This window comes from Dromiciops gliroides, chromosome 4, assembly GCF_019393635.1.
Source record: "Dromiciops gliroides isolate mDroGli1 chromosome 4, mDroGli1.pri, whole genome shotgun sequence".
NCBI classification, from domain to species: domain Eukaryota; kingdom Metazoa; phylum Chordata; class Mammalia; order Microbiotheria; family Microbiotheriidae; genus Dromiciops; species Dromiciops gliroides.
Window position 1 is genome coordinate 481,392,180 of NC_057864.1, and position 121,284 is coordinate 481,513,463.

The 121,284-nt window shown below is 41.0% G+C and overlaps 1 protein-coding gene and 1 pseudogene across 1 annotated transcript; both read left to right on the top strand.

Moving 5' to 3' along the window:
• The first annotated feature begins 5,080 nt into the window (after positions 1 to 5,080).
• LOC122755313 lies at positions 5,081 to 37,369 on the top strand. Its single transcript, XM_044003624.1, has 4 exons — positions 5,081 to 5,147; positions 28,039 to 28,139; positions 28,499 to 29,747; positions 35,298 to 37,369. Exons 3-4 carry the CDS (start codon positions 28,518 to 28,520, stop codon positions 36,549 to 36,551), a joined length of 2,484 nt encoding a protein of 827 aa, XP_043859559.1. The 5' UTR covers positions 5,081 to 5,147; positions 28,039 to 28,139; positions 28,499 to 28,517; the 3' UTR covers positions 36,552 to 37,369.
• Positions 37,370 to 45,334: 7,965 nt separating this feature from the next.
• LOC122755314 lies at positions 45,335 to 91,408 on the top strand (annotated as a pseudogene).
• Positions 91,409 to 121,284: the final 29,876 nt, after the last annotated feature.

Sequence of the window (121,284 nt, forward strand, 5' to 3'; positions counted from 1 at the left end):
GGATTTGAACTCAGGTCCTCCTGAATCCAGGGATTTGTGCTTTATCCACTATGCCACCTAGCTGCCCAATATTTTTGTACAAATAAGTCTTTTCCTATTTTCTTTGATCTCTTTGGGATACAGACCTAGTATTACTGGGTCAAAGGTATACATAGTTTTATAGCTTTTTTGGAGTACTTTCCAAATTGTTCTCCAGAATGGTTGAACTAGTTCACAACTCCACCAATAGTGCCTTAGTGTCCCAATTTTTTTACATCCGCTCCAGCATTTATCATCTTCTCTTTCTGTCATATTAATTAGTCTGATAGGTGTGAGGTGGTACCTCAGAGTTGTTTTAATTTACATTTCTCTAATAGGTGCTGATTTAGAGCATTTTTTAAAAATAAAAGTATTTTATTATTTTCCAGTTACATGTAGAGATAGCTTTCAGCATTTGTTTACATAAGATTTCCAATTTCCAATTTCCCTCCATCCCTCCCCTCCCTCAGACAGCAGGCAATTTGATATAGGTTTTATATATATATATATATATATATATATATATATATATATATACACACACATATATATATACACATACATATATATGTATATATGTGTATGTGTATGTATGTATGTGCACATATACATATATACACATATACACATACATAACAACATTAAACATATTTCTGCATCAGTCATGCAATAAGAGAAGAATCAGAGCAATAAGGAAAAACATCAAAATAGAAAAACAACAGCACCAAAAACAAAAGAAATAGTATGGTTCAATCAGCATCCATATTCCATAGTTCTTTTTTTTTCTTCTGGATTTGGAGAGCCTTTTCCATCATGAGTCCCCTGGAACTCTCTTGTACCATTGTATTGGTGAGAAGAATCCAGAACATTTTTTTTGTTGTTGTTTTTTGTTTGTTTGTTTGTTTAGTGAGGCAATTGGGGTTAAGTGACTTGCCCAAGGTCACACAGCTAGTAAGTGTTAAGTGTCTGAGGCCGGATTTGAACTCAGGTACTCCTGAATCCAGGGCCAGTGCTCTATCCACTGTGCCACCTAGCTGCCCCTCAAGTGTTTCTTAATAGAAGTTTGAAGTTGGGCATGGGCTGCAAGTAGACCTTGACCCTGGTTGGAGCAGATCAGAAGATACCAAGATTACCTTAAAAAATAATTCCCAGCCCAAGTGATTCATGGACTTTTGGCTCATTGGCAGAGCCTGGGTGGCAGGGGTAAGGGTCTGATGAGCTAATGAATGTAAAGCACTTTGTCAGCCTTAAAGTGCAATACAAATTATTATATTATTATTAGCCTTCAGCCCCCAGGCCTCCAGTCTGGTTGAAACTTCCTTGTCTGAGCTTTTCAATGGTCTATAAGGGCCAAATTTAGTATGAGAAGAGTTCATTGGATGGCTCACCTTAATATTGGGGTAAGAAAAGAAACAGCCTCTTTCAAAAACACAGAACACAGGTTTATTAATGGTAACAAGTTTAAAACACAAGTGAGATTAATAGAACTAGAAACAATGTATAAATCCCTGGGTAAAAAGGCCCCAGGCACCCGAACCTGCCTCCAGCCCAGCTAGCTCTGCCTAAAAAAACCTACAAACTCACCAATACCCAAAATCTGTAGCTCTAAGGAGAATTAGCTGCATAGTCTCTTCTGGTTTTGTCTAACAGTCAAACACCAGCAGCTCCTCTAATTGTCTGCCTTCCTTCCTTCCTTCCCAGTTTCCCTCAGCTCCCTCTCTAACCGCCTCTTTAACTGTATCTAACTAAATCTAACTGACTCCCCCACAGGAAGGGGAGGGACAATCGGCTCAGCACACCCACATGGGCTGTCCCCATTATAATCTTGCCAGACCCATGTGCGTGGGGAAGTTATTAGAGAAGACTTTAGTTACTTAGTTTCAATAAATGTTCCCTGTGGTCAGAGTTCCTCTTGTTTGTTCAGTTCTCTCAAAGTACACACCCATCTTCTCTTAGGCTTTTAAGCTTATGTTTTTTCATAATAAAGCAAAGATAGGGTTATGAAAACCCAAATAACAATTAATTTCTTACAGGTGATAGAGCAGTACAGTGGGGAGCTGGCTAATGTTTAACAACCATCTCCCTGGGGAGGAAATGTATACATACACACACTTTTAAGTTCATTCTGCATCATTAACATTTTGTTAAGTGTAGACAGTCAACAAAACAATAAATCAAGCCCAAACTTGTAGCTACTGCCGCCTTTCTGAGGTATAAATGCTCTCAGTAAAAATGTTAACCATCATCTCTTAAGTGGGTTTGAGTTTGTCATCTTTACTAATCAGATGTTTGTGATGAGAAATTCAGAGTTTATTTTAAATTTCTTTAATAGTGATTTGCAGCATTTTTTTCAGTTGGCTATTGATTCCTTGTATTTCTTCCCTTCAAAGCTTCCTTTTAATATTCTTTAAGCATTTATTAATTTGGAAATTTAAAAATATATAATAGAATTAGCTATTAACCAGTTCTTTAGGTCTAGAACATTTGACCTTTACCAGAAAAGATTGCCACAAAATTTTTTCCTGATTGCACTTTTGCCTGCATTTATTTTGTTTGTGCAGAAGCTTTAAAATTTTATGTAATCAAAATGTCCCATTTAAGCTCCTGTGATCCTCCATGATCAAGAATTCTTCCCCTACCAATTGTTATGTAAAATATCTCCTTCCATGTTCTTTTAATATATTTATCATATGATTTAAATGGAAACTAAATAATTCAGATTCCAAGAATAGGTGGAACAAATATAAATCCCAGAAACAATAGATCATTTCATCAAAGAATAAAACAAGACAGCATTACTGTTTGAAGTTATAGGAAGTGAAGATGATAGCTACCCATTGAGGAGCAAGCCCAGGGAGTTGAATTGATTACCCTGTCCAGGAACAATGCTGAGTTTTGTGAGGAACAAGCTCAGATGAGTGACTAGTTGAGTGGAGATGTTGAGCCCAGTAAGGAGGAAACACAGATGCCATCAGGGAGACCTGCCTAGCACAAATGCCAAGCGAAGCAGAGAACCTCATGAACACTTTCCAAAGTACATCATGGTCCTGAATTTATGGGAAAAAAGGACATCAATGCCCCTAAGCACCAGAACTTGAGAGTTGTTTTGGCTACATATTCTCTTTACATATGTGCCTTATCATCATTTGCCTTTAAGTTTGTGTCCACTCTCTTTAAGTGTGTGTTTGTGGAAGAGTCCACTCCAGTTTTGGGGGGGGGGGGATAGTGTTTTTGTCAGTTTTTTTTCCCATGCCATGCAGATAAAACGTTTCTTCCAAGAGCTAGTTAATTCCACTGATTGATTAGTAGTGGGAAACACACCAGTGGGGGCTCATGAGCTACAGTATTAGGAGCAGACTCATACAGGAGTACATAATATGGTTACTGTTAATTCAGAGCAACATACCCTTTCTGGGGCAACTGCTTTTACTTTCACTTAAATATGCAGCCTGGAATTTGAGGTAGGAACTACTACTGTGGGTTAGCAGTAGCCTCTTCAGTTCTGCTTCCTCAGGAGCTCTGGGGATTTCCACCCCCCAGATCAGGGGTGGGAGAACACTGATTTGGCTTTGATAACTCTGCTAGGTCCAGAGTTGAGTTCTCTCTACCAGTGACCCCATTCTCATCACTAGGAGACATCCAATACCTCTCCCAGCTAGATGATAACCTTGTAATGGTTATATATCCAATCATTACTGAACAGCTCAAGGCTTCAGGATTCTACACTTCCTGTCCCCCTCCCCCCAACTCCTACTCCAAGGTTTTTCTGCTGGTCTACGCAAATGATTAAATGAACAGAAAAAAGATAAGGAAAAATCTATCTTCTGAGGCCAAATCTATTCCTACCCTTTCATATGTCAATGAGCTACTCAGACCTTTAGATCTTTGGCAAAGTATACAAGGATTCAATCCCACTGGAAAGGGACTCTCCTTACCACCTCAGCTTAATACATGGCCAGGAGGGGACACAGTGGACATAATGCTGGACATGGAGTCAGGAAGGCCTGAATTCAAATCCTACCTCAGACACTAGCTGTATGATACTGGGCAAGTCAAAACCCCTGTAAGCCTCAGTTTCCCCATATATTGTTATTCGGTCATCTTCAACTCTCTATGACCCCATTTGGGGGTTTTCTTGACAAAAATACTGGAGTGATTGGCCATTTCCTTCTCCCTCTCATTTTATAGATGAGGAAACTAAGGCAAACAGGGTGAAGTGACTTGTCCAAGGTCATACAGCTGGTAAGTGTTTGAATCCAGATTTGAACTCATGAAGAGAGTCTTCCTGATTCTAAGCTGAGCCCTATGCACTGTGCCACCTAGCTGCCCTTCCCCATCTACACAATGAGGAAAATAATAGTACCTACCTCTCAGCATTGTTGTGAGGATCAAATGAGACAATATTGGTGAAGCCCTTTGTGTACCTTAGAGGGTGACATAAATGCTGGCTATTATCATTATCTCCTTATCCCTGTCCTTGTCCTTTCTTTGCTGCCGCATCAAAGAGGCTCACCTTGACATTCCTCTATCAACTTTATTTCATAATCCTCCCAAATGGACCAACTCGCCATTCCCCAAATGTTTGTTATCTTAGCTTGGTCACTTGTCAAGGCCCAGCTAAGGAGCCTCTTCCATGAAGCCTCCCCTGATCCTTCCAGTAGAAGGGACCCCACTTATCTCCCAACACTTTGTCTGCAACTCCTGTGGCTTATGAGAGTTGCCTGTGTCTCTTTCTGCACATCCAAAGTCCCCTGAAGTCAGGAACCCTTGCTCTTTGAACAAAGCACAGTGCCTTACATGTGGTAGGTGCTTAATGAAGTCATTTTAAAAACTTTGAACAGAGAGGAGAAAGAGAACACCTGCTTGTTCACTTAGGAATTGGTCGGTGATCTCAAAACCTTCTTACCCATCTTTCATATTATCCCTTTATAAGAATTTTGTCTTTTCTGGGAAAATGAAACTGAAAGCTTTATCTCTGGATACACAAACCACACTGTATGAGTGGGAACTGAATCTGGAATGAGTCCTGAAATCACATGTCTCATTTGAGCAGCAGAAGCTCTGGGTCACAAAAGGGAGCTGCCTGTGAATCCAAGAGAGGTCAGAGCATTTGCCCACTCACCCCAGAGGTAAGTCTGGAGCTGGTTTCTCATTGAAGCTGTCACTGGGGAAATAGGTGGTGAGGCTTGAATGAGGGATGGTGGTCCTGACTTCTGGAGTTATCTCTGTCTTGGGGGCTGCTTGACTCCCCTTACTTCTTCGGCGTGTCCTGTCCTAAGCCTCATGTTAAAGCCATTGATTTTTGCTCAGGAGCTGGTAGATTCAAGGGGTGACAAAATCCAATTAAGATACTTGGATACGGTCCCCTCTCCCCAAACTCCTCTTTAAAAGGTCCTGTAACTGAAGGGATTGAAAGTAAATTGGATGGCACAGTTCTGGGCTAACTGTCAGGATGAAATCACAGGGGATCTTGGGGACTTAGGAACTGCTTTTCAGCTCATTTTCTAGTCTCTATGGAAAAGATGACCGAGTATGGTCATTTTCTGTAAATAAAAATGTAATCTTGGTTGGATTTCTTCTCCAGATCGGGATGGGCACTTTGGGGGAATGCTAGGATATGGGGTAGAGTTTGGGAAGACAAGACCCTACATATTAGGCTTCAAAGAGGCAGGACTTTAGGGGCAAGCATTCTAAAGGACTGCTTCCTTGCCCTCCCCCTCTCCTCCCTGTCCCATACCCCTCCCCACCCTTAAATTTATGCAGTAGCTTTGTTGCTTTGTTCAACCTTACTTGTGCCTAATATGAACACACATTGTAGTCTAGCCAAACAGCCACTCTCCCACCATCGTCCTCCCCTAAAGTTTTCACCCCTTGGTCTTCCCTTACACTGTTTTCAATGCCTGCAATACCTGCTCTCCCTGCCCCTGCCCTTCTTCATGGACTGATTTCCCATCCATCACTTAAAAGTCCATCTCAAATTCCACCTCTCCCAGAAAGCCAGCCCAACCTCCACCTACCCCTTAAATTCTAACAATCTTCCTCTTTCTCTGAATATACTTTGGAACAGATGGTAGGTTGAGAATGAGAAGAGACCTCAGGGGTCATCTAATAGATGGTTTTCTTCTGGCTGTTTGACATATTAATTTTGGGGTAGCTAGGTGGCACAGTGGATAGAGCACTGGCCCTAAAGTTGGGAGGAACTGAATTCAAATCTTACCTCAGATGTTTTGTATGACTGCTCATGTGCAGCTTATATTGAATTGCTTGAGTTCTTAGCAGGGGGGAGGAAGGGAGGAAGAGAATTTGGAACACAAATTTTTTTAAAAGTGATGTCAAAATTTGTTTTTACATGTAATTTTGGGGAAAAAATAAAATACTAAATTTAAATCTTACCTGAGATACTTACTAGCTGTGTGACCCTGGACAGGTCACTTAACCCCAATTGCCTCAAACATCCGGGATCCTTTCCAGTCATCCTGATATATGTCTTGCCACTGGTCCCAGATGACTCTGGAGGAGAGAATGAGGTTGGTGACTTTGCACAGCCCTCCCTCACTTCAATCCAAATCACTGCAAGTAATGACATCACCTTAATGTCATGGTCCTCTTTGAGAATGAAGGACAAACAACAACAACAACAACAACAACAACAACGATATATGAATTAATAAACAAAAGAAAAAGAAGAGGAAAAAAGGGAAAGGAGAGGACCAAACAACCAGAAAGAAAGGTGAAGGATCACTTAAAGTCCACAAGGTTCTTTGCCTCATGTGCTGACGCTTCTCTACCACATGATCAGCCCTGTCTCTAACTCTATCTCTGTTCTTATCTCTTTCTCTACTCATTATATCTTTACTTTTTACAAAAATCTGAACTTAAGCACCCTAGAATGAGCATTTCCACAAACAAAATAGAGCACTAAAAGAGGATTGCATTTATAACCGTCCATCTCTAGTTCATACCACTTTTTAAAGAGGTATACAAGAAAGTTAACCAGGCATTTTCAAAATGGTTCTTTTCTGGGCTTCCTTCTTTCCAGACTTCCTTCTTTCAGTACCCCTGAACTTAAAAAAAAAAAAAATGTTTCAATGGCCCTCCTCTTCTTGTGTGTGTGTATGTGTGTGTGTGTGTGTGTGTGTGGCAATTGGGGTTAAGTGACTTGCCCAGGGTCACACAGCCAGTAAGTGTTAAGTGTCTGAGGCCGGATTTGAACTCAGGTCCTCCTGATTACAGGGCCTGTGCTCTATCCACTGCGCCATCTAACTGCCCCTCTTTTATCTTTTTTTAAGAGAATCTCTTACTTGGTAAGATTTAGCACTATCTTCTCTAAGATCTTTGTCCTCCTTCAAATTCTTGTATTTGAATTGTTTTAACTTTATTTTTATTTTTGTTCTTTAAACTTTATTTTTATTAAATTTTTTTTTCAAAAGAAAATTTCCTTCTCTCCTTCCCACCTTCCCCATTACCCCCATTAGGCAAGAAAGTCATCCCCTTGTTACAAATACTCATAGTCAAGCAAAACAAATCCCTGCATAATTATATATTATAAATATATACATATATACATGTTTATATATGTACACACATATATAATTATACTATATAACCATGTATGTGTATATGCATATATGTACATGTATGTGTTTTCATATGTCTTCCCAGGTTTTTCTGAAAGCGTCCTGCTCATCATTTCTTATAGCTCAATAGTATTCCATCAAAATCATATACTACAACTTATTCAGCCATTCCCCAGTTGATGGGCATCCCCTCAATTTCCAATTCTTTGCCACCACCGAAAGAGCTGCTATAAATATTTTTGGGTTTTTTTTTTGTTGTTATTGTTTGTTGTTGTTGTTGGGTTTTTTTGGTGGGGCAATGAGAGTTAAGTGACTTGCCCAGGATCACACAACTAGTAAGTGTCAAGTGTCTGAGGTCGGATTTGAACTCAGGTCCTTCTGAATCCAGGGCCAGTGCTTTTATCCACTGCGCCACCTAGCTGCCCCAAAAAGTTTTTTGGTTTTTGTTTTGGTTTGGTTTTTTTGTGGGGCAATGAGGGTTAAGTGACTTGCCCAGAGTCACACAGCTAGTAAGTGTCAAGTGTCTGAGGCTGGATTTGAACTCAGGTCCTCCTGAATCCAGGGATTTGTGCTTTATCCACTGTGCCACCTAGCTGCCCAATATTTTTGTACAAATAAGTCTTTTCCTATTTTCTTTGATCTCTTTGGGATACAGACCTAGTATTACTGGGTCAAAGGTATACATAGTTTTATAGCTTTTTTGGAGTACTTTCCAAATTGTTCTCCAGAATGGTTGAACTAGTTCACAACTCCACCAATAGTGCCTTAGTGTCCCAATTTTTTTACATCCGCTCCAGCATTTATCATCTTCTTTTTCTGTCATATTAATTAGTCTGATAGGTGTGAGGTGGTACCTCAGAGTTGTTTTAATTTACATTTCTCTAATCGGTGCTGATTTAGAGCATTTTTTAAAAATAAAAGTATTTTATTATTTTCCAGTTACATGTAGAGATAGCTTTCAGCATTTGTTTACATAAGATTTCCAATTTCCAATTTCCCTCCATCCCTCCCCTCCCTCAGACAGCAGGCAATTTGATATAGGTTTTATATATATATATATATATATACATATATATATATACACACACACACACATATATATATATACATACATATATATGTGTATATGTATGTATGTATGTGCACATATACATATATACACATATACACATACATAACAACATTAAACATATTTCTGCATCAGTCATGCGATAAGAGAAGAATCAGAGCAATAAGGAAAAACATCAAAATAGAAAAACAACAGCACCAAAAACAAAAGAAATAGTATGGTTCAATCAGCATCCATATTCCATAGTTCTTTTTTTTTCTTCTGGATTTGGAGAGCCTTTTCCATCATGAGTCCTGTAACGATTGGAATAACGCCACCTGCTGGATACTAACTGTAGAAGAGTTCTGCCCATGAAGCGAAGGTCTTTGAGGGCAAGACCAGGAGTCTTTTCTTCAGGAGTCAGGAAGTGACGCGGACTAGTGGGAGGAGGAAGAGACTGGCGCTCAGTCTCGGGCTTTTTCCTTTGGACTCTGGTGGAGAGCGGAGCTAGAAATGTGCTCTCCCTTTAATAGATAGGAATCTAGGCCTTTTTCTCTCTCTTTACCAAATTCTTATTCTCCTTAATAAATGCTTAAAAGTTTAACTCTTGCTAAAGCTTATAATTTATTGGCGACCACTCATTAGATATTTTAGACAGTTTAGCTAGAATTTTAACCCTTAACAGATGGCTGACCACGAAGAGGAAAGCTGAACCTCACTTCTGATCTTCCGGTTGGGTAAGAAATTTTCCCTACCCTAACCCTTTAAATCTTAAGTACTGCTGAATTGCCTGGTGTTTTCCCTTTAAATTTTTTCAAATGGACCTTTTAAACTCCCTAATTATCCTATTTTTGATTTTAGTCTGTTTAACCAGACAAATGGGAGATAAGATCATGTTAATGCTTTGTTTTTGTGGATTTTCTATTTTTCTTTTTATTTTTGTTAGAAGAGCCAGCAATGTACTCCCACAAAGAAATATCTCCCCCTCTCCCAACCATGCTTTTTCAGAGAAACCTGAAGAGATTCCTGCAGCTTTTCCCAGTTCTAACAGTAATTGTTGCTCTAATTTTGCATGCCTGGAGGCAATGACCCACCCTCTAGAAGCTTTTAATCCCCTAGCACCTGGAGGCAAAGTGGGGGAAGAGGAATCCAGGCCTGAGTTCAAAATCAAGTCTGATTCAAATTGCTCTGGTCCCTCCCCTCCTCTCCAGACCCCACCCTCTACTCCTCCCATGGCCAAGCCCATTGCTTCCCAGGCCTGGGAAGTCCAGAGATCTGATGCTCATGCGCAACTTTCTCTAACTACATTTGCAGCTTCAGGCTCAGCCCTTCCCCAGCCTGGCTGTGCTTCTGAGACAACTTTAGAAAACCCTTTAAATTCCACATATGCCTGTTTTGTTCATAATTTTGCTAACCTGCTTTTGTCTTTAATTAGTAATCTTATAAAGCATTTGTATGGTGAAAAGACTGACAGACAATATAAAGGGGTTAAAGAAGAAAAACTTAAGATGAATAAGAATGACAACCATCAACATAGTTCAAGACTCTGCTTCTTTTGCCATGGAAGGGTATATATTTTAGAGAAATGTAGAAGTAAGCAGCAAGGTATTGATATGAGTATTGGGGATTTTAGATATCGGAATCAAAAGTGTTCTGAATTCACTCAGAGTAATAATGTCAGTTCAGAGGTTACATAGGATTTCTATGCTATTACACATACATTTTGAAATTAATGGTATGGGTTTATTTTCATAGAGATTTTAATGCTTTTGAGATTGTGTCTTATACTTAGTTTCTAAAACAAGGAGAATATTTGTAAAAGCTTTTTAGTCATGTAATCAAGTTTATATTTTATAATACTCTTATTAATATTAAGTTCATGCTCATTTAGATTTCCTTAGTTTGAATTTCATTGTCTTTTATTGTTCCACGTGTATCTTCTTCTATTCATTCATCTATCTAATTTTGAAACATGGTTTTGATTTCATAATACAATGTTAATTCTAGGAGTATTGTGCTCCCATATTCTGAGTTGTTTGTTTTTGTTATTTTTTCTCAACTGATTATTTGATCAAACTCTTTAAAGCATTTCCCTGGCAAATTGGTTGCCATGGCAAGTATAAATTGATTCTAGAAGTATTATTTTTGATAAGCATATTCCAAAAAAAAAAAAAAAAGAGGGGAACATTTGTAAAAGTTTTCTTTTTTCAAAAAAAAAGTTTTCTTTGAGATTGTGTTGTGCTTTAACTTGTATTTAAATATGTTCAGATTTTTCAAAAAAGTAATTGTATACTAAGTTAAAAAAAAGGGGTATTATTTGAAATTGTTGCATAATTATATATTGTGTTCTGAGTCAAGATGTATTCACATTTTTTGCAATCATTTATTATCCTCAATTTTTAAATCCATATGAGACTTGGATTATGGGAACTTATCATTTAAGACACTAATTACCTTTATTCTGAGTTATCAGATGCCAGTTGGCCAAGGTGCCATCCAATCACAAGAGGAATACATGCAAGAGCAGACACTGAATTGTCACATGAGGGGAGACATGCATGAAGTCAAGGTATGGCCGAGGGAACGGCTTTTGACTAATGTTGAGGTTGGATTCTCTTGGTTTAATATTTTATTTTATTTTTCCCCACAATATTGTACAGATGGCTGGAAGTATTGATCCCACCCATCTCACTTCTACACCTGGCTTCTATGCTCCCTCCTATATGCCTGATGCCATGGACATCTCAATCCCATGCATCTGATTAAGTCTGACTCAGTTTCCTCCAATATGTTCGGTGGCATGGACATATATTCCATCCACCTATTTTAAGCCTGGCATACTGCATGGACAGTACATATAGCTCAAGTGTGGGAATGCTCATATCCCATCATTTCTCTGTTCTTTTATGGTAACCCCCATAATTATCTCAGGTGCCATGATAAATAACAGTGTTGAATTTGGCCTTGACACCTGTTACCAATTATATTAGATTTTCTAATTTCTCATAATGGCATGAGGATAATTAGGCAGATGATGCAAAAAGTGATGAAACAAAGATAAAAATTATTTTTAAAAATTAATATCGCAGCAATTGTCTTCTCAATTACCCTCCATAAGGGGGGACTATAGTAAGATTATAATTTTAAAGAATGTTTTAATTTTTGTTTTATTATATGTTTCATGTGTAACAACTAAGATTCTGAATTCCCTTAGACATGTTTTTGAGAACTTTCATTGTTTGATTTGATTATTGACAAAGCTATTTTAAAGTTGTGTTAAGCTCAATTTTGTAGGAAATTTTTCTGGCTGATTACCAGCATCCACACATCAACCCCTGAAAAGACTTCCATTCCACGACTACACCTAGAGGACATCTAAGAAAAGACTTTCAGAGACTTTAAATGAACAGTTTTGATTTGTTGTTTTTGTTGTTTTTTTTCTCTTTCTGTTATAATATACACCATCTGTAACATGTACTCTCTGCAGAGGCCCTCCCTTTGCAAGACTAATGTCAAAGCGTCGGTTCATGAGGACAAAAAAAAAATCGCCCCTCTGGACAAAACTTTCCTCTCTTCCTTTTCTATATTGTTGTTCACATATTATTAGCTAGCAATAGTTATTATATTCTTTTTACTGTTCCGTCAAGGAAACATTTTGTTTCTTGAGGAACAACAGGGGGGACTGTAACGATTGGAATAACGCCACCTGCTGGATACTAACTGTAGAAGAGTTCTGCCCATGAAGCGAAGGTCTTTGAGGGCAAGACCAGGAGTCTTTTCTTCAGGAGTCAGGAAGTGACGCGGACTAGTGGGAGGAGGAAGAGACTGGCGCTCAGTCTCGGGCTTTTTCCTTTGGACTCTGGTGGAGAGCGGAGCTAGAAATGTGCTCTCCCTTTAATAGATAGGAATCTAGGCCTTTTTCTCTCTCTTTACCAAATTCTTATTCTCCTTAATAAATGCTTAAAAGTTTAACTCTTGCTAAAGCTTATAATTTATTGGCGACCACTCATTAGATATTTTAGACAGTTTAGCTAGAATTTTAACCCTTAACAGTCCCCTGGAACTCTCTTGTACCATTGTATTGGTGAGAAGAATCCAGAACATTTTTAATGTGACTATTGATTGCTTTGATTTCTTCTTCTGAAAACTGCCTATTCATATCCTCCTACCATTTATCAACTGGGAAATAGCATTTATCTTTATTTTATTTTATTTATTTTATTTAAAGTTTCCTACATGTTTGAGAAGTGAGACTTTTTTTCAGAGAAACTTGTTGCAAACTTTTTTTCTCAGTTGTCTGCTTTCCTTCTAATTTTAGTTGCATTGGTTTTGTTTGTAAAAAACCTTTATAATTTAATAAAATCAAAATTATCCATTTTACATCCTGTACTGCTCTCTATCTCTCATTTTGTGATAAATTCTTCCTTTCTCCATAAAACTGACAGGTAAAAATATTCCATGCTCCCCTAATTTGCTTAAGATATTACCCTTTCTGTCAAAATCATTTATCCATTTTGACCTTTTCTTGGTATATGGTGCCAGATGTTGGTTTATGCCTAGTTTCTGCCAAATTGCTTTCTAGTTTTCCTAGCAATTTTTGTCAAATAGCGAGTTTTTGTCCCCAAACCTTGGGTCTTTGTGTTTATCAACCACTAGATGACTATGGTCATTTGCTAATGTATATTGTGTACCTAATCTATTCTATTTTTCCAGCACTTTATTTTTTAGCCAGTACCAGATTGTTTCGATGATTACTGATTTGAAATACAGCTTGAGATCAGGTACTTCTAGGTTACTTTCTTTCACATTTTTTTCATTTATTCCCTTGATATTCTTGTTTCCATGGCCCTTTATTAAATGTAATTTTTATTGCATTATAATCTGAAAAGGATTAATTTAATATTTCCACTTTTCTCCATTTGGTTATGGAGGTTTTATGCCCTAACACAGTCATTTTTTTGTGTTAAGTACCATGGACCACTGAGATAAATTTCTTTCTATTCCTGTTCAGTTTTCTCCAGAGCCTATCATATCTAACTTTTCTAAAATTCTATTCATCTTGTTAACTTATTTCTTATTTATTTTCTGGTTATATTTCTCTAATTCTGGGAGAGGAAGTTTGAGGTCCTGAACTAGCATGATTTTGCTATCAATTTCCCTTTTGTAACTCATTTAACTTTTCCTTTAAGAATTTGGTGCATAAATGTTTAGTACTGATATCACTTCATTATCTATAGTTCCTTTTAGCAAGATATAGTTTCCCTACTTATCCCTTTTAATTAGGTCTGGTTTTGCTTTTGCTTTGTCTGAGATCATGATTGCTATTCCTTTAAAAAAAAAAAGCTGATACATAATAGATTTTTCTCTAGCCTCTTACCTTTACTCTTTGTTTTTCCTTCTGCTTTAAGCTGTTTTTCCTGTAAACAACATATTGTAGGATTCTGGGGTGTTGGGTTTTTTTATAAAAGTATTTTTTTCCAGTTACATGTAAAGATAGTTTTCAACATTTGTTATATAAGATTTCAAATTTCAAATTTTTCTCCCTCATTCCCTCCCTCTCCCTCTCCTACACAGCAGGTAATCAGATATAGGTTTTGTATATATATATATATATATATATATATATATATATATATATATATATATATATATATATATAAAACATTAAACCTATTTCTGCATTAGTCATGTTATAAGAGAAGAATCAGAGCAAAAAGGAAAAACCTCAAAACAGAAAAACAACAGCCCCCAAAACAAAAGAAATAGTATTGTTCAATCAGCATCCATACTCCACAATTCTTTTTTTTCTGGATTTGGAGATCACCTTCCATCATGAGTCCACTGGAACTCTCCTGTACCATTGCATTGGTGAGAAGAATCTAGTCCATCACAGTTGATCAACACGCAATGTTGATGATACTGTGTACAGTGTTCTTCTGGTTCTGCTCATCTCACTCATCATCAGTTCATGCAAGTCCTTCCATGTTTCTCTAAACTCCTCCTGCTCATCGTTTCTTACAGCACAATAGAATTCCATTACATTCATATATCACAACTTGTTCAGGCATTCCCCAATTGATGGGCAACCCCTCCATTTCCAATTCCTTGCCACCACAAAAAGAGCAGTTATAACTATTTTTGTACGTGTGGGTCCTTTCCCCTTTAAATGGTGTTAGGATTAATAACTTTTTCTTTTCTTTTCTTTTTATTTGGGGGGGGGGCAACAAGGGTTAAGTGACTTGCCCAGGGTCACACAGCTAGTAAATGTCTAGTGTGTGAGGCCAGATTTGAACTCAGATCCTCCTGAATCCAGGGCCAGTGCTTTATCTACTGTACCACCTAGCTGCCCCCCTAGGATTCTGGTTTTTAAACCACTTTGGTATCCATTTCCATTTTATGGGTGATGTCATCACATTCATACTCATAGTTATGATTACTAACTGTGTATTTACCTCCATCATATCTTTTCCTGTTGCCACAACTTAGTCCTACCACTGGTCTCTGGGCCAACCTCCCCACCCCTCATCTGCCATGTCACAGATCTCTTTCTCTCTGACCTCCTATGTTGTCTTGGATTGGAAGAACGCATCATGCTGCCCTTTTGTTAACTCTGCTACTTCAGAATTTTATTTGAGCTGTTTCTTTAAAGTCATTTACAAGAAAATTTTGGGAGATCTTGGCCTATACCTTGTCTACTGTACCATCTTGGTTCCAAGTCAATTATTTTATGAGGCAACAAGAAATGTTGAAATTGTTTCAACATTTTTTGTTGCCTCATAAAATAATTGACTTCTGTTTGGTCCATTCTAATTTTCATAGAATCTGTTTTTGCTTTGGGCAAGGTTTTGTACCTCTTGTGCCAAGTTGTTACTTCCCTTTCCAATTCTTTGTTCCATAGCTCTCATTTTGTTTACCTCTTTTCCCTCAAGCACTCTCATTCTATTTCTTAATAATCAACATTTTTATTTATAGTTCTGAGTTCCAAATTTTATACCTCCTTTATTGCCTCCCTAAGGCAGTAAACAATTAGATGTGGGTTATACATATGCAATCATATAAAACATTACCATATTAGTAATTTTGTATAAGAAAATTGAATAAAAGGAAAAAATGAAAGAAAGTGAAAAATAGCATGCTTCAGTTTGTGTTCAATCAATATTGATTCTTTCTTTGGAGGTGGATAGTATGCTTCATCATTAGTCCTTTGGGATTGTCTTGGATCATTGTATTGCACAGTTCTTCATCGAACAATATTAATGTCTCCGTGCATAATGGTTCTGCTCACTTCACTATATATCAGTTCGTACAAGTCTTTCTGGGCCTTTCTGAAATCATCCTACATGTCATCTCTTTTTTTCTCATTTATTTAGATTTTTATTTTGTCCCCAATTACATGTAAAAACAATTCTAACATCCATTTTCAAAACTTTGTGGTTCAAATTTTCTTTCTTCCCCACCCTTAAGAAGGAAAGCATTTCAGCATAAGTTATACAAGTTTAGTGATGCAAAATGTTTCCACACTAGTCAGGTTGTGAAAGAAAAAAGACAAAGAAAAAGCTTAAGAAAAAGAAACTAAAAAAATATGCTTCAATCTGTATTCAGACACCATCAGTTCTTTCTCTGGAGATGGATCACATTTTTCATAAGTCCTTCGGAGTTGTCTTGGATCCTTGCATTGCTAAGAATAGCCAAGTCATTCACAGTTGACCATCTTACAGTATTGCTGTTACTTTGTATGCAGTACATCTCACTTTGTATCAGCTCATGTAAGTCTTTCCAGGTTTTTCTGAGAGCATCCTGCTCATCATTTGGCAGTTACTATCACTAACTGAATTTCCCTCCATCCTACTCCCTCCCCATGTCATTTACTCCATTTTATATCTCCTTTCACCCTTTCCTTCCTCAATGGTGTTTTGCTTCTGACTGTCCCCTCCCCTAATCTGACCTCCTTTCTATCACCTCCCCCACCTTATCCACTTTCCCTCCTACTTTTCTGTATGGTAAGACAGATTACTATACCCAATTGAGTGTGTATGTTATTCCCTCTTTGAGCCAATTCTGATGAGAGTAAGGTTCACTCAGTCCCCAGCACCTCCCCCATTTTCTCCTCCACTGTATAAATTTTTTCTTGCTTCTTTTATGTGAGACGCTTTACTCTGTTCCACCTCTCCCTTTCCCTTTCTCCCAATGCATTTCTCTCTCACCCCTTAATTTTATTTTTTAAAAGATATAATCTGTTCATATTCAACTCATACCTGTGCCCTTTGTCTAAATATACTTCATCCACCTTCCCTAATAATGAGAAAGTTCTTATGAGTCACAAGTATCATCTTCCCATGTAGGAATGTAAACCGTTTAACCTTTTAATATACCTTATGATTCCTTTTTCCTGTTTCCCTTTTATGCTTCTCTAGAATCCTATAATTGAAAATCAAACTTTCTATTCAGCTCAGGTCTTTTCATCGAGAATACCTGAAAGTCCCCTCTTTCATTAAATTCCCATTTTTTTCCTCTGAAGGGTTATACTCAGTTTTCCTGGGTAGGTGACTCTTGGTTGTAATTCCAGTTCCTTTGCCCTCTGGAATATCATATTCCAAGCCCGCTGATCCTCTAATGTAGAAGCTGCTAAATCTTGTGTTATCCTGACTGTGTCTCCACGATACTTGAATTGTTTCTTTCTGGCTGCTTGCAATATTTTCTCCTTGACTTGGGAGCACTGAAATTTGGCTATAATATTCCTGGGAGTTTTAATTTTAGGATCTTGTTCAGGAGGCAATCTGTGGATTGTTTCAATTTCTTTTTTACCTTCTGGTTCTAGAATATCAGGGCAATTTTCTCTGACAATTTCTTGGAAGATGATGTCTGGGCTCTTTCTGCTGATCATGGCTTTCAAGAAGTCCAATAATTTTCAAATTATCTCTCCTTGATCTATTTTCCAAGTCAGTTGTTTTTCCAATGAGATATTTCACATTGCATTCTATTTTTTCATTCTTTTGGTTTTGCTTTATTGTTTCTTGATTTCTCATAAAGTCATTAGCTTCCATTTGATCAATCCTAATTTTTAAGGAGTTATTTTCTTCAGAGAGCTTTTGTACCTCCTTTTCCATTTGACCAATTTGGCTTTGCAAGGCATTCTTTTCCTCATTGGCTTTTTGTACCTCTTTTTAACATTTGGCCTAGTCTGGTTTTTTTCCTAGTCTGTTTTTAAGGTGCTATTTTCTTCAGTATTTGTGTGTGTGTGTGTGTGTGTCTCCTCTACCAAACTGTTTATTTTTTTTATGATTTTCTTGCATCATTCTCATTTTTCTTTCCATTTTTTCCTCTACCTCTCTTACTTTATTTTCAAAGTCCTTTTTGAGCCCTTCTATGGGCTGAGACCAATTCATACTTTTCTTGGAAGCTTTGGATGTAGGAGATTTGACTTTGTTATTTTCTTCTGAGGGTATATTTTGATATTCCTTGTCACCATAGAAACTTTCTAGTGTCAGCATTTTTTCTGTTTGCTCATTTCCCAGCCTATTTCTTGACTTTTAACTCTTTGTTAAAGTGGGGCACTGCTTCCAGGGTGGAGAGTGCACTGTCCCAAGCTTCAGGGGAGTTGTGCAGCAGTGTTCAGAGATACTTCTAGGAATTTGTAAGTTTATAGTTCTTCCAAGGTGGTATGATTTAAGGAGAGGCATGTTAACTACTCTCCTGGCCTGTGCTCTAGTCTGCAAGCAACCATAGGCCTGTTTTTCTGCCCTGGAACTATGAACAGAATCCCATTCCACTGTGACTGCAAACTCTGGTGTGCTTGTGCTCCTCCCCTGCCTGGGACCACTACCCAAGACTGACCTGGATCCAAATATGGGTAAAACAACAGAGTCCTGCCTCAGTGCTAGCAAAGAGATCCCTGTAATCTCCTTCTGGCCCATTGTTCCACCCCCTTACTTTCTGTGAGCTGAGTTCCAGAAGCAGTTGCTGCTGCTACTGCTGATTCAGAGCCTCCCAAGGTCTGCTCCTGGTCTGTTCCTGGCTGTGTCTGTGTCTGTGCTGGGGTTGAGTCTGTGCTGGTGTGGCATGTGAGGAGCTGAACTCCACTCTCATCCTCATACAACAGACCTTTCCTGCTAAGTTGTCTTTAGCTGGAAAATTATTTCACCCGGTCTTTCTGTGGTTTCTGCTTTTCCAGGAATTGTCTTATGGCATTATTTGAAGGTATTTGGAGGGGTTGTGGGGAGAGCTCAGTCAAGTCACTGCCTTTCCTCCACCATCTTGGCTCCACCCCTCTGTCATTTCTTATAGCACAATAATATTCCATCGCCATCATATACCACAGCTTGTCTAGCCATTCTCCAATTGATGGATATTCCTTTGATTTCTAATTCTTAGCCACCACAAAAGAGCTGCTATAAATATTTTTGTACAAATAGGTCTTTTTCTTTTTCTTTTTGGAATGTCTTTGGGATATAAACCTAGCAGTGGTATTGCTGAATCAAAGGGTATGTATGCACAGTTCTATAGCCCTTTAGGCATAGTTACAAATTGCTTTCCAGAATGGTTAGATTTTTTTTTTACAACTCCACCAACAGTGGATTAGTGTCCCAACTTCCCCAACATCCAATATTTTCCTTTTTTGTTATATTTGCAACTCTGATAGGTGTGAAGCAATATCTCAGAGTTGTTTTAATTTATATTTTTTAACAGAAGCATTTTTTTCACATGATTATAGATAGCTTTGATTTCTTTGAAAACTGACTTTCATTAGGGAGATGCCCATCAACTGGGTTATGGCTGAACAAATTGTGGGATGAGATTATGATGGAACATTATTGTGCTATAAGAAATGATTAGCAGAATGCTATCAGAAAAACCTGGAAAGACTTGTATGAGCTGATGCAAAATGAAATGTACTGTATAGAAAATAACAGCAATATTATAAGATGATCTGCTGTGAATGACTTACTTTTTATTTTAGCAATACAATGATCCAAGACAATTCTGAAGGACTTATGAAAGATGCAATCCATCTACAGAGAAAGAACTGATGGTATCTAAATACAGACTGAAGCATATTTTTTTTTTGTTAGTTGTTTTTTCTAAAGGTTTTTTGTCTTTTTTCTTTCACAACCTGACTAATGTGTAAATGTTTTGCATGACTACACATATATAACTTATATTGAATTGCTTGAGTTCTTAAGGGGGGGCGGTAGGGAGAGAGGAAGAAAAATTGAAACAGAAACTTAAAAACCAATGTTAAAATTTGTTTTTACATGTAATTTGGAAAAAATAAAAATCTAAATTAAAAAATAAAACCGACTTTAATATCCTTTGACCATTTATCAATTGGGGAATGACTTTTATTTTTATAAATTTGACTTAGTTCTCTATCTATTTGAGAAATGAGGTCTTTATCAGAGATAATTGTTTCAAAAATTCTTTCCTAGTTTTCTGCTTCCCATATAATCATGGTTATGTTACTTTTATTTGTGAAAAAAGTTTTTAATTTTATATAATCAGAATTATCTCTTTCATATTTTGTTTTGATCTCTATATCTTCTTTGGTCTTAAATTCTTCTTCTGTCGATAAACCTGGCAGATAAACAATTCTCTCTCTCTCTCTCTCTCTCTCTCTCTCTCTCTCACTTTGTAACTTGCCCAGGGTCACATAGCTAGGAAGTGTCAAGTGTCTGAGGCTGGATTTGAACTCAGGTCCTCCTGAATCCAGAGCCAGGGCTTTATCCACTGTGCTACCTAGCTACCCCCTCCATGCTCTCTTAATTTGCTTATGGTATCACCCTTTATATGTTAATTATATATGCATTTTGACCTTATTTTAGTTTACAATGTGAGATGTTGGTCTGTACCTAGTTTCTACCATACTGTTTTCCATTTTTCCCATCAGTTTTTGTCAAATAATGAGTTTTTGTTCCAAAAGCTTGGATCTTTGGGTTTATCATATACTAGATTACTATAGTCATGTACTATAGTGTAATTTCTACCTATTCTATTCCACTAATTTACCTATCTATTTTTTAGCCAGTACCAGATTGTTTTGATAATTACTGCTTTATAATACAGTTTGAGAAAGGGTGCTGCTAGACCACCATCTTTTTTTTCTTGTTGACTTCCATGATATCCTTGAGCTTTCATTTTTCCAAATGAATTTTGTTATTATTTTTTCTAGATCTATAAAATATTTTTGATAATTTGATTGGTATAGCACTAAATAAATAAATAACTTAGGTAGTATTGTCATTTTTATTATATTGGCTCAGCCTACTCATGAACAATGAATATTTTTCCATTTGTTTAGATCTGACTTTATTTGTGTGAAAAGTGTTTTATAGTTCTGGTCATACAGTTTCTGGGTTTGTCTTGGTAGGTAGACTCTCAAGTATTTTATATTGTCCACAGTTATTTTAAATGAAATTTCTCTTACTATCTGTTGTTGCTGGACTTTGTTGGTAATATATAGAAATGCTGATGATTTATTTAGGTTTATTTTATATCCTGAAACTTTGATAAAGTTGTTAATAATTTCAAGTAGTTTTTTTAGTTGATTCTTTGCAAAGAGTGATAGTTTTGTTTCCTCATTACCTATTCTAATTTCTTTAATTTGTTTTTCTTATCTTATTGTTATAGCTAACACTTCTAGTACAATATTAAATAATAGAAGTGATAATCCTAGCTTCACCACTGATTGTACCAGGAAGGCTTCTAGCTTATCCACATTACACATAATGCTCACTGATGGTTTTAGATAAATATTACTTATAATTTTAAGGTAAGCTCCATTTATTCCTATGCTCTTTAGTGTTTTTAATAGGAATGGGTGCTGTATTTTGTCAGAGGCCTTTCCTGCATCTATTGAAATAACTATATGATTTCTGTTGGTTCTGTTATTGATATGATCAATTATACTGATAGTTTTCCTAATCTTGAACCAGCCCTGCATTCCTAGTATAAAGCCAACTTGGTCATAGTGTATGATCCTTGTGATGTATTGGGGTGTTTTTTTTTTAATTTCTTTTCTTTTTCTTTTTTGTTTGTTTGCTTGTTTGGTTTTGTGGGGCAATGAGGGTTAAGTGACTTGCCCAGGGTCACACATCTAGTAAGTGTCAAGTGTCTGAGGCCAGATTTGAATTCAGGTCCTCCTGAATCCAGGGTTGGTACTTTATCCACTGCACCACCTAGCTGTCCTTGTGATGTATTGTTGTAATCTTTTTACTAGTATTTTATCTAAAATCTTTGCATTAATATTCATTAGGGAAGTTGGGCTATAATTTTCTTTCTCAGTTTTGTCTCTTCTGGGTTTGGATACCAGCACCATATTTGTCTCATAAAAGGAATTTGGTAGGACACCTTCTTCACTTATTTTCTCAAATAATTTGTATAGTATTGGGATTAATTGTTCTTTCAATGTTTGGTAGAATTCACTTGTGAATCTATCTGGTTCTGGGAGCTTTTTCTTAGGAAGTTCATTGATGGCTTGTTCAATTTCTTTATCTAAAATTGAATTGAGTATTTTATTTCTTCTTCTGTTAATCTGGGTATTTTATATTTTGAAGATATTCATTAATTTTATTTAGATTGTCAGATTTATTGGCATATGATTGGGCATAATAGTTCCTAATAATTGTCTTAATTTCCTCTTCGTTGGTGGTTAGTTCACCCCTTTAATTTTTGATACTAGTAATTTGGTTTTCTTCTTTTCTTTTTTTGGTCAAATTAACCAATGTTTGTCTGTTTTCAATTTTATTGCTGAAAGGTACCATACCTTTCAATTTTATTAATCTCTTTGATTTTTAGGATTTCCAGTTTGGTGTTTAGTTGGGAATTTTTAATGTGTTCATTTTCTAGTTTTTTTAGTTGCATGCCCAATTCATTAATCTGCTTTTTCTCTATTTTGCTGATGTAAGCAGTTAGAGATATAAATTTCTCCCTAAGTACCACTTTGACTGCATACCATAAATTTTGATATGTTTTCTCATCACTGTCATTTTCTTTTCTTTTCTTTTCTTTTCTTTTTTTTTTTTTTGGCATGGCAATGAGGGTTAAGTGACTTGCCCAGGGTTACACAGCTAGTAAGTGTCCAGTGTCTGAGGCCGGGTTTGAACTCAGGTCCTTCTGAATCCAGGGATTGTGCTTTATCCACTGTGCCACCTTGCTGCCCTGTCATTTTCTTTAATGAAATCATCAATTGTTTCTATGATTTGCACTTTTTTAGGATCAGATTATTTAATTTTAAATTGATTTTCAATCTCTTTCAATTGTCTATCATTAAATGTAATTTTTATTGCATTGTGATCTGAAAAGGATGTGTTTACTATTTCTGCATTTCTACATCTGGTTGAAAAGTTTTTACATGCTAATACACAGTCAGTTTTTGAGTAGCTCCCATGTATTGCTGAGAAGGTATATTTCTTTCTATTCCCATTCAGTTTTCTCCAGAGATCTATCATATCTAAGTTTTCCAGATTTTTTTTTCACTTCCTTAACTTCATTCTTATTTTTTTGTTAAATTTATCCAGTTCTGAAAGTGGAAAGTTAAGATAAGGATAGTTTTATCCACTATTTCCCCCTGTAACTCATTCAATTTCTCCTTCAAAAATTTAGATACTATTCCATTTGCTGTATATATGTTAAGTATTGATATAATGTCATTGTCTATGGTACCTTTCACCAAGATATAGTTTCCTTCTTCATCTCTTTTAACTAGATCTCTTTTTGCTTTTGCTTTGTCTGAAATCATGACTGCTAACCCTGCTTTCTTTGCTTCAGCTGAAGCATAATAGATTCTGTTCCAGCCCCTTACATTTACCCTGTGTGTATCTTTTTGCTTCAAATATGTTTCTTGTAAACAAATTGTTGTAGGATTTTGATTTTTAATCCATTCTGCTTTTTGCTTCTGTTTAATGGGTGAGTTCATTCCATTCACATTTATAGTTAGGATAACTGTTTATTTTTCTCCATGCTATTTTCACCTATTTATCCCCTCCACTTGTATCCCACCCTCCCTCCTCAGAAGCGGTTTACTTATGATCACCACTTTCCCCAATATCCCCTCCCTAGTATCAGTCCCCCCAACCCCCTTCTATTATCCCTGTCCCTTTTTTCCTTTCTTTTGTGTGCATGTGTGTGCGTGTGTGTGTGTGTGTGTGTGTGTGTGTGTGGCAATGGGGTTAAGTGACTTGCCCAGGGTCACACAGCTAGTAAGTGTCAAGTGTCTGAGGCCAAATTTGAACTCAGGTCCTCCTGACTCCAGGGCTGGTGCTCTATCCACTGCGCCACCTAGCTGCTGCTATGTCCCTTTTTTAACTTCCTTATAGGGTAAGATAAATTTCTATATACACCTGAGTGTGTTTGTTATTTCCTCTTTGAGCCAACTTTGATGAGAATAAGGTTTAATCTTTGCCTGAACCCCACAACCCCCATTTTCCCCTTCATTATAACAGTTCTTTCATGCCTCTTTTTTATGGGATAGTTTTACTCCCCTCCTTCTTCCATGCAATTTCTTTCTTATCCCTTTATTTTGTTTTTGGGGGTCTCATCCTATCAATATCACCTTATAACCACATCCTTAATCTACATATACTCCTTTTAATTATTCTTATAAACAGTTTAATTTTATTGAATTTCTTGGTTTTTCTTTCTTTTTTAACTTTTTATGTTTCCCTTGATTCTTGGATTTAGAGGTCAAATTTTTTATTCAACTCTGGCCTTTTAATCAAAAATGCTCAAAAGTGCTCTACTTCATTAAATATCCATTTTCCCCTGAAAGATTATATTCAATTTTACTGAGTAGCTGATTCTTGGTTGTAAAGCTAACTCCTTTTCCTTCTGGTATATCATATTCTAAGCCCTGTAGTTCTTTAATATGGAAGCTGCCAAATGTTATGTGATTCTGACTGTAGTTCCATCATATTTGAGTTGTTTGTTTTTGGCTGCTTTTAATGCTTTCTCCTTGATCTTTGAGCTTTGAATTTTGGCTATGATGTTCTTGGGAGTTTTCATTTTTGTGATCTTTTTCAGGTGGTGATCATTGGATTCTTTCTTTCTTTCTTTTTTTTTTCCAGGGCAATGGGGGTTAAGTGACTTGCCCAGGGTCACACAGCTAGTAAGTGTCTGAGGCTGAGTTTGAACTCAGGTCCTCCTGAATCCAAGGCTGGTGTCTTATCCACTGAGCCACCTAGCTGCCCCTGTGGATTCTTTTAATTTCTATTTTGCCCTCTAATTCTAATATATCAAGACAGTTTTCTTTGATAATTTCTTGAAAGATGTTATCCAGGCTTTTTAAAAAATCATGGCTTTCAGGTAGTCCAATAATTCTTTTTGTTCTTTTCCTTTTTCTTTCTTTCTTTCTTTTTTTTTCTTTCATGGGGCAATGAGGGTTAAGTGACTTGCCCAGGGTCACATAGCTGTCAAGTGTCTGAGGTCGAATTTGAACTCAAGTCCTCTTGAATCCAGGGCTGGTGCTTTATCCACTGTGTCACCTAGCTGCCCCCAATAATTCTTATTTTCTCTCCCATATCTATTTTCTAGGTCAGTTGTTTTTCCAGTGAGAAATTTCACATTTTCTTCTATTTTTTAAAAATTGTGTTTTATTGTATCTTAATGTCTCATAGAGTCATTAGTTTCCATTTTTTTCAATTCTAATTTTTAAAGAATTCTTTTCTTCAGTGACCTTTTGTACTTCCTTTTCCGTTTGGGTAATTCTGGTTTTGGGGGGTTATTTTCCTCAGTAAATTTTTGTATATCTTTTTCATGGTTCTCTTGCATTGCTCTTATTTATTTCTCCAATTTTTCTTATACTTCTCTAATTTGCTTTTTAAAGTCCTTTTTAAGCTCTTCTAGGAATTCTTTTTGGGTTGAGACCAATATACATTTTTCTTCAAAGTTTCACCTGCAGCCATTTTGTTATTATTGTCCTCTGTTAGAAATAAAAATATGAGACTTTCCCTTTTGGTGAATATATGAAGGCTTTATTACATTCTTGCAAGAAATGGGCATGCACTATAAAGAAAAGTGCCATGCTTTGCCACAGCAAACTTCTCTTTTTATCTTTAAATCTAATGCAAAGTCCCTCCCCTCAGGGCAGGTAGGTGACTCAGTGGATAAAGCATGGGGCCCTGGATTCAGGAGGACCTGAGTTCAAGTCCAGCCTCAGACACTTGACACTAACTAGCTATGTGATTCTGGGCAAGTAACTTAAGCCTCATTGCACCATAAAACAAAACAAAACGAGGTCCATCCCCTCTTCATCTCATTGGTTGAGGACTAAGAGGTGTATGATCTACCTGGAACACCTCTACATATTTCCCCTTAACATGTCCCCCCTCCTGTTCCATACATCACATGTTTGAAGATGGCAGCAGTCTATAACTTTGGGGTATTAATAGTTAATATGTATAAGCAAGTGCAGAACAAACTAGCTAGACTACTGGCTTTGAGGTCCCCTTCTATCATCTATTTCTAGCTGCCTGCAAGACTCCCTTTTAGCCTTGAGGCCCCTTTCTGCAGTTCTCCTTCCTTACCCATACTCCCTCCCTGTCTCCTTCTTCTGAGATAACAACAGTTTTCTGGCGTGACACTATTTCATTTCTCTCATCCTCCTCTATGTTTATGCCTTGATTTTCCCTATCACTGTAGTAACAGTAAATAGTCAAGCTTTTGGGGGGTATTTTTGCTCATTTTTGTGCCTGGATGTTTTTATGAGAGAGTTGGGCTCTATTCCTATACTGTCCCAAGTTTTTGTGCTGAGACTCTGGGTCTTACTGGTAACTTTCACTGGGCTTCAGGGCTTAGCTGCTTGCTTTATCTGTAGAGTAAGCTTCCCTTCTGACTGCTATTGTGGGACTGGTTAGAACTCCCTTTTGGCCTTCCCTAGGTGTGGGTTGACCTTCTCCAGGGAGTCGTGTCTTGGTGCTGGGTTGCAAAAGTTAACAAAGTATTTCTGATAGGTGGCCTTGAAGGGGTGATCTTGTTGTTGGTTGGCCCCAGAGGTGGTGCTTTGCTGCTGGGTTGCTCTGTTAGCAGGTCCGGGAGGAATCATTTTGTTGCAAATCTGCCCAAGTGTGGGAGCCCTGCTCCTGGGTTGCTTTGGTAACTGAGTCCCTCTGCTAGCAGGCCCTGGAAGGGTAATTTTGTTGCAGATCTGCTGAGGGTTGGAGCCCCTGCTGCTGGTTTGCCCAGGAAAGGGTCTCTCTGCTGGGAGATCCCAGGGGTGCAAACTTGCTGTTGCTCAGCCTTGGGTAGGGCTTCACTACTGGTCAGCAGTGGGGTCAAGGCCTCCCTGGTAGTCTGTGCTAGCTGTGGGGTGCCTAGTGAGGGTCCCTTCTAGTCTGCCCAGACTGCTTACTTGCCTAAGGGGCTGGTGGTTTGCATGTGGATGGAGCCTCACTGATTTGCCTTGGGCTCAGAGCCCTGCTTCAGGCTCCCTGATGTGAACCCAGAAGTAGCTTCTGCTGCTGCTCTTGGACCTCATTTCCCCCCCAACCCCAGGTAAGACAAACCTTTCCTTTTGGGCTGGTAGGCTGCTTCCCTGCTCCTGGAATGATTAAGAGGCAGTTTTATATCTGTTTGGAGGGGAAATTTGGGAGAGCTTCAGAGGGTTCCTTCTTCATTCATCATCTTGGCACCAGAAATATTTCATTCTATTTCTAAAAACATTTTAAATTCTTAAAACTCTAGCTTCATCTCTTCCAACAATTTTAGTTGAGTTAGCACCTGAGCTGTGTTTTCCTTGTAAATGTTTTAGAGTAATTCTCTTCTTCTGGGTTTGTGGTTTTGATCATCACTACAACCACAAGAGCTCATCATGGTGGAATTCTTGATTTGTTTGCCCATTCTTCTAGTCTACTTCATGACTTGATGTTAGGGCTGGATTCAGTCACACTCCTGAAGGGAAGATTGGGACTGGTTTTCTTCCTGCTCTCTTTGGATATTGAAGTCAGGGACAGCCTGAGGACCTGAAGATTATCAATGATGCAGGGCAGGCTGGTCCCTGTTCTAAGCCCTGCAAGTTGGTGACTTGAGTTTGGATCTGAGCAAGAGCAGACCACCACTGGACTCGGCCACATCAGCCAGATGGAAAACTCTGTTGGTTCAGAGGGACAGAAGTATGGGCTTCCCTTTGGTCTGGAATTTCTACCTTGGTTAGGTAGAGGGCAACAATGCAGTCAGCTTGCACTAGTCCCTGTTGGTGCCCTGTTATGGGTCTAGTGGCATCCCAGAATGAGTGTGGGACCTTCTCTTGTCTGGATGGACAGCCTCTCTCTGGGTGCTGGGGTGTTCCACCTGGATGGTCTTGGCCTGAGTCATCCCCAGTGTCTGAAGACCTCCCTAAGTGTCTCCATATGCTTTTATGGGCTAGGAAAATGACTCACTGTGACTTCTTCTGAATTTCTGCCTCAGGATTTCATCTGCTGCTTCTTCTATATCTACCTGGAGGAGTCTGTGGAGAGGAACCCACTGTGCTGCTTCTGGTACTCTGCTATACACTCCACTCCAATTTAGTAAGTCTTTAATAAATGCCTCTGTACTTGACTTGACTTTGGGTAGTTTTACCAAGCACAACTGTGGAACTGTAAGGCCAGAATGATATTCCCCTTTACCCCAAAGCTCAGACTAGCAGAGGTAATGAAAACCACCACCACAACTTACTGACCACTGACAAAGTACAAAATGAAGGTTAAAGAAGAGTATAAAACACACTTATGGAATTGAGGGAGACAGATTAATATTCCAGGAGACAAACCCATAACTTGGCCTCTCTTGACACTTGTCTTTCCAGCTTGCTTTGGTATCAGCTGATTCTAAAGGTCACTTAGATGGCCTGCTCTCCTTCACTTTTCTTATTCTTTCCTTTCTTCAGACATCTTCACTGACCAGTCATGAGCCATTCATCCTCTTCTTTACCATCTGAAGAAAACCCAAAGAGTTCGACTTCAAATATGACATGTGATTGTAACAATAAAGATACTGGGGGGATAGGCTTCCTGCCTGAAGAAAAAATCACTTTGATCAAATCAACCCTGAATCAGGGGAGACTCGAAAATACAGTATCTATAATCAATGAAATAATTGAAGAGATAGATAATGCTGTCCTGAACATTGCACTGACAGGGGAGTCGGGTACAGGAAAGTCCACTTTCATCAATGTCTTCCGGGGGGTTGGGCATGAAGATGAGGATGCTGCTAGCACGGGGGTTGTGGAAACCACCACAAACATTACTTCTTATGAACACCCAGAATTTCCCAATGTAAAGCTATGGGACCTGCCAGGCATTGGGACCCCTAATTTCCAACCAGAGAGTTATCTAGAACAAGTCAACTTCAGTCGCTATGATTTCTTTTTCATCATATCTTCATCAAGATTTCGAGTCAATGATGTGAAGCTTGGCCAGAAGATCCGAGACATGGGGAAGAAGTTTTACTTTGTTAGAACCAAAGTAGATATCGATTTGTATAATGAAAGTAGGTCTAAGCCCAAATCTTTCAATAAGGAGAATGTTTTGCAGAAGATAGAAAAGAACTGCCTACAGCATCTTCGGGAAGCACAGATTGAGGCGCCACAAGTCTTTTTAATTTCCAACTTTGACTTAGGATCCTATGATTTCCCTAAACTGAAGGATATTTTGGCAAAAGAGCTTCCAGACCACAAACGCCACGTCTTTTTTCTGTCCCTGCCCAATATTTCTGAGGATATAATTGATCAAAAGAGAGCTCATATTCAGTGCAGGATCTGGCGGGAGGCCTTGAAGACTGGCATTTGTTCCACTATCCCTTTCGTGGGCGTCATTAGAGAAGATGATATTGCCCAATTAGAGAAGCATTTGACCAGTTATCAAAGAAAATTTGGGGTGGATGATGCTTCTCTTCTTAAGATCTCCAAGTCATCAAATAGACCTGTGGAAGAGGTGAAAGCCCTTATCAAGTCTCCACATCTGTTGACAATTAGGAGGGATGAAAGCATCAGTGACAAACTGTTGAGATGTGCTGAGATATTCTGCTCAGTGAATGGAGGTCTACTCGCCACTGGCCTCTACTTCAGAAAGAGTTACTATACACGCCTGTACTTCCTTGAGACAGTGGCCAATGATGCTAAAATTCTCCTCAGAAAAGTGTGGGAAACCTCTGTTTGAAGGACACTGGACAAACATGGGCCTTCCAGAAAAATAGAGGAGAAGGTGGGCCTAGAGCAATGACCTTTGGTAGGACTAGCCAGGCCCATTCCCCCCTTTTTAAAAAAAAAATTTTTGCCCATTCCCCTTTATACCTATTAATGCTAGTTTGATTAAAATTCTAATGGAGGGGAAACATAAAAATTCTGATCATGAGTTAAGCTGTTGATTGCCCTTTTCATATTTCATTTCCCTTATAAAATTTTGTCGATTCCTCATACATAATAGGCACATAATAAATGGTTGTTATAAGAAATGATGAGGGGGGTAGTTTCAGAAAAATCTGGAAAGACTTGTATAAACTGATGCAGAATGAAGTGAGCAGAAACAGAAGAACATTGTACATAGTAACAGCAATATTGTAATGATGATCAAGGGTGAAAGACTTGGCTACAGTCATCAAGACAATGATCCAAGACAATTCTGGACCCATGATGAAAAATGCTCTCTACCTCCACAGAGACAATGGATGAACTTTGAGTGCATATTGAAATATACTTTTCTCAATTTCTTTGTGTGTGTGTTGTCTTTTGCAAAATGGCTAATATGGAAATATATTTTGCATGACTTTACATATATAATTGATATCCTATCTCTTACATTCCCAAGGGTGGGAAAAAAATTTTGAACTCAAAATTTAAAAAAATTAATGTTAAAAATTACATGTAATTGGGAAATATTTAATGAAATAAATTTTAAAAAGATGTTTTACAAATAGAACAAATGATTAGAGGGATGGCTTCAGAAGAATCCGGGAAGACCTCTGGGAATTGATGCGGGGTGAAGTGGCCAGGAGATTATTGTATGTGGTAACAGCAATATTGTAAAAGTGATCAGCTGCGAAAGACTTACTAACTCTGATCAGAACAATGATCTAAGACAATTCCAAAAGACTCATGATGAAAAAAGCGATCTACCTCCAGAGAGAACAGATCAACTCTGACTGCAGATTGAAGTATAGTTGTTTTCAGTTTGTTTTTCTTGCATTTTTGGCAACATGGCTCACATGCAAATATGTCTTGCATGATTTGACATCCATAATTGATACCATATTGTTTGCCCTCTCCATGGGTGAGGTAAGGGCTAGAGGGAGGAAGAGAATTTGGAACTCAAAAAAAAAATTTAAATGCTAAAAATAAATAATAAAATTGAAAAAAAAATGCTTGTTGCTTTGCCTTGTTGACTTGATATTGTCCTTCCTTTGTTCCTTCGCAGTCACATAATGTCTTTTCATAATAATTTTTATTGATAACTTTTAATTTGACATGATCCATGTTTCCCAGTGTATCCCTTCCCACTTCCCCTTCCAGAGAGCCAAACTTTGTAATGGAAAATAAAAAAGAGGGAAAGGAAACAAAGTTCAGTAAAATTAACTAAAATGCTTTTTCGATATGTGGTATTATGTATAGTGTTCTACACTCACAAACACCCACACATACAAAGGAAAGAGAGGACAATAGCCCATCACCACTAGACTAATTTCAATAATATAAAATTGCCAGAGAGTAGTTAGGTGGGAAAGTGTATCAGAGTTACAGATGTGGAGATATTAATACTACTACCTCTGCCACCATCACCACTACTTAAAAAATTTTTTTAAATTAAATGTTGGGGCAGCTAAATGGCACAGTGGATAGAGCACTGGCCCTGGATTCAGGAGGACCTGAGTTCAAATCCAGCCTCAGACACTTAACAATTACTAGTTGTATGACCCTAAGCAAGTCACTTAACCCCAATTGCCTCACCAAAAAAAAAAAATTAAAAGTTAAAGTTTGTAAAATGCTTCACATGTTATCTCATTTGATCGTTACAAGAATCCTTTAAGACAAGAGCAATTATTATTTTCACTTTACAAATGAAAATGAGACTCAAAGCAATGACTTGACTTGCCCTAGATGACACGGCTAGTTCATGCCAGAGACAGGATTTGAACTCAGGTCTTCCTAACTTCAAGTCAAACACTCTATCCAGTATACCATATAGCTGGGGACATAGAAGGGAGGTGGGGTAGAAGAAGAGCAAATAGATATAGAGAAAGGAAACAATTTTAAAAGTTTACCTGTGGCTCACAAAGATGTGTGTGTCATGTCATACCAGCTCCTATTGTTTTATTGTCTCCTCCCATGAATTGGTTCTGAGTAATTTGAACACTGGATTTGAAATGGAGTGCAAAGGCAAGGGATAGGGAAGAGAAAAGGAAGGGTAAAGAAGAGGAAGTGGGGACAGGAAAGGGAAACAAAGAGGAAGGAAGAGGAAAAAGAAGAGGAAGGGGGAAACAGGAAGGTAAGAAGCAAAGGACAGAAAGGAGAGGAAGGCATGGAAGTAGAGAGGAGAGGAAAAGCAATCTTCTCCATATTATTTTTGTCTTTGCATTTCGGAATCATTGGATCATAGAAATGCAGTGTTGAAAAGAACTTTAGAGGTCCTATCCCCTCTGCAACATCCCCAGTACAGCCTATTTCCAGACCTGAAGGAGTGGGGAATCATCATTTCGGGAGGGCAGATCCTTTGTTTTTTGGACAGTGTCAACTGTTGGGTTTTTCCTCACAGGGAGAACAAAGATTTCTCTTTGTTCCTCCTTATCCATCTTCCACATGGCCTTCCTTGAAATCACATTTTATGACATCTAGGAACCTTTTCTTCAAGCTAGACGTCCCTTATTTCTTCAACTGATATATATCTCAGTGACATGGTTTCCAGGTTCCTTGTTGACTCTCCTCCTATTGACCCTCTTCCCGTTTTTTCCAGCTTAGAAATATCTTTCCTGAAATGTGGCAATCTTCAGTGTGCACAATTTTCCAAATGTGACCTGAGCTGGGGAGGACTTGCACCTCTCTCACTGGGGACACCATGTCATCATGAATTTATTCTAAGATTGCATTGGCTGGCTAATATCAGAAGGAGTTCACAGGACATTTTATTTTGCAGTGCTCCCATGTTCTTATCACTTGTGATTTTATTTTATGGTTATCTGCTCTATGTCTTATCCCGCTTTCATGCTGTGTATACCATGAGGTTCGGGATTCTGCTTTACCTAACCTTTTTCTCTCTCCCACTGCCTACTACAATGCAATGCACTGACAGGCATTTGCTAAATGGCTACATCTGTTTTTTTTCTTATGCAGTTGATTTTTTGAATGACTTTACATTTAGCTCTGTTAAATTTCAGCTTATCTGAATTGATCCATTATTGCAGCCTTCTGTGAACTTTCTTGATCCCAGTTTAATCAACCAATTTTTTTGGTAATATCTTTTTGTTTACTGTCAGATACAAACGTAATCAATATAATGCCTATGTCTTCATAAAGATGTGGCCTGGGCGTGGTCTCAGACCCACATAGTCTGGCAATATCATTCTCTGGCTAGGTGCTTGATGTGGTGCCTACACCATCTCTCCACACATGCCTCAGTGTGTGTGTGTGTGTGTGTGTGTGTGTGTGTGTGTGTGTGTATTGGTCTGTCTGTTTCCAACCCCCTTATCCCCCCTCTTTCTCTCTCTCTCTCTCTCTCTCTGGTGGGGCAATTGGGGTTAAGCGACTTGCCCAGGGTCACACAGCTAGTAAGTGTCAAGTGTCTGAATCAGGATTTGAACTCAGGTCCTCCTGAATCCAGGACCGGTGCTTTATCCACTGTGCCACCTAGTTGCCCCCCACCCAGTCATTCTTCTTTCTTGTTCTTTTTTTTTTTGTAGGGCAATGCGGGTTAAGTGACTTGCCCAGGGTCACACAGCTAGTAAGTGTCAAGTGTCTGAAGCTGGATTTGAACTCAGGTCCTCCTGAATCCAGGGCTGGCGCCTTATCCACTGCACCACCTAGCTGCCCCTTCTTTCTCTCTTGATCTGGGCTCATTGACTAACCCCAAGTTATCTTCATATTCCCAGAGTAGGAGGGCTGGCCATGGCTATGTAAATATAACTACAACTCAACCTCTCTTTCTCTCTGAATCTCAGTGATAAAGTTGGTTCATCGTGAGAGAAGGTTCATATGGTGGAGAAAAGAGGAAGATTCCCTGCTATTCTCAACATGCTAGCTCCTGAGTCCCCATCATTGTACCTCCCAGTGGCAGTAAATTGGTTTCAATCAAAGCAAAAGCAGGAAGGATTATAACATTTATTCAATAGAAGCCAAAAATAAGAATAATCAATATGGGACCATCTGGATGTAGAGCTGAGTCACAGTCTTGCACCAAAGCACACAGTCTTTATGGTGGAGAATAGGGACAATAAGTACAGCTAACATGTCTATAGCACCCATTATGTGCCAGGCACTATTCTAAACACTTGATAATGATCTCACTGGGTCCTCACAACAACCCTGGGAGTCAGGTGCTAATATCATCCCTATTTTCCATATCTGGAACCTGAGGCATCCAAAAGTGAAATGTCTTGCCCAGGGTCCCACGTGCCTTTCCCATTGATAATTCCCACAGGAAGGGAGTCTGTGGCTGGAGGATCTCTTGAGCTCAGGAATTCTGAACTGCAGTGAGATAAGCTGACCTTGTGTTGCCACTAAGCTCAAGGTTTGGTTAAACACTTGTTGGGTCTGTTGGAGATAAGAGAATTCTTAGTCTGGGATGCTAAGGTATTCAAGAGCTGGGTATTTCTGACTGGGAAGAAAGACTAGCCATTGGTGCCCTGATGTTATCTTGGCAGCCAAGGTCAATAGAAGTCATGTGGGAAGGCCATTCCAACTTGAAATTCTATAAATATAAAGGAGACATGTAACTCATCTCAATCACTGAAGGGTGAACTTTTGGCTCTCTAATGGTGAAGACCCTTAAGTCCTGGGAGCAGAGAGAAAACAGACTTATGTCCAGTGTTGTTTGTAGCATTGTTTTTGGACTGTAGGCGACCTTAAGGAGTGTCTAATATGACCATATCATTTCACAGATAAGGAAACTGAGGCCCAGAGAGGCCAAGACCCTGCCCAAAGACCCAGAATCATTAGGAAAACTCAGATGTCCTGACTGCTGGTCATTCAGTCAAAAGACATTTATTAAATGCTTACTATATGCCAGGCACTGGCTAAGCACTGGGGATACAAATAATGGAAACGATAGTCCCTGCCCTCAAGGAGCTTATAGTTTAATGGGAGGAGGTAACACAGAAAAGGAAGTTGAAAATGCTTGAGAGTGGGGAGCCTGGGGAAGAAGATATTTAGCAGAGGAGCATCTTGGAGTCCAGTTCAAGGAGTTCAAGTTGTCGGGAAATGAAGAGATGGTTGTTCTGGGAGTTTTCTTTCAATGGAGGCTGTGGGAGAAGGTCTTTACCCCAGCCTTCAGCCCTCCAGTCAGAAGGACAGGAAGTCCTAAAGGCGTTAATGAGGCATGGATACCAAAGCTGCACCCTCCAAGATGAGGAGTTTTCTTGGGGGGATGGGGGATTCTAATCCAATGATTTTTCTCACATCTAACATTACAAATCCTTTTACAGTGACACCACTGAACTAATCTGCTCTTTTCCCCCCCTTGCCCTCTCAGGTCCCTTTATAATTTGGCATCATGGAGGGATTGGGTTCTGCCTTCAGTGGTGGCAATCTCCAGAGCTTAGCCTCCACCTTTATGCCATACTATAGAATGGTAACCAGTACACATGGTAGCCTCTTGCCTGAAGAAACTATTGCCTGGATCCAGAAAACCTTGCAGGAGGGCAAACTAGGAGAGGTGGCTTCTAGGATCCAAGAGACACTGGAAGCATCAGAAAATGCCCCCTTGAGTATTGCTGTAACAGGAGAGTCTGGGTCTGGGAAGTCCACTTTCATCAATGCCCTTCGAGGAATTGGGCATGAAGAAAAGGACTCTGCGGACACTGGGGTTGTAGAGACCACCAGGAAGGCTATTCCCTATGAGCACCCTAAATATCCTCATGTGAAGCTATGGGACTTGCCAGGCATTGGGACCCCTGATTTCCATCCTGACACTTATCTGAATCAAGTGCAGTTCGACCAGTATGATTTCTTCATCATCGTTTCAGCTACAAGATTCACGACCAATGATGTGAAGCTGGTCCAGGAGATAAGAGAGAGGAAAAAGAAGTTCTACTTTGTTAGAACCAAGGTAGACACAGATTTGGATAATGAAAGGAAGTCCAAACCCACATCTTTCTCTAAGGAGAGAATTCTGCGGTTAATAAGAGAGCACTGTCTGCAAAACCTCTACAGTGAAGGTGTGAGTGAGGCACAGGTCTTCTTAGTCTCTAACTTTGATTTGACTGATTATGACTTCCCCAAACTGGAGGAAACCCTGTTAAAGGATCTCCCAGCTTTTAAACGCCACTCCTTTTTGCTGGCCCTCCCTGACGTTTCAGAGGCTGCAATTGAGAGGAAGAAGGCTGCCCTACAAGAAAGGATCTGGCTGGAGGCATTGAAGACTGGCACTTGGGCCACTATTCCATTAGCAGGCTTCCTTCTGAATGACTTAGATACACTGGATAAATGTCTGAAACATTATCGAAATGTTTTTGGGGTGGATGATGCATCTCTTCTCCAGGTGGCACAAAAGTTGGGAAGACCTGTGGAAGAGATCAAGGCCCCCATCGAGTCTCTGGATTTGATTGCACTTATTAAGGAGAAGAATGCCATGGAGAAGCTCCTAAAATTGGCTGAGGGCTTCTGCTCTGGGAGTGGAGGCCTCATGGGTGCTGGCTTCCATTTTGGAAAGACCTACAGGATACACTCATATTTTCTTCATATCGTGGCTGATGATGCCAAACTCATCTTGAGGAAGATTTTAGGCAGCCCTTTTTGAGTAAAATGATGGTGGGATGGACCGCCAGACTTGAGCAAATAGCAGGGGTAACTATGAGACCTGTGTTGATGAACACTTGCTTCTAGTCTCACATGCTCTCTACTCCCATCGCCCTGAGGTATTTGTGCTGAATCAAGACCCTTGCCTCTGAAATTGAATCAGTAATGACAATTGCAACCCCTCTTCATAATTGCTTCAACTCTTCAAGGATCTGTGATTTTTCTCAGTGTGAGAATACCCATCAGATATAGGTTGTACTCCCTTTTGTGTCTTAATAGGTGTCTTTCATGGATTCCTCTCACTGAAAAAGTTCATTACCTTGACACTGACTTCCTGGTCATGAGAATCTCACAAGCAAGAAAGACTGGTCCTCAAGGATTTGAAAGCTTTGGACTTTGGTAGGACTTTGTAGAATTTGTGCCCTGCTTATGTAGGCTTCAAGAATTCAAGGTCACCTCTACACGACTGGTAGACATCATATCAAGGCTTTTGTGGAAGCCTTTACTTGATATTCCAATACCCCAGGGGAAGTGTGACGTCATTGTAGTAGATACTCCCTCCATTGAGGCAGATAATGACCCATTTGTTCCTTTCCAACTTGGACAACCCTTATCCACTCTGAGAAATGATTATTAGTAACTGGGATCTTGGGGGAGATCAGAGCTTCCCCCTTCTTCCAAAGCCATGAATTTTAGAGGTCCAGCTTCTTCTTGAAATAAGATTGCATTGAATCTCTTCATCTTGGTCATGTAACGATTGGAATGACACCACCTGCTAGAGACTTACTGTAGAAGAGTTCCGCCCATGAAGCAAAGGTCTTTGAGGGCAAGACCAGGAGTCTTTTCTTTGGCATCAGGAAGTGACGCTGGCTAGTGGGAGGAAGAAGGAAGAGACTGGCGCTCAGTCTTGCTCTTTTTCCTGGGGACGCTGGTGGAGAAGGCAGCTAGAAATGCGCTCTCCCTTTAATAGATAGGAATCTAGGCCTTTCTTCTCTCTTTACCAAATTCTTATTCTCCTTAATAAACGCTTAAAAGTCTAACTCTTGCTAAAGCTTATAATTTATTGGCGACCACTCATTGAATATTTTAGACAGACTAGCTAGAATTTTAGCCCTTAACAGTCAGACCCAACCCAAGATTGCAAGGAATCTAGGGTGGGGAGCTCCTTGTGTTCCTTATGTTCTACTCAAGCTTGGGTGGAGACAGATCTTCTGTCCAGAGAGGAAGGCCTCTCTGTTCAGGGAGGGGTCACCCAGCCCACCCATTGAAAAGGGTATGTATTCTTTGAATTGATAGCCCAAGGCAGGGGGTGGTCTGGTATAGCCTTTCATCTTAATATAGCTTACCTCCAAATTACATTAACCAATTAGATATGATTGCTGTTTCAAGGATATATAAGCTGTGAACCCCACAGTCATGATTGTCTTTAGACTGAGAGAGATGGCCAATGATTCTCCTTTTATTAATAACCTGCTGGCCTTATTAGTAAAATGATTGAATTAACCAGAAACTTTGTCTCTCAAATTTTTAATTGTCACACCATACCATCCTAAAATTCCAATCTAGGTAAAGTGGGATGGGGGTTGGAAGAAACAGTGCTTCTCATGATCTCAGCTTTTTTGGATACCCAGTGAAACATGGTAGAGAGGGAGCTTAGGATAGGAGGAGCTTTCACTGGATTCAGACTGAGAGGACATGGATCATGTTTCATTTTCCGTCTAACCTTAAGCTAGTCAGTTTACCTCTCTAGGACTCAGTTTCTATAAAACTGGTGGAGCAAATGACCTATCTAATGTAGGAGGTGAAAAAAGGGTTAACAGAAAAACCTAAGACCCAAGCTTTAACTCAGATATTAGCTCGAAAAGGGAGTCAGACCCTAGTTAAGGGATAACTTATGCTAGGTTCCCGTGCCCACATAAATCAGTACCCATAACAGGAACAGAGGGACCTAGGCCAAGGAGACCTGACTACAATAAAGGAATTGACAACCCATAGAAATACAGACCAGAAATAAAAGAAAATTGATTATGTTTTGAAACTAGCCATGGGAAACAGAAAGAGACATGCGCAGAAAAGGCCAAATTTGTCCCCAGATTCACTTTATGATGTGTAAATCCCCAAAGCACACCTCCACTGAAAAAGGTACCCACCTGGGGGTTGGCTTAGGACCCCAGGAACTCCAAATTAGGATAAGCCCTCCCTTGTAACACCCCTAGGTGGAGAATATTATAATAAGTAAGGCAGGCCCTCCCTTGTACCTCCCCAAGGGGGAGATTATTATAATGAGACTGATAATCAATTTATCAATACTATAAATATAACTGTCTTTTCTTTCACTATTCGAGAGATACCTTTCCATTTTTCTGGTTCTCTCCCTGTGATCACTCACAGCATTGCAATAAAACTTGGGAAACTGAGTCACCGAGTCTTGTAATTCTTTTGGGATGACTCACGATCAATTTGACCCCAAATTTCCTGCCCACATCACTATCAATATATGTTCTTTTGTCCCCATGATCCTATGAAGGGTGTCCATTGATCGTCTTTTACTCTTGAGATGTGACTGTCCAGATTTTTTTTTTAAATCATTCATTTTTGTGATAGTGGAAAGAGAATAAACACTTTAGGTCTCACCACTATTTTTTTGTGAGGCAATAGGGGTTAAGTGACTTGCCCAGGGTCACACAGCTAGTAAGTGTCAAGTATATGAGGTTGGATTTGAACTCAGGTCCTCCTGAATCCAGGGCTGATGCTCTATCTACTGCACTACCTAGCTGCCCCATGTATCACCACTTTTAAAGATATAGGAAGCCAATGACAGAAGACTTCCCCACCCATGTAGTAGTGTAGGGGACTTGAGAGGCTCTGTGTTAGGCAAACAGAATATGCTCAAAGTCAGCCTACAAAAATATGCAAAGAGAACAGGCCACTGAGAGCCTCCATTCTCCAGCTGACCAGAGCTTTACAGCTGGTCACGGTCTAGAAAATGCAAGATCTCACTGAGCTTGTTGTTGGGTGACTAAAATATCATCTGCTTTAGCAGAGAGAAATAGCTCCTTAAGAGCTCTCCCCCTAAGAAAAGGTATCTCCACTGCATATCTGGTTTTTGTGTTTATGTGGTTTTTTGGGGGGAGGGGGGGAGGCAATGAGGGTTAAGTGACTTGCCCAGGGTCACAGAGCTAGTAAGTGTCAAGTGTTTGGGGCAGGATTTGAAATCAGGTCTTCCTGAATCCAGTGCTTTTTCCACTGCACCACTGAGCTGCCCCTCCACTGCATATCTGAAATTATACAAGACATCCCAAAAGATTCAAGAGAGAATTGTTCAAAGCTGTCAGAATGCTATTCTCAGATAAGGCACCAAACAGGGATGCGAATGTCTGTTAATGGTGTTAATGGCGGAGTCACTCCCATGCTCTTTCTGCAAATGATATTAGGAGAATGAATGGCATTGGGGGCTTCTTCCCATCCTGACCATTTGATTGTAATCACGAGGAGACGTTCCAACATTTGCCCAGATCTTCTCATGCTTTCACGAAGGGTGAATTCTTTTTAGGCACCAAGGCAATAAAAGTCTGCTAAATAACTGCAAGGGGGCCAAGCTTTAATCTTTAGTTCACAATGACTTCCAAGTGCTTTTTCTAAGTTCCCTCACAAAATAACTAGATGGAGAGATGGGAAAAGGGCTGGATGGACAAGAGGGTATGGAGATAAGGGAAGAAGAGAATAGAGGGAAGGAAAGAAGAGGAACAAGGGGAGAGGGGATGGGAGATAAAGTGAGAGGAGTGGAAGAGAAAAGAAGAGAAGACAGGAAAGGAGAAGGGAGGGGAAAGGATGGGTTAGGAGAGGAGAAAAGAGAGGAAAGGAGAGAGGAGAAGAGAGGGGAAGAATAGAGTTTTGGGAGAAGGGGTATTCGCAAAGCTGTTTTTAAAATAAGGCCACTCTTTAATGATAAGACCCCTCCCTCAAATCCTGGCATTGTCTTCTTTGTGCTTGGCATCATTTCTCTGCTGAACATTGCATTGTCTCTGTAAGACATCTCCACTGGTCTTGTGGCTGCCAAATTCCCTCAGCACCGAACTTCCAAGGTTTGATGTCTAGACTCTCTCTAACAAAGGAAAACTGACAGATTTTTCAGTGCATCATTGGAACTATGAGTCACCCCACCTACTTCAGGAAACTAACCCAAACCCAGTCTTGTCTGATTCCAACACCAGTGACCTTTCTGATACCCCACAGTGTCCCTGGGAAGAACCCAAAATAATTGCCCTGAATCTGAGGAGGACTTGGAAGAGAAGTGAAGAGAAATTGGAGTTCATCTCAAGGTTCTAGACCTAGGTCTATGTTCTCACCTGCATTTTGGGAAGAGAGGGAAGGGAAGGTATCAAGCTTTTGGATTCACCATATCCCAACCTGATGCCATTTATGAACATGAGGGAAGCAAGAGTGGGTCTGACACCTGGGCAAAGTTTCATGAGCCTAGAGATTTGGGGGGCAGTTACTACTCTAGGGAGAGAGATCTGGAAAACCAGGAGAACTGCACTCTTTCCTGCTCTATTGCAGACCAGTGTCCATGACAGACAGGGATTTCACATTCCTGGCTCTTTGGGAGGCACATGCGGGCAACAAAGGTTCAAAGATGTGCCAGCAGTCACATTGTCCTTTACAGGACACCCTCAGGATCAGGGGAAGAGATGGGGAGGAGGAACCGAGATTAATCTAAAGAGTTCCTCTTTATGAGCTGACATGGCAAAATATTGGCTAGGAAGGGGCGCCATCTTGTGTCAGCCCATTCATGGGGATTTCTCTTTTTCACCCTTTATCCCATTAGATCCATAAGACATGGGGGGAAATAGGTTTCAGGTTGGAGACATCATTCTCCATGACCTAAGGTCAGGACATACCTACTAACAGTGACCCTGGGACAGAGAAGAGACTCCCAACTTTCTTGCATTCCAGCATCAAAACCAATTTGATCAAGTATCTCCAATGTGCACCACATTGTGCTGGGCAATTACAAATACACAACAACCCAATTTACAGAAGGCAATGGAGTGCCATGGGAAACATTTTAACTACCAAGTCATAGGAACTGGGTTCAAATCCTGGTTCTGCTACTCACTGCCTCATGACCCTGGGCAAGTTGCTCTTTAAGTTTCTGCTTCCTCATCCACTAAATTAGAATATGGGACTAGATGACCTCTGGGGTCCTGTCTGGTTCTCAATGGGATCCTATGACCTGCCCACAAGGAGTTTCTATTTTGGTGGTGGAGGAGGGGGGCAGGATATTACATCTAGGGAGATATCCATAATACAAATGGAATATAACAACTCTGTTTTACTTAGCAAACAGCAAGGGAATTTTGATGAAGGAGGGAGGGATCACTGCTGGCTACTAGGATCATTCAAAAATCCATGGGCAAAGCAGCACTTTAGCTGAGGCATGAAGGGACACTGAGGTTTTCACAGATTGACCTGAGGAGGTTAGGAGATAGCAGAACCAAGGGATAACAATGGAAAATCAGGGAAGAACATGTTGGTCAGATTGGCTGAGATGGTAAAGCAGAACTAGATGATGGGGGACAGTGTTTAAAATACTAGGAGGAGCTTATATTTTATCCTAAAGGTAATGGGGAGTTATGGAGGTCTTTGTGAAAGGGAGTGATGGTCAGAATTACATATTAGGAAGGTTCCTTTGGCAGTGGTGTGCAGAATACACTTGAGAGGAGAGAAGCCAGAATTAGGGAATCCAGTCAGGCAGCTACAGGTGCCATTAAAATAAAGTGATGGAAGTGAGAGGACAAATGAAAGCATGGGTTTGAGAAATATTGTAGCGGAAGAATGGATAGGGCATGGCAAGGATGGGGATGTACTAAGGCGGATGAAGATATCCTGAAGAATTGAAGCCCTTGGTGATGAGGTCACTACAGCCCCCCAAATAGTCAGGAAATTGTTCATTTGTTTCTGACTCTGTGACCCCATGGACCATAGCATGCCAACACTGTCCATGGGGTTTTCTTGGCAAATATACTGGAGTAGTTTGCCATTTCCTTCTCCAGCTCATTTTATAAGTGAGGAAACCGAGGCAAACAGGGTAAAGTGACTTGCTTAGGGTCACAGGGCTAGTAAGTGACTGAGGCTGGATTTGAATTCAAGTCTTCCTGACTTTAGACCCAGTGCTCTACCCACTCAGGTACCTAGCCTACTATTAGTAAGTGCTTCATAAATACTTATTGACTAAACTTTAGAGGCAGAAATCTGCTGCCATCTTCTGGGCACTGGAGAAACTGCAACATGATGAAGAGAACTATGTGTTTGCAAGTTGAGTTGGTCAAACCCGGGGGTTTAATAACAGGTCCTCAATTTCCCAGATTCTTTGGGTGGGGCCCAATGAGAGGCATAAGAAATTCCCAAAGTGATCCTGGGAAAGGCCCTTTGTGTCATGAAGGAATCCCCAACACAAAGTTTATTTCACTTTATTTCTGCCTCATGCTTTTTAGCCATAAAACCGCAAACCAAAACACAGTATGAAGTTGTAGGAAGGTTGGTTCACCCTGGACCAAAAAGGGGGTCATTACAGGACCTAAATCACAGATTTCAAGTGTATCCTTCTGCTGACAAGCATTGTTATCTAACCATTGTACAACACAGCTTCCATACCTCAGCAGGACTGAGGGAGCTAGTGTTAGCAAGTGGTTAACACTCAAACCCTATATCAAGGCTTCTTAACCATTCGTCTGTCTTGGATCCCTTTGGTCTCAGGCAGGTGATGCCTCTAGGCCCTGTCTCAGAATCACATTTTTAAATGCATAATATTAAGTACAAATATTGCATAGAAACCCTATAATATTGAAATAAAGATGGGATTTTTTTTCTCCATCTGAGGTGTTGGACATCCTGAAATCTCTGTATGATGAATTCTCTGTATTGATTCCCTACCCTAGATTGTGATCAATCACTTTTTTACACTGTGGAGATCATTGCAGAGACAAGGCCATGGGTGTGCTAGAATTAGCTCTTATAGACCCCTGAGAGCTGATAGTTAAATTTTCAGTGTGAACATTTACATTTTACAAATCAACAAATGTTATAAATCAGGGCTTGATTTCTTGTTTTATTGATTGTCTAGATTTAAGAAAGTGATGGGGAAATGTTACCTGTACAGATTAAGCTGATAAGAGTGTCGTGTGTATTTTTTTCCTCAGAGAGGTGGTTGTTAAACATTTATCAGCACACCCTTGGACAGGGTATTTCTGGAAACTTGGTCCAACAGCAGGTCTTGTTGCAGCCTGGGGTCTCATACTTTGGGGAGCAAACACAGCTCTGTCCCAGAGTTTATTTTTCTCCTTTCTCTGTAGCTCCAATGGTGATTTTTCTCTCCCTGGCCCCTATCATCATGTTTTTATCTTTTGGAAGCATAGTACAATGACAAGGGGGCCTGCCAGGTGGTGTCATAGTGCGCAGAACACTGTGCCTGGAGTCAGGAAAACTCATTTTCCTTAGTTCAAATCTGGCCTCAAGACACACTTACTAGCTGTGTGACCCTGGGCAAGTCACTTCACTCTGTTTGCCTCAGTTTCCTCATCAGTGAAAATGAACTGGAGAAGGAAATGGCAAACTACTCCAGGATCTTTGCCAAGAAAACCTCAAATGGGGTCACAGAGTAAGACACAAGTGAAAAATGACTGAACAACAACACAAGAGCCACATGCTTGTAGTTCTCAGATTTGCTTTGGAGTCTTAACTTCAGTCCTATAGTACTAAGTCCCCCTCACATCAAAAAGTTTAAATAAATTACTTTTATTTTTATCCTTTTGCATTTATTTTTTCTAGGCCTCAGCTATATCAGCACACAGGAGTAAGATCAGTTGTTTTTTTTGGTTTTTTGTTTTTTTTTAGTGAGGCAATTGGGGTTAAGTGACTTGCCCAGGGTCACACAGCTAGTAAGTGTTAAGTGTCTGAGGCTGGATTTGAACTCAGGTACTCCTGACTCCAGGGCTGGTGCTCTATCCACTGCGCCATCTAGCTGCCCTGAGTAAGATCAGTTGTAAACAAAACCAGATTGTAGTAGCTTTTTCCTCCATCTAAGTCAAAAGACCTCAACCTTTAAATGAAAATGAATTAACCATATTATTACTTATAGTTGAAGGACCTGGTTTCAAAACTGAGTTCTGCCAGCCATGTGACCTTGGGCAAGTCACTTCACCTCTCAACCTCAATTTCTTCTTCTCTAAAATGGGAACAATAATATAGGAGGCACCTCATAAAGCTTTCTGGATTTCACAGCTGGTGCCAATCTGTGTTGGTAGAAGGGCTTTTAATCCCCAGGTACTCCCTACAACCTTGAAATCCCAGGTGTGAACAAATAAAAAGAAAACCCCCAAAATCCTGCAGCTCCTTTCATCCTTGCTTCTTATTTAACAAGATGTGTCAGGAAGCATCGTGCCTATGACTCCTCTCCACATCTCTTCCTGTCTAGACTCGACATTGTTTCAGCCACTCACCCCCCTAGGCAAGGTCATCATTGAGCAAGATGATTAACTGTGTTGTACAATAACATAGCACTACACACATTTATCTCAAACCTCAGTGCCCCACTCACTCCCTGTTCCCATTGTCCACAGCACCCTCTCAGGTTGGAGTTTGGCTTCCCTCCCTCTTTTAGTTTCCCAGTCACAGAATAACTTCAGAATGTCAGAATAATAACCCCAGAATTTGGGGGTCTTCAAATAGATCTTTCTCCTCCTCCCCCTAAGGCCACATAGGGAAAGGACCAGTCATCCAATGATGGGTGGGTGCAGGACTTCACCTTCATTGTGGTTATTGGTGCTTCCAAGGGTTAATAGATTACTATAGTAGTTTCCATGGCTCCTTACTCCACACTCCGTAATCCTATTTGGTCCTAGAGGGCAGGAATAATGTGGGAGATGAAAAAGAACAAATTGAAGCCTCTTAGTCATTACCCAACACTCAAATTTGAGTTCAAAAGTGGAACGGGCTATCTCTGTGGGTGGTGACTCCCCCCTGTCTAGAGGTCTCCAAGGAGAATCCACTTGTCAGGTAGGTTAGAGTGCAAATACATTTTCAGGTGTGGATTGGACTGTTTCTTTGGTTGCTAAGGTCCTTTCTAATTCTCAAATCATCTGTGAATGAGAGGTTTGCCTAAGTGAAGAGCCCAGATGATCAAGAGACTCATGTGTGCCTCTGCCTGCAGCCCAGGCGGGTGTTCCCTTGTGTCCTCCTCTCACAGATCGAGATGCCCCTAAATCAGAGTCTGGAGTCTTTCTGCTTCCTGAGGTCCAGCAGACAGAGGCCAAAGTGGATAATTCTGCTGCCTTTCATCACAGTCTGGTGGTGAGGCACAGTACAGAGCGGTCATCTAAGCTGAAAGACCTCATGGAACAAATGTGGTTTGAAGAGCAGTTTGTTGGAGGCAGCTTGATGCTATGCTAGCTGGCAAATTTATTCCTTGGAAAGGGGGAGGCCCAGAAGAAAGCCTGAAGTTGCGACTGGGTAAGGGGCAACCACAGAGGGATGATGGCAAGTGGGAAGGCTTGGAATCATGTGAGGAATGGAGAGCTATTGGTGAGGGTTAAGCTGGAAGAACTTTGCATGCTCCTAATTTAAAGAATCATGGATCTTACTGTGTGATTTTTTAAATGTATCATTGAACTATGGGCTCTTAAAGTGCGAACATCAGAAAAGGCCACTTGGTCATTTAGTCTCTATCTTTATTTTAAAGATTATTGAAGATTATTGAGTTCAGAGAGGGGAAGAGATTTTCATAAGGTCACACAGCAATTGCGGAGCAAAATTCTAATTCTTAGTTGTGGGGTAGGGAGGTGGAATGGACTGGATGACTAGATCTCTTTTAGCTCCAGAACCATGACTCAATGAGCCAACAAATTAATTTCCAAGTAAACAAACTGTAGCTCACTAAACTTGCTTCACTATGGACTTAACAGGACTGAAAATGAAGCCTCATTTAGACATAAAGCCTCAATTAGCTCCTCTGTGGTGTATGATTTGTCAGGGTGTTCCAGTATTTCACTCTAGTTCTAGGATAGAGGAGAGTGTATTCTTTTGTAGAGTGTCACATTCCAAACTCACATTTTCTGGTAGTAGTGGTTATTCACTTCTAGGCTTTACTAAAGAGACAGTGTAGTGCAATAGTAGGAGCCTTAGTTTGGAGTCACAAGACCTGAGTTCAAATTCTAACTCTGTTACTTACAGTTCTGGCTCCTCAAGAAAGTTATTTAACCTCTTTAAGCCCTCAGTTTCTTCTTTCAGAAGATGAAGGAGTTGGATGACTAGATGGTATCAAAGGAATGAAGGAAATAAGCATATATTAAATGCTTACTATGTACCAGGAACTTTGCTAAGTGCTAGGGAAGCAAATACAAGCAAAAAGGAACCACATTCTAATGGGGGAAAGACAATACAGAAAAAGGAGCTGAAAAGTGGGGTGGGAAAGAAAGAGAAGAGATGGGGAGAATTTTAAAGTCTGGAAGCCAGGAATGAGACCAGGAAGAGAATAAAGTACTACTGTACTACTCTATAAAATGCAGGCTCTAGGAGAAGCCAATGGGAGAAGGAGGTGGATCTTACAATGGATGTTCCAGCTTGAAAAGCCTACAGGGATGGTCAGATATTCTAGGGTGAGGAGGTTACCAGTGCTGAGGGAAGTTTCAGAATGAGATAACATTGTTCCTGCCCTCTAGGACCAAATAGAATCATGGTGTGTGGAGCCTACCTGGAATTTGCCTTCATTTTTTCCCAAGCCACACCCCCAACTTTTTTACCTCTGGTTTGCCAGAATGCTTGGATATATGAAGCCTCATTAGTAGAAGCTGTGGTCTCTGGGGATTTCTCTATTTTCCTGATGTCTGGGGTTTCTCACATTTTCCTTTGAACTTCAAAAGAGAAAATAAAACAGTTCAATCCATTAAACAAGCATTTATTCTTTTAAAAATTTCAATAACTTTCATTTTCACATTATCTTTATTTCCAAATGTACTACTCTCCTCTCCCCTATGCAGAGACCCATCTCTTGAAGATGAAATTAAAAAGAGAGGGGGAAAAACAGCAGAATTAACATATGAATTAGTATGAAAATATATGTAATATTCTTCACTCCTAGTCCCCCACTTCTGCAAAGAAGAGAGGGACACGCATTTTCTCATCTCTTCTCTGGGGCCAAGTTTAGTCATTATAGTTAGCTAGCATTCAATTTCCTTTGTTTGTTGTTCTTTCCATTTTCATTGTTGTAGTCATTGTGCATCTTGTTTTCCTGGTTATGCTTCTTTCTCCATCAGTTCATACAAGTATTCCTATGCTTCACGGTATTCTTCATATCCATTGTTTACTACAACTTAGTAACGTTCCATTATATTCATGAGGTCCCTTCCTGCCCTACATCTATGATTCTATATACTAAGGCTTATTAAGCATTACCAGTTGATGGGCACCAATTGGATAGGGGTTACATGTGTGTAATCATGTAGAACATATTTCCATAGATGATCACATTTAAGAAAGCAGTGAGATACAGTGCAGAGAATGTCCAATTTTACATCATAGACATAGATGAGACTTTAGAAATCATAGAATCACAGCAGCATATATCTTCGAGCTAGGAGCAACCTTAGATTTCATCTTGTCCAAACTCTTCCCTCCCCTTATTTTTATAGAGGAGAAAAATGTCAGAGGCAGTATTTGAACCCAGGATCTTTGACTCCAAATCCAGCAGTCAGAGAATTGGAAGACCTGGTTCATATGTGTGTGCATATATACACACACATGTACACAAACATGTATGTGTATATGTGTGTGGACATATATGTATGTGTGTACATGCACGCACACACACATATATACAGAGAGAGAGAGAGAGAGAGAGAGAGAGAGAGAGAGAGAGCAAACCCCAAACCCTATTGGTCAAAAAAGGGAGAAGAAAGGGTCAAGAAAGGGAGAGTTTTTAGCCTGGAGAAGATTCAAGGGGGTACATGATAATTGACCTTAAGTATCTGAAGGCTGTCATATGGGAGAAGGGTTAGAACTATTCTCTTTCACCCCCAAGGTCAGAACCAGGGGCAATGATTCTACAATGGAAATTGTAGAGGAAAATTAAGGCTTGATATTGGAGAGAAACCTTCCTAAACATGAGAGCTGTCCAGCAGTAAAGTGGGCATCCTGTGAAGTGGTGAGTTCTCTGTTCCTAGAGGTCTCCAACTGGGCTGGATGACCACTTGTCAGGTATGTTATAGTGGGAATGCCCTTTTTGTGCAGCACGGACTAGCAGGTGACAAAGATCCCTTCCAATGCTCCCACTCCATGATTCTGTGATTGGGGATAGGCTGGGCCATCTGGGCTTCATTTGTAAAATTATGGGACTGGAGAAGATGAACTCAAGGGTTTCTGGCTTCTCTAAAACTTACAAACCTACAATCCTAAGGCCACACATAGACTGGAGACAGTGGAAAGAGCCCAAAGCAAGTCAGAAAACAGATTCCCTCCATCTCTGTCCCTTACTAGTCATATGACCCTTTCCCTCTCTTAGCTTCCACTGGAGAGACAGGTGGAAGGACCAGAGACAGAGCTCAAAGGAGGTTGCCGTAGTGGGAGCACTGGCCAGTGGTGAACATATGGAATGGACAATGAACAGTACTAACCAACTAGCTAAAGGAAAGAGCCACAGGATGGCGCCATAGACTTAAAAAACAGCCCTTGAAGGCAGCCTATGAAACTTCCAAGAGAAACCATGGACGGCTGTTGGTCTCTGTGTTCCTTGTGTCTTAGGAGCTGTGTGATTGGCTCTGGAGGGAAGCATAGACACGGATCCCTTTCTTCTGGGCTTTTTGAGGATCATGCAGATTGTGAGCTGGGCCACGTATTCCTTTACATGGTCTCAAAGGAAAGAGACCTTAGAGTCCAACATTGTAATGTTACAAAGGAGAAGAGTGAGACTCAGGGATGGGAAGATGAGGTAGAGCTCAAGTCTGGGTCTCCAAGTTTAGTGCTCTTTCCATCATGCTATATTGCCTTGCACTCTGTGGGGCTATCCTTTCACCTTCCGACATCTCAGTGTGCACATCCCCAAATATGACTGGCGCCCACAGCTATGTTCAACATTTACATGCATTGTTTCATTTGATCGTCACAATGACCCTGGGAGGTAGGTCCTATCATTATCCCCAGATGAGGAAACTGAGACTGAGAGATTTCCCCCAGCTGCTGATGCCTTCCCTTTCCAACCAATCTTGTATTTATTCGGTTTTTATTACGTAACATAATAGAACAATATAACATAACATAATATACTTTAATATACTAAATATAATTCTTCATTCTTGTTCATTCATTTCAGTTGTACCCAACTCTTAATATTAGGTAAAACTTACTTGGGGTTTTCTTGGCAAAGATGCTGAAGTGGTTTGCCATTTCCTTCTCCAGCTCATTTTATAGATGAGGAAACTAAGGCAAACAGGATTAAGTGACTTGCCGAGGGTCATACATCTAGGAAGTATCTGAGGCTGGATTTGAACTCAAGAAGATGAGTCTTGACTCCAGGATGGGTGTTCTGTGCACTATGGCACCACCTGGCGGCCCAGCATTCAGAGGCCACCTAGTCCAACCTCCTTATTTTTCATATGAGAAACCAGAGCAAGGCTCAGGTGCTGGCTCAACATCATCCAGCAAGTAAATATTGGAGGAAGGATTTGAACCCAGGCCCTTGGTCTCCATGGCACCTCACTGTCTCCTTAATTGCATGTTTTGTCTCCCCTGATATGATGTCCCCTTCTCAAAGGCAGAGACCATTTCATTGCTTTGTCCTCAGCACTTAGTACCCAGTAGGTGCTTAATAAATGCTTACAAGCAGCTAGATGCTGGAGTCCAGAAGACCCAAGTTCGAATCCTGCCTCCTACTCTAGCTCTGTGACCCTGAACAAGTCACTTGACCTCTCCAAGCCCCAGTTTTCTCATCTGTAAAATGGGAATAACCAGAGTGCTTCCTCACAAGGTTTTTATGAGGATCAGATTAGATAATATACATAAAGTACTTTTTAAAGTGCTACAAAATGCTGGTTGCTGTTTGTTGTTGTTGATTGGCCAAGACACTGGTTGCCATGGGCTGGCAGCACTGACTTGACCCCTCTCTCCTCCACCCTGGGTGATGTGAATAATCCTGTCCAGGTACTCGAGAGAAATTCTTCCCCACCAGATGGAAATACTGAGGAGGAATTAGAGAGAGGTGTGGACTCCTGATCAAATGAGGGGTGCTCCTTCAATTGGAGGATATGCCTCCTGGAGGTCAGAGGGACAGCAAGACTGGAAGTTGCCATATTTGAATCTGTTATTCGTGATAAGGGCCATCTTGAGGAATGGTGATCTATTCTCCAGGCAGGCTTTTGCAGGCCAGAGGCTGGCCCCAGGATTTGTAAAGGGATGGGCCTTTTGAGGTCCATTCCAGCTCCGACACTGTACTTCAGCATCCTTCATGGAGGAGGTGGAACCTTAAGAGATTTCACCAAATGAAGATGGAGCACAATTACAAGTTGGGCAAAGACCGGGGCATGGCCATCAGAAAAAGCAGGATGGGCTCAGGGGACAAGGAGTATTCCAGATTGGTTGACCAGATGTGGTGCCAGACCATTCCAGGTGAAAGGCCAGAAATGAACAAAGGAATTTGGCTGATCAAACTGGACTACTCACTACCCCCCAGCTCATCCTCCCCCTTTACCCATCATGCCTCTGTACATCCTTGGTCTTTGGCCTGGCATGTATTCATGCCACAATCTCCACCTTTCACAAAGGGAAAATGAGCATGCATGGGTATAATGCAAGACCTGAAAGATAGGTTGTAGCAGGCCTGCATAAAGCCATTGAAGTTCTTGAATGAGAAAGGAATGTGATCAGAGCTATGTATTGTGAAAGATTACTCAAGCAAGAAGGTTTAAGATGAATTTGAGCAGAAAGAGACTAGAGGCAGGGAAGCCAGGAGGCCAGATAGAATGAAGCCTTGAACTTGGACATGCCAGTGGAGAGGAAAGAAGTACAAGAGACAGGCAGAGACAACAGAAATATGATCTGGCCACGAAGTGTTAACAACAGTAGAAAAGTTAGGAGGAAGGACAGATTCTGGAGGAAAGATCAGAGATGTTTGGTCTGCTATTTGCAGTGCAGGTGGGGCAGTCTGGTCATGGATTGGAGAGCCAGGGCTTGAGTGGGAGTGGGAGCTGGAGTTACTCTCCCAGAAATCAATGCCATGACAGGGAATGAAATTACAGAGGGAGAGTTGAGAGAGGAAAGAGAAAGGGTCAGGAATGGAATCTTGGGACCAATGCCCTCAGTTAGAAAGAATAAAAGAAACCTGGCAAATGAGAGGAAGAAGGATTGGCAGAGAAGTAGGAGGAGAACCATGGGAGAATAAGACCATGGAAACTAAGGAAGGAAAGAGTAGCCACAAGGTAGGGGCAGTAAACAACATCAAATGCTTCAAACAGATCAAAGAGAAAAAAAGTGCTGGGATAGAACTGGGATCTTGGGTTCTGCTGGCAGTGTAGAAAATCTTCAATAGGAAGTATAGAAAAAGCAGGCAATAGATGAGCAATATTTATTAACTAGATGAGAAGCAGCTATTTTCAATCAATAAACATTTATTCAATGCCTAGGCAAATGTCAGACAGAGTGCTAAGTGCAGAGGAAACAAAAGGAAGCAAAAGGTAGCCCCTGCCCTCAAGGAGCTTACAATCTAATTGCGGAGATTTTCAAGGAAGTTTTATCTTAAAGGTCCCAGCTAGAGGAATGGACAGTACATTATTTAGATAAATCTCCTGATGGTCTGGAAATTGTATCTTTGCAAAGGAAATTGGCTATAAAATCTTCATAAAGTGAACTGGGTCTGATGGAGAGATATAGGATTATAGATTTAGAGATGAAAAGGATGCAGCTCTCATCTTACAGATGAGGAAACTGAGGCCCAAGGTGGTTAAATAACTCACCCAAGGTCACAAAGTGGTAAACACCAGAGATGGGATTTGAACCTATGTGTTTTTCTTCCACAGCCAATAAATACTCTTTCTGCTACCCAGTATTCTTTGGGGCCATTAGCCTGAGAAAAGTCCCTTTTTGTATGAAAACGAGGTCATTGGTGACTTTAGAGAGAGTAATATCAGTCATGTGGTGGGGCTGGGGGTTAGGCTTCAGGAAGCTAAAGACTGATGGGTGGTATAAACCAGCAGAGCAGAATATCTCTTCCCCACAGGATTGTTGTGAATAAAGAGCTATAAATGTGATCCATTATTCTCTTCTGCAGGCTAAATCTAACTAAATCTTTGAACCATTCTCCCTTTAATTTCTTGAAGGAGATCTACATATTTGTAGACCCCTTCCAGGACAACCAAGGTCCCAGGGGTGTCATGGATCAACTTAAAGCAAGCGAAATTGCAGGAACTTAAACCAATAGCATTAGTACAGAGAGGATGGAACCACAAAGGGTTCCTGAACTAAGCCTCTTGGACCAAGTAGAGGTGACCCCCTGGACCACACCAGGGCTTTGCACCAAGTGGAAGAATTCCTGAGCCAAGAGGAAGCTGGAGCTGGGAGCAGCAACAGACAGTCACAGTGAGGAGAAGCACACCCAGTTCTTGGGTTCTGTGAGTATGTAGACTGTGCAGGTCCCAAGAAAAGGGGTCTGCTCTCTGGTGAGCCTGAGCAGTTTCCATTTTTGAGGAGTTGTACTAGAAGCCTGGAGGACTGCTGAGGTCCCTGGGGACGTAGGACTCATCGAAGAGGAAAGGTGAACTATCCTGATTGTTCATGGGCTAGGGTGCAAGTCATTCTTCATACAAATGGTTTCCAGTCATCAGCCTCTCTCCCACTTGCTTGAATTACTTCTGGTCTTGTCCTTTGGGGCCAAACAGATCAAGTCCAATCCCTCTTCTATTTGACAATTCTTCACATGCTTGAAGATAGTTGTTATTTCTCCTCTTCTCCCTTCATCACGAATGTCTAGGGGTGTCTCAGCTGACCTAATGGGACTGCCCAGAGCACAAGGTCTCTGACTCCCAAGTATTAGGCATCAGAAAGGAGAATGTCTCCTCCCAAGGGCTGTTTGCCTGCTTCTGGGAGGCAGCTCAGGCTGACGAGTTTAATGACATTTTTCTCTTAAGAAGAAAGTAATACTTAGAGATTGATAGCTTTGCTCTTGGCAAGTCATTCTCCTGAAAAATGAGAGGGTTTGGACTGATTCAGCTCCAGATCCCTTCCAGCTCTGACATCCTGTGATTCTAAGAGGATGGTGTGGGTGAGATGGAAAATAGAATACCTTAGCTTATCCCCAAATTCAGGATGCGTGGTCTGTCCATCAGGGTTCACAAACAGCTGGGAAGAACTGCCAATCATCTGTAGGACCTGGGAAGGGGTGGGGGCTCCCTCAGGTCTGGTGGGTGGGAGAATAGAGCCTTGTAAGTGCTACCATTGATGTGTGTCACAGGAACTGAGGTTCAAATGCTGGAAGCGGGGGAGTGGGGGCAAGGAGTGGGCAGAGATTGCTTTTGTTCTGTTGCTTTCATCTCCCCAATAGCCCCCGCTGCAGCACCACTAGATCCAGCTGTGGTTTGAGAGGGAAAAGGAGGGGTGTCATTCAATGCCATTGTCTGTAAGATCTCTTCTCACCACCCAGATGGCAATGACCCACGTCTGAGCCCAGGAGTCGTGACTGCCTCTCTGAGGTTTTAATTACTGTTATAGACGCTGCCTTTTTGGTGTTATTGTTAGTCTTATCAGCACAAAAAAGGAAGAAAAAAGGTATGTATGTATATATGCATATATACACACAAATACCCATGTGTGCATAATTACATATGTTTATGTGTGTATATATATAATTTTATATAGAAGATTTTTTCCAGCAGCCATATGAAAGGTTAGGCATTCTCAATTGCTTGGTTTTATGATTTCTCTCTCTCTCTCTCTCTCTCTCTCTCTCTCTCTCTCTCTCTCTTTCTCTCTCTCTGTTTTTTGCAGGGCAATGAGGGTTAAGTGACTTGCCCAGGGTCACACAGCTAGTAAGTGTCAATTGTCTGAGGCTGGATTTGAATTCAGCTCCTCCTGAATCCAGGGCTGGTGCTTGATCCACTGCACCATTTAGCTGCCCCTGATTTTTCTCATTCAAATATTTTCTTTTAGTCTTTGTTCAAGCTAAGACACATGGGCTCCCCCTACCTTTTTCCCCAGGTAAACTACGATAGAGTTGGAAGAGAATTTAGAATATGTCTAGTCCCTAGTTTCTTTTAAACTGTGGGTTGCAACCCTATGTAAGATCATGTAACTGAATGTGGGAGCCACAAAAAATTTGGCAACAGTAAAAGGTCACGTATATGTATTTTATATACCTATATTCCGGGGGGTTGTGTAAACATTTATCAGGCAAAAGGGGGTATCAAGTGCAAAACGTTTAAGAAGCCCCAGTCCAGTCCACCCCTTCATTTTCTAGATGAGGAAACTCAGGTTCAGAGAAGAAAAGGGATTTTCCCCAAGGTTGAATAGCTTTAAAGGGTCCCAGGAGGGATCTGAACCCAGGCTTCCTGGCTCCAAGTTCGGTGCTATATAGAATTAACACAGAGCTCATAGTCTGGTTGTTGGAAAGAAGACGATTTCTCTGGCTAGAGCTTTTAAAAAGCATTGTTCATCTAAAACCAGTCACCAAGTTATTTTTCATCCTTAGTCACTTGAAGAGATCAAGACCTATATGAGCTGAGCCCCATCCAAGTCTGAAGTACCAGGATAGGGCTAGTGAAAAAGCTTGTGCTTGCTGGCTGGGGAAGACTTGATTCAAAATCAGTAGTTGGATTTTCCTGGGATGTGGGATGAGATAACATGAAAGAAATGCAGTTGAATTCCAGCTGCTTCTTTGGCCATCTTCTTGCCACTTGCCTCACTACTAGGCAGGGAGAATTCCAGTCATCTCCCCTCTCCTTAATCCAATGCACTCTGCCACTGCTCCCCTATGCCCCCACTCTCCATCCCCGTCCCATTCTGGGTCAAAGTGCCCCTCCCTGGTCACCACTCCTCTTTGTGCTTTGTATCCTGCTATTAAAACATCAGCTATGAAGGCAAAGACTGTTTTTACTTTTCTCTTTGTATCCCTAGGACTTAGCACTGTGACACACAGCAGACACCTTGTCATTGCTGCTGGATAACCATTTGTTAGGTGGAACAGATTGCAGATTCCTTTTAGGTGTGTATTGGACTGGATGGTCACCAAGGTCCCTTCAGAGTCTGTGATTTTGTGATTTCACTTCGAGACCCAATTTATTTATCTCTAAGATGGCATAACAATGTCTATAGGACCTTCCCCATTAGGTTTTTGTTAAAAAGGGAGGGGAGAGGGTCTTTAGTAGTTAGTAGTAATAGTCTTAAACTACATACCTGTGAATTACTAATTATCTAAATTAATTAGTGATCAATTAAATAATTAGTAAATTGTTAATGATGATCATACTTACAAATAACAAGATTTATTACAAAAGTATAAGTTTGATCTCTATGACAGAGAGGAATTTTCTGGGCCTTGCCAATGTTTCTTCTATAAAATAACCAATTGCGCCATCCCACCCCCCAGCCTTATTTCTATAAAAGTAGGCCCTAATTAAGGGTGGAAGTGGGAAATCTAAGGGGGTCTGAGTGAGGATGTTGTTCAAGCCCTAAATGCCATGAAAACTTTTGGGGAAATGAGTAAGTCATCTTCATGGGATGGATGGCCCCTCGCCTGAACTCTTTTTCTGCCTTTGAAAATTATTTACTCTGTTATGGAAATGCTTGTTCTATTCCATAAATTAAAAATAAAATACAGAGCCCTCCCTAAAAAACAATTATTGACCCATTACCCACTCTATTTTTGAAGGTAACACTCACTCTGGGTGCTCTGTCTCCATGCCCCAGCTCACACTGGAAGGTAGGATTCTGGAGTGAGCCAACTAATCCTCCTTCAAGATTCTAGGGGTAACTCAGTGGGATTTGGGACTTCTAAAACTATCTTTCATGAGCTCCCAGCCAATATGTTTTCACTCATATCAATCAACTAGCTGCTATCAGCTTTTAAAAAGAAGTATTCCCTGAGAAGCTATAGAAAGTGTAGAAGTTATAAAAATATCCCCTAAATCAGAGCACACTCCACCCTCCACATGCACTCAATCCCATGGGACTCAGAGGTACCTCGTGACTCTTGGTCTTCTTGTTGAGTCCCCATGAAGTAAGTTCTGTGTGTGGTGTCACTGATAGAAGAGTTGCCCCCTTGCTCAGCCAGGCTGTCTCCTTAAAGGACGTGGCATTGCAGCTGACAGGTTACTCTACCACTGTCCCTGGGCCAGTGGACTCAGATTGCTGCCACCAGCTTTGGTGATCTCTGATGCCCATTCTGGTTGCTGAGGGCACCTCTTGTTGGCTCTTCTCATGAGACTGTGGCCTGGTCTATTCCATCTCTCTATATTCTATCATCTAAGATCAGGGGAAAAAAAGTTATCAGAAAAGAAACAGCACTGCCATATACTCAGAGACGCATGGCAGCCAGGCAGGAAATTGGGCAGCCTGCCTTTTCCCTGCCCAGTGGCTCATGGCAATCTGCCTCATTCGAGAGACAAGAGGGAAGAGAGATCTTTAAAATTTGAATTTGTTCTATTCACTCTCAGTTTCAGCTCTTTAACTTATTGGAAGACTTTTTGTCCCCTGGGTATCGACCCTCAGTCACTCATGGCTGGATGTAAATTCACCAAGCCTTCACATCTTGGATTGGGACCAGGCAGGTAATATTTCACTGGGCCATCACTGGTTAATCCCACATACCCCCTCTTGTATGCAAATTTTTTATACAATTTTTAAAAACTTCTCCTTGCCCAAGACATAAATCCTCCTAGCTTATCCCCAAAGAGCTAAAGTAGGAGCAATGGGTATCTGTTTTATAGAAGCAAATTTAGCCTTGATATAAGAACAAATTGCCTAACAATTATGGCTGCTTGGAAGTAGATTAGGTCTCTTCTTTCATTCCTGGAAAACTTGGGGTTTCAAGTTTTCAAGCTGAAAATCAATGACCACTTGGAATGGCTAGTGTGGAGAGCATAGACTAGATGAATTGCCTCTGAGATCCTGTTTAGTTTTGAGATCTTTTATGAAAAAGGAAATAATCTAAACAATTTGCTTTCTTTCTCTAGCATTCCCACAATCAGATACACAGGCTGGGAGAAAGGATGGAGCAAAACAGGTCAGCAATGTTGGCCTCTGGGTGCTGTTGGGCTCTGGGTGCAGCTTCTATCTTGAACTATTTCCACAATGAAGAAAAGTTTAAGAACAAGCTCTAGCAAGGGTGAATGGACTCCATAAAAGAGATTTCCCTTGCAGGGAAAATTACTGATTCCCAGAGGTTTTCCAATTATTATTTACTTGTTAGCTTATTGTAGTTCCATCTTCAAAGCACCTGATTTATCAAGTGGTTCTGTCATCAGAACCATATTTCTCTGTCCAGTTGTGTGTAGAGACTCCCCAGAGAAGATTTATATAAATTGGTGCAGAGCGAAGTAAGCAGAAACAGAAAAACTAGATTCATGATGATAACAATAATATAAATGGGAAGAACTAAACCCAAGAAAGCTGAATACTAACGTGACTATGATGAACAAGTTTGGCTCCAGAGAAGAGCTGAGAAAATGTACTTTCTTTTCTTCTTTGCAGAGGTGGAGGGCTATGAGGGGTATGGGTACGGAACATCACATATACTTTCAGGCTTGATTGATATATTGCTTACTTTTGCTGAACTGTTTTTCCTTTTCCCTTTCCTTTTTTGGTCTTTGTTATAAGGGTTGGCTTGTTGGAGAGGGGAAGGGGATGATCGTGGGATAGATAATAGATTTAGAGCCAGAATTGACTTCAGAGGTCATACAGTCCAACGGTCTCAATTCCCAGGGGACAGAACTCCAGCCACAATAAGGTGACTTTCTGAAGGTCCCATCGGCAATTAGTGACAGTAGCAAAATTCAAACTCTGAGCTTCTCAAAAGTTATCTACAGGGGCAGCTAGGTGGCGCAGTGGGTAGAGCACCGACCCTGGAGTCGGGAGTACCTGAGTTCAAATCCGGCCTCAGACACTTAATACTTACTAGCTGTGTGACCCTGGGCAAGTCACTTAACCCCAATTGCCTCACTAAAAAAAAAAAAAGTTATCTATATCTGTCAATCTCTCTATCTACCTAACTCTATCAGTTAATATCATTGTATTATTTATCATCTTTATCACCTCTATTATCTATCTATAGAATTTCTTTCAGCTATCTCTATGTATTGATGTATGTACATACCTACCTATCTATCTATCTACCTACCTATCACATTTAAAGAGAGTTTCCAGTTTTAATTCATAGATAGGTCCTATTTAAAATTTTTCTCTTAGAGGAAGAATTTGAAGAATCAGCCAAGTAGTTGTCTTGGCAGTGGGGGATGGCAGTGATTAACAATCAATAGATGTGCATCTATACTGTGTATCAGTCATTGTATTAGGTTCTATAGATAGTAAGACAAAACCAAAAGGGTCCTGGCCCTGGGAAATATGAGCCAGGAGTGCCAGAGTATGGAGGGACCTGTGATATCATAAAAATATCCCACATATAGATGAGGAAACTGAGGCACAGGGAAAGGAAGTGGCTTGGTCAAGGCCAGCCCATAGCAGAGCTGGGACTCCACTTAGGTCTCTTAATTCTCAGCCCAAAGTCTTCTCCACCACAACTCTCCTCCTCCTTCAGTGAAGGGCTAGGAAATTGTCTTAATACAGAAGAGACCTTAGGGTATTAGAAACTTGGGGGTCTTTAGCCTAGTCCTTGTGAGACATTTCCTTCTTTCTTTCTTTTGTAGACTCTCTCCTCAGGCTTGCTTCTCAGCCCCGCCAACAGAAGGAAGCATGCCTCCTGTCCCCACCAGCAGGGTCCCCAAGCTCTATAAAAAGGACCATGTGTCTATTTATTCTCCCTCCTGTTATCTTTGGCATAGCCCCTACATGCCACATCTTTAACCCTTCCCAGAACTCACAGGAGCTGACTCCACAGTGAATTAAAGCATAATGCTTAGGAAGAATTCCAGGGGGAAGAAACAATAATAATAAAGAAACCAAGAGAGAGAGTGTGTTCAGGGAAATGATAGATGGAAGGGATGGATGGGAAAAAGAAAGAAGAGGAAGCAAAAATGAACTAAGGAATAAGGAAGAAAAATGGAATGGAGAGATTCCAAGGCTCTGGATTCTTCCATAGGCTGGATGTCACTTTTAACAGGTTCTCCTTATTTGTCCAAGAAGAGTATTTCAAATTGTTCAAGACAGCCTCAAGCAGTTGTCAAGGCAACTGTGTGAAAGTCATCACTGCCATGGAAACCCTCTCTGTGGTATCATGTAAATATTTTCCTTGAAGAAGGAGACAGGGAGTTGAGTGGGTGACGTGCTATTTTCTAAGCCTCTCTGGAACAAGTGGGAGGACCTGCTGGGGGTGGGGGTGGGGATCATGGGGGAGCTGGGGAAGCTGAATTAGCTGACAATATGCAGAGGCTAAAGAATGTGTTACTGTAGTTTGCAGGGTTTTGAAATAAAAGCCAAGGTTTTTTCTTTTGTTCACAAATTCCAAAGAATAATTGACATTGGTTCTAAAATAGGGCAAGGTAAGAATTTCTCCCTCTGTATGCATATGTATGTAAAATTTCAAAGTTTCCAATGCTCCATTAGCCCTAAAATCTAAACCTTAAAAAGTAAGCCTTGAGTGTCCTTGTAATAATTCTAGGGCTTTCTCTTGTCTTCATGTCCTCTGCAGGGAAGGTGTTTACATTGGTATATAGTATTTTAACCAGAGAGAATAAAGGGTAGTGGGTAGACTGCTATACTTGAAAACAAGATGCCACTTAAACTTTCTAGCTGTGTGACCTTGGGTAAGTCACTCAACCTCTTTGTCACAGGCCACCCAACTTTTAAGAGTCTTGAGATGGGTCATGGATCAAAGATTAATATCTAGAAGGGAACTTGGTGTCCTCTAGTCCAACAACCTAACTACAGATGAGGACAATGAGGTGTGGGAGGTTAAGTGGCATTTAATTCACTCAAGTAGCAAGAAGTAAAGCTTTGGGTTAAACCCAGGTCCTCTGACTCTGACTCCCACATTGATGGGGTGAGATTTGTATCGAAGGAGTTCCCATGCTGGGAATGCCTAAATCATGACAATGAAAGTGGAGCTAGAAAGGACCTTCACCCCCATTTTATAGATGAGGAAACTAAGGACCCAGGAGGTTAAAGGAGTTAGAAACACAGGCTCTCTGAGCTAGAGCTGGATATCTAGCATGAGATAATATCTGTAAAGCACTTGGTAAACCTTAAAGCACCATCTAAATGCTCGCTTTTATTATTAAAGATGGTAACCTCTGATAAGCTCTGTCCCCAGACTCTTATCAGGAAAAGGAGCTTTCTTTCCTTTGCAAACTGCCCCTAAGAACAAAAGAGAATTACAACACCATCAGGGGATCATAACATCATATATCACTCATGGCTGGTGGTAGGGATAGGGGTGGTGATCCTACAAGGGGAGTCAGTCCTGTGTAAACCTGACCTTTAAAGGAGACAGGATCAGGCTTTTCCTTATCTTGCATTGCTCTCATCTTGGAGTTCCAGGAAAAGCCTCTTAAATAAGGCCTAAGTGCAGCTCAAGTCTAGGACCTCCCCCAAGAGGGATTAACAGGAACCCTTCAAGAAAAAGTACTCAGTGAATAATGTAGATTTCAGGTAAAGGACAGCTACTTATTTTTCTCACTCCTAACACCATCTATTTCCCTAACTACCTCACATTTCTTTTATTTACGTTTATATACATATATACTTATATGTATACACACATACATATATATTTACTGCATATACTTATATGTGTATATATATATATATACACACATACATACATATAGTAGGAACTTAATCAATGGTTGGTGATTGATTAATTGATCATACTTAAAGCACAAACTCCATAACTTCCCTGATTTCTTTCAATCTTAGATAAAGCCTCACATGCAAGAGGCCTTTCCCAGTCCTCCTCAACCTTAATGCCTTCCCTTGGAAACTTCCCTCAATTTACCCTCCATATAACTTATTTGTACATAGTTGTTTGCCTTTCTTTGTAACCCAAGCACTTTACATAGTGCCTGGCACATGGAATAAATGCTAATTGACTGAAAATAGACTCATAAACTCACATTGGTAAATCAATTAATCAGTCATTAAGCATTTATTAAATACTTAGTGTGCACCATGATAATACAGCTACTAAGTATCTGAAGCCACATTTGACCTTAGGTATTCTTGATTCCAGTTTAGCATTGTATCCATTATACCAAGGGGTTTCTGGCAATCACTCCTTTTCCACATTGATTTCATAATATTAACTAGGACTTATATTGTGCTTTAAGGTTTGCAAGGCACTTAAGCATTTTATACATGTGATGTTTTGCTCAAAGAGTCAATTGCATGAGACTTTCATCTCACTTTCATCTCACTCCAGTGCCAAGCTGGAGAGAAGGAAGTTCTTCAGGTTTCCAGCTTTGCAAAAGAAGATGCACCATTCCACTTTATCTTCATGTCCCTGCATGGAGAGAAAGATCTTGGGAAGAAACTGACATGTAGAGAAGTTGGTGATATCTATCATGTCCATATCTCCAGCTTGCTACACCAGAGATTTGAAGGAATTTCCCCTTAGGTGAAATCTGGGTCTGTGTCTATCTGTCTCTTTTTCTTTCTCTTTCTCCCTCTGTGTGTGTGTGTGTGTGTGTGTGTGTGTGTGTGTGTGTTGAGCTGTTATCTTACTCCCAATGGGAGAACTAATTCATTCTGTATTATGTGGTATGTAGATCCAAATGTAGATGTAGATGTAGAATATTTAAGGGGGCTGATAGATCTAATTCTAGCCCACCATCCCCTTTCTCTGAGGAGAGCAGAGTGATCAGTCTCTGGCCCCAACCTCCTGCTTTCCCTGCCAGCAGGAATCCAAGTCTTCCTTGAACAAGGGTGAGGGGAAGAGATGCTAGAAAGATCTACTCTTGTCTCCCTGTGAGCCACACTGAGACAGACCCATGTGGACACACAAAACCTATATACAAAAGCAAGACAACCCCCCCCCCACACACACACACATACACACAGACATGCAGACACGCAGACATCCCTTACACAGATATTATCTCATATGATTGATTTAGAGCAGGAAAGAACCTTAAAGACCGTCTAATCTAACTTTTTCATTTTTAAAGTTGAGGAAACTTGAATCCCAGGGAGGGGACATGACTTGCCCTAGGTCACATGAGGGACAAGCTAGAGTTATTTCCAGGTTTTGACAAGAAGGCTTTTCCCTTTTTCCACTCTAAAAGCACACCTTCTTATAAGCTAGGTAGTGTTGTGAGGTGTGTAGTCCCCCTGTTCCATTATCTATAGATGTCTTCAGTAATTTCCCTCACTCCTTTTCCTATCCACACCTCCTCACTGTAGGCAGGAGTCACCCAGCAGTGGACAGAAAGCTAGCCCTGGCTTCCAGTCCTGCTTCTGACACATCATTGTTTTGTGACCTTGGGCAATTCACTTAATTCCTCAGTAACCACAGACAGCTCCCTAAAACCACCAGGTGCAGAGTAGATGCCAATCTGCATTGGTAGATGTTGTTTCCTCACTGGGAGTTCTTTACAAGGATAAAGTGCAAAAAAAGAGGTGGCTTGGCATTGTAGCGGAGTCATGGAGTGAGGAGGATACCGTCAAGTCTTGTCTCTGATTCGTAGTGACTGTCTGACCCCAGGGAAGTCACTTAACTCTTTTGTGACACAGGAGCTCTTTAAGTGGTCTGTGTTCGTAGAGGGAGTTCCTTTACCTGAAGTGCCCCAAATCAATGAAACTATGAATCAGGTCAAACAAAGACAGAAATAGATATTCTGTAATTATTGGAACATTTGGTGAAAGAGGATGCAATGTATGAAAAGGAAGACCAGCTATATATCCCCTCTGATTTGTTATTATTACTGCACGTGACATTCATGGGCATGAAGGACTTTACAATCTTTTAATTAATGGACTCCAACAAAGAGGTGATTTAGTGGACTCAGCCAAAGCATTTGTGGAAGTCTCGAAGGCCTTGCTGTGAAATGATCTTGATAACATAGCAGGATCCCAGCTCTGTCCAGCTCTGTCCTGTGGTCAGAACTACTCTGCTCAAGGAACAGCTTTAGCATCTAAGAGAAGAGGGAAATGTCTGGATCTGCCATCGAAGAGCAGATGGGCAGCCCAGGAAAAGGACACTGGTGAGAAGACAGAGGCTTAAGACCTTGAAAGAGACCGGAGACCCTGAATTCACCTCTAGAACTTTGGATTGGGTGTCGGAGGTCCTGGGGGCAATTCTTCAGTTCTGATCCCTATGACCTTAGCCAAGTCCTCTAGCTTTTCTGAGCTTTGGGTTTCCTTATCTGTAAAATGTGGGGTTGGACTAGAAGCTGTCTGAGGATTTTCCCAGCTATAAATCTATGATCCAATGGGTTTTTCATTTGTCAAAGGCTCTTTTTAGTTCATTTATAATAACTCATAACCAAATAGTAGCTTAAGGTTCACAACATGGTTTTTCTTTCTTTCTTTTTTCTTTTTCTTTTTTTTTTCAAAACTAAGGTTGTGGGAGAGGTAAGCAGTAGTATTTTATCCATTTTACAGATTAAGAAACTGAGACTTAGAAGGATAAAGGGACTCATTCATGGACATGCAGCTAATAACAACAACAGCTAGCATTTATATAGAGCTTTAAGGTTTGCAAAGAGCTGCAAATCCATCACATTTGATACTAAATGTTCTGGAATTTGAACTAAGTCCTTTGACTTCAAGGTCAGCACACGAAGAAATTGTCAAATTTTCTTTACTGGCTCCACTAAAAATTCTTGCTGTTTAGATGGAACCCTTATTGCTACACGGTATTTTTTAAAAATTATATGGAATCTTGAGTGGGGAAGGGAGTTGAGAGAGGGAGAAAATTTAGAACAGAAAATTTTAAAATATTTTGAATTATAAAGTCTTTTCCTTTAAATTTTTTAAAGTATTTACATTTTACTTATTAATGACACAAAAATTCCTTTTGCAATGTGACTGAATATGCTTCTTTATTTTTTAAAAATCCCTGTGACTGTCCTAGGGTATAAAGTAGACTTGTAAATAATTGTTTATGAGTAAATGATTGTTTGTTACTAACTAAATGGTTAATTTTATTTTTTTTGGTGAGGCAATTGGGGTTAAGTGACTTGCCCAGGGTCACACAGCTAGTAAGTGCTAAGTGTCTGAGGCTAGATTTGAACTCAGGTCCTCCTGACTCCAGGGCCAGTACTCTATCCACTGTGCCACCTAGCTGCCCCCCAAATGGTTAATTTAATCAATTTAGCTAGCCAAGCAAGTGAATGCCTTTTTTTTTTAAGGGTTTTTTTTTTTTTTTTTTTTTTTTTTTTTTTTTTTTTTAGTGAGGCAATTGGGGTTAAGTGACTTGCCCAGGGTCACACAGCTAGTAAGTGTTAAGTGTCTGAGGCCGGATTTGAACTCAGGTACTCCTGACTCCAGGGCCGGTGCGCCATCCACTGCGCCACCTAGCTGCCCCCAATGCCTTTTTTTTTAATTGAAAGGTACACAACCATCAAATAATATATAATGATAGAAAATAAACATAACAGCTTTTCTTCAGGAGTCATGTTTCTCAATCAATTAACATTTATTTTTAAAAAATCACTATGTGCCAGGCATGTGCTAAGCACTGGAAATGCAAAAAAAAAAAAAATAGATTACAAGCTCCTTGAGGGAAGGGTTAGTCTTTTGCCTCTCTTTGTATTCCCAGCACTTAGCCCAGTGCCTGACCCGTAATAGCACTTAATCAATGTTGTTGTTTTTATTAACAAAAGGGAAATAGTACCTTCTCTCAAGGGGCTTATATTCTAATAATGGAGACAACATGTACATATCCAAAAATATATGTGTAGTACCTTCTCTTGGCTACCCCTCTCCTACTTTATGATCACAGCAGAGGTCCCCTGGAATCTTACCCAAGGTTCAAGTTAATCTGTGGGTCTGGACTCCTAAAACTCTATAAGTCACAAGCCCCTACCAGTGAATTTACCTTTAATAGGCAAGAACCACATTTAGCCTAATGTAAAAAGTATCTACTGACAAAATATAAGAATAATAGCTACACAACATCCTCCCTCCACCATAAACCTGGAGCACACTCTCCCACAAATACACACAGCATCAAGGCTAAGAGTATACACATACAGAGTATACTAGTAAGGAGGCACGGTCTTTGATCAACAGAGAATTTCTAGAAGAGAACAACCAGGTTAGTGAGGGACCTTGAGGTAGTGACATATGAGGATCAGGTGAAGGATTTGGACGCATGTAGTGAGGAGGAAAGTGCATGGAGAGGGGACATGGTAGCTAAATTTATGTATTTGAAAGGGTGTCTTATGGACAGGGAAAACAAACCTTCCCAACAATTAGAGCTGTCCCAAAGTGAAATGTGCTTCCTGGGAGACAATCTGCAGGCAGAGGTTGGATGACCTCTTATTACATGTGGGATACTAGAGATTTCCATGGCCGAGTAGTTGGACCAGAGAGCTGCTGAAGTCCCTCCAACTCTCAAATTTTTCAATTCTGTGATATTAAGAAACACAGAGGTGACTCATACCTCCAGTGTTACAGGGCACTTTTGTCCTTTCTCTTCTTGTGGTATAATTAAGCTGTTTCCCCTGGGTACAACATCTCTACTAAGAATGTTGTTCTGCTGGGCTCCCTATTGGGCATAGTGTCTCCTTCCTGAGAGCTAGCTCCTACTTCAGCTGATCCCTTAGAGAGTATGTCTTGTTCAGGGGCAGGTGGATGGTGCACTGGATAAAGCACCAGCCCTGGATTCAGGAGGACCTGAATTCAAATCCGGCCTCGGACACTTGACATATACTAGCTGTGTGACCCTGGGCAAGTTACTTAACCCCAATTGCCTCAAAAAAAAAAAAGAGAGAGAGAATATATCTTGTTCTTTTTTTTTCGGCACAATGAGGGTTAAGTGACTTGCCCAGGGTCACACAGCTAGTAAGTGTCAAGTGTCTGAAACCAGATTTGAACTCAGTTCCTCCTGAATCTGGGGTTGTTGCTTTATCCACTGTGCCACCTAGCTGCCCCCTTGTTCTTTTTAAAAAACAAAAAAACAAAAAACGTTTTTATACTTTGGTTTCTCACATCACCAACATTTCCCCCAGTAACCTCCTCCTCCTCCTCCCCCTCCCAGAGAGCCATTCTGTATGACTAGCTGCATGCCCATTCTGTATAACATGTTGAAAGAAAAAAAGAAGAGAAAAATCAGCAAAATAATCAGTTCATTCATCAAAAATTAATCAAAAGATGTAATATAACACATCTGTAGCCCTTTAATTTTGACAAAGGGGTAACCAAGGGGTCTCTCTTTTAAAGCCATGCTTGGTTTTGTTTTGTAATTGTGCCACATTCATCTTTGTGGTTCTGTAGTTACAAAACCATTTACATTGTTGTAGTTGTGCTCTCTTGCTCTCTTGCTCTCTCTCTCTCTCTCTCTCCATACCCCTACCCCTACCCTTACAGATATATATATATATATATATATATGTGTGTGTGTGTGTGTGTGTGTGTGTGTGTGTGTGTGTGTGTATTGTTTTCTTGGCTCTGTTCACATTCCCTAGAAAAGTGTTTGGTGAATAATTGGTGCTTAATAAAAGCTGATTGGCTTCTTTGATTGGGTTGTTATGCATCCCCCGTTCCCAATCATGACCATCCATCTCCCCAAGGCTCAGGCCTCCATTCTTTTTGTTGACCTCTCCCTTTGTGATCTCATGCCTTCCCATGCACACAAGGTCCAAGATGACTCCAAAGCAATGTCTGCTATTTCCCATCAGCTGTCTCCATTTGAATTACTTGCTGAGCCTATCAAAGACTAAACTCATCATCTTTCTCTGCAAATCTTGACATCTCTCAATGTCTCTATTTCTGTTCATGATAATATGATCTTTTTATCCAGCCCAGGGTCATCACCTTTGACTCTCCTGTCTCCCCAACCCCTGGTTTCATATCAACCAGTCAGTCAATCAACAAGTATTTATTAAGCACATTCTCTGTGCCAGGCCCAGTGTCAAATGCTGAGGATGCAAAACTAATGAAGCAACTCTGGCCCTCAAGAACCTTATGTTCTACCTTATATCCAACCATTTGCCAGATCCTGGCTGGCCTGCTGTCTCCTGGGGATACCTACTGTCTTCACAATTTTCACCAGAGTTACAGCCTGTAGCACCTATAAATTTCTTCTAGCATTCCCGTGGGATCTTTCCTTTGTACATCCTACATTCTGAATAGAGAGAAGGGCAGGAGAGAGCAAGGGAGAGTGAGTGAGCAAGAAAGAGAGAGAGACAGAGACAGAGACAGACGGAGACAGAGACACAGAGACAGAGAGACAAAGACAGAGATAGAGACACACACAGAGACAGACACACAGAGAGACACACAGAGACAGAGAGAGACAGAGAAGAGAAGAGAAGAGAAGAGAAGAGAAGAGAAGAGAAGAGAAGAGAAGAGAAGAGAAGAGAAGAGAAGAGAAGAGAAGAGAAGAGAAGAGAAGAGGAGGGGAGGGGAGGGGAGGGGAGGGGAGGGGAGGGGAGGGGAGGGGAGGGGAGGGGAGGGGAGGGGAGAGGAGAGGAGAGGAGAGGAGAGGAGAGGAGAGGAGAGGAGAGGAGAGGAGAGGAGAGGAGAGGAGAGGAGAGGAGAGGAGAGGAGAGGAGAGGAGAGGAGAGGAGAGGAGAGGAGAGGAGAGGAGAGGAGAGGAGAGGAGAGGAGAGGAGAGGAGAGGAGAGGAGAGGAGAGGAAAGAACCAATTCCTGCAGGTTCTCCTGTTGCTTGGTTTGATTTTTGCAACATTTATACTTTTTTTAAAGGTGTGTTCACACTTCATGATGAGTAGGGCTGTAGAGCTAGGCAAAGAAAGTCCAGGAAATGATTGTGAACAGGGATGGGAGTGGGGGGGAACCCCACCTCTCTGAAATGAGGTCAGATCTGTCCTTTGTGAGTCTAGTTAGTAAATGCATTCCAAAAATCTTTTGGTGATTTTAGTAGATCTTGGGATCATAGATTTAGAGTTGTAAGGGACCTCAGAGGATGTCTAGCCCAAACTTCGCATTTTACAGGTGGGGGACCTCTAGACAAAGAGGTGACAGTCTCATAGGATCTTAGATTTAGAGCCAGGAGGGACCTTAGAGACCCAGGGTAGTAACATGATTTATCCAAAGTCATCACCCTATCAATTCTCAATCAATCAACATTTATTAAGCACCTACTATATGCTAGACACTGTGCTAAGCTGGGGATACAAAAAGATGTAAAAGACATTCTTGCCCTCAAGAAGCTTACAATCTTATGGGAGATATGACATGCAAACAAATATATACAAAGCCAAATACACGAAGGATAAATAGGAAATAATTTACAGAGGGAAGGCACTGGAATTAAGAGCATTTGCCGGGGGGGGGGGGTGGGTGCAGCTAGGTGGCACAGTGGATAAAGCACCGGCCCTGGATTCAGGAGGACCTGAGTTCAAATCCAGCTTCAGCCACTTGACACTGACTAGCTATGTGACCCTGGGCAAGTCACTTAACCCTCATTCTCCCACAAAAAAACCAAAACAACACACCCCAAACTCCCAAAACAACAAAAAAGAGCATTTGGGGAAGATCTTAATATCACCAATAACCACAATGGTGTGGTTATTACTCTAGTCAGACATCCTGGAGAATGAAGTCAAATGGGGCTTAGGAAGCATTGATAACAATAAGGCTAGTGGAGATGATGGAATTCAAGCTGAACTATTTAAGATCCCAAAAGATGATGCTTTTAAAGTGCTGCACTCAACATACCAGCAAATTTGGAAAGCTCAACAATAGCCACTAGATTGGAAAAGATTAGTTTATGTCCCAATCCCAAAGAAGGGCAATGCCAATAAATGTTCAAATTATCAAACAATTGCACCCATTTCACACCTGGCAAGGTTATACTTAAGATTCTGCAAGCTAGGCTTCAGTAATATGTGAACTGAGAAGTCCCAGAAAAGCAGGCTGGTTCTCAAAAAGGCAGAGGAACTAGAAACCAAATTGCCAACATTCACTGGATTATGGAGAAAGCAAGGGAGTTCCAGAAAACCATCTACTTCTGCTCCATTGGCTACACTAACGCCTTTGGCTGTGTGGCTCACAACAAAATGCTGCAAGTCCTCAAAAAGATGGGAGAATCAGATCATCTTATTTGTCTCCTGAGGAACCTGTATGTGGGCCAAGAAGCAACAGTTAAAACCAAACATGGAAAAACTGTTTGGTTTAAGATTGGGAAAGGAATCAACAAGGTTCTATATTGTCACCTTATTTACTTAACTTCTATGCAGAATACATCATGTAAAATGCTAGGCTGGACGAATCAAAAGCCAGAATTAAGGTTGCCGAAAAAAATATCAACAATCTCAGATATGTAGATGAAGAGTCAGATACAACTGAACATATAAACAACATCAAAAATGGGGAAGGTCGGGGCAGCTAGGTGGCACAGTGGATAAAGCACCAGCCCTGGATTCAGGAAGACCTGAGTTCAAATCCAGCCCCAGACACTTGACACTTACTAGCTGTGTGACCTTGGGCAAGTCACTTAACTCTCATTGCCCCACAAAAAGAAAAAAGAAAAATGAGGAAGGCTTCCTGTGGAAGATGGGATTTTATATGGGAAGTAGAAATGTTGTGTGATCTTCACATAATTATGGGAGACAGCTTGTTGGGGGAGAGTTTTCCTTCACTGAATTTAATGTTGGTTTAAAAAATCATGCTAATTGTAGTGCCTCTTCAGAGACAGCCTGACTCCTTGAACCAAGCACTGGATATGGAAACAGGAAGTATAGAACTTCATCAGGGCACACTCCACCACCATACACTCCTCAGATGCTGGGCTATTAGGGAGAGCTGCCCCAGGGAAAGCTGGCCACCACCTTTCACATCCCACACACTAGAAATAGAATGCCAAAACTCCTGGATCTGGATTCAGGAAGAGTTCAAATCCCATCTCTGACATGTCCTAATTGTATGACTGTGGGCAGGTCACATAACTTCTATATTCCTTAAGCCTTTCTCCATAACTTACCTACTTAGTCATGGATGGATCACTATCTAGGTAGCTAGAGAAGCTCTCCGTACCAGGAGTTCACGCCCCCCCCCCCCAACAAAGTCACAGATCTCTGTGCAAAAGAGTGCTTCCTAGTTTGGTGGTGCAGGGGATAAAGTGCTGGACCTGAAATCAGGAAGACATGAGTTCAAATCCTGCCCCAGGCACTTATTAGCTTGTGACTCTGAACAAGTCATTTACCCTCTGTTTCTTCAACTCTAAAATAAAGACAACAATAGCACCTAATTCACAGGGTTATTGTGAAGATTGAAAGAGATATATAATATTTAAAGCCTCATCTATAGCTATAAAGCTTTATTCATAAAATGGGGGTGATAATAATAGCCCCTTCCTCCTAAGTTTGTTTGTTTGTTTTTTGGGGTTTTTTTTGCAGGGCAATGACGGTTAAGTGACTTGCCCAGAGTCACACAGCTAATAAGTGTCAAGTGTCTGAGGCCAGATTTGAACTCAAGTACTCCTGAATCCAGGGCTGGTGCTTTATCCACTGTGCCACCTAGCTGCTCCCCTAAGTTTGTTATGAGGATCATCCAAGACCATATTTGTAAATGCTTACCACAGTGCCTGGCATATAGCAGGTGCTTCATATATGTTTATATCCTTTGCTTACCCTTCCCTAGTCATCCACAGGCTTTGGAAACGTAGTTCAGGTTCTGTCTACTCAAATCAATGCTTATGAGTCCCGGCTCTCTCTAAATCTCTTCCTTAATTAAGTTCAATCCAGTCAGTGTTTACTAAAGGCCTATTATGTGCAAGGAGCCATGCCAGGTGCTGAGGATTCAAAGACAAACAATGAAACTCTTCTTGCCCTCAGAAAGCTTGTGTTCTTCCAACCTAAGCCAATTTACTTTCGATTGCATGAATCCATGTGGTAGTGAATAAAATGGACTCTTTCCTTTACAGGAGAATTTTGAAAAACAAGGACTGGAACTACAGTGGTTCATCCTTTTACCACCTATTTCCTTCTCCTACCACACTCCCTGCCCCATGCCACAGTGTCTGAGGTGCAGATGAGGCAGGACAAGGATGGGTGGTTCAGGTCCATGAGCCCTGCCTTCCCCAGATTTATCTCTCTTCTCTTGATCCCTTGCTTTTTCATGATGGTTTGAACCCTAGAAGTCTTCCTTTCTCAATCACATCAAGATACCAAGAGATCAGCCTTGGCAGAACCAGAGAAAGCCCTATTAATAATAGCAGGAATGGGAGGTGGCCCACTACAGGGTGGTGATAAACCATATGGTTCATCAGCCTATCTTCCATCCAGGCACAAAGCATACTAAGATGCATAGGGAAAGGGGCAGCTAGGTGGTTCAGTGGATAGAGCACCGGCCCTGGAGTCAGGAGTACCTGAGTTCAAATCCAGCCTCAGACATTTAACACTTACTAGCTGTGTGACCCTGGGCAAGTCACTTAACCCCAATTGCCTCACTAACAAAACAAAAAAAAAAGCTGCATAGGGAAATGGGCATAGTGTTTCAAACATCCATTCATGGTAACTATGATCAACACGATGACTGACTATACACAAACAAACAATAAACCCAGAGGCAGCAATAGGATAGAAGAAATAACACTGGCTCTGAAGCCAAAGGTTCAAATCCTACCCTGGACTTTAATGACCTTTGTGACCATAGACAAGTCTGTTAACCCTCCTGGGTCTCAGTTACCTTATTAGTAAAATGAGGATGTTGGAATAGATGACCTATCATCCTGTGATGTTCTCTTAGCCTCTCTGGGCCTCAGTTTCCTCTTCTGTAAAATAGAGGTTGAACCAGATGGTCTCTAAGGTCCCTCCCACCTCTTGACGGCATCTTATTGTTCTGGCTCTCCATACAGAAAGCAGCACACTCGTGTTGAACCTCTCCATCATTGGAATTGGCTTGCAGGAATTTAGCTCCCAAGACCCCAGGTGAAGCCAGGTTAGGTAGGGAGCTGCCTGGACTTCCGCCCTGTGGGCTCAGCCTCATTTCCCTGACATGATGAGGCACAGGAAGGAAACTTGTGTCCACATTCTATTCTTGAAATAGTTTACTTTCACGTAGACTTTGCGCAGGAGGTTTAAGAAAAGATCTTTTTTAAAGTCTTTTAAAAAAACATGCCATGCGTCAGAAGAGTTGGTAACAAATTCCTCCTGCCTTCAGCTCACTCTTTAATGTGCAATCACAAGAGACTTGAGTGTGAGCGATTATAGACGGGGAATCCCTTACTGGCAACCAGTGTTGTGTTAAATGGAGAACTGTAAGGGATCTTAGAATCCAATCCCCTCATTTTAACAGGGGAGGAAACTGAGGCACAGAGAGTAAAGGGGGGCTTCCCATGAGTCACAGAGGTTCTAAGAATCTGAGGGGAATGTGAACTCCAATCTTCCTGAATCCAAGTGGAATGCACTAGCCACCGTACCACTCTGCCTCTTGATCTGGAAGGAGTCTCAGTCCTGAAGTCTGTCTAGGCTGGTTATCCTGCAAGCATCTCCAACTCAACTTAGCCAAAATGGCGTCCACAGTCTTCCCCCCAAACTCACCCTTCTTCCACATTACCTTTTTTCCTGTAGAAGGTAGCACTTTCATTCCTGTCACCCAAGGTCCCAACCTCAGAATCACCCTCAGCTCTTCCCTCTTCCTCACTCCCCTGTGTCCAATCAGTTGCCAGATCGTGTAGACTCTGCCTCTAGAGAATCTCTCCCATCCTCCCCTCTCCACACATAGAAACCTAATTCAGACCCCCATTGCCTCCAGCCCGGGCTACTGCAATAGCCTTGTAATGGGTTTGCCAGGGGCCATGGTCCCCTTTCCTCAAGCCATCTACTATACAGATGCCAAAATCATCTTCCTAAAGTCCAAGTCTGACTGGGTCACTCCACTGGCCAGGAAGGTCCAGTATTGCCTGGGACATTCCTGGGATGAACTCCTCCTCTCAGCTCTCTTCTCAGAATGCACAGCTTTAAGACCCATGGACCACCTTTTACAGGAAGCCTGTCTTAGTCCCCAGTCTTCAGGGATCTCTCTTCTTTTATCACCGCCCATCAGTAAAGCACCTGCTATGTGCTGGGTACTGTGCTAAGTCCTGGGGATACAAATAAGAGGCAAAAGACAGTCCTTGCCCTCAGGGAGCTTACAATCTAATAATCAACTCGATATGGACTGTGCTGCAAGGCAGATGAGTTAAAGTGCTGGACCTAGAGTCAGGAAGACTCATCTTGCTGACTTCAAATATTCCCATAGTCACAAATTAGCTATGTGACCTTGGGCAAGTCACTTTACACTGTTTGCCTCAGTTTCCTCATCTATCAAAGAGCTGGAGAACAAAATGGCAAAGCACCCCAATATCTCTGCCAAGAAGGCCCCAAATGGGGTAAAAGAAAAAGAGTCAGACATGACTGAAAAGAAATGACTGAATGACCGTGCTGCATTTTCACCATGTGCTCCCCCCCCAATAGAATTCAAGCTCACTGAGGGCAGGGATTATTCTTTTGCCTGCATCTCTAGTAATTAGCCCTGTTCTATGTATAAGCAGAAGGTGATCAATAACGAGTAGATTAGAAAAGGAACCCTCCTCCTCTTAAATAAACCTGACAAGTTCACAACGAGTTTTTCTGTTGTTTTTGGTTTTTGCGGAGCAATGAGGGTTAAGTGACTTGGCCAGGGTCACGCAGCTAGTAAGTGTCAAGTGTCTAAGACCAGATTTGAACTCAGGTCTTCCTGAATCCAGGGCTGGTGCTTTATCCACCACAACCAGCTTTTGCTTAAAGTCCTTTGTGGGGAGAGGTCTGTCCCCTGCCTCAAGTCTCTCCTCAACTCCTATTCATCCTCTATTCAGCTGCCAAAAGTCTTCCTAAAGTTCAGGTCTGACCACATCAGGCTTGCTCCCTTGCCCACCCTTCCCCTCAAACCAAGAACCAGCCGCTTCCTGTGAATTTCCTCCAGGATCAAATCTACAACCTTCTTTTTGGCTTTTAAAGTCTTTTACAATTAGGCCCTTCCTACATTTCCAGTCTTTTTTATACTTCTTTGCCTCCATAGACCCTGCACTGCAGCAACAGTGGCCTTCTCGCTGTTGTTAAAACACAGACCCTCCATCTCCCATCTCTGTCTCTGCCTTTGCACTGGCAGGCCCTCCCCACCTCCAGCCTGTGATGCTCTTCCCTGTCACCTCTGACCCTTGCTTCCCAGTGGGAGGATTCACACCCGAGAAGCCAGGAAACAACAGAGTTAATCCATTGGTTCATTGATTTCTGGATTTAAATAAAGCAATGGAGGAAATTTAATAGAGATTCCACCTGAAATCATGTGGTTTCTACATCATTTCTTTTAGATAACTAGGTGTTAAACATTCACCATCATCTTACTCCTCCCAACCCTCTTCCTGTTGATGCCTTCCCCTTGAGAATACCTTTCACCCACTCTCTCCATAAATAGACAGATAGACACAGATGATAGATAGATAAATAGATAGGTAGATAGATAGATAGATAGATGAGAAAGAGATAGGTGATAGATTAGATAGCTAGATACAGACACATAGACTCATACATAGATGCATACATAGAGAGATAGACAGATGATAGATAAATAGAAGATAGATAGATAGATGAGAAAGAGATAGGTGATAGATTAGATAGCTAGATACACAGACACATAGACTCATACATAGATGCATACATAGAGAGATAGACAGATGATAGATAGATAAATAGAAGATAGATAGATAGATAGATAGATGAGAAAGAGATAGGTGATAGATTAGATAGCTAGATACACAGACACATAGACTCATACATAGATGCATACATAGAGAGATAGACAGATGATAGATAGATAAATAGAAGATAGATAGATAGATAGATAGATAGATAGATAGATAGATAGATAGATGAGAAAGAGATAGGTGATAGATTAGATAGCTAGATACACAGACACATAGACTCATACATAGATACATACATAGAGGCAGATAGATATATAGATAGACAGATGGATGAGAAAGAGATAGATGATAGATTAGATAGATAGATAAACACAGATGCATACATAGACAGAAATAGATGATAGATTAGATATCTAGATAGACACATAGACACATACATAGATGTATACATAGATAGACACAGATGATAGATAGATATAGATAGATAGATAGATAGATAGATAGATAGATAGGTAGATGAGAAAGAGATAGATGATAGATTAGATGGCTGGATAGACAGACACATAGACACATATATAGATGCATACATAGACACAGGTGATAGATAAATAGATGATAGATAGATAGATAGATAGATAGATAGATAGATAGATAGATAGATAGATAGATAGATAGATAGATAGATAAATAGATGAGAAAGACATAGATAGATTAGATAGCTAAATAGACAAACAGACGCATACATAGATTGACACAGATAGATAGATGAGAAAGAGATAGATGATAGATTAGATAGCTAGACAGACACATAGACACATGCATAGATGCATACATAGATAGACACATATAATAGATAGATAGATAGACAGACAGACAGACAGACAGATAGATAGATAGATGATGGATAGATGGATAGATAGCTAGATAGAGTCTCCCCATTAGAATGGAAGCCCTGTAAGGGCAGAGGCTATTTGCCTTTCTATCCCTCCCTCCCACCCCAGGCTTAGAACAGTGTCTGGCTCATAGTAAACCCTTAATAAAATGCTTGCCAACTGACTGTGTTGTCCATCCATTCTAGTTTGGAGCAGCTTTAATTGTTATAATTTATTGTCCTTTTTATGAAGGCTAAAGCCTACCTGTTCCCAACTAACGATGTCCCCATTGCTCCCAGTTCTTCCCTCTGGGGCTGACAGGACAAGTCTAATTCTTTCTATGTAACAATTGAGATACCAGAAGAGAGATGGCGCCCCCCCCCCAGTCTTCTCTTCCTCAAGCAAATCCATCGCAGTTCCTGCCCAATGCCCTGGCTGGCCTCCTCTCTAGCCTTCTCAATAGCCTTCCTAGATCATGGAGTCTGAATGGGATCCAATGCACCAGATATGATTGGGCCTTAGCAGAATGTGGTCTGGGTGGTCTAGTCCCTTTCATCCTCTTCCCCATCCCTCTCCCCCGGCCTGACAGTTTGCCTGGCTTCCAACCATGTGGCTCTCTCCTTTCCTTTGGGCATCTGTTCGTTGTTTGATTGCTCATCTGCCTTCTGCTCGACCCTTCTCTCTCTCCCCACCCCCTGCTAGTCTCTCCTGGTTCAGGCCCATTTCCTCATCCGGCCTCTGCTTTTGCTTCTGATCCTCCCCTCAGTGCCCTTCCACCTGTCTTCCCACTCTGCCTCTGAAATCCATCCCTGCCTATAATCCCATCTCCACTTATTCTGCTCTGCTCTGCTCATAACAAGACCCTACATAGGAACCTCATGTACCAGGGAATAGACAACAAATTCATTTTTAAATTTATAACATGCTCAACCAGATTCTCTGAGCACAGCAGGACACATTCTTCAACCTCAGACCATATTGGTCCTAGCCATGACTCAGTACTCAAGCAGGCCCCTCCAATTAAGCCCCCACTCAATCTGCTCCAAGACAGCTGACAGACCCTTTCCCGAGATGAAGCCCAGGAAAAGAGGGCTCACCGAGCCAAAGGAACATTTGTCTTCTTGTTCTTTCATAAAGGAGGGTCCTCTGGAATCCACTTTTCTTTGTATATAATTTATCACACTTTACATAATAGATTTACTTGAATCCTGTGTTCAGTGCTTTAAGGCACCTTTCTCTAAAGGGATCCGTTAACTAAGCCACTTTGCAAAACTCACAATCATTCTCTAATTTTGCCTGGCCTGTAAATATGGCACATTCTTGATGTGCTTGAGCCAGAATGGATAGATTGTTTCTCATATTAATGGATTGAGTACGTCTAATTTGGGGCAAACCAAATCTAAAACATCCCCTTTGTAGAGAGAGATTTTTGGTCATTTCAATTTAATTCAAAATAGTATCAGGGTGGGTATTGTGTCCTTTTAAAAAATTTTTTTTGGTGAGGCAATTGGGGTTAAGTGACTTGCCCAGGGTCACACAGCTAGTAAGCGTTAAGTGTCTGAGGCCGGATTTGAACTCAGGTCCTCCTGACTCCAGGGCTGGTGCTCTATCCACTGGGCCACCTAGTTGCCTCTTTCTTTCTTTCTTTCTTTCTTTCTTTCTTTCTTTCTTTCTTTCTTTCTTTCTTTCTTTCTTTCTTTCTTTCTTTCTTCCTTCCTTCCTTCCTTCCTTCCTTCCTTCCTTCCTTCCTTCCTTCCTTCCTTTCTTTCTTTCTTTCTTTCTTTCTTTCCTTATTCATTCATTCATTTGTTTGTTTGTTTATTTATTTTTTAATTGTGTCCTTTTAAAAGGAGGATTCTGAGCCCAGTTTGTTACCAATGATTTTAATTGCAAAATTCAATGGTCCTTTCTCAGTTTTCCTCCTATCTATCGTATTGCTTCCTCTCCCTAGTTCTCGCCCCCCCTTCCCCTCCATTCACGCAATTATGGGGACTCATCCGTCTACCTCCACATTTCTCAAAAACATCCCGTTTCCATGGTTACCACTGCATTTAGGCCTGTAGACCATCTCTCCCAGACTACTGCAACAGACTCCTCGTTGGATGCTGCCTTCCAGTCCCTCCTCCACAGAGCTGACAAAATCATCCTGCAGGAGTTCAGATAGCTCCCTTTGGCCTTGGGGATAAAAGCCGAGGGCTCAATCTGGAATCTATTGCCCTTCCCAGGCCGACTCTAACTTGTGTTTCTGGCCCTCCCTGCATTCTGTGTTCCAGACAAATCGGCCGCTCAGCTATTCCCCATCCAACTCACTGCATCTCCTGGTCTTCTGAAGCCTTCCTGCCTTCCCTATAGCCAATGGTCCTGCCACACGGGCCTATCTGCTCTTCTTCATGCATGGTCCTACCCGCCAAACCTCAAATTCTCTGACTCCAGAGTCAAATATTTTCCCAGGCCCTCTGACTTCCAACAAAGGAGACTTTCCACTGTGCTTTTGCTGCGGGTGTTTTTTATTTAACGAGAAATTGAGAATCGCCACTCCTCCTCCTTCTGCCCTCCTGGATACATTTTTACCTAAATGACATATGTCTTAAAGCTAAAGGGAAGAGGTTTTCCAAATGGAAGAATCTTTCTGGCACTGTGGTGCCACCTCGCTGCCCCATTTTCATCACTCCTTTTCACTCTATTTTTAGCATGATTGGTTTTCTGTGTAATTCTATGTATTTTATTTTAAAACTTTTTTTTCTGAGTTGTCCTTAGGCTTCAGCAGATACCCCAAGGAGCCTGAGACACACAAAAGATTAGAAATCACTCCCGTGGGGACCGGACCAAGAGCAGGGCAGAACCGTGTTTTCAACCAATCCAGAGAGGTGGAGTGATTAATATGAAGAGAAAGCAAGGCCATCTCCCTGTGATCAGCCAGCCTCTGATGCATATTACCTGTGTGACCTGGGACACTCAGGGAGGGAGGGTTTCTGAGGGATCTTTCACAATGTATTTCCATTAGACCGAAACCAGTCACCATATTTAATATATATTATAACTTGGAACAAAGTGAATACTGCGGCCACTTCACAGGTTTCATTACTTTTCATTAATGTGATCATTGGGACCCAGCTGCACACCAAAAAATAAATAAGAAACATATACAAAGCAATTTCAGGGAAGAGGAAATAGCAATTGTGGGGACAGGGGGGAGGGAAGGATGAGGAAAGGCAAGGTAATTCATTAAAGCCATAAAGAAAACTAAGGAGGATGCAAAGCAGAGTTGAGTGGGGGGAGCATATTAGGCATGGGCCAAAGCCAAAGCAAGGCACAGAGATGGGAAATGGAAGCAGCAAGTGAGCCAGTTTGACAGGAACATGGAGTACGTGAAAGTGAGTGATGTTCACTCAGACCAGTCAGGGACAATCTGGAGCATGGGTAAAGGCATCTGGGTTCCATAATGTCTTCGCCCTTTTCTACTGGATCTTCAATTTGGCATTTCAAGAACTGATAGGTTGAGAGTCAGGGGAGTAGTAAATGACCTAATTAAGGGACAGTTAAATTGACTGGCCTAGTGGACAGAGAGTTAGCCATGGAGCTGGTATGGTCTGGATTCTGCTGCTGATTCAAACTGGCTGCGAGACCCCTGAGGAAGTCATCTAACCTCCAGGCAACTAAGAGAAATTGCAGAAACAAAATGCAGGCCTGCATTGGTAGAGGGAATTTTGTCATCTGGAACTTCCCTCTACCAATACAATCACAAATCAATCAACAAACATTTATTAAGCACCTACAATGTGCCAGGCCCTAAAGATACAAAGAAATAAAAGACAGCCCCTGCCATCAAGGAGCTCACAATCTAATAGGGGAGATAAATAAGAAGGAATTAATAGAAGGAAGGCATTGGAACTCAGGGAGTTTGGGGAAGGCTTTTTGAAGGAAGTGGGATTTTAGTTGGCACTGAAAGGAAGTCAGGGAAGTCAGAAGTCAGAGCAGAAGAGAGAGAGTTCCAGGCATGGGGGACAGCCAGAGGGACTGCTCAGAGCCAGGAGATGGAGTACTTTGTTCGAGGGTTTAGCCTCTGTGCCTACCCTTACTCACAGGACCCAAACACAGGAACCTGATCTACCCCTTTACTCAATAAGAAAAGTGTCTGTTGAGTAAGAAGAGATGGGGATGGGATTCCTGGAGGGTGGGATAGGCTGGAGAAGGTAGATGTGGGGCGCCAAGGGTGGAGTCCCATGATTTGTTATAATTCCCTTGGATCTGTAGGGTTTGACTCCAGCCAGCTTATTTCCCAGGTTTTAGCACTGACCATAGCCTTCATGCCCTTATTAATGTGTCCCCAGAATGCCTGAAAGAAGAAGTAGAGAATCTTAGAGATGAAAGGGACCATCTAGTTTAACCCAGACCTAAACAGGAATCCCTTCCTCCATATCGTGACCAGTCACCATCTGGCCTTTACTTGAAGGCCTACAATGAGGAGGGAGGGGACCCACTGCTTCCCCAGGCAGCCTCCTCCCAGCTCTGCCATTCTGAGTATGAACATTTTTGGGAAGCACAAACAGCCACTCACCTCAGCCTCTGTGCAAAAGACTTAAGCCACCAACATGGTCAAAGCCATTCCACCACAAGCCAAGGCCTCTTCCTAGTGTGCTCACAACTTGATTTTTCCTTTTTAAAAACATGTTTCTTTTTTTGTCATGAACTTGACAAACACGGACATTTCTATTTGTGAAGAAGGAGGAAAAAGAAGACGGCTATGAAACCATGAATATCTATTTCATATATATCTCGCTTTAAAAAAAAAGTGTGTATCAAATAATAATAGCTAACATTTATATAATGCTTTAAGGTTGGCCAAGCACTTTAAAATAATATCTCATTTTATCCTCAATCTTATTTTATCCAACATTATCATTTTATCCTCATTTTATCTCATTTTATCCTACAAACTCAGGAAGTAGCTGCTACTATCATCCTTTTATAAATGAGGAAACTGAGATACAGGGTTAAGTGACTTGCCCGCGGTCAGTCACACATCTGAACTCAGGTCTTCCTTATTTCAAGTCCCACTCTATCCAAGTTAATTTCAGAGAAGAGAGACTATGAATGGGGGGGGGGAGAGGGGGAGAGAAAGATCAAGAAAGACCTCATATGAAAGGTGACATTTAAACTGAGGCTTAAAGAAAGCCGAGAGTTCTTTGGAGCAGAGATGAAGGGGGAGAGTATTCTAGGCATGGGGGACAGTCAAGTACAAAGGTGCAGAGATGGGTAACGGAAGAAGTAACTTTGCTGCCTTGTAGTAACAACATTGTCCTGCCCTGTGCTCTTTTGTACACTTCCTTCTGCTCTCTTCTGTATTTTTCTAAATGTTTTATTGGTACTATTTTCTTTCTTCTTTTTTTTTTTTGGTCGCTGTTCTAATTTTCTCCCCTTAACTCTTCCTCTTCCCCCTTATCCACCACACACTTGTTGGTGAAAAGTAGAGCAAATCATCCCAGCCCTTGTGATTTTTAAAAATAAGATTTTGTTGATATTTTCTGTTTCTTACATGACCATAGTATCCCATGAGTCCCTTCCCCTCCCTCTTCTAGAGAGCCATCCCATCAGACAAAGAGAAAAAAATCAGCATGACTGAACAAATCTGCAAACCTGTGCCCTGTGTAACACCTGTGGACCTTCCAACTTCAATACAGGGTAAGTGGCAGGGTATCTTCTCATATTTCTTCATTTGGGTTCTATTATTCTTTAAAAATTGGAACAGTTAACTTTTGTCCCCTGTAAGTTTCATTGATGATTTCTTGAAATAGATCTCAGGGAAAAAGGGGCTTTGATGAAGCTCTCTAGGTTTCAAATAGTTACTTGACCCAAATCACTCTGTCATCGATTGGCCAATAAGAGGTCCCAGCACAAGCCTCACTTAGTCACTGTTTGGGTTTTGATGGCTCAGTTGTTTCTGTCCTGGCTGGAAACCCCCCAGTTGATTTTTTTTTTTTACCAAATAAGTCATCTTTTGCCTCATTTCTTATCTAGCCTTAAATCACTGAATGGGTTGCCTCAGACAAACTGAGACCTGGGAAAGACCTTAGCTTAAAAAGGCCAAGGTCACCCACTGCATCTGGGGTCATCTCCAATCGTCCTAACCTATGTCTTGCCAATGGATTCAGATGACTCTGGAGGAGAGAGTGAGACTAATGACTTTGCACAGTTCTGCCTCACTTAAATCCAATTCATTTGCAAGTCAAGATATCACCTTCCTGATGTCATGGTCCTCTTCAAGAACAAAGGACAAACAATGACAATCCGGGTCCCATTTAATCTTTATAAGTTTGTTACAATTTTGACTTTTGTTACATTCAGTTTTGACTCTGTCTATCTATCGGGGTTTTGGTTGTTTTTTTTTTTGCATTTACAATGTCATAGTTACTGTTCATATTGTTTTCTTGGCTCTACTTACTTCACTCTATCAGTTCATATAGTTCTTTCCATGCTTCTCCGTATCCATCACATATATAATTTCTTCCAGCCCAGGAATGTTCCATTACGTTCATGGACCACAATTTATTTAACTATTCACTAACTGATGCTAGTCCTTGTGATTAAGAGGATGGTTATAACAGAAGGTGATAGACATCTCATCACAGCCTCACTCAGATCCTCTGCAGTTTTGCTAACTGGAGCCCCTGGAAATAGGATTATCATTTAGAATTTAAAAGGGTTTTCTGATCCCCCTCAAGATAAGATTTTGGCTGAGAGATTAGGAACAGCAATAGAGAAGTCTTCAAAAGGACAGACAGGGATGAACCTCATCAGGGCCTAATGAGCAAAACTCATCACAGGTGGCTGGGTACTTCTTAATATTTCCTTGCCTCCCTTGGGTATTTATTATAGGACCATAGCTTTCAAGTTAGATAGGGCATCAGAGGTCATCCAGATTGACTTTATTTTATACACGAGGAAATGAAGACCTATGAGGTCTAAGCACCTTATCCAAAGTCACAAAGTTAGTGATAGAAGCTCTGTTGACCCCCAAATCATGACTGCATCTCAGCTCCCTATTTAAATTATTTTTCCATTATTATTTCTATTATCCTCCCTTTTCCCTTGATAACAGAGAAGAAAGAAGTAAAAAAGATTGAGGCTACTTTACTTTGCCCATTATCATTAGTTCTAACCCTCTTCCCCCACACACATACACACACCAGCAGCAACTGAGCTTTAAAATATTAAACATCACAGGGCTGAGGGTGTATACCTGTGGCCTGCCACTCTCTACTCTGCCCCTCCCCACAAGTTAACCTCAAGTCATTACTGACCACTCTTTGAGTCTGTTCATTCAACCAGACCCTTCTTCACCCAAGGGACCTTCAAGACTATACCTCTCCATCTTTGCCACAAGGATGACATGAGAAACTTCCTCAAATGCTACCCTTCGATGCAGGTAACCAATGTCTGTGGAATTTCCCCTAACAAAAAGTATAGTAACTTTCAAAAAAGAGAAAAAGAATGCTGAGAATAACTTATCGTTCTGGTTTGGGATCAAGATTTCTCTTTCTAAATCTTCACACTCCACCTCTTTTTAAAAAAATGTTTATTCAAAAACTTTGGTAGCATTCAAGGTCGAACTCATATCCAACAGCCAAAAGATTCTGTCCTCTTCAATTAAAAAAAAGTTTCTAATTTTACTGCCTTGTGATTTATGACTATATCACATATATTTTCTGCCTCTGTGGGTTATCAAGGGCTTCTTGGTGACCAAATAGGTATTCTATTTTGGGGATAGTTTTGTTTAGACTTGAAAAGAAAATGCTTTTCCATTCCTTTTGCTCCATAGATTGGTTATTTCCAGCTTATTCAATAAACAGTTCATATGAGTGTAATGAATATCTTTGTCATCCATATTTTTAGCAAATCTGCCACATTCTGATAATGAGGTGTTGGAAACCTGAACTCCTGCTATATCTCTCTCAATTTCTTCTTATGAAGTGAATGGTCTGTTTCCTTTCTTGAGTCTGTATTAAGCATGGGCAGTGACTCATTATCTGTTGTCCTGTACTCAGTTATCAAATTGTTTTTCCTAATATTCAGCTCTAATACAGCCCCCTGCCTATTCAGTCAACCTCAGCAGCTACCAATGACCTCCAAAATCGTGCCTGGCTTTTAAAACCCTCCATAACCTGGACTTGCACTTTATCCCCCACCCCCAACCCCCATCCTCTATGATTCTTGCTCCAACTCAAGACTCTGTATTTTCACTGGCTCTTTCCCATGCCTGGCATTCTTTTCCTCCTCACCCACCCCTCTTGCCTTCCCTGGTTTCCTCCAAATCTCAGCTAAAGCCATCTTTCTGCAAGAAGCCTTTCCTGGTCTTCTTAATCTTAGTGCCTTCCCTCTGAGCTTATCTCAAAGTCATCTTGTACTTCTCTCATTGGTGTGGAGTTGTTTGCATGTTGTCTTCCCCATTAGAATGGGGATCCTTAAGAACAGGGACTGTGTTTTTTGTTGCTGTTTGTCCTTTTAGATGCTTAAGAAATGCTTGTTGACTTGCCTTGACAAGTACCCAGTAAGAAGAGCTAACAAGATAACACAGGTGGGGATGTTGGTAAACTTTTTTTTTTTTGGTGGGGCAATGGGGGTTAAGTGACTTGCCCAGGGTCACATAGCTAGTAAGTGTGGAGTGTCTGAGGCCGAATTTGAACTCAGGTCCTCCTGAATCCAAGGTCAGTGCTTTAGCCACTGCGCCACCTAGCTGCCCCCATTGGTAAACTTTTAATGTCATGTGTTAGTGAGCGTTAGGAAGGGAAGTTGGGAATATTTTCCTGTGGGCACCATCACTATGTAATCAGGCTGCTTAGATCATAAAGAATCTTGTGCATGGGTACCATTTACTGGAGATGTCTCCAAAGCCATCCTCCCACAGAAGCCTCCACTGTAGCCAGTGGGAACTGTCAGGCCTTTGGCTCTTAAGCATCCCCAAGGCAGTCACAGACGTGGGGAAGAGTGATGTTAATAAACACTTCTGTTTGTTACAGTTTCTTGTCTCCCCAACCCCCGTCCAAACCTCTCCATTCCCTTATTTCCCATTTGGGAGAAAAAAGCTGTCAGCAAACATAGCTTTACACTTTTTATAAACAAGTTTGATAAACACATACAAACACCTCCACTAGGCATTTCACACTTAATGAATGGAGGGTAAAAGCACCAGGCTGCACCAGATTTCTGAATAGCTTTCTCTTTCTCTCTCCCTTATCCTGCTGTGTAATATAATCTACAATCTCTCTCTCTCTCTCTCTCTCTCTCTCTCTCTCTCTCTCTCTCTCTCTCTCTCTCTCTCTCTCCCTTCTCCCTCTCTCCCCCTTTCTCTCTCATCCCTCTCTATGTCTCTCCCTCCTCCCTCTCTCCCCTTCTCCCTTTCTCTCTCCCTGTATCCCTCTTTTTCTCTCTCTTCTCTGCCTCTCCTCTGTCTCTTTATCCCTCTCTTTGTCTTGTCTGTCTCTTTCTCTATGCATATATATGGATTTATATATAATAGAAAGCTCACATTTATATATAGTAGAAACCCACACATTTATATATAATAGAAAATCACACATGTATTTTATATATATATATAATGGAAGTTCCCATTTATATAAATGTATGGTACTATTTTTATATTTTCCATAATTGCACAGAGAAGATTAAGACAAGTGAAGAATTAATGCGCATTCTCCAGGCCTTGGCATACCCACAACTGATGGATAGTTAATATAGCCAATGCTTCAGCATCTATATCTTGGATGGATACTGCAAATGGCTAGTGAGCTGGCCCATAATGGAACAAGAGAAAGAGGGGTGGAGTCTTGGGGAAATTGATTCTTTCTTTTAATGACCCCAAGATGCTACCTAAAACAAAAGTTCATCTTTTTAAGATGAATAATCTTCCAGAGAATTCCATAGGGTTATGAACCATGGAATTGCATGATTAACAAATAATTTAAAGAATTAAATAACTTAATTAAATTAATTAAAGTCACAGGTCACTCAGAGGAAAATGAGGAGATGCATGGTGTGTGTGAGTGGGCCATGCCATATTACTGATGAAGAACTACACAATGGAGGCAGCTTAAAAGAAATAAGCCTCTGCTGCAGAGCCTAGGCAGAGGCTGGATGCCCACCTGTCAAACATGTTAAGGTGGGAATGCCTTACAAGTCTATGTTGGACTATATTGCTGTTGAAATCTCTTCCAACTCTAAAATTCTCTAATTTTGTGATTCCGTGATTCTGTGACATCACCCAAGAGAAGTATGTCTGGAAGAGGGAATGGGTCAGCCAGGGAAAAGAGTGCAGGATAATAAATGGAGTGTACATGCATTCCATTGGGAGCCATGAAGCATCAAGAGATCCGGAAGAAGTTCCTCAGCCTGTAAGCTGTTGAGTCAGACACTGTGGAGAGGAATTAGGGGAACACATGGAGAAGAGGAGCATAGAATGACAAGACATGGATGGATGGTAGCCTGCTCTGTTGGGAGTTAGCACCCACTTTGCTGAGGTCACAGATCCATTGATATTTTTTAGCAGTATGGCATAATAGGTAGTCCCCTGGACTTGAATTAAGAGGTTCTGAGTGCAAATCCTTCCACAGGCACATACCAGTTATATGATCCCAAACAAGTTGCTTAATCAGCCAACAGTCATGGTCCCTCATCCACAGCTAGACATTGAATTAGAAGTTTATGAGAAACTTGCATTTTCTATAATTAAAGGATTGAGGTGGATCGGTATAACCCAGGCTACCCCTCTTATGAACTCTCTAGTCCACACACTGTACTGGAATTTGGAATTTTTTAAGTGCTAAAGAAATATCCATTATTATTGTGATGTCCTAGGTGTTAATATAGAGAGAAAAGTGAGTATAGTTTCTGCCTCAAGGAGTTTACATTCTAATTGAGGGGAAAGTAACAAAGAATCACAGAATTTTATAATTGGAAGGGACCTTAAAGGCCATCTAGTCCAGTGTTTAGTCATTTTTCAGTCGTATCTGACTCTCCATGACTTCATTTGGGGTTTTCTTGGCCATTTCCTTCTCCAGCTCATTTTACAAGTGATGAGAATGAGACAAACAGGGTGAAATGACTTGCCCAGAATCACACGCTAGTGTCTGAGGCCATATTTGATTTCAGGAATAGTTTTCCTGACTCAGGCCTGGCACTCTATCTACTGCAGTGCCACCTAGCCACCCATACCCCAAAGGACTCCCCACTATAATATACCTGATAAATGATCATCAAACCTCTTGAGAACCTTCAAGGAGGGAGAAACTACCATCCCTCTGAACAGCCCATTTCTCCTTTGGGGCAGTTTTAGTTGTTAGAAAGTTTTTCCTGATGTAAAACCAAAATTTGTCCCTTTGCAACTTTTACCCATCACTCCTAGTTCTGCCCTCTATACCAAACCGACCAAATCAAATCCCTCTTCCAATACACAACAGCCCTTCAAATACCTGAGCACGTGTATCATCTCCCTCCTGAGTCTTTTCTTCTCCAGGTGAAACATTTACAGTTTCTTCAACTGATTCTCATATTATGTAGACTCCAGACCTTTCTCTGTTCCAGTTGCTATTTCCTGGATGCTACTGCATACTTCATATTTCATATCATGCATATTGCATATTCCTAAATTGTTGAGTCCAGTACAGGACATAGTGCTAAAGATGTAGTCTGTCTGTGGCAAAGTAGAGAGTCAGTCAATAAACATTTGTTAATTGCCTACTATGTGCCAGACACTGTGCTAAATGCTGTGGATCCCCAAAAGAAGTAAAAGACAATCCTTGCCCTCAAGGAGCTTACAATCTAGTGTGAGAGATAACAAGCAAACAAATATATACAAACGAACTATATAGGAAACAATTAAAAGGGAGACATTAAGAATTTAGAAGGTTTGGGAAAGGTTTCCTGTAGAAGGTGGGATTTTAGTTGGGACTACTACCTCCTTACTCCTGAAAGCTGCAACTCTTAACACCAGAAGAATAAGGAAAATCAATTGACTCAAAATTTGCTTGGTCCTTGAAGATATTTTAAAATTTTGGTCCTGGGGGCAGCTAGGTGGTGCAGTGAATAAAACACTGGCCATGGATTCAGGAGGACCTGAGTTCAAGTCTGGCCTCAGATACTTGACACTTACTAGCTGTGTGACCCTGGGCAAGTCACTTAACCCCCATTGTCCCACACCCCCCCAAAAAAATTCTGGTCCTTCTAGTGCAGTCCAAGACTACATTAGCTACATTAGATTTGCAGACTCATATTGAGCTTGTAATCCATGAAAGCCCCCATATCTTTTTCAGGCAAATTGCCAACTAACTATGCCTTCCCTTCCCCAATCCTCTGCTTGTAGAGCTAAGTTCTGATCCCAGGTGTAAACCTTTGTAATCATCCCTACTGAATTTTTTCTTCCTAGATTCAGTCTAATGCTCCAGCCTGTTGAGATCTTTTTTTTTTGTATCCTGATTCTTTCATCCCGTACATTTGATGTTTCTTCCAGCTTTGTGTCATTTGTGAATTTTATAAGGATGTCATCTATGTGTTTACCCAAGTTATTTATAAAGATATTCAATGGTGCAGGGTCAAACATAGATCTCTGGAGACTTGCTGATAAGTTGACATTGAGCTATTAGTGCCTACTTCTTGGTCTGGTCATTCATCCATTTCCTAGTCCATCCAATTATATTATTGCCCACTCCTCCTCTTTCCATCTCTTCCACAACAATAGCATGAGAACATTACCAAAAGTTTTACTAAAATCCAGGAAAATGATATAAGCAGTATGCACTCCCATGACCTTCTCATTTCAAAACACTTCAAAAAGGGAAGTAAGATCAATTTGACATTATCTGTTCTCTATATGGCCATGGTGGCTCTTTGTTATCCTGGCTTCTTTATCTAAACTTTCACTAGCCATCTCTTTAATGTGTACTGATAAGTAAATTCAAAATATAAACACAGTAAATACAAAATAATATCTGGGGAAGGCTCCTCAACAACTTGGGGATCAGGAAAGATCCATGGAGAATGCACTTGAGTTGTGTTGTGTTTCAATGGGGTTTCAAAAGGTAGAAGTGAGGAAGAAGAACATACCAGGTATGGGGGACATCCTCAGATATATGGAGAACAGCTGGTAAGTCTCACAGGAATATAAAATTCCTGAGGGGGAGAAATATTAAATCAGTGTCAAAAGATAGGTTGGAACCAAATTGTGAAGGACTTCAAATATCAAACAGAGGGACTTGTATCTTTTTGGGGGGGGGGCAATGAGGGTTAAGCGACTTGCCCAGGGTCACACAGCTAGTATATGTCAAGTGTCTGAGACTGGATTCCTCCTGAATCCAAGGTCAGTGCTTTATCCACTTTGCCACCTAGCTACCCTGGGACTTGTATCTTATCCTAGAGGCAATAGGAAACCATTAAAGCTTTGGAGTAGGAGAGAGTGATGAAGTTTGATCTTTACTATAGGGATAGTAATCTGGCAGCTTTGCGGAGGATGGACCGTAGTGGAGAAAGACTATGGGGGGAGAGACCAACAAAGAAAATGTTGTAGTAGCCTAGGGGAAGGTGTTGAGAGGGAGGTAGCCATTTTAAAGGATAGAAAGGACAGATTTAAGAGATACTAGGAAGGAAGCAAGAATTGGTAACTGGTTGGATATAGGGGATGGGGGAGGAAAGTGAAGAGCCCAGGCTGACTCTGGGATTGAAATCCTGAGTGATAGAAAGATTGGTGGTACCCTGGACAGAAGCAGAAATGCTGGAAGAAGGGTGGTTTTTCCATGAGGATGGGTTCCATTTTAGACATGTTTAAATGTGTGACATCTATGGGACATCCAGGTGGATACGTTCCCTGGAAGTCAGCCAAATGGTTTGGAGTCCTGGAGAGAGATTAGGCCTGGGTGCGTAGCTGTGGGAGTCATTTGTATGGAGATGATGACTGAGTTCATGGGAGCTGATACTTGAGAGCCGGTGTCTATATATAGAGAAACTCAGGATGGAACATGTTGCATAGCAGGCAGGGGTTAGACCTGGAATTAAGAAATCAGGAAACCCTGGGTCTGAAACCTTCCTTAGACACTCATTAGCTGTGTGACTAATGATCTGGGACATCTCTCTGGATCTCAGTTTTCTTTATCTGTAAAATGAAAAGGTTGGACGACTTTTTAAAATAGGAATAGGGATTGAAATTGATTTCATTGATATGGGTACCTCCTAGATGAGGAAATTCCCTCCACCAATGCTGGTTGGCACCTTCTCTGCAGTTTAAGGTCTTAGAGAGTTGCCTAGAGCATAGAGAGGCAACACAACTTACTTAGGGTTACACAGTCAGTATGCTTCAGAGGTAGGACTTGAACACAGGTCTTCTTGTTGTCAAGGCTGACTCTATGATGACGATGACCACGACAATGACACTAGTATTTATTTAACACTTTAAGATTTGCAAAATACTTTACAAATACCACCTTGTTTTATCCTCACAATAGCTCTCAGAAATAAGTGCTATTATTAGCCCCATTTTACAAATGAAGAAACTGAGGTAGATAAAGTTTAAATAACTTGCCCAGGGTCACACACCTAGTAAGTATCTGCAACAAGATTCCAACTCATGTATTCCTGACTTCGAGCCCAGTGCTGTATCCACTATGTCACCAAACTGCCTCTTTTAAAAACAGATTAACTCCTTTTTCTCTTCTGCCGCTTTCGAGTTTGCACTCGGTTCCCTCAGCTGCTCGACGCTGGCGAGTGCGTGGACCTGTGCGGGCCGCGGAAATGTTCTGCGAGCAACAGGATCACGGGGCCAAGGACCACGGGGCCAAGGACCACGCGTCCATCCAGATGAACATGGCAGAGGTTGACAAGGTCACAGGCAGATTCAATGGCCAATTTAAAACTTATGCAATTTGTGGAGCAATTTGTAGAATGGGAGAATCTGATGACTCTATTCTCCGGCTGGCAAAAAATGATGGTATTGTTTCAAAGAATTTCTAATTGAAGAAACTTTGTGGAATATGTCTTAATAAATCAGAAAAACGGAAAAAAAAAACAGATTAAAGTACAAATGTTAAAAAGCAGTTTGTATTCTGAGTGCCACGGTTATTACACGTTAGAGTTTGTGTCATGCCCTGATCCTGACATACATTGTTCAGGATGTCAGATTATTATAGACTGGGCCTCCTTCCCTGATGCTGTCATTTGGAGCAGACTTTTAAACAACCAGCATTTTGAGTGTGTCATCAGAATGACTTTAAGCTGAAAAGGAAAGCAGAGAGAGAAAATCGCCTATGTATCTCCAAGCTTGTGCCTCCAAAGTAGGAAGAGCTGTTAAAGAAACTGAAGTTATTTGGCCTGGAGAAGAGAAACCTGGAGGTGGGAAAAATAATGATCACCAGCCCCAAGTAATCTGAAGGGCTGCCTTGAAAAAAGAGGGATCACGCTTGCCCTGCTTCCCCTCAGAGGACCAAACCCAAAGCAATGAGTGCAAGTTACGTGGCAAATCCCACATAAAGGGGACCGCAGAGACCGTGTAATTCCCCACCCACATCTGCACCCGCCATTTTACAAAGGCGCCAAGAAATTTAGTGACTTGTCCGTGGTCACACAGCTACCAAGTACCAGAGATGGGGTTTGCACCCAGGACTTCCTCAGTCCAAGTATAGCACTTTCTCCAGGACTCCACGCTGACTCTGACCAGTACAGGCTTGATGTCAGGAAAAACCTTCCCAACAATGAGAATTATCTCAAAAGGGAATGGGCTGCCTTGGGAGGTAATGGGTTCCCCATCACTGGAGGTCTCTGAGAAAATGCTGGATAACTCCTTGTTGGGTATGTGATAAATAGGTAGGACTTCATGGAGACTCAGGTCCCTCCCACTCTGTGATGTTCAAAGAGGCAACATCAGATTTTGGGCTGGAGGACCCAAGAAAGATAGCATTCAATAATTATTAATATTGTAGAAAATTCACAATAGCACAGTAGGTCCCTTTAAGAAGTTCCTGCCATACTAAGGGGAGGAAGGGGGCGGGAGAGACAGATAAAGAGAGAGACAGAGACAGAAAGGCAGAGACAGAGAGATAGAGAGAGAGTAAAGAGACAGACACATGCACGTGCACACACACATACAGAGAGAGAGAGAGAGAGAGAGAGAGAGAGAGAGAGAGAGAGAAAGAAAGCGACAGAGACAGAGAGAGAGAGAGACTTAAAAATGAGAGCCCATTTCCCCTACCCACAGAGCCTCACTTTCCATTTTCCACCAGGGTATAGAAATCACAGTATTTCAGAGCTAGAAGGATCCTCACAAGCTGTGTCATCTGAAACTTCTTCCCTTCTCCTGGACAATCAACCTCCATTTCTTCCACCTCTCTTCATGTGGCAGGGTTCTCCTTAAAAAGATTATCCCTCGCTTTGGTCTGCCAGCCCACATTGATTCTGACAAAGGCACACATTTCACTGATTCTGTTCTATCCCAAATCTACTCTTTCCTGGGAGTAACTCCATAGTTCCATATACCCTACCACCCACAAAGCTCAGGCCAGGTAGAATGTATTCACAAAGAGCTTAAGAGCATGATTGACAAATTGTGCACTGAAACTCACTTGAAGTGGCCTGATGTTCTACCCTTGGCACTGTTCTATCTGTGCAGCAGGCCAAGAGGAGAACTACATATATCACCTTTCGAGATGCTTTTTGGCTTCCCCTTATCCAAGCAAAACCTTTTCCCCCAGTATATACATCATTAGTAGAAGGGGATACCTCTGTTGCTTCCTATATACAGGACTTACAAGCCAGGCTACATGAACTCCACAAAGCAGGATCAGCAGTACAGACTGGCCCCTTGGACTTCTCCTTACATGATTTGAACCAGGAGATGGTGTATATATCAAAAATTTTTGGCAGACTAGTGGGACCCAGCCAGCTTGGGAAGGTCCTTTCCAGCTATTGTTGACAACTCCAACTGCCATCAAAATCGGAGAGAAGGACTCTTGGATCCATTGCTCCCACATAAAACCAGTACCAATACTTGACAAGTAATGCACTCATGGAAATTATGTAATAATGAACAATGTTGTTAGTAATTTATATCTATCATCTACTATATGTGATTGTGATTATATAGTTGTAGTTATTATTTGGAATTATTGTATATTATATATTATATCTTGAGTCATAAAGCTAATTCACATTTTTTGCTGTCATCATTACCCTCAGTTGTTAAATCTATGAGCCTTGGCTTATGGGAACTTAGCATTTGAGACATTAGTTGCCTTTATTCTGAGTTATCAGATCAGAGCAGCCAAGATGCCAGCCATTAATGAGGGGGATACATACAAGAGCGGGTATTATACTGTCACAGTATGGGTGACACTTATGAAGTCCAGGTACTACACTGCCTTGGGAAAGGCTGAGAGATTGACCATTGGCAAGAGCTGAGGTTGAATTCTCTTGGTTTAATTTTTTCCCCCACGTAGCATGGGATGGCCAGGCTAGGCTATTTCATTCTATACCTGACTTCAATTCACCCTCCTATATGCCTGATGCCATTGACATCTCAATTCCATGCATCTGATTAAGCCTGACTCAGTTTCCCCTCAACATACTGCATTGACTGTCTGCAGAGCCACGAAGTTTGGCAACGCTCATTTCTCTTACTTCTCTGTTCTTTTATGGTAACCCCATAATTATCTCAGTTATCATGATAAACACGCTGTTGAATTTGGCTTTGACATCTGTTACCAGTTATATTAGATTCTTTAATTTCTCATAATGGCATGAGGATAATTAGGCAAATGATGCAAAAAGTGATGAAATCAAGATATAAATTCTTTTCTTAATTAATATTACAATTGTCTTAGCCCTGTATTGAAAAAGGATATACCAGCATAACTTATGGACTCTCTTGCAAGTAACTTAAGGAGACATCCATTTTTGTTAAGAAGTTATTATAACAAATTAATCTGGCAACTTTTATATTACACCTTCTCAATTTCTTCTCCAGAGGGGGCTATGTAGTAATATTAAGTTTAAGAAAATGTTTCAATTTTTGTCTTTATTATATCTGTTTCATATATAACAACTGGACAATAAATAATTGTAAAATTTCTAAAAGATTCTGAATTTCCTTAGACATATGTTTTTGAGAACTCCCATTGTTTGATTTGGTTATTGGCAAAGCTATTTAAAGTTGTGTTAAGATCAATTTTGTAGGAAACTTTCCAGCTGAGGAGACTTTCTAGCTGATCATCAGCATTTGAAACAACTGAGACAACCACACCTGAGAATATGCCCAGAATCCAAAACCACAACCAGATGACATCCCAAGAATCATCTGAGATAAGACTTGGAAAGACTTAAATGAACATTTTCCTGTTTTCCTTTTCCTACTGCATACACTATTTGTAATATCCACCTCCTAAAGGGGTCTGCCCCCTTTAGGTTTTTGTCAATGTGCTGCTCAAATTCTCTTCTCTCTTTTCATTCCCCTTTATGTTGTTAATCATCATGAGTCCTTGGATGAGAGCCCTTTGTAAAATATTATTGCTTCATTTAAGGAAACCTGTTTCTTTGAAGCAGATGGGGAATAGGAGAAAATAACAGGGTTTGGGGACTTGGAGGAAGAAGCAGGCCAGGCTGAGCTCTATTCTCTCCTCTAGGCTAGATAGACCTTTTCTTAACTTTCAGAGATATGTGTGCTCTCTTTACTAATATTTAATATATTTTAATAAATGTTTAATGCCCCCAAACTGGTGCTAAAGCTTCTAATTTATAAGTAACAACTATATTAGGAACCCAAGCTAATTTTCCCCAAACTTGGGACAGAAATAAGGTGGCCACATATAATTTTACACGCCACACCAGGCAGATAGTAAATGCTTGTGGCCTTGCCCAGAGTGAACTAAGTTTCCAAGAGTCGCACACGTTATAGAATCTTAAGCTGGAAGAATCCCAGAAGCCATCCATTCCAACATTCTTAATTTACCAATGAGAAAACCAAGGCCTAGAGAGTTTAAGAGACTACTCCAAGGTCACAAAGGCCACAGGATCATGGCTTTAGAGTCAGAAGGCAGTTTAGAAGTCATTTGGTCTAATAATCCTTTTGGGAAAATAGGGACCCAGGGAATTTAATTGACAGGCAAAGATCACACTGGTAGAAAGTTAAAGAATCAGGATTTGAACCCAGAGTCACCTTCACCCCCGCTCAAATAATCTTTATATTGTGTCATCAGGTCCAAGCTGGTCATTTGACAGGTGATGACTCTGAGGCCCAGAAAGGAGCCTTAATTTTGCACTTAGTGGCCCCAGACTCCTCCTTCAGGAGCCCCCTTCTCTAGACCCATAGTTGTACAAGCCAGTTTGAGCAGATGCTGTCTTTATCTCCCCCCAAACGCCTCTGTAGCAAACAGAGGCCTCCAAAATCCTCCCACTGACCTTAGAGATGCCTCACAGTTGGGATCATTCCTTTTAAAAATAGCCTCCCACAGGACAGTCACTGTGAGAGTTTTGAAAACGAGCAGCCAACAATCTGGTTCATTTTCTCTCCTTTGCGAGCTATTCTGTACTTCTCCCGTCCCTGTTCCCCCAGTACCCACCGGCAGCCTTGAAAGCAAAAAAAAATCCCCGAAGGGCCTTCAGTGGGAGGTGAGCAGGAAATGAGAGATGCACAATTCTGCCCCTGTACTTAGTGATGCTGGACACCGGAAGCATGCACGAAAGTCACAGGACCTCATTTATTCTTCCCCCCAGAGTCCCCTCTTCCCACTGCCTCCTTCGGTCATCATCTAGGGTCAGGAGTAGAAAGAAAGCTAGATTCATAGTCAGAGGTCTCCAGTTAAAATCTCAGCTCTGCTACCTACTGCCTGCGTGACCCTGGGTAAGTCACTTCTGTCCATTTTAATCTCCCCATCTCTAAAATGAGGGGTTTCAGCTAGGTGACTGATAAGTTCCCTTCCAGCTTTAAATTCGGGACATTGTGATCAATGGCCTGGGTCCCAATCTTCGTCTGTCTGGGCTTTTCCCTGGTCACCTCCAATGCTGCTGCTTTAACAACAACAACAATAAGAGTAAGAATTGAGAAGTAGAAGCAAGTGGGAAAAGTGAGTGAGAAGTGAAATATTCGAGTGCATTAGGAAGTACAGCATGAGTGTCAGCACAGGGGCCGGGGGGAGCAGGGTCTTCTGGTGGCCATCTGGACATTTCTCATGGCCTCACTGCCTGGGTTGCCCTGGCTATTTCAGAGCATCTTCCTTAGAATCCAACCATCATCTCTGACCTAGTGCCCTCAGCTGGCCGAAGGGCGTGTGCTCCGAGGGCCAAGAGAACGAGGGGATCTGAAGGCAAAGGACAGGCTTCCAAATGGCTCTTGCCCTTGTGATCCCTGGGCAAGTCACTCTTGGCTTCCAATGTCCAAGCCCGGAAAATGAAGAGGCTCGGTGAGCCCTGAGATGATGAGGAAGGAGAGGGCAGGGAAGAGAGGGCTGGATTTGGATTCAGGAAACCTGGTTCTGAGCCTGTTCCCCTTCTGTAAAATGCGAATAATAATCCTTCCATGAGCTACCTCAAGGGGCCGTTGTTACCAGGCGTGCAAAGAAGATAATGATGGGTATAAAAAGCCACGGAACCCAGAAAGCTCGGAGAAAACGGAAGTGAGCCTTCTTGTTTTACTCTGTTCCAGATCTGTAGCCCAGCCTCTAGGCAAAGCGTGGCCCTCATTTGTGAAACCAAGCACAATGGCTCCAAAGAGTCCTGGCGCTTAATTCCCTGGCACTCAATGCCAGGCATAAGTGGATTAAAGAAATTCCTCAAGTCAAATTACATCAAGTTATTCTATTTTGCACCTTCCTGAGGCCTCCAGAAAGCAAAAAGAGCCCCAGCCCAGAAAAGATGAGAGCTTCATTGTCCCAAGGAGGCAATATCACCAAATGGGAGAGCCCCTGGAATTGCATTTGGAAGGCATGGGTTCAAGCCCAGGCTCAAACACTATATAACCCCATGACCTTGGACCAATTGTGCTGAGCCTTGGTCTTATCATCAACAAAGTGGGGGTGCTGATCATATACTGCAATGTACACTCTCCTAGAGCAAAGGAAGTTTATGTAATAACACAGCCAGTAGGTGGCAGAGGAAGGAATTCAATCCAAAGGGCAAATGACTTGCCCAGGGTCACACACCAGTGGCCATCAGAAGTGAGACGTGAACTCTGAGGATAAGTGATTTGATCAGGGTCTTAAGAACAGTATCAGAGGAAGGAGCTAAAGCTCTAGGTCTTTCTTGACCAAGACCAAATCTCTGTCCACCAGCTCACAGCTAGATGCCTCTCCTAGGCACAATTCTTCTCTAGGTCTGAGCCTGGGTTCTCCCTTATAAGTCCCTCAATTTAACCAAATTCCCTTCTGACTCCAGTTAAGAGACCCATACATGCCACGGTGCATACAGTAGGAGTTCAGGGCTTCAACAATCTAAAAATACATCCATGGCTTGAATAGATTTGCTTTCTTTCTATTTTTAATCCTCTCACATAGTTACACAGGACTTTTCTCCCGCGGGGCTCAAACTAATGTAGAACCATGAGTTCATTTGTCCCCCAGGGTCCCTGAGAGGTTGGCATTCCACATCAGCACTGGAATTGATCGGCCTTGCTCTCTTTGTTTGGAGTTAGAGGGAACCCAAGGTAAATGACTTTCCCCAGACACTAGAGGAGCTGGGGTTGGAAGTCAGCTGCCACTGGCTCCCAGCCAGGGTACTCTCCACCACATTGGCCACGTATCCCAGACCCTTGAAGACCAGCTTCTACAGGAGGTCTTTGCCAGCATCCCCAGTTGCTAATGTCTCCCCACTAAGGTTGCCTTATGCCCACAATGGATGTGTCTTTTAATTACCTATTTCTGTACATGTTGTCTCCTTTGTTGGAATGTACATTTTTTGAGATCAGGGACTGTTTCCACTTTCTCTTCATATCCCTAGTGTTTAGAACAATGTCTGACACATAATAAGCCATTAAGAGGTTTTTCCCAGTCCCTCTCAATGCCAGTGCTTTCTCTTGACATCACCTCCAATTTCCCTTGTATGTGCCTTGTTTGCCCACTGCACCGTCCCCTCTCCTCTTTAGACTTGGAGTTTCTTGAGGGTAGGGTCCACATTTTTGCCTTTCTTTGTATCGATAGGTCTTAGCACAGTGCCTGGCAAATAGGAAGTGCTTAATAAATGCTCATTGACTTGTTGATCATTTAAAACTACTCTCCACGAACAAGATGCTCCATCTCATGGCTTTGGGTATTTTCTCTGAGGGTCTCCCATGCCTGAAATGTTCTCCCTCTTCATCCCCACCTTCTTCTGGCTTCCTTTAAGTCCCAACTAGAATCTCATCTTCTACATGAAACCTTTCCCAACCTCTCTTAATTCTAGTGCCTTTCCTCTAATTATCCATTATTTCTTATTTCTTAATCATTTCCTAATTATTTCCAATTTATCCTCTATGGAGCTCACATATTTGTGTATTTTCTCCCCCATTAGACTACTATGAGCTTCTAGAGAACAGGGACTCTCTCTTTTTGGGAGGGGCAATGACAGTTAAGTGACTTGCCCAGGGTCACATGGCTAGTAAGTGTCAAGTGTTGGAGGCTGGATTTGAACTCAGGTCCTCCTGAATCCAGGACCGGTGCTTTATCCGCTGGGCCACCTTGCATCCCCAAGGCTTGGAACAGTGCCTGTCCCATAGTAGGTGCTTAATAAATGTTTATTAATTGATTGAATGGTTGGTTGGTTGGTTAGTTTGATCCCAAGAATCACTTGTCACCTAGAACTGATAACACGTATGATGCTTTCAGGAGATACCCCTAAAGAAACAACAAAAGAAATTTGATGTCATAGTGAAGATGTTCATCAAATAGGTAGCAAACATCTGAGCAGTGTGGGTGTGGAGGAAAGAGCCAGGTCAGGAGTCAGAGGTTCACTTATTACCTGTGTGACCTTAAGCATTGCATTTATCAGAATCTGTTTCTTTCATTGAGAAAAGGGGGAGGGGGTGGATTAGGTGACCTCTGAGAACCTTCCTGTTCTAGATTTGTGATCCTTTGATCACTAGACTTGATTCTAGTATTCTCATAGGATTTCTTGTTCCAAATTTTTCTCCCACCCTCCCTTCCCTCCCTCCTCCCCAATATGGAAAGCAATCTGATATAGGTTATATATGTGCCATCATATTAAACATATTTCTGCATTGTATTCTGTTCTTCTCAAAGCATGGTTCAGTACAGGAGTTTTTAACCTTTCTATATGTCATGGGCGCCCCTTTCCCCTGGGGTAGTCTAGTAAAGTTTGCAGATCCCTTCTCAGAGTCAGGTTTTTAAATAACTGAAAGAAATGTTAATTTTCCAATTAGTATAAGTGAAGATGTATTTTTTTCTCTCACAATTCATGGACCTCCTGAAATCTATAGTGTGTGTGTGTGTGTGTGTGTGTGTGTGTGTGTGTGTGAATCACAGATTCAGAACCCCAATGTAATGGAAAAAGCCCTGACCTTGGAGGCAGAGACTTAAGTACAAGTCTTGTCTCTTCTATTTACTACCTGTACTTTAACTAGTCAATTCACCTCTATCCATTATCTATCCATTATCTATAGATCATTGCTTCAGTCTACTAGTAACTCTATCTTGGAGAAAGATAATGGGCTAAACCCAAGTTTGAAAAAAAAGGGAAGAAGGAAGGTTGGATGGTATTTAGAATTTTAGGTGTTTTAGGTATTTAGGTATTATTTTTAATAATCCCAAGTTCTTTGTGATCCCAAAGCCTAAATTCCATTATTCTTTTCACTGATATTATTTGAGTGAGTCCTAGAATGTCACAGTGTCTGAAGAATCAAAATAGTAGCTAATACAGCAGGCAATGGAGAGAGACATGTTGAATGTAAATAGATGGTGAAAAGATATAACTCAAGAAATATATGGTCAGAAAAGGTGGGGGACTTGCAAAGAAGTGAGAGATCTAATTTGGGGGTAACTACCCAGAGAAGGTACAGAGACCTAGAGGAAAACAGAATGTTGGGTTGATACTCAGCGAAGTTTTATAGGAAGACAAACAAAAGATGGGCTCCCTGTGGATGGCAAGATTCTCCAAATGGTCCCCTTGAGAGATATCATTGTATTCCTTCCATTGACCTTTAGAACATTACAAGGAATTCCCTGTGAAATCCACAGCAATGTGAAAAAGACTGGTTTACCATCCACACTTGGAAAACAGAATGGATGAAAATGCATACTACCAATATTATACCTTAGGCAAACATTGCAGATGGATAATAAATGGCTTCAGAATTGATTAGGAGGAAGAAATTTGGTTATATATCCTTTGGGAAATTATGTTTTGAATGATCTCAATCTACTCCAGCACAAAACCCCAACATTTCAATATCAATATTTTCCTAATGATGTCATATGATTATGAATCTGAAAACACCCAGTTTCCAAAGAATCAAAATGGCAAGTAACTGAAAAGGAAATGGAAAACTGCATTTGGGGCATAAGGAAGTTACAGAACATGACTGTGGATTACTTGTGCTTTAAAAGACACCCCTGAGTCATGTAGGACTAGAAAAGGAAGGGGGCTGCTACATGGTGAGAATGAGACAGCAGATGGTCTGTCTACGGACTGCTCTGGTATCTTTTTATATAAAAAACAATGAAAAGACCTCCCAAATATAAGATGGATCATCTATTTAGGAAATACATTGGAAGAGAAGAATTGCATAAAATGAAGAGGAAGATAGTTAGCAATCTGCATTGGTAAAGTTAGAGAATATTAATACTCCTCTCAGAGGAGTGAGGTGTCACAGTGGATAGACCTCTAGGTATAGAGTCAGAAAGAGTCATCTTCCCGAGTTCAAATCTGGCTTCAGACACTTACTAGCTGTGTGACCCTGGGCAAGTCATGTTACACTGTTTGCCTCAGTTTCCTCATCTGTAAAATGAGCTGGAGAAGGAAATGGCAAACCACTCCAGTATCTTTGCCAAGAAAACCCAAAATGGGTTCACAGAGAGTCAGACATGACTGAAAGAGGACTGAACAACAATACTCCTCCCTCCCCATTACCACTTCTAGATTCTCCCTCTGTGACTATCATTCAGCAATCTCTCCTCCTTTGAGATTCACTATCCAAACACCACCCAATTTGTATCTAAGTAGTCATTCTATACTGACCTCCAAGACATTCCCCCTCCTTTCTCTTTTTTCTTTCTTTTTTTTTTTTTTGCAGGGCAATGAGGGTTAAGTGACTTGCCCAGGGTCACACAGCTAGTAAGTGTCAAGTGTCTGAGGCTGGATTTGAACTCAGGTCCTCCTGAATCCAGGGTCAGTGCTCTATCCACTGCACCACCTAGCTGTCTCCTCCCCCTCCTTTCTCAGTGAAGTCAATGTCTGACATTTTCTATGAAGGGATCATTCTCTGGAGCACTTCCTTTTTGGCATCTCCCATCCACCTGACATTATCTTCACTATCTCTTCCTTAACTCCTGTCTCTGATAAAGAAATTCTTCTGTTTGCCAAGGCCAACCCCTCTAATTTCCTCCAATCTATTGCCCAAACTATTATCCTCCCTCTAATTCACTCTGATCTTCACTCTACTATTTCTTTCCCTGCTGTGTACAAACACCAATCTCCCCACTTAAAAAAATCATTGGGGGGGGGTGCAGCTAGGTGGCACAGTGGATAGAGCACCGGCCCTGGATTCAGGAGGACCTGAGTTCAAATCAGGCCTCAGACACTTAACACTTACTAGCTGTGTGACCCTAGGCAAGTCACTTAACCCCAATTGCCTCACCAAAAAAAAAAAAAAATCATTAGGGCCTCTCATACTTGCTAGCTGTTCATCCTTTGTCTCTTTTCTTCCCCTTTTCAGTTAAATTCCTCGAAAAAGCTTTTTTAATTCATTTCCTCCATTTCCTTTTTTCATTCTCTTTAAAACCTTCTTCAATCTGGCTTCCAGCCTCATCTCTTCAAATGGTGACTCAATTTTCAGAGCAGCCTACCCGCTGGTCAAGGAGCAGGTCCAATGGAGCACCAGTCCACCAGAGACACTAATAGAGACACTGGAAAGAGGAGGAACTCAGAGCAAACACTTTAAGGACCCTAAGAAACAAAAAACGACCTTGAGGCCCTCCTATTCCCCACATGTGCCCCACTGACATTGTACTTTGGGGCCCTTCCAACTCTTTTCCCGTCCTAGATTCTGGATGTTTTGTGGAAAATGGTACTTCTGGTTTTGGTGAAAATTATTTGTAATGACTGTTCCTGCTACATTATTTAAGCAAATGTCCTCACTAATGAAATAATCAGATTGTTTCTGTATTTTTTTATTTGAACCTGTTTATAATGAATTGACTTTGTCTGTAACTACCTAAGTCATGGTTCTTTGTCTCTGAACTTAGTTCAGAAATTCAGCTGTCCTGTAAAGAGTTAAGTTTAGAAATCCAGTTCTCTTGTTAATCACTGTTCTATTCTCATGTCAAGGAAATCTGTTACCCTTGAAGGATGTCTGGTTTGTTATCCAAAGAAGTCTGGTTCACTATCTTTGACCTTGTAGGTGGAATCAAACAATGAACGTTTTTAAGTCATAGGAGAAAAGGAGGAGCTCGTTGCTAGAGCCTCATTTCCAATTTCTAACCAATCATAATTTATTTCTCACTTATTCTTTGCTGTGTACTTCCCTAAAAACTACCAAAAGTCTTGCTATCCCCCATCTCAGGGTCTTAGCTTTGCTGGGGAAGCTGAGAGCCTACTTATTGGTAAATTATGCTCAGAACTCTGTGCCTCAGTCTACCTTAATTTTTTAACTGTTAAACTAAAGATATTAGTTTATTAGTTGATTGTTTAGAGGAAGCATATGAATAAGGGTTCATGACCTAGCATTTTGGAGGATAGTCCCCCACAGCATTACCTTACAATCCTGAGAGTAGTAACAGTTGCTCCTCCGAGGAACTAACTGGCCAGTGGTAGTGCAAGTTGGATGAGTGAGCCACAAGCAGGCATTACACCACCATCTTCCATCTTTTCTAGAGTTATTTTTCCCCTATATTTATTTTTTTTGCACAGGGCAATGAGGGTTAAGTGACTTGCCCAAAGTCACACAGCTAGTAAGTGTCAAGTGTCTGAGGCTGAGTTTGAATTCAGGTCCTCCTGAATCCAGGCCTGTGCTTTTTCCACTGCACCACCTAGCTGCCCCCTTCCCCTATGTTTAAGGCTCTGACCCAGTCAAATTCAATGGGGGTATATTTAGCTTCTTTTTATTTATTCTATTTCTATTTATTCTTCATAGACTTATATAAGTTGTTGCTATCTTCCTCATTAGAATGCATATTATTAATACCACTAATGTAATAATAATAACAATAATAATAATAGCTTTGCATTCCCCAGCACCTTGCTCAGTGCCTGACCCATAGTAGGCACTCAATACATGCTTGCTGATAAATGAATTGAAATATGATCCAAATTCCTTTATAGCCTAATTGACAGGTTTTTAAAAATACCATTATTTTATATATTTTTGCTTTATGCCAGTGTTTTCTTTCTATTCCACTGATTTATTTCTCCATCTTTGTCTCGTGCCAGACAGTTTTGTCAATAATATTTGTGATAACCTAGCACTGGATGCTTTTAAGTCTAGGAGTTTAAGACCCCTTTTAGCCCCATCTCTTCTCTAAGAGTCCCTTAACATTCTTGTCTGCTTATTTTTTCCATGTAAATGTCACTATGATCTTGTCAAGTTCCTTAAATAAGACTCTTGGTATTTTGATTGCTATTACATTAAGTAGGGAGAGGGACAGGGATGGACATATGATTTCATGGGTCTGGAGAACTCAGAAGTAAGGGAATTCCCTCTATCAATGCCTCAACTGTTCTTTGGCTTCTAGTCTAAGTGAGTTGCCTGGATCCCTGAGAACTTAAGTGACCAAGGTCACACAGTCAGCATGAGTCAGAGGGAAGACACAAACCCAAGTCTTCTCTGGCTTCAAGACCATCTCTCTATCCACTATATCATGTTGCTTCTCACAGCATCGAATATATAAATGAAATGGTAAGTTTTAGGACTCTGAAGTTATCCTGGGCCATGACATAACAACCTTTACAAATTGGTAGTAATTAATTTATTTTAATAGCCTTTAGTATGAAATTGCAAGGAAATTTTTTGAAAACATAAACACATTATGCCTATTGGTTCATTCACACACATATGTATATGTGTATGTATGTGTATCTATACACATATGTGTATACATGCACACACATGTGTGTATATATATATGTGTTGTATGTATATATGTAAATCCTTTTTCCCCTAAAAGAACAATAACACATTAGTTAAGCATGGCTTCTCCTAAATAGAATCTGTTATTTTTTTTCTCTAGGAGATTATATTTTTAATTAAATGCTTTATTTAACACTCAACACCAAGCATCAATGTTAACAACAATGCCAATTCGGTAACTATTTACATTTAAATTAATCCATTTCAATGCATAAAATGTGGTCACGTATTTCTACTCCCTCCAAGTCCCCCTCAGGAAAGAAGTAGATTTATATTTGCTTAGAGAAGAGACGAGAGCTAAAGAGAATCCCAGCTCCCCAACTCACTTGCCATGAGACTTTGGGCAAGCCACTTAGCTATCTGGACTTCAGTTTCCTTATTTGTAAAATGGGGGTATTCCTGGATGGCCGTGAAGATAAATTGAGATAATATGTGCAAGCTACTGTGTCAGAAGCAGCATGGCACCATGGGAAGAGGCTTGGATTTGGAGTCAGAGAACCTTAGGTCATTTACTACCTCTGTGAATGTGGACAAGTTGACTGTTTCTCTGAACTTCAGTGAAATGAGGAGGTTGGAATTCGCGGCTATTGGGGTCCCTTCTAACTCATCATCTATAGTTCTATTATTCCTCTCTAGCCCACCCTCAGAACAGGCATCACAATGCAAATCTGCCTCTTCTTCTGCACAAAAACAATGTATGAAAGAAACCACAGGTTTCTGAATCCTCTGCTTAATGGGCTTTCATGTTCTTTGATAAAATTTGCTTAAAGTTATTACTCATGCTCTTGTGGTTGTCTGAAAGGGGTCGGGAATAAGCCGTTTCTTAGGAGGCATTCAAATATCTGAAGAGTGGTTGTTATAATATTATCTGTCTCCTAACTCCTTGGAAATAGAGAGGATATAGGAGGGACTCAGTATTGTCACAGATTTCACCTCACAAGAATCTTCTTTCCTCTTCAATGAGACCTGTCCATTGACATCAATCTGAGGGACATTTCTACCCTGGGCAGTATTCCAGGACTGCTTCTCAGTCATTATACTAACACTGATGAAGACCAAGATGTCATCGATGAGGGGGGGAGGGGGAGGAGGAGGATGATAATGATCCCATTCACTTAGAAAGCAAAGAGCTTTACGTAGAGTATCTCATTTGATCCTTATACCAGCCCTGTGTGTTAAATGCTATTGTTGTCTCCCTTTTAGCTCCCACAGGGGCCAAGAGACTTGCCCAGGATCACACAGTTAGTAGTGTATAAGACATGATTTTAACTCGGTCTTACTGACTCCCAGTCCAACACTCAACCCAATCTGACTAAATAGTATCTATACTGCATTTAAATAATAGTTTGGGTTAGCTTTGAATTCTTCCTCCTGGAAGCAGGAGCTGAAAGACTTAAAATTACCTGGGAACACTACAGACAAGCTTCCAGCCACTGGGGATACAGAGGGCTAGTCTAGTCTCAGCTCATAATACCCTTTGAGGGGTGACTTTGACGTGACACATTCAGCTGTCTCTATATCCAAATGGTGATATTCATTGGGTTCTAGACCTAGAACTGGAAGGACCTCACAGGGTCTCTAATCCAACCCCATTCATTTTATAAACAAGGAAACTGAGGCCCAAGAACATAAAGAGACTTCTCCAACATCATACAGATAGTAACCATCAGAGTGGGTTTAAGATCCCAGATCCTTTGCCCTCCTAAGCTCCATAGCCTTATTTGCTCCTTTCATTGCAACATGCAGGGTGTTGTACAGTTCGAAGGCAACACCTCTGAAGCATTCAGCATAAACAGCGGAGTCAAGCAGGGATGCATGCTTGCTCCCACACTGTTTGGAATTTTCTTCTCCATGCTGTTATGTCATGCTTTTGGTTCATCAACTGATGGCATCTATCTGCATTCCCGGTCAGAAGGAGGCCGGTTTGATGTTTCATGTCTGAGATCCAAAACCAGAGTGAGAGGTAGCACCCATAGAGACCTGCTTTTCGACAATGATGCCACACTTGCCTGTCACTCAGAGTGTGAATTGCAGACCTTGATGGATCGCTTCTCCCAAGCTTGCATGGACTTTGGACTAACCATTAATCTTAAAAAGACGAAAGTCGTGTGTCAGAGTGCTATGTCGCCTCCATTGATACACATTGGTAGCTACCGGTTGGATGTCGTAAGCCAATTCTCGTATCTTGGCTCTATTGTCAGTGACAATTTGTTACTTGATTCTGAGATCAATCAGAAGATTGGGAAAGCTACTTCAAACATGTCTAAGCTTGCCAAGTGTGTCTGGGCAAACAGTAAACTGACAAGATGAACCAAATTTGCCTTCTATAGAGCATGTGTCCTGAGTACCTTACTGTATGGCAGTGAAACATGGACTACACTAGACAAGAGAAGAAGCTTAACAGCTTCCACATGAGCTGCCTTCAGTGCATCCTTGGCATAGCTTGGTCAGATAGGATCACCAACACAGAAGTGCTCCAATGCGTGCAACTTCCTAGCATCTACACGCTACTGAAACAAAGATGGCTGCGCTGGCTCGGTCATGTGCACCACATGCAAGACAGGCACATTCCTAAAGACCTACTCTATGGTGAGTTAGCCTCAGGCCAAAGAACTGCTGGACGCCCCCAGCTTCCATATAGAGATGTCTGCAAGCAAGACTTGAGGGCTCTGGGAATAGACACCAGCAGCTGGGAGGAGATGGCCAACGACCACTCCCGATGGAGTTCAGTACTCAGGAGCAGCTTGCGCGCAGCTGAGATGGGCCTCCAAGCTCTGGAGGAAGAAAAACGAATGAGATGCAGGAACCGATGGGCAACAGAGAGCGCAGTTTTCTGATGTCCTCATTGCCACAAGAGCTGCAGCTCCCGTATCGGACTGCACAGTCACACTGTGGCCTGTGGCTCTTCAAGGCGTTGATCCATGGTTGTCCACGACTGGCGGAAGCCTACTAGCTCTTTCCACTTAACCACACTCCTCACCGACTGCAAAAGACTGTTGTTTATCCAGGTTTGATCCCGGCCATTGACTTCCCCTCCCCCATCTTGAGCTCCAGAACAATAACTGTTTCAGTCTCATCCAGGTCACATTAGGCATTTGGGCAGTTACCAAGGAAATTATCCAAGGACTCCTGTTCATGTCCTTGGTCATGATGTTTCTACCCTAGGTATCCCTTGGGAGCTGTGAAATTGACTTCATATTTTGTTGGTTTCTAAAATCAAAGGGATGAATATCTTAACTTTTATTAGAAAATGCCCTGGTAGTCTGAGTCTCCAGGAAAAGAGACAGAGGGAAAGGGTCCAACTCATTTTGAGCAACACAGGTTGCCATAGTCTAAATCTGTCCTGAAGTTTAGACAGTGCTTCCCATATTACAGGTGATGGACTATCTAGCTGGCAAGCCACACAGTTATTGTAAGGGGTCCCTGGTTCCATATGCCCTGGGAATTTTTGTCAACTTGAATTTTTGTTTGGTTCCAACAAAATATTCAGTATGAATGATGCAGCTTGTGGTGGTGGTTTTGTATCATGGATGCTTCAGTTGCGCCTAATGAGAGAAGACAAGAATAGCCTTTCTGAATGAAATACGACCTTTTCTTCTACTGCTCTTTCCTCCCTTGAGGATCATTCAAGTTATTGGCACTCAGATTTCATGGCGTGTCAAATCTGGTTTCTTGTTAATGGCATTTAGAACCATTTAAAAGTATTACTGAAAAGGAAGCTGTGATATAATGGATAGAGAGGGAGCCCCAGCTCCAAGAAAATCTGGGTTCAAGTTTTGCCTTTGACATTATGAGAAAATAATGTGATTTGGCAGATACTCAAAGGCTCACCTGGAGATTAATCTAAACTGATTAAATTAAGTGAGGGTGATTGACTTTGCTGATTAGCCTACTTCAAGTTAATTAGATTGTAACCATACCTGGCTAGCCCTTAAGAAAGTATTGTTCTCAGAAGCTAAAAACTTTGAAGCAGTGTATAAGGACCACCTCTGCTCCAGACCTATAAAAAGCTTCCACACTCAGTTTGAGAAGAGTTTGTGGTTAAAGCAGGCTCCTGGCGGAGGACTTGAGGAAGAACCCGACCAGGCTAGAATTCTAGGCTAGATAGGCCTTTTCTTAACTTTCTAAACTCCACGTGAATACCTGGTATGCTTTAATAAATGCTTAATGCCGAAAGACTGGTGCTCAGTCTTCTAATTTAGAGTTTTTAATCATCACACATTTAGATTTTAAACATCACAATGTATATAGGCAGTAAGACCTTGGGGAAAGTCCCTTAACATTTTAGTGTTCCAAGCAACTCTCTGGCCCAAGGAGTCTTAACCTTTTTTGTGTGTCATGAACACACAGGATGGCAAAGCGTCTGCACTCCTCAGAATCATGATCTTAAATGCATTAAAAAAAACATGGTATTTCAAAGGAAACCAATTATATTAAAATACGGTTATCAAAGGAAATTTTTTTAAGTTTACAAGGCCTTAGGTGAAGAACTCCTAAAGGTTAAAACTAAAAGCTTAAAGAGCTAGTGACAATTTCCATGGATAGATAGAATTTCCTCATTGAGAATTCCCTAAATGAATGAAACCATAGGACGCATCAAACAATAGTCATTTATTAGGCACTTACTAAATGCCTAGGAACTGGCCATCTCAAAATAACATATGCTACACAGAGTACAATCTGATTATAAATATTGTGTGTGTTGTTGTTCAGTCATTCAGTTGCGTTTGACTCTTTGTGATCCCATGGACCATAGCATGCAACTGTGTGCATACATGTGCTGCTGAATGCATAGTAACAGCTCCATCTCTTCCTGGATGATGGAATAAACTTCAGGGCTTTCAGAACTTCCAGAATCAAGTTCTTGTAAACTTGGAGGCTCCCAGGCCTGTTGATGGTGTTCAGTATTTGGGTGAGATGGTTGTTGAAACCCTTCATATGTAGCATTTCAGCAGGTTCTAGCCTACTGGGGGGTCAGGGTAGAGTGGGGTAGATTTGTTCAACAGTCAGCTGATCTAGAAGAATCTCAAACATCAGTCAAGAGTACAGAATTGCCTCACTTAAGAAACGCTGACAAACAGAACCCTATTCTTTTTCTAATAGCTAATAATAGCTAGCATTTGTATAGGGACTTTAAGGCTTACATGGTGCCTTACATATATTATCTCATTTATCCTCATAACATCCCTGGGAAGTAGGTGTTATAATTTCCATTTCACAAATAAAGAGATAGACTGGGAGAAGTTAAGTGAGTTGCCCGGGTCACACAGCTAGTAGGTGTGTCTGAGGCAGAATTAAAATTTAGTTCTGCCTAACTCAACCTAGAAGTCCACTACTATTCATTCTCCCATGTTGCCTGGGACTCAGTAACCTCAAATGTAAACTGAAGAAGTTAGACGTGATCTAAGGTTCCTTACAACTCTAAACCCATCATCCTATGTGGCATTTTGTTTCCCTGTGCCTCAGTTTCCTCATTTTCAAAATGTGGGTCTTGGACAAAATAAATGATCCCTTAGGTCCCTGCTGGGTCCAGAGCTATGATGCTATACTCCCAGCCCTTTGCAGCCACTGTCCAGTTCTTACAGGTCAAGCTCCCTGTTATTTCCATCCTCTCCCAAGTTCAAAGTACATTCACTCTAATAAGTTTTATTTACAAAGGAACTATAACTTCAAAACCAATATAAAGGAGCACAAGGGATTAAGTTGTTTTGTTATTTTTTGTTCAGTCATTTCAGTCAAGACTCACTCTTCATGCCCCCATTTGGTGTTTTGTTTTTTGTTTTTTGGCAAAGATACTGGAGTGGTTTGGCATTTCCTTCTCCAGCTCATTTTTACAGATGAGGAAACTGAGTCAAACAGGGTGAAGTGATTTTCCCAGGGTCACACAGCTAGTAACTGTCTGAAGCCAGATTTGAACTCACAAAGGTGAGTCTTCCTGATTCAAGGTTCAACACCACTGTGCCACTTAGCTGCCCCACAGTTTGTTTATCCATTCCTTAATTAATGGCCATTTAATTTGTTTTCAGTTTTTTGTTACTGTGCAAAGTGCTGTGACAAATATTTTGGCATATATAGGACCTTTCAACCTTTGATCTCCTTGGAGTATATGTCTAGCACTAGAATCTCTGAGTCAAAGGGCATGGATGATGAACTCTTAGGATCATTCCAAATTTCGTTCTTGATTAGTCAGGCTAAATGAGAACTCCACCAGCGATATACTGGTGAGTCGATCTTTTCATCGCTCCCTGACACTGACTATTCTCATCTCTTGTCATCATTTTGCTGGGGGTGAGGTGAGAAATTTGAGTTGTCTGGTTTGAATTTCCCTTATTGTTAGTGATTTGGATAAAACTTTCAAGATTGTTTATAGTCTGGATTCTTTTAAGAGCTGTTTGCTCATCTTCTTTGACACATTCTTTGGAATGTGTTCTAATAGTTAAGAAATGCAGTTCTAATAGTTAAGAAATCTTTCCATATATGCCCATTGACAGTGGAACAGCTAAACAAATGTTGGAACATTGTGTAATAAAATATTACTGCTATATAAGAAACAATCTCATGAAGCATACTGAGAAGTATGGAAAGACTTATCTGAACAGATGCAAAGTGAAGAGAGAAGAAATAGGAAAATTATATACAAAAGGATCAAACAATATAAGTGGAAATCATCATCATGATGATGAAAATTGAAACTGTATGCTATGAAATGATAAATACCAAGGAAGATTATGACTCCAGGTATTGGAGGAAAACACTTGTATTTCTGTTCTTGCTATATTTTCTTGGTAAATATCCCTTTGTAGAAGCTAACTGAGATTAATCGGTTAAATAGTATCAAGGCAGCAATGGTATAAGGAATATACTAACTGTAACTGGTAAAGGATAGAGATGGCACACTGGAATGAGAATGTCAGTGGCATTTGAGAAGCACCCTGATCTACAAATGGGCACCCCTAAGATCCCTAAGGGAGGATGTAGTCTTTCTCTAGACCCGACTTATTAATGTGAGTGAAAGTTGAGATAATGATCCCTATAACTTTTATGGGCTACATGGGAAGAGGTAAGATCCTATTCAGGAGGATCTGATTTATTTCCCAGTTCTGAGATCCCAGGCAGGGAGATGCAAGTTATTTAGGGGACTGAAAGATTTTAGTCTAGAAAAAAAGTTTTCACACTGGGGGTGGGTTCAGCAAAGGGGCAAAGCAAAATGGCAAGTGTGGCAGTCAAGAGGAAGAAGGGGGGCAGCTAGGTGGCGCAGTGGATAGAGCACCGGCCCTGGAGTCAGGAGTACCTGAGTTCAAATCCGGCCTCAGACACTTAACACTTACTAGCTGTGTGACCCTGGGCAAGTCACTTAACCCCAATTGCCTCACTAAAAAAAAAAAAAAAAAAAGAGGAAGAAGGAATGTCTAAGGAACAGGGAGTTTGAAGGTCAAAATAGTCAGAGGTTTTTCCTGTCTGGAACAGGCACCTTTGGAATCAGGGTACAGTAGGAAAATCTTTGCCTCTGGAATCTGAAGACTTTGGGTCAAATGCTGATCCCGACATTATGTGCCTTTGGGCAAGTTACTTAAATTCCCTGGGCCTCAGCCTCAGTTTACTCATCTGAACACAAGGGGATTAGAGCAGAAGGTCTCCTAGATCTCTTGTAGCTCTATATCTATGACCCTGCATATGTGTTATCTCACTTGACCTTCCCATCGACCCTATGGAGTAATTACTGATATCGTTTCTTCATTTTCTAGATAAGTGAGTTTCAAAAAGGTTTATAGGATCATAAATGTTGAATTGAAAAGAAATTAGAGTTCAACAGTCTCTTTGTACAATTGAGGAAACTGAGTCCCAGCAAGGTTAAATTGAATTACCTGAAGTCATACAGGTTTCAAACACATTTCTTCTGGCTCTGAATTCAGAATTCTTTACCTAGCACCACATTGTCCTTATGGACTACCTTGTGTGTGGGGGGAGGGGGTAAAGTGCTGCTCTTGCTTCGAGAAGTAGATTCAAAGAGCACCCCAAATCAGACAATGCCCACTTTTTAAAAGCAATAGTTTGCTCTCTGTATGAGAAATACCCAGGCAATATAATCAAAGGAACTCTTGATGACCCCATTAGAAAAATCTCGTCAACCCTTCAATATACAGGCCAGAGGAGAACAGAATTAACTTAAATTCATAGACATTCCACAGATAATCTCATTTTACTTGACAAGTATAACCTCCTCCCCTCCTAATCTTAACATTCTGTTTCTAAAAGCCAAAGTGTGGACTAATTTCTCATTCATCCACCCTCTGAGAAAATCACTTAGAAGAAATGAATTACCAAAAAGAGGGAAATGGAATAAAGACAGAAAAGAAGCAGCATTGGTCATGTTGGCATAGCAAGGATATAGCCCTGTTACTTCTATTAGATGAAGACACATCTTACTTGAATGATTCAATCAAAGGTGTGAACACCTAGACATTTCAATTGACTCAACTAGAGATCTTCAAACTAGGTGCAACTGAAGGCTAAATTGGTGGAGGGGGTTAGTCAGCTATTATGGCACCTAGATAGCATAGTGGATAGAGTACCAGGACTGGAGTCAGAAAGACCTGAGTTCAAATCTGGCCTCAGACATTTACTAGCTGTGTGCCCTTGAGCAAAATAACCCAATTTACCTATTTCCTCATCTGCAAAATGAGCTGGACAAGGAAATGATAAATCACTTCTGTATTTTTGCCAAGAACCCCCCAAAATCTGGTCACACAGAGTTGGACTCAACTGAAAACAACTCTGGGTCTTGTATAAAATCGGCAGGGTAGTTTAGAATGAAGGATTTGAGCATCTACCAGAATAAAGAAGTATGTCAGCATAGCCTCTGAGAAGGAATGACTTGGAGAAGGAGGAGAGGAACCTTAGTCTTGACCTTGGCCTCAGTCTCCTCCCGCCTCAAACCAGAGAAAGACCTTGTAAACTTTGAAGGGCAGAGAATTTTTGACTTCCCCTTGGGTCCTTGTCCTAGCAGCATCCTAGCAGCACAATTAATAAGGTGCCTGCATTTATGGCCAAGGACAAATTGGGGTTAAAACTTGAAAAGGGATCCAGCAAAGAAGTTATGCCATGTCTGGGGGAACCTTTCTGAGCAACTCACAAAAGTAAGAAAAGGATTGCCAACAGCAAGGACTCAGGAGTTATCACTTAGCGTGTGTGCTTTCTAAGCTTGAACTCATTTTCCTCTGGACTTTGTATGTATTCCGAATTTGAGAGGAATGCTTTGTACCAACTGTTCCTACAATCCCACCTTATCAAATATGCTTTTCTAAAAGACAGCTAAGTGGTACAGTGGACAGAGAATTGGACCTGGAGTTAGGAAGACCTCAGTTCCAGTGGGGTCTCAAACACTTATTAGCTGAGTAACTGTGGAAAAATTATTTGACCACCATCTGCCTCAGTTTCTTCATTTGCAAAATAGGGATAATAATAGCATCTACTTCCCATCGTTGGGGTAATGAAATAATATATTATATAAAGCATTTTGCAAGTGTCCTATATTTTAATATATCTATATGGGGTTATACACCATATGAATGTTAAAGGCTAATTAAGTATGGCTGACTAATATCAAATTATAATCATTGGGAGAAGCACACTGGTGGAGGCTCATGAGGTATAAGATTAGAAAAGATTCCCACCTACTCAAAGCTAACCCTGCAACCCTGAGGAGAGATGTAGCAGCTGCCCTCTGAAGAACGAGCTGGTCAGTGGCAGTGAGTGTTGGAATAATCGCCCCAGAGTCTGCTTTTTCTTTTTTTGTGGGGCAATGAGGGTTAAGTGACTTTCCCAGGATCACACAGCTAGTAACTGTCACATGTCTGAGGCCAAATTTGAACTCAGGTCCTCCTGAATTTAGGACTGGTGCTTTATCCACTGTGCCACCTAGCTGCCCTCCAAGCCTGCTTTTAAAGGCAATTAATGCATCCAGCCATTCTGAGGTGAGCCTCTTTCTCATGCTGGAACTGCCTGTAGAGCCTGGAGAAGGGGGTTGGGGGCTCTCACTGGCAGTATTAACTTCCCCTCCTCTCCCATCTCTAGTTGTCATCAGGCAGCAAAGGATCATAGATAATCTTTGTGTGTGTGTGTGTGTGTGTAATGGACCCCTTCTCAAAATAATTGTTTAAATGCATTGAATTATAAATTAAGCCAATTATATTAAAATGGTAATCAAAGTCTACCTAGAGCCAGAAGTGACCTCAGAACTCCTCTACTCTAATTGTCTCATTTTATAGATAAGGAAACTGAGGGTCAGGAAGGTTAAGTGACCTAGGATCATAGGTTCATAATAAAGACAGAGCTAGAAAAAGACCTCCGAGTCCATCTCATCTTATAGTTGAGGAAACTTAAGCCCAGGTGGTTAAGCAATCTGCCTGGAGGTCCCACAGGTAAAGTCAGGGCTGGGATTTGAATCCAAGACCTTTGACTCCAGAGGCAATGATCTTTCTACTGTGCCATGTAATTCCAGGGAAGACACAGGAGGAGTATGATGTGCAACAAGGTCTTTACATTCCTAATGTTCTGGGTTTGCAGCCTTTGTCTCTATGTGTATGTGTAACCACACATGTGTCCCTGCCCAGGATGGGCCTTCTGGCCCAGAGCTCCACCGCCTCATTTGGATTTTTGGCTTCCTTTTAAAATGTTGAGTTCTCTTTCTACCCTGCCTCTTTGCTTCTTCCTTCCTACACTTGGAAAAGAAGTTAGAAAGATAGAAGATTGGAGCTTCTGCTCTGCAGAAATGACAAGGTAAGGCCACCCCATCTCTCACTCCTTGCTCCAAGCTCCCAGCTCCACCCGAATGAGCCCCCTGTGGAGAAGCGAGCTAAAAATAACCTGAGAGAGGGCAGCTAGATGGCACAGTGGTAAAGCACTGGCCCTGAATTCAGGAGTACCTGAGTTCAAATCCGGCCTCAGACACTTGACACTTACTAGCTGTGTGACCCTGGGCAAGTCACTTAACCCTCATTGCCCTGCAAAAAAAAAAAAATAACCTGAGATTCATGACCAAATCAACAGTTATTTTTCCTGGGTGAGACCTTCTGTACCATGCTTTATAACTAGGGAAGATAGACTCAGGATCTATTTATTATTGCTGGGTGGTGTTGTGGGGGAAAAAAAGGCTGCACTTGGAATCATAATGTGCTAACGCTGCATAAATCAATCCATTAACTTCTCTGTGCCTCAGTTTCTTTTTATGGAAATAGGATTATAGGATCATCAATTTAGAGCTGGAAGGGTCCTTAGAGGCTGTTAAAGTCAACCCCTTGTGTATAAATAAGGAAACTTAGGTACAGAGAGTGACTTGCCAAGGATCACTCAGCTAATGAGTATCTGAGGTTGGAGCTGAAATCAAGTCTTCCTGACTCCATATCCAGTGCTCTCACCAATAAATCATACTGATTCTTTTAGTTTTTTCCCCATTTTTTTCTCCCAAGGGTAATTTATTTTATTATTTGTGACCTCCTTGGTTGTTGTATTTATCTTTCTTGGATTTTGTTTGTTTGGGATGTTTGAAAAGTAAACAATTTGTTCAGGTTTGGTTTTCTTTGTAGGAATGATTCAAATAACTTTTTTGTTGAGTATCCATCTTTCTTCATTGATGGTTAGGCTCAGCATCACAGGACATGTCACTTTGGGTTACATCTTGAGCTCTTTTGTTCTTATGAACACATTATACCATTCGTTCCTATAGTTTCTGGTAGGTGCAGAATAGTCTTGTGTTATTTGAATTTCCTTTCCCTTATTTTTGAAGGTCTTTCCTCCATTTGCTTGCATAATTTGTTGTTTATGGGTGGAACTGTTTACATTAACCATTATATATGTTGGTGTTTGTAGAACAAGATGTGTTTGACTAGTGTTTCTGGAGGACATCTCTGGATTCTTTTGATTGGCATTTTGTTTTCTATGTTCAAAAGTTTTGGGCATCTTTCTTGTATTATTTCTTCCATTATTGTGTTCAAGTTTTTCTTTTAACTTGTCATATTCTTTTGGGAGACCTATAATCCTTAAATGTCTCTACATATCTTTTCTTCAAGAGTATGTTTTGCTTGAATATTGATCACATTGTTGTTGTTCAGTTGTGTCTTACTCTTCATAACCCCACTTGGGGTTTTCAGGGCAAAGATACTAGGGTATTTGGTCATTTTCTTCTCCAGCTCATTTTTACAGAAAAGGAACTTTGGCAAACAGGGATAAGTGACTTGTCCAGGGTCATATGGCTATTAAGTGTTTGAGGCCAGATTTGAACACAAGAAGATGAGTCTTCCGGATTCCAGGCCCAGCCCTCTATCCACTTTGTCACAGAGCTGCCACTATATTGATCATATTTTCTTTTAATGTTATTGCTATTGCTTATTTCCTTCTGGATTGTCCTTAGCTTCAAAGTATTTATGTTCCCAATCATTTGTTCTCTCTTTTGTTTGTTTGGTGAAGTTTGCCATAATGGATTCAAGTTTTTCTATTTTGTTTATTATTTCTTCTGTGAAGGTCATATATTCTATTTTCATGATTCTTATTTTTCTCTTAAACCTTAAACCATTTGGGAACATCCTGCTGTAGTTCCATGTCCTCTGCCTCCTTGAGTGTTAATTTATTTTCCTTTGTCTTACAATATTTTTTTGTAGATTTTAGACTCTGAAACTGAATTGAAGGCCACATTCTTTTCTATTATTAATACCTTCCTTGGTGGTTGATTTGCTTATGCTCAATATCTTTAGCTGAGTTTTCTTCCTCTTGAGATCTTTGGTAATTCCAATCTTGTTTCCTTATATTACTCACTTTCTGATTCCTTCACCTTTGAAGGTTGTTTCCCCTAGAACTAAACTTCAAAGCTGTCCTCTCAGGATAGGGAATTCACATTTCTTCGCTCCAAGTGACTTCTGGAGAGATAGAACTAGTTTCAGACGGATGCGAATCCCCTTTCCCTCAGGCTTAGTGGAGTGCCACACATACTGGTGCACCGCCCTATTTCCCTCTACCTCAGTTCTCTAGCTGAGTACCATTATGACACGGAGCTCTGACATGCTGACATCCAAAGAAAGCTTTTACCTTTTTCCATGTTGTGGGGGGAAGGGGAAAGGGGAACAAAGTAGAATTCTCTTCAAGTCCCATGTGTCAGCTTGTGCAACCCTGCCCAAATGTGGTGTCTGGTGAGGGAGAAGGTAAGCATAACAGAAGTTTGGGATTAGCTTTCTTTGCTGTTATTTCAGTGGGTTTTCACCTCATTTGGCTTCTTGGTGTCTTAGACCAGAAGTCTCAAACGTACAGTCCATGACAATGCCAAGTGTTTCCCAAACCAGATTAAAATGTAGTTGAGAAATATTTTACAAAATAAATAAAAATATAATAGAACATAGTTAATATGAATACCTGTTTTTCTAAGGCAATATTGGGCCTCTAGGGATCCTTATGTACAGTTTAGTTATCCCCATTTATATATGAGTTTGATACCATTGTCTTAAACAAAACAACTAAAATTGCTTTATTTTTTATAAATAGTTCATAGTTTGGAGAAGTTTGAGAGATCATGAAGATTGGAGAACACATGTAGTCTTCCATCTTGTTGGTCATGTCCATATTGATTCTCAATACTAATAATAATGTCTGTATCAGTTACCTTACAAAGAAGTAGCACCTGAGCCTCCACTGGTGTGCTGCCCATTTACACAAAATAGTCACAATGATGCCATTAATCCTTGAATGTGAAACGTTTACTGAAAAAATAAGACAAAATTAAGATTTGCTAAGTAAAATGGAAAAGCAAGAATAATATAAAAGAAGGAAATAATCATTTATTAATTGCCTACAATTTTCCAAAAACTATACTTACTACTTTACAAATATTCTCTTATTTGATCCTCACAACTATTCTGGGATACAGATGCTGTTATTATTATCATCCCCCATTTTACAGATGAGGAAACTGAGGTAGACAAATGTTAAATGACTTGCCTAAGGTCACACAGCTAGTAAGTATCTAAGGCCAGTCAGGTCTTCCTGATGCTAGGCCCAGAGCGCTATGCACTATGGTGCCACCTGGCTGCCTCTAATCAGAACACACCAGTTGATCCATAAACCCACATCACATTTTTCCCACCAATATACAGAACTTTGGACTGTAGACTTGGATATCTGTGTTCTCTTTAGGGAATAGTTTGCATAGCATGTCATATGACTGGCAGAACTACTCCTTTTCTGAGCTTCTCTGTAGTCCTGATGAACAGAACTGCTTCTCTGCTCCTCTTGGACCACTGGAACAGTGCTGAGATCTTTTTATTAACAGTAGCCTTAAGCCTGGGATCACCAGAAGCTTCGCAGTTCTGCTCCCTGGCCCGGGTGCTGAGGACATGTGAAATTCATCCAATAAAAAGCAGTTCCCTTTAAGCCTAGGATTTGCAAAGCTATTCAGGTCAGATCTTTATGGGTTTTGAGGGATTTTTCCCTCTGCATGTATAAATGTCAGCAAAAGGCAATGGAGGAAAGCCTTTGAAGGGTTTCCCTCTGTCATGCCTACAGTTGGCACTAGGCAGCAAAGCAACTCTTTTCCAGGTAGTTCTTTCAACAGCATGGGATCTTGCTTTACCCAATCAGTTCCCAGCATCAAAGCTTTCCACCAGTCTGATCAGCTCCCCACATTGACTACAGAATCTGCCACTAGCCAACTGGTCTCAATTGTGCTCTGCCCTGTGAGCTCCCAAGGTCTAGTGGATTTTGTTGCCTCTCTCAGATCCATCATCTTCTGTGTTCTGTCTTCTGATGGCTTGGCTTCCAGAAGCAGCATCTCTGAGTCATTTTGGCTTCTCAACTCCCTTCTGATATGGATTTTGATGCCTCAAATCAGAGCCTCCTTATGTGTAGTGATCCATTTCTATTTTAGGCAGAGGCACCCAAATGGACATTTCTGTCAGATAAAACACAAATAGCTAATATATAGTTAATATGCATAACAATAAACAAAAATTGATAATATTGGATGTTGGAGGGGATGTGGGAAAGCTGGGATGCTAATCCACCTTTGGTGGAGTTGTGAAAAAATCCAACCATTCTGGAAAGCAATTTGGAACTATGCCCGAAGGGCCATAGAACCGTGCATACTCTTTGATCCAGCAATACCATTACTAGGTCTATATCCCAGAGACATTCCCCAAAAGAGAAAAAGACCTATTTGTACAAAAATATTTATAGTAGCTCTTTTTGCAGTAGCTAAATGGAAATCAAAGAAATGCCCACCAATTGGGGAATGGCTAAACAAGCTGTGGTATATGATGGTGATGGAGTATTATTGTGCTATAAGAAACAACAAGCAGGATGATTTCAGAAAGGCCTGGAAAGACTTGAATGGACTGATGTATAGAGAAATAAGCAGAACCAAGTGAACATCTTTCACAGAGACAGCAATTTTATTTGATGAATAACTATGAATGGCTTAACTACAATTATCCAAGCAATACAATGATCCAAGACAATCCCAAAGGACTAATGATGAAACATACTATCCACTTCCAAAGAAAGAACTGATATTGATGGAACAGACTGAAGCATGCTATTTTTTACTTTTTTTCATTTTTTTTCTTTTATTCAAGTTTTCTTGTACAAAACAACTAATATGGTAATGTTCTACATAATCATACATGTATAGCCCACATCTGATTACTTACCGCCTCAGGAAAGGAAGAGGGGAGTGAGGGAAGTGGGGAACAAAAATTGGAACCCAAAACTATTAATAAAAATGATTATTACTAGAAATGCATAATAATGCCACAATTATAGAAATAGACATTTAATATGCAGAATAATGTCATAATTGTAGACAGCTGATATACATAATAGCTCCACAATCCTATAGTTTGTTTGTAGTTAATATAATTTTTGTTGTTTAGTCATGTCCAAGTCTTCATGACCCCATTTTCTTGGCAAAGATACTAGAATGTTTTTCCATTTCCTTCTCCAGCTCATTTTACAAATGAGGAAACTGAGGCAAACAGGATGAAGTGACTTCCCCAGGGTCACACAGGTAGTAAGTGACTGAAGCCAGATTTGAACTCAGGGAGAGGAGTCTTCCTGACTCCAGGCCCAGTGTTTTATCCACTGCACCACCTCACTGCCCCCAGTTAATATAACCAATAACCCCATAGTCCCATAGTTGTAGACAATTAATATACATAATGATCCCAAATTCTTCAAGCTGTAATTTGATTCAGAATTTCCCAATAGTAACTTCCAAGACAGTTATATATAAATTAGCTGCTGGGAAGCAATGCAGCTGTCTCCACCTTGTCCTTCAGTCAGCACTTTTGTATTTTTTGTGTGGGGGGTGGTGGGGGGAAGGATGGGGGTTAAGTGACTTGCCCAGGGTCACACAACTAGTAAGTGTCAAGTGTCTGGGGCCAAATTTGAACTCAGGTCCTCCCGAATCCAGGGAACTTCAGTCAGCACTTTTGCCCAAGGAGTAGATTTTCTCTCTGTTCCTCTCAGAACTTTATGGGCCTCTCTTCAAACACTTTTTTTAAATGGAAGGAGCCACTTTTCTCTCAGATTCCTTCAGTGCTGTCTCTGTTTCTCCCTGAGATGGTTTTCCATTTCACATAAAATGACTT

Excerpts from the sequence above, each read along its gene's own strand:
- LOC122755313 (XM_044003624.1), top strand. The coding sequence starts at position 28,518 with ATGAGCCATTCATCCTCTTCTTTACCATCTGAAGAAAACCCAAAGAGT. Across the intron at positions 29,748-35,297 it reads CTAAAATTCTCCTCAGAAAA|TTTGGCATCATGGAGGGATT; the intron begins GTGTGGGAAACC and ends GTCCCTTTATAA.